We start from the raw sequence: 103,608 nt of genomic DNA on the forward strand, positions 1-103,608 counted from the left end.
GAAGCATACTCCAACCGTTACTGGGAGATGTTTAATGAAATAGATGGTGACTTTGATGAGGTGGCGCTCAATACCTTTAAGGTAGGTCTTCCTACTGATCACGACCTGAGAAAGTCTTTGACTAAAAAGCCTGTCCGCAGCGTACGTCGCCTCATGGACCGTATTGACGAGTACAAAAGAGTGGAGGAAGACCAACAGCAAGGAAATGGTAAGGAGAAGGTTATCCCGCTGGAGAGAAGGGATTTCAGGTCGGACAGGTACCACAATAACAAGCCGATGAGAGATTACGTTGGGCAGTCCAGCTCGGCAGCACCTCAGGCCGCGAACACTGTGTTCCGAGAACCAGTACATCAGCTGCTGGAGAAAGTTCGTAAGGAACCCTTCTTCAAATGGCCTGGTAAGATGGCAAGAGACCCTGCGAAGAGGAATCAGAACCTTTTCTGCCAATACCATCAGGATGTGGGCCACACTACCGAGAATTGTCGGACCCTTTGGAACCACTTGGAGCAGCTTGTCGGTGAAGGAAAACTGAAGCAGCACTTGTGCCAACCTAGCGGGCCGGGCAGTCAATCTGGCTCAAACAATCAGAGGAATAATTCATCTCGGCAGGCGTTAGGAACAATTAATGTTATTTTTGCTGCACTTGGTAGGACCGGCTCGGCTCCAACCAGGGTGATGGCAGTTTCACATCCTCAGGTCGAGGAGTCGGGCTGCAGACCGAAGAGGTTGAAGTTAAATTTGCCCGTTTTGGGATTTTCCGAGAATGATAAGGTAGGGACTATCCAACCCCATGACGATGCTCTTGTAGTTACGCTTAGGATAGGGAATTATGATGTGAGGAGGGTGATGATAGATCAGGGCAGCGGTGCAGATATCATGTACCCTGATCTATTTAAGGGGTTAAGATTGAAGCTGGAAGATCTTACTCCTTATGACTCGCCACTTATAAGCTTCGAAGGGATAGCCGTTTTGCCGAAGGGACAGATCCGTTTGCCCGTTCAATTCGGCTCAGAAACGGTTGAGGTGGATTTCATTGTGGTTGACGCGTACTCTCCATATACAGCCATCCTCGCCAGGCCATGGCTGCACGCTCTTGGAGTTGTCCCCTCTACCTTACATGTTAAGGTTAAGTTCTCTTCGGGGGAATGTGTTGAAGAAATCCTCGGAAGCCAATCGGTGGCCAGGCAATGCATGTCGGCTGCAGTGCTGCACCAGACAGAAGCCGAGTCTTCGGCTTCGATCACCAAAGACTTATAGCAGTTAACAGCTCCTAATGCATCGGGAATGATGACAAGAGAGGAGGCTTATTGTGAGGAGTTGGAGAAGTTTTTGATAGTCGATGATCCAGAGAGGTTCTTCCAAGTCGGCATGCGCTTGCCGCACCAAGAGAAAATGGAGTTATTGGAATTTCTGAAGGACAATATTGATATTTTTGCGTGGGACCCGTATGAGGCTCCAGGTGTAGATCCAAGCTTCATTTGCCATCGTTTAAATGTCAACCCTGCCGTTGTTCCGAGAAGGCAGCCACCTCGGCGTTCTTCCAAAGAACATTCCGAGGCTGTAAAGGAAGAGGTGCTCAAACTCAAGAGGGCTGGGGCTATTAAGGAATTTTTCTACCCCGAGTGGTTGGCGCATACGGTTGTTGTTAAAAAGAAGAATGGAACGTGGAGAGTATGTGTGGACTTCACAGATTTGAACAAAGCCTACCCCAAGGACTCGTTCTCAATGCCGCGTACTGATCAACTGGTGGATGCCACTGTCGGACATCCTCGAATGAGTTTTTTGGATGCTTTCCAGGGTTACCATCAGATTCCATTAGCGTCGGAGGATCAAGAAAAGACTGCTTTCATTACTCCAACAGGGAACTACCACTATAAGGTCATGCCATTCGGGTTGAAGAATGCCGGGGCTACCTACCAAAGAATGATGACCAGAATGTTTGAACAGCAACTAGGGAAGACTATTGAGGTATACGTAGATGATATGGTGGTGAAGAGCAAAACAATACCTTCACACGTCAAAGATCTAGCCGATACCTTCTAGGTGCTAAGAAAGTACAAGCTGCACCTTAACACCTCAAAGTGCTCTTTTGGCGTGGGGTCCGGAAAGTTTTTGGGGTACATGATTACTCACAGAGGCATAGAGGTGAACCCAGCGCAGGTCAAGGCTATTCAGGATTTGCAGCCGCCTCGGAACCCAAAAGAGATCCAGAAATTGACCGGAATGATTGCTACATTGAATAGGTTTATCTCTCGGTCAGCTAACCGATGCCGTCCTTTCTTCCAATTGTTGAATAAATGGAAAGGATTTCAATGGACCGAGGATTGCGTGTTAGCTTTTCAGCAGCTTAAGCAATATCTTTCTCGGCCACCCATTTTGTCTCGCCCCGAGGCGGACGAGGTCTTGTTTGCTTATCTGGCAGTGGCCGTCCACGCGGTCAGCCTGGTCCTTATAAGGAATGAAAGCGGGGTGCAAAGACCGGTCTACTATGTTAGTAAGTCTTTGAATAAGGTCGAGGTGCGCTATCTGCTCTTAGAGAAAGCGCTTCTGGCCATAGTTCACACCACGCGCAAGCTTCCCCACTATTTCCAGTCTCACATCGTAGTGGTTCTGACCCAATTGCCCCTCAAGGCGGTGTTACGCAGCGCTGATTACTCTGGAAGGGTGGCAAAGTGGGGAACCATTTTAGGGGCTTTTGATATTAAATACAAGCCTCGCACCTCGGTGAAGGCCCAGGTCCTCGCTGACTTGGTGGCAGAGTTTACTGAACCATTGTTAGAAGAAACTCTAAAAGAAGCACACATGGATGGAAAATCAGTTGGAGTGATCACGGCCGCAGTGCCTTCGATTTGGAATGTGTATGTGGATGGGGCTGCTAATCAGAGAGGGTCTGGTGTTGGACTTGTTCTAACGTCCCCCAAGGGAATTGTCTTCGAAAAATCTTTGAGATTGGCATTCTCGGCTACTAACAATGAGGCCGAATATGAAGCCGTCTTGGTAGGCATGCAGATGGTACGTAGGATGGATGGAAAGGAAATCCATGTGTTCTCGGACTCTCAGTTAGTGGTCGGCCAAGTCATGGGGACCATGGAGGCTAGAGACCCCAGAATGCAGGAATATTTGGCCCAGGTCAAGCGTCAGCGAGCTGAATTTGACTCCTTCGTCTTAGCTCATATTTCTAGGGGTGCAAACACCCATGCAGATTCTTTGGCTACGTTGGCGACATCCTCGGCTCAGGACTTGCCCAGGGTTATCCTCGTGGAGGATTTGTTGGAGCCAACTCTTACCGTCGTCAGCACAGTTCACATTCATCTGATAAGGCCTGGACCTAGTTGGATCGACCTGGTTATAGCTTTTCTTAAGAATGATATCCTTCCTGAGGACAAATCTGAAGCAGAAAAGATACGTCGAAAGGCGCCTCATTTTTGGTTGTCCAAGGACCAGAAGCTGTACAAACGATCCTTCTCAGGACCGTACTTGTTGTGTGTGCACCCTGAATCAACGGAAGCATTACTGGAGGAACTGCATGAGGGGATTTGTGGAAGCCACACTGGGGGAAGGTCTTTAGCCCATAGAGCTCTGATTCAGGGTTATTGGTGGCCCAATATGCAGAGAGAGGCTCAGGACTATGCCAGAAAATGTGATCAATGCCAGAGGTTCGCCCCTAATATTCATCAACCTGGTGGGGTTCTTAACCCTCTCTCTAGTCCTTGGCCTTTTGCCCAATGGGGATTGGACATAGTGGGGTCATTTTTGAGAGCTACAGGAAACAAAAGATGGCTTCTTGTAGGAACAAACTATTTCACTAAATGGGTTGAGGCCGAGCCCTTAGCAAATATCAGAGATGTTGATTCCAAGAAGTTTGTCTGGAAAAATATTGTCACTAGATTCGGTATACCACACACACTTATCTCAGACAATGGCGTTCAATTTGACAGCAAGGCCTTTAGGCAATATTGTGGCGACATGGGTATCATAAATAGATACTCCACCCCAGCTTATCCTCAGGGAAATGGGCAAGCCGAGGCCGTTAACAAGGTCATAGTCAGTGGGCTCAAGAAAAGGTTGGACGATGTGAAAGGCAGATGGGTAGAAGAGCTCCCTCATGTCCTGTGGACGTATCGGACCACACCCCACAGGTCCACGGGAGAAACGCCATTCTCTATGACTTATGGAGCGGAGGCGGTGATACCTCTGGAATTTAGTTTTCCCACCCTAAAGACGAGCTCTTTTAGCCCGGAGAATAACAATGGACTCCTGGAGAAAGATCTTGATTTACTTGAGGAACGACGCGAGGCAGCTATGGTCCAAATGGCCTATTATCAACAGAAGCTAAAACGGGGATATGATGCTCACGTGAAGCTAAGGCCGCTCGCAATTGGTGATCTTGTACTGAGAAAAGTTGTGGGCACTTCTAAGAACCCAGCTTGGGGTAAGTTAGGTCCCAACTGGGAAGGCCACTATTGCATTGTTTCAGTAGCAGGCATAGGGTCATATCGGCTAGCTGACTTAGATGAAAGAATTGTACCACGCCCATGGAATGTAAATAACCTTAGAAGGTATTATTATTAATAAAATGTGCTTTTGTTAGTTAACATTTCAAAGTTATAAGTACCTCTTACATTTGAAGTTACTATTCTTAAGAATCAAACAGAAACTTGGTTAAGTGTAGTACTCGGACCACAAACCTTGTGAAAATTGATATCTTATCATTTGTTAAAGAGAACCTTAGTTATGCCGGGTCCTCGGACCTCCTACTTTGGAAAAATTAACATTTGAAGTTACTATTCTTAAGAATCAAACAGAAACTTGGTTAAGTGTAGTCCTCGGACCACAAACCTTGTGGAAATTGATATCTTATCATTTGTTAAAAATAACCTTAGATATGCCGGGTCCTCGGACCTCCTACTTTGGAAAAATTAACATTTGAAGTTACTATTCTTAAGAATCAAACAGAAACTTGGTTAAGTGTAGTCCTCGGACCACAAACCTTGTGGAAATTGATATCTTATCATTTGTTAAACAGAACCTTAGTTATGCCGGGTCCTCGGACCTCCTACTTTGGAAAAATTAACATTTGAAGTTACTATTCTTAAGAATCAAACAGAAACTTGGTTAAGTGTAGTCCTCGGACCACAAACCTTGTGAAAATTGATATCTTATCATTTGTTAAACAGAACCTTAGTTATGCCGGGTCCTCGGACCTCCTACTTTGGGAAAATTAACATTTGAAGTTACTAGTCTTAAGAATCAAACAGAAACTTGGTTAAGTGTAGTCCTCGGACCACAAACCTTGTGGAAATTGATATCTTAGCATCTGTCAACCAGAACTTTAGTTATACCGGGTCCTCGGACCTTCTACTTTGATAAATTTAATAGTTAAAGTTGCTATTCTTAATATCTTGTCACGGTTCTTGTTTCTATTAAATGTTTTGTGGAAATCAGCATCTTACCATTCATTAATTCGGATTTTAAGTTCTGTGTCTTTAAATGTTAAGTAAATTTATGTAAGGAATGGTCCTCGGACCTTACATCCCATTAAAAACGATGCCACAGATTATAAGGCATTGTTTAACTAAGGCCTTGCTTGGTATCCAAACTAAGTTACTCTCTATCAGGTTCTTAAGTATTTTTCTATGCCAGGCAAACATGCGCATGGATGTATGGGGGTTATAATTGTGCAATCCCTGCCTTTAACTGTGTCTTCATAAGAATTCTTACGACAAGCCCAAAAAATAAAAATAAAAAGTAGAACAAATATAAAATAGAAGAAAGTTGTACAAAGATTGTCTTTCATTAATAACTTTTGGCATACATTACATGCTAAGTCCTGGTTATAAAGAAAGAGAAGTCCTAGGCTAGTCCCTAAACTCTTGGAGGGGGATTTTGCTGAGAAGTGCTGGTTGCCTCGGTATTTCTTAGCTCCAACTCAAAGGGAGACAAAACTTGTTTCCCTCGGTCTACTGCATTTGTTGGAGGGGCATTGGGCTCCACAGTTTGGCTTAAGCCTTTCTCGACATCCCCACTCCCTTCCATCTCTTTGTTGGAACCTGAAGGCTCTGTAGGATCTGGAACGAGCTTTGGGGCAGTAGGAGGAAGAGCAGGAAGAGTTACCTCAGGGGCAGGAGCAACAGTAGGAGTCTCTTCTATCTCCTGTATTTCCAGGGGAAGCCAAATGTTCTCGGACTTCTTCAGCTCCGAGGCTGAAGGAACACCTGCTACATTTAGGGCTTCCCCCCAAACTTGCTGACAGTACTCCCGGCACAAGGCCGCGAACGCCTCTGTCAGCTGTTCCTCTGTCGCAGCTACCCTTTCTTCATAACTCGCCTGCTTGGCGGCTTCTATAAAGAGTTTGAATGCACCGGCTTCCTCCTTCAGGCGCGCAAGCTCCCTCTCCAATTCCGAGTGCTCCCTCTCGGCTTGGGCTAATTTGTCGTCTTTGTCACGGAGAAGCTTGCGCTGCCCTTCTATTTGAGTCTTCATCGTCTTCAGGCTGGACTCGGCACCATCTCTTTCTCTTTTGAGATCAGCCACCTGAGAGACAAGTTTCTCATTTTCTGCAAGGGCTTGGCCTAGGGACTTCTCAGTCTCCATACGAATGTCAAGCTCCAGTCTAGCCTTCTTCCGAGAGTCTTCCACAAACTTCTCGGCTACAAAGACTTCTTGAACGGCCTACATAAAGTGTTAAGAAATTAGATGTAGCAAGACACTTCTCATTAATCCAGTATTATGAAGAAAGAAATGTTCATGAAAAATTAAAACTTACCAGGGCTAACTCCCTTTTTAAGGACAGGAATAGTTGGGGTTGGCTCATTCTCTCTAAGGTTTCCATGTCCTTGGGCAGCAGAAGTGGGCGCTCCAACGCATCGGCCAGGTGGTGGGCATGGCCTTGTTGGATTGCCCTGATACTAGACTGGCAGGAAATTGGTGCACCGTCCAGTTTAAGGTCAGGAGACCATGTGGCTGGTGCTCGGCGCACTTCGGCCACATCACGGATCTCCCCACTCTCAACTGAACGAGCCCTGCCTTTGCCTTTATCTAGCTTTTGCTGCTGAGTTGGCTGCGGCTGTTGTTTCGGTCTTTTTTGTTTTTCGCCAGCAGTCTCCTTGGCTTCCCCCTTCCTTTTCTTTTTTGGCTCTTCAGCTGGAAGCTTGGATTCGGCTGGAGAAGGGGGAGGTGGCAAGGATGGAAGAGCTTGGGACCCTCCTGTCTTCTTCTGGGCGACTTTTTCGCCTCTCTTGGTCAAAAGGCCGTGAAGTCTGTCCATGTCCTCCTCGGATTTGACTGGGGGGTGGGCAACAACGAACCCTTCAACTCTAGAGGCCTCGGTGGGCTCTTCGTCCTCGTCAGAAAATACGACGAATAGGTTTCCTCGAGGTCTTTCGATGTCCTCAAGATGGAAGCTGTCTATTTCGTCGTCGAGTGTATGTGAAGAGGACACCTGCTCCTCCGGGATGGCAGTTGCTTGGGAGTGTGTTGAGAGGGGGGTTTCTGCGATAGGACGGTTGTACAGAATGGTGTTGGGGTCGTCGGGAAGGTCTTGGTCAGCTAAGAAGTGCGGCCTGGCCACATGAATCCTTCTTCGCCTCCGGTCACCCACGATTATTGCGTTTTCGATCTTTTAAAAGTCCGAGGAGACAGGCTTGTAGCCAAGAATCAAATGAGCCGCCCTAAGTTGTAAGTCTTCGCTGACGAACACTTCGGAGCGTAGCACTTGATTCAAATCGGCGACGTTGCAGTGGCTTAAGCGGGGGCGCACGTTTTGCTTATCTGCAAAGAGAAACATCAAAATAAGTGAACACGGTCAGATACGTAGAACGTATAATAAATCAAAGTCAGACGCTCAAGTAGATGCCAATACATATTCCTAGATGATTTAGGAAGTTAGGGGAAGTTAAATCCTAAGGTGTCGCACCTGGATCTCCCCACTCAACAGGACAGTGGGGGTCGTCGTGCCAGTTGCCAGAGACGATTAGATAGTCATCCTTCATGCCTTTATTGGACTTTGGCAAACAGGAGATTAACCTAACTACGCTGGAGCGGGATTTGATGTAATAACCTACTCCAGTGAGTTTGTGGTATTCGTACATAAAAACGACATCATGCCAGGTGAGGTTCAGACCCATTTGCTCGTTTAGAGCATCGACGCTTCCTAAAACTCTAAAAACGTTTGGAGCGCACTGATCAGGACACAACCGGTGGTTGCGGAGGTACTCCCTGGTTACGAGTTTCATTGGAAGGGTCATCCCACCTTCTACGAAGGCGACCATGGGAATGATGACCTCTCCGGTTTTCCTAGCACCGGCCACGGCTTCCACCGGGCAGTATTCTAGACCTACGTCGCTGGGAATATGATACTTGGCTCTAAAACTTTTCATCCCAGCGGCGGTATCAACTAGACACTTAAATTTACCCATCGGAAAGAAACGAAAGGCTAAGTACTAAGAAAGAGAATGGTTATAAGGTTAGCCGAGGACAGGGTCCGAGGAGAAAGGGTTAAGAGAAAAGAAACAAGAACTTACAAGTTTCAAGTTGTGCAAATTTCCACGGATTTCTGCAGACAAAAGGTGATTGCTAATGTTTTGATGGGATTAGCCTCTGGAGAAATAAATGAAGGCGCAGGTTCCCGAAGCGTCACAACGTGCGGGAAGCCGCCTCGAAATTGTATTTGTCCCGCCCAAATTTTCATGGAGTAACAAGGACCGTTGGATGCTCATCTCACCGTTGAACGTGGGGGGCAAGGTATAACTTACGGTAATAAATGCGCGCGTTTTTGAAAATAAAACCGCCAGGTGGCGTCCTCTGGAACGCCAAACGGCCTTCACACGTGTAGTTGTTTACAGAACTGGTGGGGAGAGTTTTCGTTGGATCAAAACCCTATTTTTCTCCTCGGATGATGAAAAATAGAGTTTTGAGGGGCTATTGTGGGGAGTAAAAAGACCTGAATGGGCATATGGGCCTTTGGACTGTAGCATGGAGGGCCGACCTACTCCAAAATTAAAATCTACAAATTGGCCCATACGCCGAGGATCCGAGGGTACAGCCGAGAGCGAGCTTCTCCTCGGACAGATCCAAAAAAACTCAAGACTTCATTATGAAGGTCAAGGCACAACTCTGGAAAGACTGATGGTTAAAAGGGGACACCCTGAACCTTCTAGATGCACCAGTGTTAAAGAAAATATCAAAAGCAAAGGCTGCCACCTCCGCATTAAAAGCTCTGCACCTACCTCCCTGGCCGCATTAATGGGGAAGTGACCCCTGAACAGTGAGGTGGAAACTTCTAGTCACTGTTCAAAAAGTATCAGGGAAGGAAGTATTTAAGGGGGGTAAAGGCCAAAAAGAGGAGGAGAGGAGCAAAAGACAAAGAAAGAAACTAAGAGCTGTAACTTCTAAGGAAGAAATATCAATAATACAGAAATGGTCCTCGGCTTACGTCCGAGGAGGCCTTTTTTCAGTTATCTTTTGTTATTTACATGTGTTTGTAACTCTTAGCTCGTTATTAAGTTTTCAGCACTTCTAATCTAGGTTACAAGCCCACGCTCTACAAATTTTATTGTCTAAGGCTCATTGGGCCTGAGCCCGTAGTTGTCTTTGGGTCCAGGTGCAATTGTGCACTTACATTTACCATATAATTTTCTGTGTTAATAGACTTAGTCAATCTTAAAAGAAAATGTTTGTTTTTTTTTAATTGGTTTGTTGGGTCAATAGAAAAATTTTTAGAATGTTAAGCTGTTCTTCATATTTTACCAAGCAAAGACAAACCTGCATAAATTTTTTTGTTTTACCCCAATTAATTATACAAATTATCATACGTTGTTCAACTCTTATTCGACGATAAAAGAAACTTTAACAATTGAGGTAATTAAAACTTACATAAATATTGATATTAGAGAATTGGTGGCTAAAATCACACTAGTGTTTGACGTCTTTTACATTGTTTTATTTTTTATTTTTATCAAGTTGGACCTACAATCATTTGTATTATCATTAATAAACTAATTTCACATTTCTTTTATTTAATGCACTATATTTTAAAATGGACTTATAATAACATTTTAAAGTTTACTCTATTTGTCACCTAATGTGATTTCTTTGAAATTTAAACGAAAAGAAGATTCAAAAATGAAATTGACTTAATTTTGAAAACTAATGGACTTAAATTAATAGTTGACTGTTGACGGATCAAAAAATAATTTTAATATACATGATATGATTTTGACTTATGACATTTCTGGTCATAGTGATTGTTTTTTTAACTACTACCAAAAACATCAATTGATTTATTTTTAGTGCCTATTTGCTAAATAAAATAAGCTGATTGATTTTTTTTTTTCCAAAAAGTATTGTTACAAAAAAGTAGAGAGAAACTCACAATAAGCAAAAAATGATTTGATATTTCAAGCAAGAATCATGAAAGTGTAGTCAGAAACAGTTAATTGAAACTGATTTTGTGACTAAAGCTTTGTTGTGGATTGGGAGGTTGGAAAAGTGAAAGGATAGAAAATAGAGAGGGGATGGAAAAGTGGAGGATAAAAGAGATTTTAATTTCTCCCATTGTGTTTGGTTGGAGGGTGGAAAAATGTAGGGATAGAAAATAGAGTTTGCATAAATTTACTCTCATGCCCTTATTACATTACTTATTTTATATAAATATTTTATAAAGAGGAAAAATAAAAATAAAAAATTGGTTCTATGTAAAATGGTTCAAAGTAAGGAAAAAAAAATTCAAGAAAAAAAAAAGTTTAAATGCGAGTAGCAAAGAACCCAGGAAAAAAAAAGGTTCAACGAAACCAAAGACAAGGAGCCAAAAAAAAAAAAAAAGATTAAAAAAAAAATTAATGTAGCAAAGAAGAAGAAAAGAAAAAATAAAGAAGGAAAGAAACAAATTTTAACATTGAATTTACTTTAGGAGAGTAGAAGTGGTAGAAATATCATTTTCATCAAACCACTTTCCCTCTCTATTTTCTCTCCTATTTGGGGGCTGAAAAATGGTAGGCCATGGGAGAAAATAGGCGGGCTCTAACATTTTCTCTCTTTTAAAATCACTCCAACCAAACTCCTATTTTATCTAAAATCTCTTTTATTTTCTCTCTTCCATTTTTCATCCTCTATATTTTCACTCCAACCAAACATAACCTAAAACGCTTAAAGCGAAATGAAATAAGCTTCAGATTTTGTAGGAGAGTAGAAGGGGTAGAAATATCATTTTCATCAAACCACTTCCCCTCCTTATTTTCTCTCCAATATGGGGGCTGAAAAACGGTGGGCTATGAGAGAAAATAGATGGGCTCTACCATTTTCTCTCCTCCAAAATCACTCCAATTAAATACCCATTCTACCTAAAATCTCTTCTATTTTTCATCATTCCTGTTTTCACTCTAATCAAACATAACCAAAACATAACCAAAATGCTAAAAGCAGAATGAAATAAGCTTCAATTTTTGTAGGACTCAAATAGGGCCCCGCAAACGGTTAATAAGTTTAACCCAAAGCAAATGCCGAACAACACTAACATCAATGTAAAAAGGATTCAATCACTGGTCCTTATTTGACACTCATATTCCCAGCTTGAACTAACCCATGATGAGTAATCAAACAATTACCTGGAGCTTACTTTTCTACTAAATCTTTGCAGTGAATAACGTGAATTACTAAACCAAATAAGTTTGGGTTTTGTAAATAAGTTTACCAAAAACAGATGCCAAACAAGCACTTTAATGTAAAAAGTATTCATAATCACTAGTCCTTATTTGATGAAATAACCAATGAGCAATCAAATTAAACTTTAGTCAATAATTGTACGATTATATTAATAATTTGACTTTCTTTCTTATATATTAATTAATAATAATTTATGGGTTCCAATTAACTCAACTAATAAAATTTTTGACATAAAAATGACTCATAATCACTAGTCCTTATTCGACGAAATAACCCACATGGAATCAAATTAAACTTTTGTCAAAAATTGTACAATTAAATTAATAAGTTGACTTTTTTTTAATATATTAATTAATAATAATTTATAAGCTCCAATTAACTCAATTGATAAAGTTTTTCATGGTTGAATAAGAGATTTGAAGTTCAATCTTTGCTTACACAAATAACAAATTGGTACTTTAGTGATGATAAAAAAATATCATCAGAAACAGACGTCACAGGTCAACCCTCTAAAAAAAATTAATAATAATTTAACTTAGCAGAAAACCATAAATGTCTCTTTTAAAGCAAAATTTCGGCTGAGTCCAACAAAGTGGGCAGTAGCCACACACGACTACCTACCTATCAACAGTACAAACTCTACAAACCCACAAAGCCCAGTCCTTTTTTGTTTTTTGGGTTAAAATTAAATCCATTTTTATCACTTCAGTACCTCATTCATTTTTAAAAAAAAAATAAACCCAGAAGGCAAAAAGTAATTTAAATACAAAACAGAAAATAAATATATATATATTTTTAAAAATAAAATAAAAGCCAGAACGATCTATATGACTATGGCGATCTGAAACCAAAAAACCCTCAAAGGTCAAAACTTTTCACCGAACCAAACAACACGGTCCCCTCTCTTTCTCAATTTGTCTTTCTCTCTTAGCTACAAATCCTCTTTTTGTAGCAACTTTTATTTTGTTGTGTTTTTTTTTTTTTTCGAATAATTTGATCAGAGTTTGAGAAAATGGCTTACGCATCTCATATTATCAATCACTCCAAAAAGGTTTACCATTACTCTCTGTCTCTCTCTTTGACTCTCTCAATTTTCATTTTTGGTGTATATATAGTAGTTTTGATTTTCAAGTGTTCATTTTTAATTGTATATATATGTTAGTGATATTGATTTGTTTGTGGTTGTGATTTTTGAATTCTAGACCCAATTTCATTATCTGGGTATTTTAGTTTTAGCTCTAATTCTAGTGATATAGCTTAGTTATACTGAGCTATAGGCATTAGATTTGTATATAGTCAGTGAATAAAGCTCTATTCTGTAAATGGGTCTTTTTTTTTTTTTTAGTTCATAATATGTGAATCATAGCCCAATTTCATTTCTGGTTAATATAATTTTGGTTGTAGTTATAGGCAGTGATAATCTCATTTCAAGGCTAATTGTGAAGATGGGTTATTTGTTTTGACAGTAGTTGTGGCGGCATCACCTTTGTTTTCATGGATTATATTACTTCTAGGCTTAATTGATTTGTGGGTAATTAAGAAAGACTATGTTTTTGGTGTTCTTGGTGTGGATTGGCCAAGTTTGGAGTTGTGGATACATTTTTTTAGTCATGAAAATCCAATTTTTAACTGCTTATTTAGCCTCAATCGGTGACTTTCATTTGAATTGAGAGCTTAACATTTGGTGATTACTGGGACATTTTGTCTGGGAATTGTTAATAGAAGCTTAAATTCCTAGTGACTGCTATAAAACTTTGAGCCATGCTGTTCTAAATCAGAAGCGTACATCTTCACTGGTATTATGCCCTCCAATTCAAAGAGGTTTTGTTTTGCACTTTACTTGTCCAAACAGGTTCAAGTTAGTACTGCCCACTAGTGCCTCCCCCCCACCCCCCCAAAAAAAGGAAAATGCTCTCTTCTTAAATAAGGCTTCTTCTTGGTCTTGATTTAAACAGGGTTCAAGCACTAAGTTTATATATATATTTTAAATTCTTTGTGCTGTTTTATTTGATGTATTATATATATATTTTCATCGTTTTTTTTGCAGTTAAGAAATGTGCCCAATTTTCTACGACATGAGCATTCCATTTTGGTTCGTTGGTTTTCAAATGGCACTCAACCCTCTATTGGTAAAAGAGATGGTATGCTGATTATCTTGACTATTTGATGTCTACTTTCTTGTTCATTACTCATAAAGTGAACTAGTGTTTTCTATCATTCTTGTTCTTTGCGTATCTACAAACAAATCATGCCATGAGTTTTGCTTAGATGTTTCTAAATACTTGTCTCGCAAGTGTTGAGGCATTTGATCCTTTTCAGTATAATATGTATAGATTAAATTGAGAAGTTAGTGGTGTCGTGGCTAGATTTATGAAGCCAATACTAAATCCTTTTTTTTTTTTTTTTGAGTTATGTTATGTCTCAAACCTGAATTGCTTGTGATGTGCCATTTGAGCTAGAACTCATTGGCCTAAGATGTACTATCATACCTTCATGTATCCATATCTGAGCTTCACTTGGATTTTATATTAATCTATCTTCTAAGTTGCCATTTTTGTTGAAAAGTATTTGAAATAATTTTATTTGCTTGTTTTCGTTGTCTACCACCTAGAGATACTATCATTTCACATGATCTGCGTAACATACTGATAATGTAGTAGTAACTGGATGATCCATATCATGGTTTTGTGTATAACAGATAATTCATTACCTCTTATGTTGCTAATGATATAAGTTTATAAAAACCTTGGTGTATATTTCAAGCAAAGGTGATTATTTTTCTCAGATATTCGGAAGATCCATCATCGTCATTGTAATGTGCCTTCAGAAAGAGAGACAGTAACCAGGTCTGCCACCAATGGCTCGGTAAGTGCAGCCAGCTTCAATAACATTAATGACCAATCAATTATGGCATCATTGAAGACTTCCAGTCATTTTGTTGCACTTTTTGCCTTCTTCCTTCAGTTTTCCTCTGCCATTTCTTCATAATTTCCTTTCAAAATTTAGTCACTCATTTCTTTTCAAAACTCGAGTTTAGAGTTAGATTTGAAATGCTAACTGTCACTCTTAATGCATTTTAGATGTCAAAGTTTGGCGTACAGAAGAGAAATCCGATTGCGGGACTGGCATTCAACCAAGGCCTTTCAAGGTATGCTGTCCACCCTGTTTTTCCTTTTATTTAATAATTTTGTGGGGGTGGGGGGTGGAGAGGAGGGTGTTTCAGATCTTCTCTTGATGCTTAGAGTTACCTGATTTTTCTCTGGTTTTCCAACATCAGCTCACAGGTATACATGAGGAGAGGTTTTTCATCTAATTCAGGTAAATTTTATATATTCTCCTAATTCCATAGTTGTCTGATGATAATTATAATCAGAGTTACCTGTTTGATATTTATAATTAGATCTGGCATAGGGTTTTGAACAATTGCATATTTATCTGCTGTGGGATGAACATACTCATTAGATTAATCATGGGGATTTTATTATTATTATTTTTTTGGAAAAATAAGAAAGATGTATATTTAAAAGGCTCTAATCATGGGGATTTGTGCATGGTGGATTACATGCAAAATTAAAAATTTATGAGCTTCACTTTTCTTTGTCTGACCTTTTGTAACACAATATTGTTCCAAGGCTTTTTAAGGTTTAAACTTGCTGGTTTGTTCCGTAGTTCATCTATGATGTTTAAGCCTTGAAGACTACTTGCATAAAGTTAATATATGAGCGGGATTCAAGGTGGAACATATTGTTTTTACTTTGTCTTAAACAAATTAAATTAGCTGAGAACTTGGTAGTTGTCTATTTGATACTTTTTTGCTATGTTTTATGTAATCTTTATCCCTATTGATTAACTTTTTTCTTTGATTTTTTGTTTTCTCTTAGCAAATTTGTATAGCATGATTAATAAAGCAACTACCTATTATGTACTGTTGTGTATTGTGTTTTTTCAACTTCATTCAGTAATGAAAGTACTTGTGCTTTGCTTCTGTTGAAATGTGATGTTCTTGTTAAGTATGGTCTTTTCTTCAGTTTGCTCATCTTTAAAAGCATTATTCACATTCATGTTCTGTTTTGACTTATCATGGATTCTGTTCAATATCTTTCAGGCCTTCCTCCACACCAAGAGATTGGAATGCCCTCTCTGTCACCTACAATGACGGAGGTCTGTACCTTTCTGAAGCTTATGGAAACATCACAACAATTTAAATCTACTGTTTTCTGCTAAGTGATTCTTTACTGGCATGCAGGGTAATATTGCAAGGTGGTTGAAGAAAGAGGGTGATAAAGTTGCTCCCGGTGAAGTGCTTTGTGAAGTTGAAACAGTAGGGTCCTTGTTTCGTCTATTGGTTGAAGTCAAGCTGTTGATTAAAATTTTGGGCTATGTTCTTTACTCATTATGGAAAATTGACAGTTTTCTTTTAATATTCATATGATTTTTAAAGGATAAAGCAACAGTTGAGATGGAAAGCATGGAAGAAGGCTATCTTGCCAAGATTATACATGGAGACGGGTCAAAGGAAATTAAAGTTGGTGAGGTAATGAGTTTATGCTACTGTACTGCAACTCAAGTGCATCTGTGTGTGTGTGTGTGCGCGCGCGCGTGCATAAGGCATTTACAGAATGAAAAGCAAAGTAGGTTGAGAAAGGAAAATACATTGTGGCTGTGGAACTTAAATAATAATCTTCATCAAATTTGTTCAAAATTAGAAGGCTATGTATGTGGGAGTTCTGTATTGAATGTTGATTACATGTTTATGATTTTGAGTAGGTGATTGCTGTGACTGTTGAAGAAGAGGGTGATATTGCAAAATTTAAAGATTACAAGCCTTCAGCATCAGATGCCGATACTGCTTCTGAGTCATCTGCTCCTGCTACACCAAAAAAAGAGGTCATTGAAGAACCTGTCAGTTCGCCAGAACCAAAGACTTCCAAGCCTACTGCAGCAGCTCCTGCCGAAGATCGTGTTTTCTCCAGCCCTCTTGCCAGAAAATTGGCCGAAGAACACAAAGTTAGCTATCATAAATTCTATGACCAGAAATTTTGTTCAGTGATAGGAGACATTTAATATTGAGCCATATCTAACTGATGTGTTGTAACTTTATTTATTAATTTAGGTGCCTCTCTCAAGCATCAAAGGAACAGGTCCTAATGGAACCATTGTGAAGGCAGATATTGAAGAGTACTTGGGTACTGTAGTTATATTATCTATGATTGGGGTTGTAGTGCTATTTTTGTTTTGTTTTCTATTGCTCGAAAATTTTATGGTGCTTTATCATTTACGATGTGAATATTGTTTCTTTCTTTTAGCATTTGTTCTTTTAGAGAGCCCATTGAGTTGACGATTAAATAATTGTCTTCTCCTTATGATGCAGCTTCTCGTGGAAAGGAAGTATCAGCCGCAGCTCCTTCAGCTAAGGCTGGCACACCTGCAGCATTAGATTACACTGACATACCTCATTCTCAGATAAGGAAGGTAATATATTGAATAAATTGTTTTTTATCATCATCATATTCCTAGGATTAATTAGATAACTTTCAGGGTATCCAATTCATGAAGTTGATTCTACAGATCCACTCTGTTTAAGCCCAGGACTTTTTTTTTTTTTTTTTTGATAAGTAACGTGTTTAAGCCCAGGACATATTATTATTTTATTATAATGTTCTGAGCTCATCCCGGCCCAACTAAACCTGGAGTGCCCAGTACCAGGATCGGCTGCAAGGATCAAATGTGGTCATATAGCCAATAAATTTCAACTAATATGCAACTCCCTTGTCTCTTATTATTCTTCACTTTTTTCCTTGCTTATGGCATTCTTTCCTTGTTATTAACATATTTATTGCTCTCCAGTTTAAGTCTGAGAATTAGCCTCTCCAAAATTGGGGTTAAGGTTGCTTACCAACCACATCTTTTAGGCCCCATAGAAACATGAAGAACAATTTAAGATAATAATTGGTCATCCTGTCCTTGGTCAATGTCACATAATTCTGTACAACTTTTGATATAGATTTTGTTAAATTTTACAATTAAAGTTTGGCTTTCTAAAGCTTATTCCTGGTGTTGTTTTGGCAGATCACAGCTTCACGCTTATTATTCTCTAAGCAAACTATTCCCCATTATTATCTAACAGTAGATACATGTGTTGACAAACTCATGGAGTGAGTATTTGTGCCTGCCTTCTCTTCTAAAGTGAGCCATTGCTTAATATTTTTTTGATTATGTAACTGTTTCTTTTTTGTGCAGTTTGCGGAGCCAACTCAATTCATTACAAGAAGCATCTGGTGGAAAACGGATATCAGTTAACGATCTTGTAATTAAGGTATTAAATCTTGCTTCCACTTAATTCGAGCAATGAATGTGTAATTATTTATAGGTCTTCTTTAATGACCACTAGACTACTTACTATGGAAAGTTTTGGGCCATTCTAGAAGAATCCTGAACACCATATATTTCCAGCCAATACTTCGAATCCACTTTTTTCAATTTTTCATGAGATTATATGGTACCGAATTCTGAGAAGTTCTAGTGTTACTGTGTTAGTGAATATTAAACTTAACATATCTTTGATTTTTTACATTAGCAATTGCAATTTAAACGGAAGTCATGATTTAGTTGTTCAGTAGTTCTTTTGAGAAGTTTGTATGGTGTCCTTTGAACTGTTGTATTGTTGCACATAATGTGAACATCTTCAGCTCTTAGATGTTTGGTAATTGGTTTGGCTGTACAAATTCTCACTTTTGGACATGCAAAAACAACACAACATGCACGTATTGAAGGGGATTGGGAGAAAAAAATGAGGGGGGTTGGGGGGGGGGGGGGTGTGGTGGGAAGTGTTTAGATGTCATTGGGTTAAGATGGACACAAACTCCATACATATGCCTCCAGTGTCATGCTGTTGAGGTTTTACCACCTAGGCTGTCATTGATTAAATATAATAATTACTCATATCTGCAGGCTGCTGCTTTGGCTCTTCGTAAAGTTCCTCAGTGCAATAGTTCATGGACAGATGATTACATCCGCCAGTAAGTATCAAATGATTGACATTGTAATTAAGTTTTCATATTAAATTAAATTTTAACTCTATGGTAACTCTTTGTGGTTTCTTATGCAGGTATCGCAACATAAATATAAATGTTGCAGTACAGACAGATAATGGACTCTTTGTCCCAGTCATAAAGGTCAGTTGTCATCAGTCTAGTGCTGTCAATACATTTTCTTGCTAGAGTTCCTCACTTATAGTTCATCTCACATGAATCTTTATATGTAAAATTTGCAGGATGCAGACAAGAAAGGTCTATCCAGGATAGGTGAAGAGGTCAAGCAATTGGCCCAAAAAGCCAAAGAAAACAGCTTAAAACCAGAAGATTATGAGGTCAGAATAGCGTTTTTGTGTTTGTTATTGCTTATGGATGGATAATTGTCTCATGAGTTCGGTTGTTGAATACTGCATTTACTCTCTTTGCAGGGAGGTACATTTACAGTGTCAAATTTGGGAGGCCCCTTTGGTATCAAACAATTTTGTGCCATCATTAACCCTCCTCAAGCAGGCATTCTTGCAGTTGGATCTGGTAAGTCAGAAACTTCAATTATATCTTTTCAGCAGAAAGTTGTCATCCTTCTCATCTTCATAATCATCATTGTGATTATCTTACCTTGTCCTTGTGCAGCTGAGAAACGGGTCGTACCTGGTTCAGGCCCTGAACAATTCGAGTTTGCTTCCTTCATGTCTGTAACATTAAGCTGTGATCATCGTGTTATTGATGGTTAGTAGCTCTGATACTAGTCTTTAAAAAACGTCATTAATTTAAGCCAGCTTTATATGTCTGAGATGGGAAACCCTAATGCTTTGACTTCGTCTACGTGTACAGGTGCAATTGGTGCCGAATGGTTGAAGGCATTCAAAGGGTACATTGAGAATCCCGAGTCAATGTTGCTCTAACTTCATGGCTTGCTTATTTCTCATCATGTATTTTTCTGCCTTGCTGTAATCAACCAACAAGAGGGGTGTAAACGCAATTCAGCTGTTCCAATTCGCTTGTGATGATTGTATCACTGAGCAGGTTCCCTTTTGTAGCATTTACGAACCGAAAAAGTTTGCATAAAATTCTTTCCTGGGAATAAAAAAGGGGGTGGATCAGGCATGAGTTATGCACTGAATTTTGGTCATGTACTATATAATTTCCCTACGTGAGCTGATATAAAAAGATGACTTTTTTGCGAGTCTAGCTTTTATAAAGAGCTGATATAAAGAGATGATTCGTAGCTCTTCCTTGTCCCGCTTGAATGCCAACCAAAGTACACTTCAGTGTGAAAAGCTTTGATTGTTTTGTTTAGGACTCTTAGAATTCAGCTTTTCTGTTAATGCAATGGTGCTCAATCTCATTATTCACCATCTCTTGGAGTGTACAAGTTTTATTTGTTTACTTCAACTTTTGGCGGGGTCAGGGTCTTGGCCCCTGACGAGGTTTGTAAAATGCAAAATAATCTATTACCACAGCCATTTACCAAGTCATGTTTTTGCAATTGTTGAATATCATCAAGTTTTCAGGTTTGAATTGAGATCTTTGGAATCCAAAATGGGAATGACAAACTTGAAAAAGAAGATGAAAAGTAGAATTGAATTTTCTTGAGTTCCAGATTTTCCATTTCTTGGGCAGTTTTATCGACTTTTCTTGGTAGAATCTTGCTGTGCAGACTAATCTTCTCTGGCCAGTTGGTCTAAGCTTCCGAGTCACGTGAGATGCGGAAGCTTCATTGGATCTACCTTAGGATAGGTGTACCATCTACCATGTGAGAGCCATTACACCTAACCATCTCCTAAAGTAGGCCTTTTTTTGGGTTAATAAGTGTATGAAGGGTACAAGTTAAAGCGTACCGAACACTTTGGTTATTTTGTTTTTATTTTTGATAAATTCAATAGTTACAAAAAGAAAAGGGAGATTAGAAAATGTCTTTATTAGAAACACAAAGTAGTGCTAATTGAGTTGTAAAGCTCTTAACAATATTTAAGTGTATTTAATACTTTTAAAATTTTTTTTTAAATTTTAAAAATAAATAGTCAAATTGTACACAAATATCATCCAAAAAAGAAAGTTGGACAGATACTCTTGGATCCATTCCACTCAAAAGAGCTTTGCCAACGAAAGAGCAACTACGTATATTGTTAAGGAATTCATATACAACATCCAAAAAAAAAATCGTGCTCTTTCTCAAAAATTAAAAGAGGGGGTTGAAATTTTTGCCTAAGCTACGCAACAAACAAAAGAGAGATTTCCATCCTTAACCCATTAAATAAGTAAATAAAAAGGCAAAGAGTACATTCATGGGTCACAAGAGGTCACAACCAAGAAGCTTAATATGGAGAGACTAATACGATAAACAAATGAAGTTTGTCACTACAATTCTTCTACCGAACAAATGGTATTAGATACTCTGATACTCAGACATCAGATTATGGAGGTTGGGAGTTTAGCAATGGATGAAGACTGATATGATGATCCAGGGGGATTTAGTCTCTTACAAAATTCAAATTGCAGACTATCACACCTTAACTCTTTTAAGGATTCTTTGGATCTTAGAAAAGAAAATATACAATCCATTCATCCCACATCCTGACTTGAAAGAAAATGTCATGTCTTGGTGGATAAAAGCCTTATGGTGACTTTCCAAAAACTTGCGGTCGACCTGTACATGAATATATTGACTAGCAATTGAAGATATGCATTTTACAATGAAAGATAAGGGTCTCACCAATATCAGACCTTTTTACATAGATCACTGGATGATTATTAACATATTACCAACACAAATAAGTAAATCACTTGAATTGGATCATTAACATGAAATATAAATCCTAATAAGTAAGATCTTAACCCAGATACTGCTGCTAATCCTCTAAAATTCAAGATGCAATTTTTCAATACCATGTCATGTCCTAGTCCATATCAATCCCAATCAGTCAAGATCATCGAGAATCTACATAAGAAAGCGAAGCCATTGCCAAAGGGTATTTCTCCTCAAAAGGCAAACAAGAAAGACTCACAAAACATCTTATACATCATGGACACACTTCAGCAATAACCACCCAGCTTTCTTAAAGATTAACTTTACCAAAGCTCAAGCAGTAACCAGTAATCTTTTTCTAAAATCAGATTACCCTCAATGAAGCTCAAATAATGGTTGATACACATTGAAGAACAATATAGACCTGCAAATATACTGCAAATGACACCTCGTGTCAAGAATTTAAACAAAAACAGAACACTCAACTCACGCAACCTGATATTCATTTGAAAGTAAGAGCAAACTCTATCTTTACACAAAATTTTCCATCGAAGAAAAAAGGAGTACACAAAAAGATAAAACGGTGATATTTTTATTGTTGAAAATAAGTTCCATATCCATTCTTATTACTCTTCATCTGACTACTGCACAAATTAAAAAGAAATGAGGTACACATATCCTTCTTTTGAACTATTCTCCTACTTATTTTGAGCCTTAGCGCATGAATTACACCTTCTTTCTTGGGTCAGAATGTGTCTGTAATGATCCCATGTTTAAGGGAATCAAAGAAACATTCTCTTCCCCCCCCCCCCAACCCCACCTTTTCTCTCTTCTAAGAGAATGAGATTTAAGGGCCTGTTTGGTTTCAAAAAGTAGTGTATCCACTTTTCATTTTCTTTATTCTATATTCAAATCCTTAATTTGAATATAGAAAAAAGCACATATTTTCACATTTGGTAGTGTTTGGTAAGTTGTTTTGAATACATAATTTGGGTAGAATACATCATACCAATCCACAACCATTAACCATATTACCAATCCACAACCATTCAATATCACATTACACACAAAATTATTCACTTCAACATTGTACCAAAGACCACCATTCATCCCAATTTGTATTCATTGCCCAACAATTCAACCATTAACCATATTACATTCAATAAAAAAATGATAACGCAACACAAATAGCACCAGAGCATGTCTCTCTTCCATGTCTCAAACATTCATTAACCAATAGAATTCCAAAATATTGTCACAAAACATAAACTATCAAACATTTTAATCTTTAAAGTACAAAGAAGTACAACACAAGCTATGAATAACACACTACTCATGAAAAATTTACAAATCATTAGCTAAATTACCAACCCACAACCATCCCATTCACACAAACTATATAAATTATTTACTCTCCACATTATACCCAAGTCTTATCCATTACCCTACAATTCAACAAATTACATTATCAAAAACTAAGATAAAAACATCAACAAAGTACACCACTAAATCATGGCCCTCTCCCATGCCTCAACCATTATTTTTTCAATTATTGGTAAGTTTACACACACAGCCAATGAGTTCTAAACCCACAACCTTAGACTCCACCCATTTACTTCTGGGGGGTAGATATTGTGAGCTAGAACTCATTGGCCTCATGTTTCAACTATTTATTAATCTAATCAGATTTTAAATATTTGTCACATACCATTAAACATAAAATTTCCCAATCAATGAAGCACAAAAAAATATAAAACAAGTTGCCCACAAAAGGATCACACATCATTAAACCCATTCCATTCACATAAATGATAAAACACTCAAAACCATTCATTTTCCACATTATATTGAAGTCCATAATTCTTCCCAATTCTTATTAATTACCCAACAATATACAAACTAAGTAAATATATAACAAAACAAAATTTCAACAAAGCAGGTCTCTCTCACTTCTCAAACTAATAAATGAATCATATCCTGTTCTACAGTACTTTCCACATACCAGAATCTATCAAATTTCCAATCTTTGAGCTACAAAAGCTACCCACAAAATATTCACACATCATTAACCAAATGACCAACGGATAACAAATCCATTCACATAAAACACAAAAATATTCACTTTCAGTCCATTTATAAACTACCAATAATTTCAAATCTTTGACACAAAACATAATAGAAAAGCTGCCCGCAACAAATTCCGACATCATTATCTAAATTACCAACCCACAACCATTCCATCCACGTAAAAACAAACTACACAGGCTCTTTCCCACAAACCTCAACTATTCATTACTCCAATCAAACTCCACAATACTATGGCCAATCACAAACTACAACATCTAATCACTACCCAAATTACTATTCCAATCACATAAAACACACAAAACAAAAACTATTCATTAGTCTAATCATTACCCACTTTATGATTCATCCCAATTTATTCATAACCCAACAATTTTTTTCACAAAATTGTATTAAAAATCATACTAACAACAAAACACTACCACCAAGGCATGGTCACTCTCTCCCATGCTTCAAACAATTCATTAATCCAATCAAATTCCACAATGTTTTTGCTTGTCAACTATCAAAATTTTCAAAAAAATCTTTGATACCCCCCAAAGACATTATATTAAATTTGATCAAAAGACTCACATAGCAATCAAAATCCCATCTTTCTTTCTTTTTTTCATATGGGCACATATCGCTTCAACGCCTGTTTCGCCGTCACGGCAGCTCCAACCAAAACTCCCCCGACGGCACCCGCCACCGCAGCCGATCTCACTCCACGCGCCGCCCTATACACGGCGCCGGTGCCGAGCCCCGCCGCCACGCTGTTCCACACATCGTCCACGTCCCTCAGCGCCATGGCGCCGCTCTCCATGCCGGCGTAGATGAGCCCGATGATCCCCATCCGGTTCCCCCACGCCCGGCCCGCGTGACCCGAAGCGTTGAGCACCCGATTGACCCGGAGCTTCGAGGTGTCGCCGGGCTCGAACGACTTGACTCCGGCGACGAGGCCTGAAGATCCGCCGCCTAGAGCTCCGAGGAGGTAGCCGCAGCCGGTGAAGAAGGTGAGGTTGTCGCTGAGATTACGGCGGCTCCGGCGAGCTTCTTCGTCGAAGAGGTATTGAGGGGCGGTGGGGAGTTGGTAGACGTTGCGAACTGGGATCGGGACTTGGATCCCTTGGTACGGGTCGTAGAATCGGGTCTGGGTATTATTCGGGTCGGACTTTCGTTCGCTATCCATTTCGTGGGTTTGTGGATTTTATTCTGGTTTTTTAGAGTTAGGGTTTGGAAATCTCTCAAACACAAAGAGAGAGAGAGAGAGAGAAAGAGAGAGAGAGAGAGAGAAGGAGTGAGAGATTTCCCTTTGCAGTGGGCTTTTTTTTTTTTTTTTTAAGTTTTAAATCTCTTTCAATTTATATTTTCTTAAAAAAAAAAAAAAAACCTCTGTTTATTGTTTTAGACTTTTATACTATTGTAAAAAAATTCACATAAAAATTATTTTAAAAGTTTTTAGATATTTTCAGTAATTACTATGAGCTCTGAAATTATTACAATCATTATTATTAGGAGTATTATTTTATAATTATTTATTTATGATGTCACGATTTGATCCGACTTTGATCAAACTAAAAATAGAGAATTATTAGTTCACATTCTTTGCCCGTTCCGGTCTTTAAAAACGTGCTAAAAAGTAGAGAAGGAAAAGAGTTTTTGTGAGACTTGGCTTGGGGAAGGGGATTCCTCATTTTATGCTTAGCTGGAAAGTGTAGAAATGTGTGCTTGGACTACATACATGGCATCTTTTATAATTTTTTTTTTTTAAAACTTTTTTTCCCCCCTCTTTCTCAATTGTCTTTGTGAAAAATCAAACATCACTGACAGCACAAAGCATATGCCAGAATGTTCCTTTAATGTTTTATTTTTTTTTTTGGAAGATAAGAGTCCGTTTGCTAATATTAGTAACGTTTTTTTTTTTGTATTTTTTGAAAATATGTGTAAATAAAAAGTGTGCTAAAATGTGTAATGCTGTTTAAAAACTAAAAACTGTTGTTATGGTACTTTTTTTTTACACCTAATTCTATTTGAGTACTACCTATTTATACCACTAACAAGTTATTGGATTTTTCCAAATATTTTTGCTCTATTATTCCATTAATCACAAATATTTCATATCTTATTATCTAAATTAGATCATGATATAAACTATCACAAAATGCCCAAAAACTCATATTTTATCCAATTTTATTATCATTATTTAGCTAAGTCCAAAACCGACCTTATGAACCCAATACACACATCATATTTTATTTAAAACCCAAGAATACTTATACTTGGCAATATTCGAAAAACTCATTATTCAAATCCATGGCAAAACAATTTTATCAATGGAATTCAAATCCATGATCAAAACCCATGATTTAAACTCATGGCAATATCCAAAACTCAATTTTCATTGGTAATATCAAAACTCAATTCTCATTGGCAACATCAAAACCCAATTCTCATTGGCAATATTAAAGTCCAGTTCTCCCTGGCAATATTTAAAACTCAATTCTCATTGGCAACATCAAAACTCAATTCTCATTGGCAATATCAAAAGCCCAACTTGCGTCGGCACTATTAAAAGCCCAAGCTAACTACTTAGTACCATTCTATCAAAAGCCCAAGGTTATTAATACTTAGCAAAATACTATATCATAATTATTCCACTTAAAAGTCCAATAATGAACAATACTTTAGATTCTTAAACCTATTACTATAATATTATATACTCATGAAATTTATGAATTATCTATTCTCAAAACCCCTGACAATCATCTTATAAAAGCGCATGAAAATTTATTATTAGACCCATATTTATTTCATGTTATAAACTCATATTTACTATATATCTTACATCACAACATTCATAATATTTATTACCAAAACTCATGGTAATAATTCATCCTACATGTCCATTATGATTATCTATAAAGAAACTCATGAGAACATCACATTATTCCATTATAGTGGTTGTTACTATACTTATTTAAAACTCATGGTAAATATTATTCTCAAGAAAAATATTGGAGGTTATTATTTAAAAATCCCCAAAGAAAATATCATTTACAAAGTAATCCATAGCAAAAATTATGAGAAACTATATAAGTTGTTATTTAAAGTCCATGGAAATTAATACCCAAAATCTATTATAAATATTTATTCAAGCTCATGGATTTATTTTATCTATAGTAAAGCCTATAAGGAGTAAAAAACCCATGGCAAAGCATGTCTTTAATGCCCATTTTGTAGGACCAAGAATCTCATGGAGTAGGGAACAAGCCTAAGCAAAGAAAGGGTCATGTGGCCCAACTAAAAGTGCTGAAATAGAGCAAAGTTCTAGCCCAAAAAAGTCCCCAGCAAGAGGCTTGAGAGAGGGCAACCAACCCTTGTTCATCCCTAACCAAAAAACAACTAGAGACCCCAACAAGAGAACCAAGTCTTTAAGGATGAACTATGGGCTGTCCCATCAGTTTTCTGCCACCTTTTGCCTGACGTGAACAGTGCCAGAGAGCTGTCATATTAGCTGAAGTCTAAAGGGTGATCAAACTCCATCATCTTCCTCAAAGTTGTACCTCCGGCGGAAGGGGAGCTAAAGCCAAGTTATCCAAACTTCAACAAATTGATGCTATAAATGTCAAAAACGTTCTAGACATGATTCATGTACCAAGCCCATGAATCTTAAAGTGGAAAAATTGGGAACATGAGGTTTGGATGGCATAAAAGGATCTCTAGCAGAACCCCCTAAAGTGAACTAAGAATTTGACACCTAGCTTGGGGTGTTGAATCTTACTTCTTGGGGACTAAATCTTAGTTGCAGCATTAGCATTCGTTCTTGATACACGCCATAATCATATTGATTCAGATCAGCCCCATAAATCATGTCATTAAATGCAAAGCACTCTAAAATCCCATCATTACTCAAAGAAGCAAGGCAGCCCCTAAAGTAAACCATCTACTTCTGACCAAAACTCCCAGGAAGATTAATCTTGGTTTTCCACCTCTAATTAACCCTACGTTTTTTTAGATTCTTGTTAATTAATGCTCCTCTAAGCTCCATTATAAAAGCATAAACATCTCAGCCAAAAAACAGACAGCTACCCTCTCTGAAACTCTTGGTTTGTTTACTACTTTGCTCGTGGTTTAGCTTCCCTCAAGCTCACCACTTATTATCCTCAGCCCACACTCATCTAATCTCAAATGTTCTCTTCCCCTTTTCACACAAACACAGCTATAAATGTCTCTCAACTAGTCATAAAAAGACCACTCACAAAAAACCTTGATCTTGGTGTCAATTCCACCTCATTCACTCAAAATAGTCCACATTCACCTCATTCATGCCTTATTATTATTCACTCACCAAAATCTTAGTTTAATACTTGCTGCACTGAGCTGGGGATCTTTCTCTCCCTTCATTCCATCCTATTTTTCCTCTTGTATTTGTAACAATTGAATTTTTCCCTCACATTGATGTAATAATGGCTAAAAGTACTATAAATTCCCCTAACCGAGACACACAAGGACCCTCAGGACTGAATACATTCATAAATTTATTTAATCATTAACTTCTAGACTGTTAAGTGTAATTTCACATTTACCACTAGAGGACTGATTTGAACTATGACGCTGTAAAAAGGACTAATAATATAACAAACTAACAACAGTAACATGTTTATTGTGCTTTGTTGTTGTCTTCTTATTAGGGTGCAGCCTCCATCTCTTACTTGGGCGGACTTACACAATACCGAAAGCCTTTTGCCTCGTTTGGATCAAAGGGATCAAAGTCTAGATAGGCTCAGATCGGGTTTGAATTCAAAGATAGAATAGAGAATGAGGTTGTTGAGTGTTGTGGTTGGAGGTGATGAGCTTGAAAGTCTCCGACCATGGAGGTTTAGATGGAGAGCTTAGTTTTATAGAGAGAGCTCGAAGGGGTGAGAAGTGTTTTAAGCCGATGGAGAGGGTGAGAAGTGTTTTAGGCCGACGGAGCTTGGTGGTTAGCCATGGAGCACGGGTTTGAGAGCAGATCAAAGAGAGGGAGAAGGTTCTAGTCTTCTTCAACTATTGGGTTTTGAGAGAGAGAGAGAGAGAGAGAGAGACCGAATAAAAAATAATAAATAAAGAATATTTAAATAAAGTGGTAAAAAAATAGAAGTTTTGATGTAGAGTGAATTGTAAAGTGATGTGCCAAATGCTATAAAGTTGGTTTTTGAGATGGTAAATAATAAAAATTTTAAAACACTTGATGGAAATGCTCTTAGGCACTATTCTCAATGCCCTATATTGCACAATTTTTTTTTTTTATTTGTTTACATACAAATGAACATGAACACGAATAATTTGCTATTAGAGTTAATTATATATTCTATTTGTAATATGTGCTTTACTTCAATTAGGTGCACTAGGCTCTAACATGGTCATGGACTAGACGCTCTTACCAATATTGTGTCAAGTCTGTGCGTATATATATTTCATGGTGAAAATTAGCTACATGTAATGGACTGAATGAGTGAGACTGAAAGGATCAAAATAGTAGAAACAGCTTCGTTTTTAACGGTTTATTTATTTCTTTTGTGTGTTTTGAAAATTAGTTGGAGAGCAAACTTACACAAATCACAAATGACTTAACAACTTTCAGCATGCTATTCAACAACCAACATGCTTCTTGTATGTGTCTGTGTGCAAAGACTGCATGACTATGGTTCATAGCCACGATCATTTTAACTCAATAAAACTGTCCCATCCCTAGAAACCATAAAACAACTCCAGCCGTTTCATTCTAGTCGAGAAATTTTCATATGCGCCAGCCACTATGAGCTTATATAGTATCTCTCTTGTAAACTGTGAGTCTCATACCCACGTGTAAGTGAGAGAAATATTGTATAAGCTTGGTGCAAGAGATACAATCCCTTTTTAGTGGGAGAACTTTAGAACCCGTTGTCTTGACTTCCTCTATCAAGTGAAGTTTAGGCAGCCCAAAATGGTTTATTTGTCCAAATTAAAGGTATCAAAGTCAAAGAAAATATTGAAAAGTACTGTATTATCATGCTTTTACAACCTCTTCCAAATACTAAATTGAGTGGCTCATAGCTCATGCATTCAAAAGTGTGCCTTACACATTTTCTAATGCATGGTTTTGAGCCATTTAATCTTGTATTTGGCATGGATTGGATGGGCAGGACGGTATAATAGCTTTTATTTATTTTTCTTTGGTTTGATAACTTTAATTTTGGACTATTAAACCATTCCATTTTTTTAAAATATTCCTTCTATTGACCTTCAAATTTTGAGACTAAGATTTGATTGTTATTGTAAGATATTATGCGTGCAATTTAAAGGACATTATCGATTTTTTATGTGAGAATTATGAGATGTGTACTATTTGTTGATTTAAATGGTTATATGAACTTTATTATTTTTTCAAATGCTATAAATTGGCTAACACCATTTGATTCACACAAAAAAGAAGTTACAATTGAGATCCTTTGTAATTACTTATACAAAACCCTTCAATATAATATATGTTTGATATGAGACTCAATATGTGCTAATGCAATAACATTACAATACACAACGTATAAATGTTAATTATATTTGGATAGATTTTCCTCCAAATCATTTTGGAGGAAAGTTGCTCCAACACACAATGTCGTAACTCAAACGAGTTTTCCACTTTTAATTATGTGACTTACCAAATAATCATTACATATCATTATTATTAAGTATATTTGAGTTGGCAAAAAAAAAAGTGATATCCTTAACATACAATATATATTTTATTTGGTTTGATGTCTTTAATTCTGGACTATTAATATCCTAAAAAAAAAATTCTGGACTATTAAAAAATTAAGCAAAAGGGTATCAATTTTTGATGTGGAGGCATTTTTTTTAAGCATAGGCATTAGTTAGAGAGATTGAGAGCACCAACTTGCGTGTTAGAAATCAGTACTACTAATCTTTGCATTGATCGTACAACAATGGGTTAAGTCTGTGGAAATTTTGGTGCTGATGATCCTGCTGTGGATTGTACAACAATGAATTGAAGAGTGGTGTGTGATGTAAAACCCTTTTGATCAAGAAAACTCACCCAAAAGAATCACAAACCAACTAGGATTTTTGAACATTTACTGCTTATCGAAACAAAATTGTGTTGAGAAAGAAGGTGAGAGTGAAAAACCCACGTAAAAAAAAAAAAAAAAGTAAAAAAGTTAAAGAATTAATATAATATAATTGGACCTAAACCAACAAATTTAAGTTTTTGGGTTTAGAGTACTAGCATCAGGGTATTCTAAAAAAATACTATTTTTGATAATTCAAAAAGTTACTTTATTCATTTTAACACTTCATTTTACAAAACACCTTATATCACATTTTCTATTCTTTTACCAATTTATTTATATATTCATTTTTTATTCTTTGTTTCTTTTTTTAATTCTTTCTTTTTGGTTTCCAAGTCCCAACACTTATAAAATGAGAGAGAGAGAGAGAGAGAGAGTGATGTGATAATGTCAACCTGACAAAAGAGAGAGAAAAGTGTGAATAACAAATTGCTAAAATATTAATAGCACATTTGGCCTTACATTGCCAATGAGCAAATGAAATTTAGCATTTGGCACACTTGATGTCAATGCTCTTATTATTGGTGTCATGTTTTCAAGTATTGGTTATTTCGGTAACAATAGTCTCATTCTTAGCATAATAGCATCGCAAGCTGAACTCAGCAGGAAAAATAGAAGGTTCATTTGAGATGATAGCATGATCTAAACCTATTTCAAATAATTTAAATATAAATTTTTTTTTTATCTTAAATATAAATATATTGATATACCCTTACATGTAATATAATTACTCCCTGATTCAGCATCGATCAGACAATCACTCTGACAAAGAGAGAAACAATTTTGAACTTTCTTTTTGCTAATTTTCTTTTTTGTCATTTGTGAACATTAAACTATATGTAATGAACTAAATGCATGAGACTTAAGAATCAAGATACTTAACGTCTCCATCTTTTGGTGCTGATTCATTCATTTCATATGTGTTTTATGATGTGCATCTACAAACATATATGAACATAGAAAAGAGAAGAACAAGAACAAGAAAAAACCATCCCATTTACAAATTGAGTGACAAGAACAAGACAAGAGTGCACCAAAGGGGGGAAAAATAATCATTTAAAAATATGCTTACAAAACAATAGCTCTTTCACAAAATGTAGTTTATGAAGGTATCCACATCAAACAAATAGAAGCAAACGCCGCAAGAATCTTTAAGTTCTTTATGAAAATGACTTGACTCTCTTTAGTTGAGGATTGGTTGTAGAACAACTTACAAATGACAAACAGCCTTTAACATGCTTTTTGTTTTGGTTTTCCAACTTGTTTCCTGCTGAGTGGAAAGAAACTGGCTCTTCCAAAGCTTTTTCTCATGTTCCATATTTTGCTTTGTGGGGAAAAGGTGGCTTTTACAAAACTATTCTTTAAGCTCCACATTCTGGTCACAGACTTCCAATCCCTGCCACCTTCTTCTCATATTGATCTATGTTGGATGTTAGTTTCAATGCCAGGATCGCTATATTCATCCTGATTGTGCATAATCAAAGGAGAGTTCTAAAGTTATTTCATGGAAATTTTACATAATTCTGGTAGTTGTAACATAGAAATCTAGATTAAAGTGTATCAAAAACACCATCGAAAGAATAATTTTAGATGAATGTTAACATCAACCGTCTGAGAGAGAGAGAGAGAGAACCTTCTAAAGCACAAAAAAAATCTGTTATGTCTATGAACATAGATTGATCTCCTTGTTAGAAACCAAAACAACTGTAAGACCATCTCTAGCGCAAAATTCTCAGAAATGATACTATCATGCCTTTCCACAAATCTTAAATTAGAGTGTAAAAAAATACAATGGAAGAAAGGAGGTGAAAATGTGGGATCTTGTAGCCATTGGTTGCATGGGGTTGGGATGACAGTTGTAAGATTTTGAACTTTTAATCTTTTACTTCAATTTATTGAATGATCAAATAGTATGATGTGGCAGACTATTGTGAGAGAAGTTGACTGTAAATTAGATGTATATGCAAATGCAAATTATAGTAAAATGATTCTAAATGTAACTAACCTCACTCACAGTTGTTACAGCTTCTGGGACTGAATTATGAGAGCTTGGTCCATAGAAAATGGTATCTCTGTTACTGGACAGATGAACCAAACCAATATCTCTTAAGCGGTTTAGCTCTGGCAAAATAACTTTACCAAGGTCCGGCCTATCTCTCTTCCTCAGCTCACAGCATTTTAGAGCAAGTTTAGCAAGTGATAGAGCCTCTTGGACGGGCCAATCTTCCACTGTGGGATCAAGTATCTCTGCAAATCTTCCTTTCTCAATGGCGTCCTGAACATGGTGGGATAACCCCATTGGAGGTTTAGCTGTAATAATTTGTAACAGCATTACACCAAGTGAATATATATCTGATTTTACACCCAATAGTCCTGTTTGTTGATATTCAGGATCAATGTAACAAAATGTACCCGCTGCTGCAGTCATGTGATATTGAGTTACACTATTAGCAACGGAAGGTGGAACTAACCGGGCTAAACCTACATCACTTATCTTGCTCAGGTAATTTTGGGTTAAGAGAATATTTGCTGGCTTGAGGTCACGATGCACCAGGGGCTCCGGCTTTGTTTGGTGAAGAAAAAGAAGGGCAGTGGAAATTTCAGCAGCTATTCTGAAACGAATTTGCCATGGTATTGGGGGAGTGTTGCCTTTCCTGAAGATCCGGTCTTCTAAGCTGCCATTGTCCATGTACTCATACACAAGGCAACCATACTCTGGGCAGGCACCTAGAAGGAGAACCATGTTTGGGTGTCTGATGCAACTTAGAACTTCAACCTGCATGGACAAGATCGTTATGACTACAGGAAAAAAGGTCACATGAGTTTGGTACATGAGAAACAATTTCCATGTCAAAATCTTCACATACCTCCTCTAGGAACAAATGTTATTATCATGCCATTTTTCATGTCTTATCTCTTCTTTGATCTGTATTTTGGCAGAGAATGTGATATTACAGCATGTGAAGGGGGCTTCTTATGTTAGAGGCAACTTCAAATTTGGTTTAGTATTTAGTAATAATCCTGCTATTTTGACATGGTTTATATAATCCAACAAAAAGGAATGCACTGTTGTTCCACATTTTCAAGTATAGGGGAATTTACCAGGTTTTGATTGGAAGCATGAACAAAGCATTTCAAAGCAATTGAAATCCAGGTCAACATGGATACGTTCTCAGTAATTATTTCCTTTCCTTATTTATTTATTTATTGTGGTAATTCTCACTTATCCCATGTTATAACAGTTCTTTTGTACTAACATTAGGCATCACTCAGTGATTCTTTTACCATTGTGATAACTACAGATAGAGAAGGATAAAGTTGTTATTAGAAAAGACAGCAGTGCTGTGTTACTGTCAACATGGCAACTGCTAAGAACTGTAAAAACAACACTGTTTTATCGCTTGCAGTCATGCCATTTGAGTCTAAGCATTCGTGAACAACTCTTCAGATATTTTGAATACAAAACATGTCTATACCAGGCATTCATAATATTGAAAAGTTTGAGAGGTTCACTTGTGATGTGTTTGTTTAGACAATTAACATGTTATATCCATGTTGTTCCATAAAGATTTGCACTGACGATATTCAAGTCCATCCCAAGTTCCAACTTCGTGACAGCAAAGTATATTCAACAGAAATATAAACCTGTACAAATTAGAAAACTAAACTCCACAAAGATTACTTCACTAAACTGAATTTCTGCCAAAAACAAAGAAATATATAACTACCTCTTGTTGGAATTGCTTCTGCCCCTGTGGCATGTCTGGCCTCAAGACCTTAATGGCAACAACAGTGTGATCAAGCACACCTTTAAAAACAGGTCCATATCCACCTTCACCAATCTTCAGTGAATTTCTGAAATCATCAGTTGCAGCTTCAATTTCTTCGATGGTATATATTCTATATTTAAAAATGCCGTGTGCCAGTGCATCCATTGCTTTCATCCTCTCTTCTGACTCCTGCCTAGCCCTCATTTCTGCATTCACTCTCCTCTGTACCTCCATATCTGCTAACCTTTGTGCCATTTCGGCAGCTTCTGTGGCAGCTTTTGACTTTTGCTTCTCCACTTCTGCCAAAGCCAATGCAGCCTCTTCAGCAAGCTTGGCTTGCTCTACTTTACGTTCTTCTGCTGACTTTAATTGCTGAAGTTCTCTTGCCTGGACACAGAAATATGGTCCTTCAGGTTTGCATTACAATGGACTACTAATACGATCATCATATGATCAAAACCAGCTGATCTAGATGAAGTTACATATGATCTTACCCTTTTCTGGGCTACAATGGCTTCTCTGCAAGCTGTGTTATACATTTCCATGGTTTGCATCAGTTCCTGCTTTAATCTCTTCATCTCAGCTTCCAGACCTTTCTGTAAGGAAACTCAGAAAGGAGAACATGTACTTCAATTACCAATTGTGTAATTACCAAATGAAAGACTTTTAGCATACCTCTATGCCAAAGGCACACATAAACATGCATGATTTAATGTTTGAACTGTAGTCTTTATGCATGCAAATTGCAACTAAGTCATCAGTCTTGGCAATTCATGAAAAGCTTGCTTTCACTCTAGAATATTAATTTATGTGATAATATCCTGCATTTCCACATCCTGAAGCAACAAATAAGTGGAAGATTGATTTTTGAAGACTTTTAGATTCAGAATATAACAATTTGAAAACCTAGTTCTCATCTAGTTTCAGAACCAGGCAAGCACAACCCTTTTAATCATAGAAACAAAATGGGTATAGAGATTCCTATTTCCTGGAGTCCCATGATCCACTTTTCTGACAGCATGGCCATAGACATGGGAAATTACTGTTAACCACTTGAAGAATTCAAATAAAGTGAATTATTGTGTTATTTGGTAACACCCAGAAGAACCTATTTGGTTTTATAATATCTGCTTTACAGCAAGTTATTCTCAATTGATTGCCTAACTTCTGAATTTAATTTCTTTTGGTTGTGATGTGATTTCCATATTATCCCAGTGATTACTGTTTACAGGTGCAATACAAACCAAATTGATGACTGATGAGTATCAATGTATGATGATCAAAATTACTTCCCAATTTTATTATTTACTCCTATTCTAAACATTTATATCACTACTGTTCAATTATGAATTCACTCTCTTTGACACAATTATATTTAGAAGATATTCTGATTCAATGCACAAATGAAATGACCATCCAATGACCTTTCTTTTCCTGGTCTATGATCCTACAATTGCACTGTTCAATTAGTCATGATCTTGGTAAATGATGAATACTTACTGGGGTTTGTGAGGATCCTGAGCTCCCGAGACTATCTGAGCTGACAAAGGAATCAAAAGCTTCAACAGATGTGCTGTTTGTTTGGTAGCTTAATGACCACGAAACATCACTATTTCTCTGAGATGAAGTCGCTGATACAAAACTCTCCATTGATGTTGTTGGATCAGACCTGCTGCTAGACCTGTAGTGGCTGTTTGGTGTCATCATCAAGGAATCACTGCTTCTATCGAAAGATGCTCTGTCAGAGCCTACACTTCTCCGACTCCCATGACTTAAATAAGTTCTGCACTAGCAATCAAAAGTCAAAAACCAAGCAACATATAACTTATAACTGCGGGGGATTGCTACGATTATCAGGTGATTAATGGATCACTATGTTCTTTTGTGTTTTTTTTTTTTTTTTTTTTTTAAATTATAAGCATGTTTTAAAAAAAAATTTTTAACAAGTCTTGCCCCCCAAGAAAAGTGAATGAAATAAAGAAGACCATATTTTTACCAAGCTTTTCCTCCCTTAAGTGTATTCAAATTTCTTCTTTTACTTTTTTTGGTTGATAATGTCAAGCCACAAACACTATTTCATCTGATTCCACGCCCTTTTTCTCTGCTTCCATCATCAGTTCTAGCCATTATTTCTGATATATATACAATGATATTAACCATCATACCTCTTAAGTCTATATAATTACAATGTAGATGAACCATCATATCTTCCAATCTGGAAACCCAGATCAACATCTCCAATAATATGACCATAATGAGGGTCATAATTTCATGTTGGTATATTGATTATTCTTAACAATGATCTAATGGAATGCATAAGAAAGGCCTGGGAATTTGACAATTAAATGTACACTTCATTACACAAAACTAATGTACCTGTTTTTATCTTCAAGGTCTTGGGTATTAGGACGAACATTAGGTACATGAAGTCCCCTTTGTGAATGTTGCCCGGAATTAGCTGCATTAAACTTAGCTGTACCAGTAGGTGTTTGAGGTTGATCTGCTTTACGGGCAATCTGAACTTTTCCTTTTGATATGACATATACTGCACAGAATCCTGGTGCAGATTTAAGTAAGGTAGATGGCACATCTGCATTTCTAAATTTCCTGCATAGAGATAATTGCCAAGAAATTTTGTTTAGAGGGGAAACAATCTTTAACTTGATTACTGAGGCGTCCTCCACCTCCTTACTAAGAGCACTACTTACCGCAGGGAACCAAAACTCTGGACATTGCCATTTCTATTTTCTAGTTTTCTTCTAAAATTACAGATGCTGTTGTGTGTGTGTGTGTATGCACTAGTAGTATAATGTTAACAGATGAATATATTAGCCATATGTACTTATTAGGTGAAGCAAGGGAGACTGGCTCTCTCAGTTCCGTAAACTCCCAAGTAACATTGAAATTTAGTTACCATTCAATGTGTTTATGTGCTTGAGAGAGAGAGAGAGAGAGAGAGAGACCTTGTAAGAGCATTCCGGTTGGAAGCACCAACAACAATATTGCTGATGGAGTTGTTAGAAATATAATCAATAAGTGCGCTTGAAACCTCGATATCATGAAGGATCACCTCTTTTGCTTCAATCTGAAAAACTCAAATCCCCATGAAAATATATTACACCCACTTGGCAATGAGAAAATTTTGAAAATATGTTCTATCTATGAGGCGAATTGAAGCCAGCAAAGAGGGCTTCAAAATGGTATGACATTTTACCTTAAGAGAAAAATCAATATTTTCAATTCAGATGAATTGAAACTCAAGCCGTTCATGATGTCAAATACATATTTGGTCCTGAAATTCTGTGGTAGGTACAACAGTGCAAGTAGTGCCAGATTACGAGCAAATTGTATAAGGATCAAAATGAGAGTTTTATTACAGATAGAGGTAGCACTATCTCTTCTGTCTGATTTTGGGATGAAACCATCATGTATTTTATGAGATAATTCTCTAGAGTTCATTTTGCTGCCTTGCCAAATAAACCAATATGCAAAAAATAAATAGAAAGGCCCTGCCTATGAGAGCTTTGTTCTCCATTTATTCATACTGAGTCATGTATCAAATATAAAGACTTGCCTTTGAGGTCAAAAGATCTTGGTGTGTTACAATCAAATGGTTATGTACTCACCCCTTTTCTAGCACAGAATCCACGGTAGGGAAGGAACAACTGTTGCAACTCAGCTTCAGTTGGTGGCCGACCTTCTTTGGGGATCTCTTCAAAATCATCTACAAAAACCAAACCACATATCAAACACATTGAGAATGAAGCTAATGCTGAATGGCCATGATATTTGCTAATGATGATGCTCTTGATTGTGTCAATGCATATAGGATGCAAAATGATGACATGCATTTTGATAGAATAGTCATTACTTATTAGTACATACATCTTTAAAGGTGTGTCAACAACTCCAATTGGGAATGAAGCCATGATATGACATTTAAGATTTTGGTTTGTCATGGAAATCAAATCCTTATTCCAAAAACTTATGCTGATAAGAAAAGGTGAATATTAATAATTTAACATTATTCTAACATGTTGTGCGACGTAAATACAAATACAATACAGCCATGCACATATATGCTACGTACAGTGGTGGAACCAGAAATGCTTTTTGAGGATCAACCTCCATGTAACATGATTTTAGATATGTTGTTTACTCCTATATATTATTAATGCCAAAAAAACATGTCATACCAATGAAAATGATGAAGAAAGAGAGAGATACCTACGAGGAAGGAAGCTCTGATTCCGAACGTGAATGAGAATGCAATGGGAACTTTTGCTCAAAACGTTATCAACTGCCCATTTCACAGCATATTGGCTATTCTTGTCTCTATCAATGGCAATCACTGTGGTGCTAGTGCTACCATCCAATGATGACGATGTTCGAGAGAGAGCCATTGATGGCATAGACACCACCAAAACCACCAAGCCAACTGGCCGGGGCTGACACAACAAGAATTAAGAAAATAAGGAACGAGAGAAGAAGACCAGGGTCTTTCCAAGCATTTCCTGTGGTTGTGACTCTTTTTACTAAGTTTGGTTGGAAATGGTTGTTTCTTTTATAGGAAAGGAAAACAATCAACCTAACTAACCCAAAATATATCTCCTCTTTCTTGAACTTTCTGGACTAATTAATGTGTTGAGGAATAAAAATTCTAAGTTTCACTCTTTTAGTGATCGATTTTATGCCCATCAATTCCAGTATGACACGTGTTTTTTTTAATTTTTTAATTTTAAATTTCTGATATCCAACAAAAAAAGAAAAAAAAAATGCATGGAAAGTTATTGATGGGACATTCAAAACGAGACACAAGATTTTTATTTAAAAAAGCAAATTGGTTTTTCAAATTGATTATTATATACCCTTTTTTTTGCTCTAAGCATGCTTATAGCTCTGAAGAATATAAAGTACAGTAATAATTTTTTAGTAGTCAAATTCACAATTGATAATTGAGAAATAGGGGATTTGAACTTGGCTGCTCAAACTCTTTTTTCCCCTAAACCACCCCAAATATTTTGTAGAATAAGAGATGTCAATTCAGTTACAAAGCCAACCCTTGATACACACACACATATATATATATATATCCTCAAAATATAGGAAAGGAAAACAATCAACCTTTACTAACTCAAAATATATCTCCATTCTCTTGAACTTTCTTGACTAATTAATAAGTTGAGGAATAAAAATTTTAAGTTTCACTCTTTTAGTGATCTATTTTATGCTCCATCAATTCTAGTGTGGCACGTGTCTAATTATTTTTAATTTTAATATTTTGAATTTCAGATAGCTTATCCAACAACAACAAAAAAAAAAGGAAAAAAACATGAAAAATTATGATTGATGGAACACTCAAAATGAGACACAAGATTTTTATTTAAAAAAGCAAGTTGGTTTTTCAATGCTATTATATACCTTTTTTTTAGCTCTAAGCATGCTTATAGGAGAAAATAGTAAAATAGCAATAATTTTCAAACAATATAATTAGTAGTTAAGGTTTACAAACTAGCATCTCAAGTCTAAAAAACTCGATTTTGGGGCTATAAATCGAGTCTTTAATGGTCGATTTTTATGGTCTGATTCTGTCCGATGTGGCATTTTTTCCATGTGGTGACTACTTCTCTCCATTTTTTCCACCGTCTGATTCTGTCCGATGTGGCATTCCAAGACTCGATTTATATCCTAAACCTTTCTTCTTTTCCTCCTTCCTCCTCCTTATTTTTTCTGTGTTTCACATCTCTCTCCTCACTACCTCTCTCCATCTGCTTCTTTCTTCCTCACTACCTCTTCATTTGATCCTTTCTTCCTCCTCAACGTTGATCTACACAATGGTCGTCGACCCAGCTGACCCAGGCCGCAGCGCCCAGGCCGCACGCGCCCAAGTCGCGCGACCCAGGCTGCGCAAGCCCAGGTCACACGACCCAGGTCGCACGACCCAGTTGGGTTTTTTTTTTTTTTGTGCGGTGGGTTTTGGGTTTTTTTTTTTGTGTGGTGGGTTTTGCTCAGCCACTTCTATGGTGGTGGATGGATTTTGACGTGGGATGTGAGTTTTAGTGGTTGTAGTGTATTTCTGGGAAAGGATGTTAAGAGACTTAGGCTGAAATTTTTTTGCTGGTAAATCGAGTCTTAGAGACTCGATTTCCAAGTAGCCTCCACGTAGAAAAAATGTCACATCAGACGTAAAAATCGACCATCAAAAACTTGATTTTTAGGCTCAAAATCGAGTTTTTTAGACTCAAGATGCTAGTAAAAAATATAGTTTATAAACAGTAACTAGTAATTATATTGTTTGGAAATTATTGCTATTTTACTATTTTCTCCATGCTTATAGGTCTGAAGAATATCAAGTACACTAATAAAATTAAGTAATAATTTTTGGGTAGTCAAATTCACAAATGATAATTGATAATGGGGGAAGAGGGGATTTGAAACCAGCTGCTCGACCCCTTCCCCCCCCCCCCCTAGACCCCTCCAGACTTTTTGTCCATTAAGAGGTGACAATTCAGTTATAAGGTCGGTCCTTGACATGTATATACGTATATATTTACTAGCCTCATTACACATGCTTTCGCACGTGTGATGAGGTTTTTTTTTTTAGTGTCATAATTTTTCATTTATTCCAATTTGAGATTTACACGTTTTCTCACTAATATTACGCATTTAGAACTATTAATACAACTAGAGTATAGGGGAAAAAAAGTTTGTGTTTATATTTTTATTTTTATATATAATTTTTATTTTGAGAATCTAATTTATAAATAGATAAAGTAACTTAAAAATCAATAGGAGAGTAGCCCTATTTTTTAGACAATATTTTGATGTGAATTAGAGTTGTATTTTTATCGAATTGTCCTTTAGTTTTGTCTCTACTTAAACATAGGGGTGTATAGGGGCATTTTTGAACCAAAAAAATGAGGATCCTAAATAAGGAAAACCCCTTAAATAATACTAGCCTCGTTACACATGCTTCGCACGTGCGATGAGATTTTATAGTGTCATAATTTTTCATTCAATCCAATTTGAGATTTACATGTTTTCTCATTAATATTACGCTTTTAGAACTACTAATACAACCAAGAGTTTTATGAGGCTAGATTCAAAAAATGAACAAATATTACACGTTTATTTTGTAGAAAAAAAATTTGTTTTTATTTTTATATATATAATTTTTATTTTGAGAATCTAATTTATAAATACATGAAGAAATTTTAAAATCAATAGGAGAGTGATTTTATTTTTTAAGCAATGTTTTAGTGGGAGTTAGAGTTGTATTTTTACCAGATTGTCTTTTAGTTTTCTCTCTACTTAAGCATAAAGGTGTAGGAGTATTTTTGAACAAAAAAAATGAGGATCCCAAATAGGAGAAACCCCTTAAATAATATCATATATATACACACACACACACACACACACACACATAGGAAAGGAAAACAATCAACCTTAACTAACTCAAAATATATCTCCTCTCTCTTGAACTTTCTCGACTAATTAATAAGTTGAGGAATAAAAATTCTAAATTTCACTCTTTGAGTGGTCTATTTTATGCAACCTCAATTCCATATGGCACATGTCTATTTTTTTTTTAAATTTCGGATAGCTTATCCAACAAAAAAAGAAATAAAAAAATGCGTGGAAAGTTGTGATTGATGGAACACTCAAAATGAGACACAAGGATTTTATTTTAAAATGCAAGTTGGTTTTTCAAAGCTATTATATACCCTTTTTCTTTTTTTTTTTGCTCTAAGCATGCTTATAGGTATGAAGAATATCAAATACACTAATAAAATTAAGTAATAATAATTGGGTAGTCAAATTCTTAAATGATAATTGATAATTGAGGAAGAGGAGATTTGAACCCGGCTGCTCAAACCCTTTTCTCCCTTAAACCCCCCCAGACATTTTATGCATTGAGAGTTGCCAATTTAGTTACAAGGCTAACCCTTGACATATATATACATATGTACACACACACACACACACACACACACACATATATATATATATCCTCAAAATATAGGAAAGGAAAACAATCAACCTTAACTAAATCAAAATATATCTCCTCTCTCTTGAACTTTCTTGAGTAATTAATAAGTTGAGGAATAAAAATTCTAAGTTTCACTCTTTTAGTGATCCATTTTATGCTCCATCAATTCCAATATGGCACGTGTCTAATTTTTTTTTTTTATATTAAAAATTTCAAATAGCTTACCCAACAAAAAAAGAAAAAATAAATGTGTGGAAAGTTATAATTGATGGAACACTCAAAATGAGACACAAGATTTTTATTTAAAAAAGTAGGTTGGTTATTCAATGCTATTATATACCTTTTTTCGCTCTAAGCATGCTTATAGATCTGAAAAATATCAAGTATACCAACAAAATTAAGTAATAATTTTTGAATAGTCAAATTCACAAATGATAATTGATATTTGGGAAAGAGGGGATTTGAAACCGACTGTTCATAACATTTTCTCCCCTAAATCTTCTCAACTATTTGTGCATTGAAAGATACCAATTCAGTTATAAGGCTTCTTCTCCCAAAAAAAAAAAAAAAAGCTACAAGGCCAGTCCTAAAAATCGCTTTCTAAATTTATATAGGCATAAATGTGCAAATGGGTAGTGATATCACACCAGGGAAGTTCACTGCTCTTGGGCTAATTCCTAGTAGATGGGCCTGTTTCAGCACCTATTATATGTGATGCCTAAGGTTTCATGGGTTTAGTTGCCACTTTGGACCTGGCCCAAATTCATCCAAAATCATATCTCACCATCCTCACCTCAATTTAGAGTAAGAATCTCCTGGGTCTGAACCTACTCTTATTCCATGATCTATCAATCTCTGTTTCTCATTCCTAATTGCTCTCACATTATGAGCCTTCTAAAAGGGGGCCTCATTTGTTTTCAGTTTTGATAGTTGATAATAATGTTGAACCCACAAACTCATTTTCAACTTACTCTTACAAAATAAAGTGTTATCTATGTTACTGTCAAAGAGTGCATAAAAAAAAGCTCTTTATGAAATTATGAACAAAAATTAGGCATATACAGTCTACTAAGACATGGTGGCACTGATGTGGATTCACATGCTAGATTTGAGCCCAAATGTATTGTCTAATTGGACGGAACATGATTCCTTTGACCAATTCCTTATCCAATTCTATTTATGATCAAACAAGATCACATTTTTGGGTAAAATCAAAAAGAAATCACATTATCTAGATTCCAAATTATGATGCGCATTCCATCTCAAAACAGTGTCACCAAAGAGAGGAGTCAAATCATGACTAATATGATTTTTAACTTTAGTAGTCAATATCAGTTAGATTAACAAACCTACAGATACATACATACCTGTGGCAAGTGGCTAACAACAAACCATGACCAGTTTTGGTGAAATATTTATGTTGTACCTAAAAAATGGGATTTGGATTTGACTCCTTTTTTTACATCAAATTTTATCAATTACCTCCCAATTAAGCATCATGTAAATGTTTCAAAAATTTATTTTTAGAATGGGTCCGGTTAATGTATGTCCTTAACAAATATGTTGTTGAAAAAATTTTATCGAGAATTGAAAAAATTGTCAAAATTTTTTTAATTTCTAATAAATTTTTTTTCAAAAATAATATACAATTGTGTGCCTTTAGGACACAAGTTAATAAAATCCTTTTAAAACAGGCAGTGAAAAGTGATCTAATGATTATGTCATATGCGATATAATAATTAATAATAACTTGTGAACAAAGCAAAATTAAGAAAAAATGGTATATATAATTAACCTCAAGCTATGATTTATAAAAATGTAAGAGCATCCACAATTATGGAGCTAAAATTTTAACAATTTAACTCCACAAAAAATTACTTTATCTATTTTACCTACTCATTTTACAAAACATACTTCATCAGTGAATCTATTTTAGCTTTTAACACAATAAAATAATATAAACACCACAATAAAATAATATATCCCACTACCTAAAAAATATTCATCCACAATTTAATTGGAAAGGTGAATAAAAAAAAAAAAAATTTATAGCTCTCAGCTACAGTGATCACCATTTTAGCACTTTAGTTAAATTTTTTTGCTTTACTTCCGCTCGGAAGAAAATGCAAAAATGGGAAAAAGGAATGAAGGCTGAAGAAAGTGAGCCCATGAATGACACCATAAAGATGCCCACATTACAGCTTTCCACCATTGAAATAGACTGCACCTCTTAGACATTGTACCACATGGGTACATGACATTATTAGTCTGTTGTCAACCTTTAAGTCCACAGACACGTGTCTTTCCTCAAAGTTTTTTGTCTCATGAAAAATCCATGAGTAGTTGTCCTCATGTAAGCACTGTCCTAACCTAAGCATTCTCTGTCTTAAAAGCATTGAATGATATTAGATAATCACATGTATACGTGTCCCCTAAAGGAGTGCATGGTGAAAAGCATTTCCACATTGATACAACTCTCTCTCTCTCTCTCTCTCTCTCTTCATGTTTTCTCTCTCTTTTTCTCTCTCTCTTTGAAACTAACTCCAAGCCCAGAAACAAAGGGGAAAAATCTAAGAAAGAGGCTTCACTGACCCGGTTTTCAGGTACCAAGTCTTTTCAGTTCCAACTGCTAAGCACCCCTCAATTTTCTTTTCTTGTATGTGATATTTTCCATGGTTTTGAGGGAAACTAGATCATTTACTAGCACACCCAGATAACTGTTTAGTTCTATATGTGTGTGACTTTGATGATAATAGATGACTTGGGGCTGTGTGAGTTGAAGAAGAGTAAGAAAGGTAAAAAAGACCCAGATTTCAAGATAGGCTGAGATGGGTTGCCTTAGATCCAGGAAACACTAAGTTTTTATATATTAAAGGGTTTACCTTTTTAAGGTTATCCTGTGATTATTTGCGGTTGGTTTTCTTTTTCTGCCTAGGTTGTTTCTTATGACCCTTTTTGGCTTTGTCTTATATTGGGCTTATAGATAAAGATTGGATTTTGGTCATTGTCATGTGTGTGTTTTTAGGGGTTGGTGGTCTGGATAAGATTTATGAATTTGTGGTCAGTTCTATGCCAGGAGGAGGAGAATTTGGTATGCTTTAGAGTGTTTGAGAAACTCAAAATACTTGTGAATGAATGAAGTATTTATAATTGGAAGTTTGATCCATTGTTCCACAGCAGATCTGATAGTCCTGCTTTATTCTTCTCATGTTTAGCTCATATATACCCATAATTTAAATTGATCTTGGTGGTGTGGTTTGTGTTCAGTATAAATATAGCTGTAAAAAGTTCATTTCTTGAAGGAGATGAAATATAACTAGTTATGTGAGAGTGTAGAGAGTTTGGGAGGTAACTAGTACAGAGAGAGAGAGAGAGAGAGAGGGAGAGTTGATGGATGAGATGTCCTCAGCAGTCTCAGTGACTCTAAGTTTAGGTAATTCTATGTGTGATGACTCGGGAATTGCAACCCATGTGGAAATCACGCGGCTCAAGTTGGTAACAGATGCATCAAATTTGTTGTTGGATCCTGCTAAGGTTGTGTCTGCAGAGTCTGTTTCAAGTGGAAATGGAAATTGCAATGATGTTAAGAGTGAACTTCACAGATTAACCATGTCAGCACCAGAAGGCAGTGGTGGGAGAGGAGATGATTTGTCGGGAATGTTGCCAGATAATGGAAATGGTTCAATTGCTGATGATGTTGTGATGCAGGAAAGTGAGGAAGATGGAATCTTGTCTGTTGCACATGACACTAACGGGATTATTAGAGGGGAGTTGTTAACTTTGGATGTAGAGTCTGAAATAAGATTGCCAGATATTGCAGAAATTGAAAAGGTTGGTCATGCTCAGATTGTTGCTAAGGCTATTATCTTGGTGGAATCAAGTATAGGGCAGGTGCCTTCTGGTGAACTGATTGTCGCAGCAGTTAGCCCAGATTCAAAGATATCTAGTAAATCTGAGATAAAGGCCTCTACAGTGGTTTTCCAGTCACACATGCAGAAGAATGTCAGTAAAGGAGGCATCCGGAGTGTTTTTGAGCTTGACTGTATTCCCCTATGGGGTTCTGTATCTATTCCTGGAGACAGACCAGAAATGGAAGATGCCATTGCTGCTGTACCTCGATTTATGAAAATTCCTATCAAAATGCTTATCGGTGATCGTGTGATCGATGGAATGAAGCAAAGTTTGACCCACGTAACCAGTCATTTCTTTGCTGTTTATGATGGCCACGGGGGCTCTCAGGTACCTCTTTATTTCTAAATGTTTATTTGATTCCTTTGAGTTATAGTATATTTTGTTTGCCCAACTGGATGTATTTCATTGAAATCAGTCTGGCTTAACTGTCTGAAACAGGATTCATTTGTAGATCATGTATAACCTGATTTATTTAGTGAACTTATTGTCAAGGGTTTGAAATTGCAATGAAATTTTGTTGATTTTGCATAAATTTTTTATGTGAACGTGTTGTACAACATGCAATCATTTTTAAGATTGAGATATTCTTATGTTGAAAAATTATGGAATGGCATATGTTAGCGTGATTGGAGGTTCCCTCTTGCAGGTTGCAAACTATTGTCGTGACCGCATCCACTTGGCTTTGGATGAAGATATTGGAATGATTAAAGACAATTTAAGTGATGGAAGTATGGGGGGAAATCAGCAAGTGCAGTGGGAGAAAGCCTTCACCAGTTGCTTCCAAAAGGTTGATGACGAAATTGCAGGAAACGTTAGTAGAGGCATCAATGGAAACAATGAAGATGCTTCTGAGCCTGTTGCTCCAGAAACTGTGGGATCTACAGCTGTGGTTGCCTTAGTCTGTTCTTCCCATATTATTGTTGCAAATTGTGGTGATTCAAGAGCAGTACTGTGTCGTGGCAAAGAAGCCATGGCATTATCAGTTGATCACAAAGTAGGGCATGTGTTTTTATTCTGCTATCTTTACACCATTGTGGACAAAAGCTCTTTCCTCCCATGGAAACTAATTTGCTTTCATGCTTTGATTTTATTTTTTCCAGCCAAATAGAGAAGATGAATACGCAAGAATTGAGGCATCTGGAGGAAAGGTCATCCAGTGGAACGGGCATCGTGTTTTTGGAGTTCTTGCAATGTCAAGGTCCATTGGTAGGTGTACCTTTTAACATGACCTTGTAACCATGAGTTTTTGTAAACATGTGCAGAAAAATCTCCTTGAGTATTCAAAGAAAAATTGTTTGATCATTCAATGGATCAAGCAAGGTGTTGATTTCTCTCTTTTCAAATCAAGGTCAAAGAAAGGGGGGATTGTTATGGAAGCATCATATTGGGTAATGCTTCAATGTCCATATTGACACAAATGTCAGTCCTCAAATTTAGACATAATTCTGATCAGTTCTACAAAACTACCTTTTAAAAGACAATATTTCAAACTGTTAATTGTTAATACAAAGGAGTAGATGTCTAGCATCCTAGTGACTCAGTGAACCCTGCCTGTGAAGTTATTATTTTGTGTAACGGTTGCATACAACACCCCTCTCACTTGGGTGTGGACTCCATAAGTATGAGATCCACCCCTATGTGAGAGTGGCGTTGTTTCCAACTGTTTCTAACTGTTAAACAAGATACCACCTGTGAACTTAATTTCTGAACTAGTTAAGCTACAAAGTTGTATATTGCCAATGGCATTCAATAAAAAAAGGGGATATTTCAAGATACCTATGTAGATTAGTTTCTGTCTGTTATTTTGTTGCTGATGTATAAGCTGCAAAATGTGTATTCCAAAGCTCTTATCAATTGGCTTGATAGGTGTAATGCCTTTGCTTTTGAGTAAATATGGTTGTTTACAATGAATATGTACCTATCTTGGTTTGTTATCTGAACAAATGCATTGCAACCAGTATATGGTACTAAAGTTTGATAAGTACCATATGCAAAATATGATTTGAAAACAAATGAACAAATCTCAAAATTTGTACTACTTTTTTCTCTGCCTCCTACAGGTGACAGATATTTGAAACCATGGATTATCCCAGAACCAGAAGTCATGTTTCTTCCCCGGGCCAGAGATGATGAATTGCTCATTTTAGCCAGTGATGGACTGTGGGATGTGATGTCAAATGAGGAAGCTTGTGAAGTGGCTCGAAGGCAGATTCTTCTTTGGCACAAAAAGAATGGGAGTGCACCTCTTTTGGAGAGGGGCACAGGAATCGATCCTGCAGCGCAAGCAGCAGCAGATCGCCTTTCATTTCTTGCCCTCCAGAAGGGAAGCAAGGATAACATCTCTGTGATTGTGGTGGACTTGAAAGCTCAAAGAAAGTTCAAGACCAAGTCTTAGTGGAAAAGTCCTCATCACGATCTGGTTCAAGTCCATTTCCTATATATTAGAAAAGTACATCGACTCAAATACATAGCCTAGTCCATTCGTTTTTCCTTATGGGCTTTAAAGTGTGTAAGAGTATAGAAATTTGTATGTACTATAGTAACTATGGTGAAATGCTAAATTTATCTCTTGGTATGCATCTTGCTAAGTTATGTAAATTTGAGGTGCTACAGGTATGACAGGGAGAGAAATTTACAATTTTCTCAGTAGTCAGTACTAAAAAAGGTTTTGTGAGGGCTTTTATATCATACCCTTTGGTTCATTTTAAGTACATGGTGCTATATCAATATACTTTGCCGCTTCTTGAAGATGAGTCTGGGTTTATTTTTACTGTTGGTCCAAGGAAACTTAAGCTTGGCTTTGTGTAATGTAATTGTTTTAAGACTTTAAGGTGCTCAGTGCTCAGTCTACCATTCATGACTGTAAAACTTAATCAGTCGCTTGAACACAAGGATGGTCCAATCCAACGGCCACCTCTCACTCCCTTTGCCTGTTCATGGCATCTTCAGCTGACAAGGTTAGGAGTCCTAGATTCGGATCAACCATTTCAACAGTTGATTTAACTTTTAACGTCCCATTTTGTAAAGAATCTTTCATCAATTTGTAACTTGAATCATGGAGTCGAATTTTCCTTTCTAATTTCTATTGTAGACATTACAGCCACCACTTACAGTAATGATGGCAGTAATAATGGCTATAAGTTTTTTTTTTTTTTTTTTTGATCAGATGATTATAAGTTTTTGTTTTTAGTGTTCGGACTAAGATGCATTTAACACTATTAAATGAAGTTTTTATACACTTTTTAACAAATAAAGTCGAATTGTGCACAAATATTAAAGAATAGTAATGAATGTGTATACAAGCGTATTTTTTTCGTAAAAAAAAACATGTATTTTTTTTTTTTTTGAAAATTGTTCTTACATCTCATAATTCAGTATTTATTAATCTTTGGCATGTGTTATTAAACAGTATATATAAGCCTTCATTTTCCCAATGTATCTAGATGTTTTGAACCTACAATTTTTATAAAGAGTAGGAATGAGCATTGACAGTAATTATTAGCCCTACAAAAGCGTAATGATAGAAATTACCAAATTTAATAAAGAAAATCAAAGAATGTTGCCTACAATTTTATCCTCATTAGTATAGAGATTATAGTAATTATTACAGTCCTATTAAAAGCGTAATGATAGAAATTACCAAATTTAAACAAGAAAATCAAAGAATGTTGCCTACGATTTTATTTTTCATTATTATAGAGATTAGAGAGTAGGTAGTTTATGAGCTAGAGCTTATTGACAATAATGAATTCCTACTAAAAACGTAATGATAGAAGTTACCAAATTTAAGCAAGAAAATCAAAGAAATGTGGTAAAGAAACTGAGAGTACCATACTAATCTTGCCATCTACACTTTGCAAGCCAGCTAAAGGAGTCACAATAATTCATAACATTCAATGTGGCTGGCTAGCCAAGCTGGTTCCAACTTCCAATAGAGCACAGTTGCAACATCCTCAACCAGTTAAATCACTCACCCCTTGCATTTATGAATCATGTCCAATCCTTTGTTAATTTTGGGCTGCACTCCATCCATAGCGTGCACGTTTACTATGTCCTTTTGCAACATGTTTTTTGTGAAATCAATCATCATTTGTCCCCCACGTTAGGTTCACCTAATTGTAAAAGTAGAAGGGTAGCACTTTTTCTTGCGTGAAATATTCCACCACCAAATCTCTAACTTGGTTATTAAAAAACCAAAACCAAAAATAGACCCATTGCTCAATAGTTGTGAAAGGCATTGCAGAAAACACTCAATGAAGCAGTAATTTGTTCTCTACTTGACAGACGCAGGTATTTGAAAACTAAATAAAAACAGTTGAATTTAAGATTCATGGTGATGAATTGAAGGGCATCAATAGCTATGCTATGGGCCTATGATCCATGCAAAACAATACTTTGATAATCAATGTATGAAGATTATGAGTAGTGAGTAGTCTAGTAGTGCATCACAATGGTTTTACAACTTATACTCACCCCCAACCAAATTCAATCCAATGCAAGCCCAATAAGATTGTGATTAGAGAGAGGAAAGTATTTTATGTAATGCCATGCTCTTTAAATATATGTAAGCATAACTATGGGTCTGTTTGGATAGAACTTATTTTGCTGAAACTGAAAACTGAAAACACTGTAACAAAATAATTTTTAAATGTGAATAGTGCCGTGAGACCCATTTTTAATGGAAAAAATTGCTGAAAAGTGAATTTTGTGAGTCCATGAACAGTACACAGTGTACGGTTGAATTGGTCAACTATTGCGGCTATTGTTCATGCACAGTAGCCTCTACCTCCTGAAACTCGTGCCCAGGAAAAAAAAAAAAAGCATCATAGAAACGCAACACTGAATAATCTGTATCCACGGATACTATGTTTTAACATCCAAAGAACATTACTGCAAAAAAAATCTTGAAAACTTTTCTGAAATTCATAATAAACAATTTAACATTTTTCCTGTAACTAGTGTGCAATCTCACTCCATACTAGAAGCACCCATATTCTTCAAATTGCTGTAAAATAATCACTACATCAAGACTCACAAATCACAAAATTTATAATTAACTTGCTAGAGCAGAACAAAGAGTACACAATTCATCCATCTATCGTCGCCGCTTCTGCCTAAGTATTGGAAATTGGAGAGGTAAAGGTAGGGTAAAAATCTGCAATTTGTCCTGCCGTGAGAGCTTGCAACCCAAATGCTCAAAATGTGCTCTCAAATTTATTGGACTCATTCTCAGATCCTTCGCTATGTCAGCTGGATCAGTTCGGAATTCATCAGCATATAGTGTGAGCACCAAGATATAACTAATGATAAGATCATTTTTCTCAGCTGACAACCTTTTTGACAATTGATCAGCAAACATGGTTGAAAACCTATTGCGTAGAATGCCTGGAATTTTGTGGCCCTTTGCAGAGGAAAAAGCATCCATGGAATGCTGATCTCTGAACTTTATTAGATGAGTAATGTATGAGAATATGCAACAAAGCGTTCTCTTCTCTGCCTCATCCTATAGAAAATAAGATACAATGTAATTATAAATAATCTAGCTTTTGAACCCAAATAACTTCAAAGGGGGGAAAGAAAGAGTTAAAAAGATAAAAGAATACAACAGGTTTAGAAATCAACACAATCAGAGGGATTTCAGAATAAGATCTGTCTATTTAGTACAGAGAAAGATCCACTCCCATTTAAATCCTCCAATTTTTAGCCAGATGTGAGACAGGTGACATTTGAAAAAAGTTCATGGACCATTAGATCTTCATGTAAATGAAATTCAAAAATGAAAAGTTCATGTATATAAAATTTAAAAGGATTGGTCAATGGGTTACCATATAAACTCTCTTCTTCTTCTTTTTTCCCCCATTTCCTTGGTAGTGGTTATCATTATAAAAACCATATGGATTATCAATCTTATAAATTTTTCCTTGCTAGTGGTTATCATTATACTCAATAGAGAGGCCATTTGGATTCTTAATCTTTTCCCCTTGTATGTATTGGTTTAATTATCTCTCATTAAGAGATCACATCTCCAATGAATTTGTTAATCTCAATAATGAAGGAAAGGTAATAAGTTACTCATTATGTCCACTATGACTTGGTGTTTTCAGTTTTGACTACAAGTAAATTTCTCTATAAAGGCCTATGACTCAATAGAAATTTAGTCAACCATTCATAGATATAGTTGTTCTTGAGGTTAGTTCTTCTTGTTACTTTTTTTTTTCCAAGGAAAAGGGCAGGAGGGGTGACCAGCTGTGGTAACCTACCTAGACATGACTATGGTATCTCCTCAATTCATTTAGGAAATTTCTGCTTGTTACTTAACTCCACTAAGCAACTCCAATAACATTACTTGTTTTCAACAATAAAGATATCACCCTTTATCTTTTTGTGTAAACATCAACTAACATCATTTATATGTAGGTATTTTTAGGCCAAAAAAAAAACACAGAATGTAAGAGCAAGTTTACTTTTCTTTCATGTTCATCCTCTTGCTCTTGATAGAAGGTTTTTCTACCATGGTGCAGGGTTTTTTGTTATTACAAACATATAGATGGTACCCAATTCAAGAATTTACTCGATGCATTTCTTGATCATTCTCAGCCTAGCAACAAAGAAATACCCATTGCAGGTTAATGGCAGTTAAGTTGGTCAGCGATATAACACCAAATCAGAAATATTGCAGAATGTGCCTTTTCAATCCCAAGAGTAGGTATACAAATTTAAGAGGACTCGCAGCCATATCAATCAACTGTTCACTGAACGAATCTCTAAAACTGCAACAAATACTTGCCAAATGTTCACTGAATGAAGAGCTGACTGATATGGATGTGAGTCCTCTTAAATTTGCTTACCTACTTTTGGGATTAAAGAAGCATATTCTGTAATATTTCTGATTTGCCGTTTTCTCGCATAACTCATCTACTAAACCGCCATTACCTTGCAAAGGGTATGAAGTAATATTGGGGGGGGGGGGGGGGGGGGGACTTTTCTTAACGAGTAGAGGGCAAGAGAGCAAAATAGCAGTTTTCATACTATCTTTGTGTCCATAGTGTCTTTAGTATGGTTAAGCATATTAACACATTCCAAACATATAAATTTTTATGTAATAAATGCAATTAGTAATTAATTATATTCAAGTTGCAACTTGCAAGTAGTGGGGCTCAGATTCAATGGTAAGGGGTCTCATGCTTGAGACATCCTGCTGTCAAATTCCTCAACTGTTGGCTTAAAGCCATTAATTATAAATTTTCAAAAATGAAAGCAGCATAGGCTACCAAGTACTAATGGGAAGTGGTTGGCATTCTCCGGAATCAGATAAAAGAGAAATGCCCTTGATTTTGAAGATACATACATACATACATACATACATATATATATATATATATATTGATAATATAGAATTAGTCAACACTAATGTAATGACCATAAGAAGTGCATCTTCTTCCATAAAGGTATTTGCAAAAATACTCCATACCTGTATCCCCTGCAATTTATCAATTCTGTTGTTAACAAAGGTTGGGTAGGCATTGGAGGCCAATTTTGGTTTCTCTTGCAAAAGCTCAAAAATATCTGCAATGTAATCCCACTCTCCCATGAGAATGATCTTGTCCAGTGGATAAGCCTCCTGGGGCGTAGCGGCGTTGGCATCATATGGTGGGATATTGCGAGCAACAGTGGCTTCAGCACCTTCTGAACCTATAAGGGCCTCCTTATTTATCTTAACTTCTTTGATTTTCCTGTCTAGCACCTTCTGAGAATTGGGATCATCTTCTTGATTCAGAGAGTGCTTTTTTTTAGCCTGCAATACATTTATAGGGTTAAACTGAACTGCTAATTGCTAATGCTTGCACAACTCTATTCAACTTGATGAAGTGTTCCATCCAAATTTTCAACTACATTGGCTTGGCTGCCCAAAAGCTCTACATGATACTGCAATATCCAGGCCTAAGTTTCTGATAATTTACTTCCAGTAAACAAATAAAGAAGTGAACATGAATTATAAATTTGATACTAGAGAGAATTCTTTTTGCCCAAATATACAAATACAAGAAGCAAGATAACATCCAAGAAACCTCACAAATGGGGCATTCCATAGGCCTAAAATTGCAAGACAATCATTGTATTCATAAAATTTCACTCATGCTAATAGATCTAATTATATTTATATCCTGAAGAGGTTACTTTTATACATTGATAATTAGGGGTGGGGGATTCTGAACCTTGCATATTTCTATTAGAAACACCAGGAGGTGCCAACTAGTTAACCTACAAGGCTCTTAGAATATTCCAAGGATGTTTATGTTTAAAAATAAAATAAATCGTAGAGGGAAATGGCAGGTTAAATCATCAAATGCCAATTGAAATCCCAAATACACCTGTCTAAAGAATTTAAAAACAAAAAATAAAAAATTACTCTTAATTGTATTATAAAGCTAGCTAAGGGGAGAAGCGGAGGGGGGCTTACCTCATTTCTTGCCTTCTTTGTTCCATAAAGATTAGTAAGCTCTCTAAATCTGTCTGCCTTCTTTACTGCAGAAAGCTCTTCCTTTACTGGGCTTTCGGTTTTTTTATCAGCAGCTTCTAACCCTCTGACTTTTGGTTCTAGTCTAAATACCTTGACAATTGCGAACATACGTTAAGAGTCAATAATCACAAATTACATAGATGCAAGAAACAGCTAAACAGTAATGAAAATATACAAGTAAATTCTCACGCATAACCAATTAGCAAATATATGAATTTCCTTAACAACAATAAGTAAAATTTTCTACACTTCATCAGCAACCAAAAAAATAAAGTACATTCTCCACACTTTTTCAGCAACCAAACAACAATACACAAATCAAATTTCCACATTTGAGCAGTTACCCAAACAATAAAAAATCTAAAATTTCAAGACTTTCTCATTAACCAAACAGCTAAACTTTCACACATTGCATCAGCAACCCAGCAGTAAACAACTACACATTCCCCAACCCCTCAGCCACCCACCAAACAGCACATAACCAAATGAGCAAATAAGCAAACTTATCCCACATTTGCAAAGCAACCACACAGTAAACAAAAAAACCAAATTTTAAAACTGTCTAAACAAATCAAATAGAAAATCCCACCTTGTCAAAAGCAACAGGAACAATCTTCAAGCTCTGGGACTCTTTATCAAACACCCCAAGTGCATAACTACAGTGGTGGCCACCAGTGGATTCACCAGAATAGTTAGACCCAACAAAATCCACATTAGACCCAGTTGGGGTTACCACCATCTCAACCCTCTGAGGTCGTTCCTGGCTCCTATAAACCTTAACACTAGGTGCTGACTCGTGACCATCAATTTGCTCAGAATTGCTGTGGTTTTTCGTTGGGTCATAACCAGAGGGGAAGTAAGCTACAAAAGGTGGAAACTTTTTTGGGTTTTCTTTGAGAGATTGGACTTTGGCTTGGACTGGTGGTGAAGGTGGTGGAGGTGAAGGTGGTTGTGGTGGCGGTTGAGGGGTTTTGTGCTTGTTTTTCTTCTTTTTCTTTGGTGGGGTTTCATGGTTTTGGGTTAGTGGGGATTTGGTGTCTTCTGGGTCTGAATTCATCGCTGAAGGAAGAGGAAAAGCTGTTTCTGGGTTTGAGAGTTTTGGGGGTTTAGGGTTTTGGTTTCACGGTGGTGGCTGTCTTCTGCTGTGTCTGTGCGCGGGAGAAAATAGTAAAATAGGCATAATTTTCTAACTATATAATTAGTTGATACGGTTTGCAAACTATATCTTTTACTAGCATCTCGAGTCTGAAAGACTCGATTTTGGGGCTATAAATCGAGTCTTTAATTCTCGATTTCTATAATCTAATTCTGTCCGATGTGGCATTTTTTCCACGTGGAATATACCTGAAAATCGAGTTTTAAAGACTCGATTTACAAACCCAAAAAAAATTAAATCTAAGTCTTTTACCATTTGTTCCTAAAATACACAACCATCCATCACGACAACCATCAAAATTCATCACCACTATGGGAAGATCACGCAGAACCCAGTACGCACAAAAAAAAAAAAAACCATTGCCCAGATCCACGGCGACCTGGTTCGCGCGACCTTTGGCGCGGAGGCCTGGGTCGCGCCCAGGCAGCGCGAACCTGGGTCGCGCCCCAGGTCACGCGACCCAGGCCTCCGCGACCTAGGTCGCGCGAACCTGGGGCGCGGAGGCCTGGGTCGCGCGACCTGAGGCGCGGCGACCTGGGTTCTCGTGGGTCGGCGGCGGCTGGGCAGATCAGCGTGGAAGAGGAAGAAAGAAGCAGATCAGATCAGGTGAGAAGAGAGTGAAACCCAGAAAAAATAAAGAGAAAGAAGAGGATATATAAAAGATATAAATCGAGTCTCAGATACTCGATTTCCAACTAGACGCCACGTGGAAAATATGCCACATCAGATGAAATTAGACTATAAAAATCGAGCATTAAAAACTCGATTTATAGCCCCAAAATCGAGTCTAAAAGACTCGAGATGCTAGTATAAGATATAGTTTGGAAACCGTAACAACTAATTATATAGTTAGAAAGTTATGCCTATTTTACTATTTTTTCCCTGTACGCGCGAGTGACTTTGTTTGTTTGTTTGTTTGTTGTTAGTTTTTTTTTTTTCTAATGACAAACATTTGAGGTTTTTTTTATTAATTTATTTTATTGCAAACTAGGTTCTATTTGGATTAAAAATAAAAAAAAGTAAGTACCAGAGACAAGGAGGTTCTATTTGGATTTTATATTGTGAAATTTTAAATTTTGGATCTTACCCTAAAGATATATTCTGTTTACTTCAACTCTCACTCTATCTATATTTCCTGTTAAGTGTCACATAAACTTACTATTTGTGTTTAATTCATCCATCAAAATAATGTCAAATAATTTTTTATTGTGCAATATTATTTTTTTAATTATTTAAAATTTTAGCCTGCAAAAATTATGTGATATCATTTTATATAACAAATTAAGTACAAGTAATAAGCTTACGTGGCACTTAATGGGAAAAATAGATAAAAGGGTTGCTGATGCAAATAGCATAAAACTTCAAACTATAAAATTTTAAATTTCATGATATAAAATTCAAACACTCTCAAATTTTATATGTGTGATTCTCAACAAACAAAAAAAAACTTTGTGAAATTTTCACTTTAGCTTTTTTTTTTTTTTATGCCACCAACAAATTTATAATTTTTGCCATAACTCTTATGCATGACAGATTATGATTAGATGTTTGTTCCTTTTAGATAGACCCACCAATTTTTGAATATCAATCACAATCAACAACATGGAGATTTGAGATAAAGATCATGTATTTTTTGTAGTACTAGATTTTTTGCAAACATTTTGTTATTAATTGTGGACAAACAATGCTAGTACACAAAAAAATTTACAATATTTTTCACATTAATTAAATTAATAAATTTTTCTGATTTTTATCTTAACTTATCTAAGTGTGAAATTTTTTTGTCATTTTTTTTTTTTTGTGTGTCCTAGGTCCTGAAGTAAAAGAAGGCTCTAAGCATAAGTCAATAAAATATTAAAAAATTCCCAAATGTTAGTCAATAGAATCTTTAAAAAAAAATTATAAGTATTAATCAATAAAATACTTTTTTAAGTGATAGAAAAATAATTGGGCCATTAATTATATTAACTAAGTTCCAAATTTTAGCTAAATTGCTATCAAGGAAGCCCGTCTAGCTCAGTTGGTAGAGCGCAAGGCTCTTAACCTTGTGGTCGTGGGTTCGAACCCCACGGTGGGCGTTCTCAATTGATTTAAGTTTTAACACTGTCAGTTTTTTACCCAAAAAAAAAAAAAGCTAATAAAGGGAAAAAAAATGCACTTACATCCCCAATACTCTAATTTATAAATTTTACTATTATAGGAAATGGATCCTCATAACTTTTTTTTCTTGCTAATTAAGTACATAAACTATAATAATCTTCTTTTTAATAAAAAAAACCAACATTATTTAGCATCAAATCATATGGAAAAAAGAAAATAAGGGATCTTATTGCAACAACATAAAATTTTAGGGGATCTCTTCATTATACACTACAAAAGTTTATATACTAAATTGGCTAAAATAGAAGTAGATGAGTGTAAATGCAACTACCCTAAAGTTCATGAAATGCAAATGCATTTTACCATAGATTAAAATATCTATCTCAGTGGGTTGTGTACTACACTTTCTCTCTCTCTCATAAATATTTTGAATTCTTCCATATGCACATGGGTTTTAATTTTCTATGAATCGGACAATTTCTTCAATTCAAAGTAGGTTTGAACAATTTTAAATATATGAACATATTTTTGGTTTTTTATTTAGTTTCAAAAAATTAAAATTACCAGACGATGATAATTTGTAAAAAAAATCGTCTTAGTCTCAAATGTTTTCTTAAGCATAGTATTACTATGATATTGATGGTTTAAATTTACTTCAGACTTAAAAGATTTAAAAGAAGTTTTACAAATATATGAAAAATACTCCAATAAATGTATTATGTTATATTAAAAACATGCTAAATTCTTTTTCGAATGCATTAATACTTACTGAATTTCATTAAAAAGACCTTTAAAAGAAGTTTTTCCATATTAAAATTGATAAAACCTTATTTAAGATCAACTATGTCATAAGAAATATTAAATGGATTAACTATATTATCAATTAAAAAAGATATGTTAATTGAACTTTGAATACAAACTTTTTATTAGCAATTTTTACATCTCAAAAAATGAGAAAATATATATTTTAAATAAAAAAATTATAAAGAAAGTTAATGATATTTAACAGATATTTAAATAATAAAAAATCTCATTTAAATTTGTCACTTAACGCAGCCTTTTTTTATCTCAATATTTTGTGTGCCAACAAGTTTTTTGTGTAGTCCTCCTCAAGAAATGGATGCATTACTAGAAGTGATGTTCCCATCAATTACCTAAGCTTGTAATATGATTCTATTTTACTCTTCAAGGCATCTGAACAACCCATTAAACTCTAAAAGAATCTATTGAGTTTCTGTAGTGAGATTTTAAGCCAAGTTATAATGTTAGGCCTTGTAGAAAACTTTATGCTTGTAAGTTTCTTCATTTATAATTGAGATCTTGTTTAATCAAGTACTAGTTAAGTTTGATGCAATACTCTAGTGTTTGTTCATGTTTGATCTGACTTTAGATTTTATCCTAAAGATCTATTCGTTTTCAGCAATCACTCCATCGACATTTCTCGTTAAGTGTAACATAAGCTTGCTATGCGTGTTTAGTTTATCCAACAAAATGATGACAAATCATTTTTTATTATGCAATATCATTTTTTAAATTTTTTTAGGCCACAAAAATGATGTGACATTATTTTATTTAACAAATTAAACACAAGTAACAAGCTTACGTGGCACTCAATGGAAAAATTAGATAGAAGGGTTGCTAATGCAAATAGAATAAAACTTAAAACTATAAAATTCAAAATTTTTAACTTCATGATATAAAATTTAAACACTCTCAAACTTTATATGTGTAATTTTCACTTTAGCTTTTTTTGTTTTGGCTACCTCCAATAAATTTATATTTTTTGCCACAGTTTATCTGCATGGTAGATTGTGATGGGATGTTTGTCCCTTCTAGATAGATCCACTATTTTTTGTCCGCCAATCACAATCAACATCATGGAAAATTGTGACAAAAATAGTGTATTTTTTGTGGTTCTAGATTTTTTGCAAACATTTTGTTAATAATTGTAGACAAGCAATGCTAGTACAAAAAAAAAAAAAAAAAATCAATAGTTTTCACATTAATTAAGTTAATAAAATTTTCTGATTTTTATCTTAACTTATCTAAGTGTGAAATTTTTTTGTCATTTTTTTTTTTTGTGTCCTAGGTCCTGAAGTAAAAGAAGGCTCTAAACATAAGTCAATAAAATCTAAAAAAATTCCCACATGTTAGTCGATAAAATCTTTTAAAAAAATTTATAAGTATCAATCAATAAAATATTTTTTTAAGTGATAGAAAAATAATTGGGCCATTAATTATCTTGTAGAAGTATTAACTATTAAGGAAGCCCGTCTAGCTCAGTTGGTAGAGCGCAAGGCTCTTAACCTTGTGGTCGTGGGTTCGAGCCCCACGGTGGGCGTTCTCAATTAATTTAAATTTTAACTTCGGGTCCATAGCTCAGTTTTTACCCAACAAAAAAAAAAACTTTAAAAACTCATCTTTTTAATATATATAAAAAAGCCAACATAATATTTTTTTCACCAAATCATATAGAAAAAAGAAAAAGAGGGATCTTATTGCAACAACATAAAATTTTAGGGGGTCTCTTCATTATACACTACAAAAGTTTATATACTAAATTGGCTAAAATAGAAGTACAGTGGTAAATGCAACCACTTTAAAGTTCATGGGATGCATATGCATTTTACCATAGATTAAAATATCTATCTTAGTATATTGTGCACTACATTCAACTCCCTCTCTCTCTCTCATAAATGTTTCGAATTCTTCCATATGCACACGGGTTTAATTCTCTATAAATTGGACAATTTCTTCAATTCAAAGTAGGTTTGAACAATTTTAAATATATGAACATATTTTTTGGTTTTTTATTTAGTTTCAAAAAATTAAAATGACCAAACGATGACAACTTGTTAAAAAATAGTCTTAGTCTCAAATGTTTTCTTGAGCATAGTATTACTATGATATTGGTGGTTTAAATTTACTTCAAACTTAAAAGAAGTTTTAAAAAAAGTTTTACAAATATATGAAAAATACTCCAATTGATGTATTATGTTATATTTAAAACATGCTAAATTCTTTTTCATATGCATGTATTGCTTATTGAATTTTATTAAAAAGACCTCTAAAAAAAGTTTTTCCATATTAAAATTGATAATACCTTATCTAAGATTGACCATGTCATAAGAAATGAGGAGAGAAGTGAATTTCGGCAACGCTAATGCCAAAATTATGAGAAAAAGTAGGAGAGAGGAGAGAGAAATGATGTGACGGATGGGGAGAGAGAAAAAGGAATTTCAACAATGATATTGCAAAAAAAAAATTTGAATTGTGGCAATTGAATTTCCGAAATTGGAAAATTAAAAAAGAAAAGAAAAAAGAAAACTGAATTGTGGCAAGAGTAATGCTACGGCCACACACTATTTTACCATATTTTTTACAAACTGTTGTTGTGGGGAGTAAAAAGATCCTGATGGGGATGTGGGCCTTTGGGCCATGTTAAGGAAGGCCAACCTGCTCTTGGGTTTGGAATTTGTTAGTACTACGGGTCGGCCCATATGCCGAGGATCTGAGGATCCAGCCGATGGTGAACTTCCCCTCGGACGGACACCGGAGAACCTGGGACTTCATGGTAAAGGTTAGGGAATGACACGATCAAGACCAAGGGTTAAAAGGGGTGAACCCTTGAATGTCCTGGAAGCACCGATGTTAGAGAAATACCAAAGATAAAGGCTGCCACCTCCACATTAAAGACCCTGCACCTACCACCCTGGCCGCATTAATGGGGAAGTGACACCTGAACAGTGGAAGGGAAACTTCTGGTTACTATTCAAAGGTACCGAGAAAAGAAATATCTAGGCTAAGGGGGAGTTGGGGCAACACGTGTACAAAGTATCAAAAAGAGGAGTATTTAAGGAGCAACCTAGAACAGGAAGAGGGATTCTTTTTTTTTTTTTGTAATCTAAAGGAAAAAGAAAAAAGAGAAAGAGATAATCTAAGAACAGCTCTCGGCTTGCGTCCGAGCAGGTTGATTTACAATATTCCTTATTGTTTTCAAGTGTTAGCAATCTTTGACTTGTCATTTAATCCTTAGTCACTTCTAATCTGGGTTTCAAGCCCACACTCTACAAATTCATATTGTTTAAGGCTCATTGGGCCTGAGCCCGTAACTGTTCTTGGAGCCAGGTGCAATTGTGCGCTTATAGTTGTTATGACCAATTTTTTACTAGTTCTCATTAGTGCCTACCAACAACATCACTTTTTTATTTACCAATAATCCCTCATCATATCAATAATTTATGAAAATTTTTGTAATAAAATTTGTAACTCTAGCATTCTACCAAATAAAAATTGTTGATGTGATAAGTGATTATTAGTAAATAAAAAAGTAATGTTATTAGTAAGCACTAATGAGAACCAGTAAAAAATTAGTCATAACAACAATTTGTAAAAAATATGGTAAAATAGTGTGTGGCAGTAATATTACTTTTACCACAATTCAAAATTTTTTTTTAATCTTCTAAGTTCGGCAATTCAATTGCCACAATTCAAATTTTTTTGGCAATATCATTGCCGAAATTTCTTGTTCTCTCTCCCCATCTGTCACATCATTTCTCTCTCCTCTCTCTTATTTTTTCTCAGAATTTCAACATTGGTGTTGCCAAAATTTACTTCTCTCTTCATTTTTTCAAATAAATTTAAACAGTACCCATATCACAAATAAACATCATTTTTTACTATACTCAGCCAAAAACTCTACTTTTTGAAAAGATCAAATAATTGATTTATTCACAAGACATAAGACAGATTGGAAAAAAGCCATGTGAAAAAGTGGTAGTGACATGCCTACACAGTGGGATTTGATTAAAGTGAAGATTGAAGACCAATGACATAATAATAAGTGACATTAAGCCTGGTTTTCAAGGCAGTTACCAAAGTGGGTTGTTATCTTGAGAAAGTTACAAGCATTTTTCTCGAACAATTACAAAAAGTAGCTAGACATGGAGATATGTGCCAAGCAATCATAAGTAGCAAGGTGACATTTGTCTCGATGGCAATGAGATACTTGAAAAAAAAGAATTAAATAGGAAGATTGGCGTAACTACCAAGGCCTCAAGTATAAAATAGAAGCTCATTTTTCTCCAAAAAAAAAAAAAAAAAATGAAGCTCATTCTACAAGAAAGAAACCATGCACAATCCAGAATACTCTATAGCACTTTGAGATAATATGTAATTAGATTCTTAGGAAATCAAAGTAGTTCTTAGGCTTTGTAGAAAACTTTATGCTTGTAAGTTTCTTCATTTATAATTGAGATCTTATTTAATTAAGTATTAGTTAAGTTTTATGCAATACTTTAGTGTTTGTTCATGTTTGATCTGACTTTCTGCTTGCTTTGAATCAATTTGATGTTAGAATGACGACTTAGGCTTTAATTTGTTTACCTTGTTGCAATTTAATTACTTTGAGATAATTTCCTTTCATATGGTTTACTTCAAGATGATGCTGTTCGATCCAGTTTAATTCAATTAGATTTACTTTGAATTAGAGCACTTGGATTTAGTCTGTTCAGGAATAAATCCCTTTGAATCAATTTAATTTAATTCGAATCAATCTCAATCTAAGGGTTGTAAAGAAAATTTCCAACGAATTGCTGGTTGAAAAAGTTAAGCTGCTTTCCCGAGCAGGTAGGCTACCACTCATCAAATCAATTTTGAGCTTTATCCTTTTATACCTCCATGCTTGCTTCAATGTTTCGAAATCTGTTTGTTCAATATTGCAACATCCAACCTATGTATTGTTGGGTTTTGTGGAGCCTAGTTGTGTGTTAATCCAGTTGACAACTCGATCCGACCCGAATAATGTTGTGTGGTTTTTAATGAGAGATTTTCTGAGGTTTAGTCAATGGAGTGCAGGATGTAAAAAACGCAGATTTTGTAATTAAGGTTTTTTTTTGTAGTCGGTTTTGAGAGAGAATTGTAGCCGCACTTCATATTTTTTTCTCTGATAATAGTGAAATTCCTGCAACTCCGTGGACATAGGCAAATTGCCAAACCACGTAAATACTGTCTTGTGCGTGTGATTATTTTTTTTTGGCGTGTGTTTTTCTCTATATTTTGTTTCTCACAGGTTTAGGAATTCGTGAAAATTCCCTACAGGTATCTTTGTGATTTCCTTTCCTTCTATTTATCACATGTATCATATAATCAATGCTAGCTAGCTAGGGACAATCATGTTAAAAATTTTAACAAATTAAGGGTGAAATTATTTTGATATTAAAAGGTGTGAGACAAAATTAACAAAAGTTGTAATTGAGATAGGATAGACACATTTAATAAATGAGTCATGTGTCCCTCTTGATAATATTCTCGACTTAGCTAAAAGTAGCCTGGATAAATTTTGGAAGAAACCACCTCCTATAGAAAAGTATTAAATAAATTTTGATGGAGTGGTCTTTGAAGGTTCGAATGAAGTTGAAATTGGTGTTGTGGTTCAGAATTCTATAGGGGAGGTCATGACAGCATTATTCGAGAAAATTCCACTACCCCATCTATAGTGGATTTGGAGATGTTGGTGGCAAGAAGGGCTGCTTAAATCGTCCATGAGATAGATTTACATCAATCCATTTTCAGGGGAGATTCGAAGATTGTCATCTACATGATCAAAACTGAGAACAATTCTCTATCTTCCTTTGGTCATCTTTTAAAAGGTTTTAAAGCCTATTATTAGTTCTTTTTAGAACTATTCATGCTCTTATGTGTCTTACTAGGAGTGCTAGGTTGTCTTTTCTTCTATTGGTTTGGATAAAATTTGTTCCAAATCGTTCAAACTATGTAATAAAACCATACTGAATTGATTCTTGAAAAAAAATCAAATCAAATCAAACCTTATCTACTACAATTTTGTAAGTTGTTCATTCTTTTGCCCTATTTATCTATGTGCTTTTAAAATCAAATCCCCCTAACATACAAACCAACCAGTCAACAACAAACAACAATATCCAGCTGTTTTCATTTATTAAAAAAAGAAAAGAAAAACCCAATCGTGTAATTTGATTTTAATTTCATATTATGGTGAGAGAACAAACCACACAAATTTTATTATTCACAGCACTTTCTTAACAAATTATATGCCATAGTTTATTATTTGCTATTATAAATGGGTAAAATATAATTTAAATTGTGAATTTAAATTAGAACTAATAATAATTTACCACCTATAATTTATTGTAAAACATAATTAAAAATATTATAAAATTTTCTTAAAAAAATGTGGTGAAGACTATCCAACAACAAATTAGCATTGACAAAAGGGTGCAATAAGAGCAAAGTACAAGCCAATCACAGCGTGTTTCTTGAACCTTGCCACAATCACTTGTTCCTTGCCTCCTATCAGGAGAGAGAGAGAGAGAGAGAAGAGTGTACTTTTCTTTCTTTCATAATTTATTCATTCAGTCATTGCTTCTTCAGTTGAAGAATGGCAGAGAAACGATGCGTTACCATGTAAAAAAACACAAGAAAAAGCACTTTTCTTGAAATTGCTTTTTCATACACTATCCTGCTGCTGTTGCTGCTGCTGCTGCTACTCTTGCTCTGATCAAAGAAAATCACTTTTCAACAGAAAGCTGCTTCTGCTATTTTCCTCTTCTCCTATAGCTTTGAAGGCAAGTTGACTCTCTCTCTCTCTCTCTCTCTCTCTCTTTCTCTCTCTCTATGTGGTAGGTGAGAGAGACGGAAAAGTTTGGATTTTTGAATTCATTTCTACCATTGCATGGTTGAATTCTTCTACTTTGTAAATACTGTTGTTGAAATTATATTCTTAAGAGTGATTTTTTTGTCGATGGGTTTTTATTGAACTGCTGTGCTGAGATATGGGTTTTCTTTAATTTTTGTGTATTCTTGGTTTTTCCCACTAATTTTTTGGCTTCTGGGACTTAGATTAAATTTTTTTGCTTTTGGGGTTTTATTTTCTTTGGCGGGGTTGATGAAATTTCTCAGTATTGATTTGGGTCGGTGAAAATTTATATATTTATTCTTTTTGTAGTGTAATGTTTGTTAGAAATGAAGGGCTTTGCGGGGGTGTTGATGATAAAATCTCTGCAGACCATATAGCTCTTTTTTCTCTTTGGGCTTGTGTTATTGAAATTTTATAAAGGGGAACCGAAATTAAGTGAAAAAATTGCAACTTGTATCTTTCTTTTTTTTTGCTTCTAACTTCTAAGCATGTGAAATTGGTTTTTATTGGTGTTGGGTTTTACTGAGCGTTTTTTTCCATATGCTTGGGTTGATTATCAAGTTAATGCCTTTATAATGCTTATTTACATATGAGATTTCCCTTCATGATTTTATTGGTTTTTGCATAAGTTCATTTTGAGATGGGTTTTCTTGTTTGAGGAGGTTTGGCTACATTATTAGTACCTAAAGGCCTTGGTATTTTATTTAAAATCACAACCAGTGTCGAAATGTGAAATTTTGCCTGAAGTTTTGAGATGGGTTTTCTTGTTTGAGGAGGTTTGGCTGCATCTAGGGAAGCAATGATAATCGTACAGTAACTCTTATTATCCCTCTCTGTGTGATGCATCCTGCTGTGGTTGAGGAAAATGTAACTTTGTTTCTATTCAATCACTCTTACTCTTTGGAACACCAAGTGACTCTGGAAGACTTAGCTCAAGTTATCAAATTTGCTGGTCAGTAGTGTAAATTAAAGGAATTGGAATTTGGACATGTATTGCTCTTCTTGAGAGTGCTTACGGAGCCATGATAGCTTGATCTTGTGCACTGGATTTTGAATCCACCAATCACATTACAACTCAAATGAGTATAATTGTTCAGTTCTCTGGTGGAAGTGAAAACCCACTTAGGATACATAATGTAGATTAGATAATTAGTTGTTATGCTATTTTCTGTAATGGAATGGGATTAGGGATTGTTGTTGTTGGAAATGGTGCAAATTCTTAAGGAAGTTGGAACGCTAAAAATCCCGTTTTCCTTCTTTCAATGTATGGTTGAGTGCAGTGCATTTACAACAAAGTTATGGGGTTGAATTGTTGATATCAAAGGTGGGGTTTTGCGAAGGAGTGAGATCTTAGAGACAAGTGAGCATAGTGAGAGTTATTTTCCTATATTCCTCTGCAATCATGGAAGATAGCTAGAAGGTTACATGATTTTCATGAGGTTGTTATAAGTGATTACCCAGGATTTTTCGAGGCTATTTCTTTGTAGTGTCAAGAGGTGTTTGTGGTTTATTTATTTATATATTTTGTCTATATGAAGATTGTGCTTGATGTTGATGGTAACACTGCCTTAATGGTGAAAACAGTGCTTGATAAATGCATCTGCTTTCTGACATATAAAATTTGTGCCAATTTTAAAGTAGATTAGGTTTTTAGTGGGTAGGAAATTTCTTATTTGAGATGCAGGAAGCATCATGTTAAAATGTGAGTACGTAGGTAGGATTAATCACCTTTTACCCTTTCTAAAAAGCAATACACTAAATGATCTTTGATTAATGTGTGTGTGTGGACTTCTTTACATAATTTTAAAAGATGCATACTTCATGTAGCAGGTGCTTTTGAAGGAAGAGAGGGGAGCTGAAGTGTGATAGTTTATCTTTGGGACACATGGATCAGAGTACTTAACTTCTCCTGTGTTCTTCTTTTGTTTATATTTTTGCACTTGTTATAATTTGGACTTAGCCTTAAAATTACTAGTTCGATTTAAAAAGAAAAAAGAAAAAACTTTTTGGGGCCTTCTGGAAGTCTTATTATTAATTTATTGGTAGATGGTCTTGAACTCTTCTTGATGCATGAAGATTAGCAGGCAGTTAAAATGATTGACTTGCCTGTGCTGGATGATATTTGCTGCTCAAATATTTGGTTTAGAGATGTGAAACTCACCTGTCATATTGACAATTTAAATGTCTTTTAAATCAATGAGCTGAGAGATTTCTATATAGTGAGACCTCCCAACCAAATTTTCTTGTCAGACCAATGAGAGAAAGAATCTTTGATTGTCTTCCATCCCTGTGAGCCTCTTGCAATGTAACTGGCGGGAACGGCTCTAATTTTCATGGATACTAAAAAAATTCTTAGTTTTTCATTGAGTTCATTCGCAGTCAATAAGCTGTCTAATGTGGAGGCTTTTTATATGCATAATGTTAATGATTCACCAGATTGTTAATTGTGCGACTAGATTATTGACAAGGTTTGTCTCAGCAATGTAAATTATTCATCCTCTGATCTTTCTTGTGCATTTAACAGAGTCAGAACAATTTCGTTTTCCTTCGTTCACCGAAATTCCTCTGCTTATGATCTCAGTTAACAAAGCTACCTGGGGTTTTTGTTTTTCTTACACTTAATTCTCTCTTTTCAAGCACCATACCATAGACAGCGTGGTAGTAGTTATCGTGTAAATTGTGATATTGTTTTAGAGTTTCATCACAATAACATAAACCCATATAAAACCCAGGATTTAGCCTGAAATTAAGCATAAGCAGAGAACCTCTGCACCCCAGTTCTCTTTTTTATCTGGTTTGGCTAGCCTATTAGTAATTTTGTGTTCAAAGTGAATGGAGAAACAAAATGCTTATATGATTTAGGACATGCTGAAGTTTTTATGAGTTATATTGTACGTGATGAATGTGGTCCAATATTATTGTTTTTTCTGAGGTGATGGGGCATTGATAGAATGAGGTTTTTAGGGTTTGATTGATATGCATATTTTCACCTAAAACAATCAGACTTTGTATAGAACACTGCAGAAACTAATAAGAAATAAGAAGAAAAAAGAAAAGGGTTACTCAAAATTCTGTATATATTCGTTTGATTTTAAATTTACAATTTACTGAAATTAACCGACTATGAAACTTGCTTGTAAAGTACTTTTTTTTTTTTTTTTGGTTATAAATATTGAAAGAAAATCAGACGCAATTATTATTTTTACCTAATGAACACTTACTTTGGAACCCACGTAAGCACAAAATGGACTCCCATACTACTAAGAAATACTAGACTGAATCTAATTCAGTATTCTGTAAAATTACGATTATGCCACTATGCAGAAACAATAAATAAAACCCCATAATTTTCTAAACCACCGACTTATATAAAAAGCCTATTTAATCATAAAGCTGGGTTTTTGACAAAACCCTCAAAGACAATAACAAACCCCAAGTTATGAAAACTGGGAGTTCAATGAAGAAACAGCAATTGAGTCCTTTTTTTTCTGCGGCTGTATCACTGGGCATCGTTGTTTTTACTAACAACTTAACTGAATCTATGTCTTCATCTGAGCATAAACTGTCTGAAAAAGTTGCTGAAGGTGGTATGTTGAACACAGGGCTTTCAACAGATGTGGTGGATCATAAGAACGGCGCCTATGCTCAGATTAAAGATGTGGAGAGTCCTGAATTGGGAATGTTTGATAAGCCCCTTCCGTGCTTCGGCTGTGGAATTGGATGGTTTTCGTGAGTTCTCACAGCTCTTCTCTCTATGTTTGCGTGTGTTTCTTGTGGATGAGTACTTTTGAGCGTGTGTTTGTGTTGATCAATGCACTTGCTTTTGCAGTCTTCTTCTAGGATTGGCGTGCCCATTGTTGTGGTACTATGCGACGTTTCTTTACTTTCGGAAGTACTACCAGAGAGATCCAAGGGAGCGAGACGGACTTGCTGCCAATGCAGTAGCTGTAAGTGTCACACACTATGTTCTGTTCCATTGATTATTTGTTTCAAGCAATGTGTGACAACCTTGATAATCTCTTATGGATGTTATTCTCTCTTTTCAGAATATTAAAATAATTTAATGTGATGTCAATGAATGTTAAAATGGGATGCATTGCAAGACTACTAATTTATATCATCAAAAAATAATATTACATTTTATCCTTATGCTTTTCCTCAAAACTCCTTTCAACACACACACACACACACAATGTACTTCTATATAATTTTCAATTTGATTCTATTTAAAATTGTGAATAACCATGTTGTTACTGGTATCCAAGATCTTGACACAATTGTCATGAATAATGATGAATCATGTGTGCCATTTATCTTTTTCATTAATCCCAGATGTTATGATTGTTGCAGGCTTTGATATGTACAATTGCTGTGATAATTGCCGGAGTTGTTATCCTTATAATCAATCTTGGTACAAATCCGCACTAGTAGTCATCACTTGTGTTCACCTTCCTCAAGGGGAAGCCTGAACCGATGGTTTGTAACTCAATCGTCCTTTGGGAAATTGATGTTGGTGCAAGAAGAGCAAATTGATGTCACTGAAGGTTCAGTCACATGAACACTAAAGTAGTTTTTGGGTTTCTCTTTATTCTTGTGCATAATACAAACCTTGTATATTAAGAGAATGCAACTTCTTAGAGCCTTTAGATCCCACTCAGTGGGAAATGTACCTACCTGGTAGATGAAATTGGAGGAAAGTTATTTGTTTGTAAATGACACTTACGAAAAATCTATATCTGCATCTATTTGGATGAATTTTTTCCCGTTTTATTGGTAAGTTACAAATTCAGTGAATCTTGAACTCAAGTCTTTGGTCCATCTAATTTTGTGCGAAAAAGAAGTGCCATTGGAATTCATTAGAGCTCATTAGTTTTTTATTTGAAAGAAATTTTAGGGAGCTCAAGCTAAAGAGGGTAACCAGAACTTGGCATTAAGGGTGTGCAGCTAATTCACCGATTCGTCAAAACCGACCAAATCCAACTTAATCTGTCATGGGTCAGACTTTAGCAGTTGGTGGGTTGGGTTGGATTGCCAAATTTTTTCTTTTAAAGTGGGTTGGGTTGGGTATGGTTAAGCAAATTTACAAATTTAATCTAACTTAACCCATTTATATTGTATAAATATTTGAAATATATACTATTGGTTTTATTATTTACTCTTTTGGTTTGATGAACTAGCAACAAATTTATAAAGTTATAAATCTGCTTTTATGTGTTGGTTTGGTGTTATGCTCAGGTTTGAAGTAAATTTGTTGTTATTTGTGTTGTTATTCTTATATATTTATTATTCTAATGCCCTTTTTTTTTTTTTTTAAGTCCAACCCATGGGCCCAACTCGATCTGCATGGGTTGGGTTAGACCCTTGTGATGGGTTAGGTTGGATTGAGTTTTTTTCGACCTGACCATGGTGGATTGAATTACAAAAAAAAAAAAAAAAACCTTCAACTTGCACACCCGTACTCACTAACAATTTTGAAATTATAATGAAGTTGAGTTAAGGCATTACATAAGTGTTTTGGCATGAGGCTTTCCTAACTACCTACCATGAGAATTTGTCAAGTGGATAAACCAACTTTAGTGATACCAATTTTGAAGGAAATCAGTAAACCACTAGGCAAGATCAAGAATTAAAATTAAGATGATAGTAAAACGGTTTAGTCAATTTGTGTTCACCCAAAATTAATGACGTTAAATGTAAAACTCATTGTAACATTTTAAAAATGGGGGTTAATTTGGGGATTGGAAAATCCAATATATACCTAGAATGCTTCAATGCTTCAACTAGAGTGAAGGAGATCTCCCTTATTAAAGTTAATAAAAACTATGATCGACGAAAATGATTACAACGAATGAGAGGAGTGCTATTCAAAAAATAGGTTTGTTTGTTTGTTATTATTATTATTATGGGAGAAACTAGACAGTGTAATTGAACCTCTCTGTTAGAGATATATTACCCCATTAGCATAGGCCCAAATCTAATTTTACTTTGTGTGCAAGCTAAGTCTCCTACTTGTACTAGAAATCTATTAGTCTAGGGTTTAGTCTACTATATATATACATATTATAGTTCATTGTAACACAAAATTTGTACTATACTTTAATATATTATTGATGTAACCCTTTAGGGTTTCCTCCGTAGATGTAGGCCGTTAGGCTGAACTACATAACCTTTGTGTGTTATTGTGTTTCACACTTTATGCTTTCACTTCCACATTCATATTAACATATTCAACATGGTGTATCAATGCTAATATTTAACACCCTCGAATCTTAAACATGTCTACTTTGTAATGATTAATGATTATGCTTTACTAAGCACTAACTGACTTTTTATTTTTATAAACAAGCACTAATGGACTTTGATAAGGGAAATTACAATCATCCATAACTCTAATAAAAGCAAAGGCAATGAAGCTGGTAAAAGATTAAATTGCCATAAACTAAGTTCTATGCAGATGCAGTTGGGAAAAAAAAAAATTAATGGGGTCAGTTAGTTATATAATTACAACCTAATCATTTAAACATATCTTTACTAGCTCTTGCTTTTAAGATTCATAAAATCTCTAGTATGATGTTGCTGGGGCTCCCACTATCCCAACCCCAATGGTACGAAAATGTTATTATCCTAACCAAACTAACCAAGGCAATGTCACTTTTTTACCTTGATGCCTTGATGGAATGAGGGTGTACAAAGTGAGCCAAAAATGGTTCCACTTTTTTCAGTTTTTTAACCCGTCAGCTTGTTTGGCATCATTTAATCAAATTTTTTGTTTTGTGAAGAAGAAAAAGTTTTTCTCCAAATCGGAGAGAATCCTGTTATTATTAGATGGTGATTTATAAGACCTAGCATACTAAAACCCACTACATAAGAGATTTGATTTTCTCTAGAAAAAGATTTGATTCAAATCTTGTACACGCTAAAAAGAAATTTATTGGAGTCTTATCATAATAATAAAAAACAATTATCTTGAAACAAGCATTATAAATTTCAAATCCTTCGTACAGAAGAAAAAGTTAACTGATGTCTTAATAAGAGTATTGGTTTAGAAACTTATTTTTAGAAACTCTTTATGGGAAAAAAAATAATTTTTTTATAGCTTTTTATATTCCCATGAAAGTGAGATTAAAATTTTTCTAAAATAATTTATGAGTTTGACTTACTTTAAGTATTATTTTAACTGAAATTTTCTTTTATTTTAATGAAAAATTGTCACATTACCCACAGACTAAATAAAACGTGTAATTTAAAACTCACTACCACTTGCTATATGTATTTAAAACAAAAAAGACTTTTAATTAAAAAAGTATTAAAAGTAAGTTAAACTTATAATTTATTAACAAATTCCTTAAAAATATCCCTCAGCAACTCTTAAATAAAAAGGTAGTTTTTCTAGTAATAACACAACCTTTTGACTGATTGATTCTACCAGTCCACATAGCAACTAACCATTCACACCAAACTTCTACAATTTCCACTGCACATTGTGTAGACATGCTGCTATCACCTTCAATTGTTACGTTTTGTATGTGCATCACGTGTTTTTGCCAACTATAAGGTTCCATTTGAGATCTGCTTATTTTGCAGAAATTGAAAACTTTTTATTGAAAATACTATAAATAAAAGTAAAAGTTAGCTAAAATAGTATAGTGAGACCCATAGATAATACAAAAAGTACAATAAGACTCATGAATAGTAGCAAAAATAAGTTAAATAGTAAAATAAGTTGGCAAACATAATCTTTGTCAAATGGACACTGAACGGGAATACTTGTTTGGCGGGAATTCCCTTTCCCTCTTGGAATAATTCATCTAGATTTCGTGTTTATTATTTTAACTAATACAAAAAACAAAGGTGCATACTCTTTTGGTGTGAATGCCCTCTTGGAATTATTCATCTAGATTTCGTGTCTATTATTTTAGTTAATTACTGTCACTTATTACAAATATTATCCTGAAGAATTTCTTTGGATGGGAAATTGAATTCTCATGTGAGCAAGGAATCCCTGTCTGCCAAACAAAGCTGTTGTAATCTGACAAGAGAAGTTTGAGCAAACTCCATGGTGTTGTGTCCTGAGTTCTAAGCTCTGATCAAGCGTATTGGAAAAAGCCATCTATGTTAACGAAGTCTAGAATTGGAGTCTGAGCCCTGCAGCTTATTTTTAAGCCTTTCAAAAATTTTTTTTTTTCAAAATTGTTTTCGGTTCTTTAAAATTCTGGTGCATTATCTTGAAGAACAATTTCTGCATCAATAAAGGCTTACATGTCAGTTAAAGTCTTTGTGTTGCAAGTGAAATTCAACCTTGTAATTACTCTTTATGAAATTAATCTAGATTCATTATTATTCCCTTTTCCCTCTTGGAATAATCTTTGTCAACCTTTTTTTTGTTGACATCATTAGTACATCACTTTCACATAAGATCATCGCTAACATTATTAATATTGTACACTACTAACATTATTAATATTGTACACTACAACATCACTTTCATATAAGATTACTACTAAAATTATTAATATTGTATACTTATCATAATCTTCTACCTAACCTTTATAAAAAGAGCAATGTTTATTTTATATTATTGTTGCAAGCAACCAAACACACACTTTCATCTTGCATTGAAATCATGATTTGAAGCCGCAGTATTGCGTGTACAGTTGTGTGCAACGACCCGTATATGCTAGCATTTACTTTACGAAAAATATTGTAAAATTTGTTATACTGAACTTTCATACAAATAAGATAATTACAATGTTAAACTGATGAATTCGCAGGGTTAAAGGGGGGAATAAGAAACCATTTGACATTCTTGATGCCAAAGTTTAGAAGCTTGCTGCAGAAGTATTGAATAGTGTTTTCCAACTTTGAAAGTGGTTGCTTTTAGTGAAGAATAAAACAATCTGATAGAGACATCAATAAGAGCATCCACATCAGTTTATCTAAAATTATGTATAATACAAATTTTTTTCAATTTTACACATTTTGAGCTACATCAGTGTATCTAAAACTGGGTAAAAATGTGGAAACTCATCCACGAGCTACAGTACCGTGTAAATATACACGGTTACTGTAGCTCAGCTAAACAATATTTTACTATTTTCCCTTCGCTCCTTTTTTTTTCTCTCTCTGATCCGTTCTCAACAGACTCCATCACTTTCTCAACACAGAATACAGAGATATACTTTGCTCAAAAAAAAAAAAAACACAGACATACACAAACAACCACAGATCGGTGCTTGACTTGTAGATCGGTGCTTCACTGGTCGGAGCTCGTGGGTCTTGCCGTGGATCGGAGGCCGGCGGACGCCGGATCGGAGCTCGGATCGGCGATCGGAGCGCTGGATCGGAGCTCGGATCGCGCTCCGAGCGCAGGATAGGAGCTCGCGATCGCGCTCGGAGCGCTGGATCGAAGCTCGCGATCGCGCTCCGAGCGCTGGATCGGAGCTCGGATCGCGCTCCGAGCGCTGGAGCGGAGCTCCGATCGCGCTCGGAGCGCTGGATCGGAGCTCGGATCGCGCTCGGAGCGCTAGATCGGAGCTCGCGATCGCGCTCGGAGCGCTGGATCGGAGCTCGCGATCGCGCTGGATCGGAGCTCCGATCGCGCTCGGACCGCTGGATCGGAGCTCGGATCGAGCTCGGACCGCTGGATCGGAGCTCGGATCGAGCTTTGATCTGGGTAGAGAGAGAGTGAGAGAGATGATCTGGGTAGAGAGAGTGAGAAATGAAGAGAAGAAATGAAGAGAAGGAGAGAGAGAGAGAGAGAGAGAGAGAGAGAGAGAGAGAGAGATTAATCAGAACGGAAGAAAAGGAGAAATGAAATAAAGACGCGCCACGGTAGTTGAGGAAATTAATAAAAAAAGTGAAAAAATTATTATTTAATTAATAGAGGGTGTAGGATAGATGAACTGATGTGGGTAATTTGTAAAAGTGAATGTGTAAAATTTTAAAAGGAGTTTTTTGTGTAAAATAGAGGAAATTTTTACATAGACTGATGTGTTTGCTCTAATGAGTGGAAAAACGCGTTTGTCTAAACATCTATACGTTGCACTTAGCTTTTTTCTCTCTATACTTGTCATTGTCTTACTCTAAAAAATCGTACAAAAACATCATATTATTAATAATAATAATTTTTTTGCTTGATCAATCTATTTTTCTTTTGGGTTCTGTGAGATTTTAATTGTCTTAACGCGGAATGTGTGCGTGACCATGTCCAAATCGGTGTGCCCATAATTCTTCCTTTGCTTTTAAAGCAACAATTATGAACCTTCTAAAAAAATGAAGTGGTAGTTTTAACTTTTAATACATAAATAAATAGCTTGAATTTCTTGAGAGGCTAATCAATTTACATGATTCAAGCCGCAAATTCAGGCCTTTTTGTGGTGCCAACTACAAAAATGTGTAAGAAAAGTCATATTTCTTTTTCTTATCCAACTGTTTTATAAAAGATACAAATTTACTTTCTGATGAAAAATTAATGACACACAATTTTACCATATTCAGATTGAACTTGGGATCTCAATAATTGTATCATCTACCTGGTCAAAGTTATAAAGCTCAAAACTTTAAAAAATAAAAGATAAAAATCACATGGTTTTCTACAATCATATGCCTGTAGCAGTGTGCAAATTTAGCTGTCATACTACAATGACAGATGCTAACGTTTTTCTTGGATATGAATCATACTGTCATAAAATAAAAATAAAAAAGGACCCCACATTATGTAAGAATGATGATGCTTGTAACTTATAAACCCATCACTCCCCATTTTCAACAATAAATACATATTCCATCAATCCAAGCCAAATAATTTATCGAAGGCAAAGCAATCAAAAGCAAAAGCAAACACACAAAAGCATATAAAGCAAAAGAAAAGTGTCTCAAAAAGCTCATCCTCCTCAGCTCCTTCACACCTCTCTGCTGTGAAAAGGCATAAACACACACACAATTCAGCTTCAAATAATGGAAGAAGAGGAAGAAGTGCCCTCACCATTTTGGCTACAAAACACTCACTCTCGCGGAGGCCGCCGCCGCCACTCATCATCTCTCTTCCTCAACCCTGGTCTTCTTCTTGTACTTTTGTTAGTCATAGCCATCTTATTTATCTTCATAGTAATTCCTTCATTCCTATCTTTCACATCACAAATATTTAGACCACATCTAGTGAAGAAAAGCTGGGACTCCCTCAATCTAGTCCTTGTTCTCTTTGCCATTGTTTGTGGATTCCTCAGCAGAAACACCAACAACAATGAAAACACAAGCTCTTATGAAGATGCAAGCGTTTCAAGCTCATCACAAGAGGCTCACAAGTCAACCCCATCAACCTCAAATCAATGGTACACCCAGTACTCAGATCGTACAGCTGATAGCTACAGCACCATCAACAGGTTAAGGAGCAGCAGTTCATACCCGGATCTTAGGCAAGAATCTGCCTGGGTGAGCCATGATGAACGGTGGAGATTCTACGATGACACCAATGTTAGTGGTAATTATCGGTTTCAGAGCTCAGATCAGCTGCATCATCGCCATCCAACGCGAGATCAGCCTCAAGAGGAAGAAGAAGAAGGTAACTTGGAGCCCAAGAATATACCTAGAGATACTCTTGTGGTTCCTGCAGTAGAAGAAGATGCCTTGGACCCCAAGAATATACATGTAGACACTTTTGTGACTTCTACGGTAGAAGTTCCATCTTACAAGTCTCCATCACCACCATTGCCTTCATCGCCACTACCTCAGCCATCTACACCACCATCACCATTGTCACCATTTACGCCGCCTAAGGTGGTTAGGCACAGAAAAAAGAGAACATATCAAACTCTTGGACACAATGAAAAGACTGGAACCCCAGAAAAAATTGATTCACAAGTCAAGAGTCTCCGAACCCCACCTTCACTGCCACCTCCGCCACGGCCACCACCGTCGCCGCCACCACCGGTGTTAACTCAGCAAGCGGAGCAAAGGAGTGGTGACAAGAATGAGAAGAAGAGAGGAGGATCAGCCACTAAAGACTTCTTGAGCTCATTAAGGAGGAAGAAGAAGAAGCAAAGACAAAAGAGTGTTGAAAATTTCGACACCTTTCTAAACTGTCAACCTTCTTCTTCTTCTTCTACTTCTCATCCACCACCTCCACCACCACCTCCGCCGCCGCCTCCACCATCAGTTTTTCACAGTTTATTCTCTTCTAAAAAGGGTAAGGCCAAAAAAGTTCATTCAGTTCCACCACCACCACCACCACCATCACCACCAACAGCACCACAACCACAAGCTAAGGTCTGGAAACCTCCATTGCCGGTTAAAACAAGCATATTCAACAGTGGGGATGACAATGTGAGCTCAGGTAACGAGTCACCGCTTAATCCAATACCACCACCGCCACCACCGCCGCCGCCTTTCAAAATGCGGCCTTGGAAATTTGAGGTGCAGGGTGACTATGTTAGGATAAAAAGCAATAATAGTTCACGTAGTGGATCACCAGATCCAATGGATGGTGGAGAATCACCTACAAAGACTATGTTCTGTCCCAGCCCTGACGTTGACACTAAGGCTGATAGCTTCATTGCAAAGTTTAGAGCTGATCTGTTGATGCAGAAGATGAATTCTTTCAAGGAGAAGCAAGGGAGAGGGATGTCCAATCTAGGCCCAGAACGAAGCCCAAAGTAAAGAGGAAGAGCAGACCCAATATAGAGTGAAGTGGGGGGTTTTTTCCTTTTTTGGTCATTTTTTTGATTTTTTTTTCTCAGTCTTGACTTTCTGTTTTGAAGGTTTTGTTAAAAGTGAGATGTTCTGACATACACATAAAATCTGATTATACATGTTACATATATAGTTACAGAGGAAGTTTAATGTATTTGGGATATTTTTCTTTTTTTGTTAATTCTTTTTGTATGAGGTTTTCCAAATTCCAATTGTATTTGTTAAAGAAATTTACAGAGATGTATGATGAGATTTGCTTTGGACATTAAGGTTGTCAGATTTTGTGTTTATTCCAAAGCTGTGGTCTTTGGCCTTTTTTTATTAAACATGGACAGGAACACGTGTTTACATTTGGATTTTACCTTTCTTTCTGTGTGAGATTCTGCATATGAGAGAGAGTAGTCAAGGGAATGGGGACTCTAAGCATATGACAGGTAAGTAGTAATGCAGAAGTAATGCTACTTTTGTATTTAGACAACTTCAAGGGGAGAGAGATTGGGCTATGGAATGGCCCTATGTTGGCATCTGACAGATAATTGATATAGAACACTTCGTGTTCAAGTAAGGTCGTGACAATAGTTTCTAAAAGTAATGAAAGAATTAAAGATTTTTTATAGACGATTTGAACTTTTATTAGTTTTAGGTGTTCAGCTTATAATATGCTAAGCAAAGGCGTTTGGGGTCATGCACTTTGTATGAGGGCTCTAATAAACCACTTTCTGTCTGACCAATTAAATTAAACCTAGGTATGGCTGTGCTAGTGGCTAGTAGGAATATTGAAAAGCAACTTGAGAATATATATAATCCAGTTGATTTGCTGGTCTGACTCGACTGACTTGCCTTAGGATAATGATGCCAGGTTGGAACCTGTTCATGGTATATTAAGTTGGCTTGAATAACACCAATACACCATACATATAGAACACAATTTGTGGAGTATGCATTGTATGTAGCTCATCAGTCTTAACATAATCACAATATAGTTTTGGAATCAAAGTGAAGGCTTTCATTTCTTGAGAGCCAATTGTTTGACTAGTTCTGGTAGAGATTGCTCCTGCCTTATGTTCTCAGCCCACCTTGCTTTGAGTCGGATTTCCTCGATGCTTTGCTTCAAATTCCTAGTAAAAGAAGGATGCACTCGGCTGACAAAAAATTCTTCTATCTCCTCAGCCTTTTCATTGCTGCAAAACTGCCATTTGATAATATTCAAGGAGTGAGAAATCTGTCTTCAGGAACACAAATAGATAGATTTATAAAATATCATAATTTGGCACACTGTGATTGCTTTATATTAAGTGAATCAGATATGTGATCTTATATAAATGAGTGCATATATTCACATAGACATTGGTTTAGCAGTAATCGATTTTATCATTTAATTGAGCACTAATGTTAAACCTCAGCAGTTTCATTTGTCATAACTAGGCACAAGCTATCAAAAATTGATAGACAGAACAAAACTGATTTCAAGAGATAACTGACTTTTTGGACATAATATGAGTAATTTGATGGTGATTACTTTTCCTATGATGAATTTCATTATACTAATAGAAACAAACTTTTCAAGGTCATTCATAAGTAAGGAACATGTCCTTGAGTGGTGGAATATTCACAAAAAAATAATCTTATTTTTCTTGATAAGTTGAAATCACCCTTTAAAATAATTATAATACAATTTATTCAAAAAACTGACAGTGAATTTGACCCATGCCAAACCGATTAAGGTATAGGTGGATGGTACGCAACAAGGCAGCAGTACCTTAAGCTTGATATGTCTAACTACTATAGATAAAGCACTATTTTCAAAGGCCAAACAACATTTATCAATATATAATACTTGTGACGTATCAAGTTGCATAGAGTTTTCTACTGAACTAGTCAACCATTGAATCATAGCTAACAACATGTATGAAAATACAGACTCAAGATGCATCACATGTACCATTGCTATCCAACTAGGTTGAATTGCTTACCAAAGTGAGAATGTAGGTAATGAACTGGTGGAGTAGAATCGCACCATATTTGCTAAAGATCAAGTCCCAATTCTCCTGCATTTGTCACCAAAAAAATAATAATAATAAGCCTCCAGGCCCTCCACAAAGTGTAAAATTCAAGAAGAAACCTTCATCCTAACACCAATCATAATACTTTCCTGACTATATCCATATCTATACATACTTCAAATTATTTTCTTGATTTCAATATGATAGTAATACATTCATAATGAAGATGTTGACCATGAACTGCATACCTTCAACCATCTCCACGCTACCTCACGCCCTTCAGATCTTAGTCCAGCAAGCACATAAAGAATATCTTGATCTCGAACCTGAAAAGATATTGAGATGAAGCAAAAATTAGACCGGCAAGAAAGATGGGGCTTTTAGAAACTGTAATTTGATATGCACAGCAAATACCTCCTCAGACAACATAAAATTCAGAGCCTCAAGAACTATATTTGGGTCTGGACACGATGCAATACAACCTGTATAAGAATCAAAGGAATTGCATTAAATCTAAGTAGCTTTTATCCACAAAGACAGGATATTATTTCAAATGTTACTACTTATTACGTAAAAGTGGTTCTTTTTCTTGCACTGTATCTGCTTCTCTATAGAGCTTCAGTAGGGACTCAAACCCGTTCCTATTCGTGGTGCTAGTGTTCAGCAATACAGCAATGTAAGCAGCCTGCAGGGCACATAGCAATTCTGTATATCAACCTTGAACAGACCCCTATGAATGAAGAGTGATTTAGATATACAGGTAAAACTATTACCTTTCTAGTGTCAGCTGACAGAAGAGGAGTATTTCGATCATTCAGTAACGCCTGAAACCTCTGGACTGCTTCTTTGTTAGTTTTATCATGGCCAAAAGTAACCAAGGCCAGAAAGACTTCTCCTCGCAATAGTACATTTAAATGACTCTCTCCAGGTATTGATTCCCAACCTGATTTTCTGCACAAAGAATAAAAAGAATATGATATTTAAACGTATGAAGAAGCTTACTTCACTCCATAACAAAAATCCAGTACATAAAAAATGTCAGTAATGTGAAACATGATGCCAAGGAGACTAGAAAACATCATAAAGACGATGATATACATTTTGTGAGATAGGTTTTCATATATTTGAAAAACGATTTGATGCACAATTGAAAGATACAAAGGAATTTTCTTTTCACTTTTTTTTTCTTTAATATTGATTCATAGTTCATACTCCTCGGCCCTAACCAAGAAGGTTGCAAACAGAATAAAAACTCATCTCCACTCAAAGTAAACAATCATGAAGAAGAGGTTCCAATAAATATCCAGCAACAAGAGGGTTGGCAGATTAAAATATATGGTAATAGTTCTTACTCTGAGGAAAACAGAAGGAGATTGATGAAAAATTGTTTCAAGTCATTCACTAAATCTGGGACGGCATCACCAGAGATCTCAACAACTTTATAACACACCTGTTGTATATATCACATAAAAACGTCAAGTCCTGGTAAATATTTGGTGAAAATGGTAAGATTATCAAGATACAAAAGTTATCCTTACATTAATGAGTTTCGATAACACAATAAAATCGAGCTCTTTTCTGTATACATCCATCAAGGAAAGCAATGATGACAGTGGTTGCTCGCAAGCCACACAAAGAGCATATGTGTCATCCAAAACGCCTGAAAATTGAGACTGCAGGGAGTTACATGCTATTTGATAGTGATCACTGAGCTTATAATGGCAGAAATAAAGGGAAACCACAAAAGGAAGGAATTAATTATAGGGATAGGAAATATGTAGCCTGAACAGTCCATTTGGTATTCAAAAGAATTTAATATATAGAAAGACCAAATATGCAGTATTAAGTTAGCCAAACTCTACTCATTGGAATACCGCCCTGCTGTGGAACTCACCTGATGAATCAGGCACAAAAAATGAGAAATCTAGTATACTTCACACCATGTGATCATGCCAATAGATACGGCATACCCACTACAACAACATAAGATACAGTTATTAATTCATCTTTGGACATAGTATGTACCAAATTTATCTGTTGCCGACAAGCAATTACTCTCTATGGCTTTCCTCAGTCGAGCTGCAAGATTATCTTCATATTTTACCCTGTAGAAACCACTCTGCTCAATATTAACTTTGACCCAGAAATGTTCATCACATTCCTCTTCATTCTTCTCGTTAAATGTGCTTTTGTTTTGGTGGGGAGAATGAACCAGTTCAGATATATCCAGTTTTTGAGACTTTTTTTCCAAAAGGAAAGTCTTGCATTTGATGTATGAGCCAATGGATACTGTTATTGGAACAATCCATAGTCCATCACCACACAAACCAGATGACAAGAATTGTGACTGCAGATCCTAAAAATGTATCAGATCTCCAAAGCAATAAAGATATAATTTGTGGCTGCAAATCTTTTAATGCATGCATGTTTGCTTATTAATCAATAACAAGACCTGTTCAAATTCCAAAATATCATCTTTGGATTTTACAGAGATAACTGGATATCCATTTTTCTTCGTCCAATCATCCATCATTGAGTTGATTTGAAGGCCAGATTCCTCTGAAATAACGCACCATAAATCTTCTGTCTTTGCATTTTTCCCAGCATATCTTTTTATGTATAAACTTAAGGATTTCTGTTTCAAATAAAAAGTCAAGAGTTAAATAAGTGATTTAAGCAACTTTAATTTTTATCAACTCATTACATAGTAAATGATTACGTTCAAGAAGTGCATAGTAAATGAATACTTGATGGAACATGCTCCAAACCTTTCCCTTAGTCATTTTGTTCATAACTTTATTTACAACATTTTGACAACAAAAGTTTTCATGTTGACATTTTCCTTACCAAGAACCTCATTTTCCATGAAAAAGTGATGTTAAGGTATTCCACACCAAGAAATGATAAATTGTACATGTTACTGACAACAATCAGTGGAAAGAGTGATCAAAGAATGCTTCCAATATGACGAACGTAACAGACACAATGCAGATATAGATTCCTAAATCACACCACACTGGACAAAGAGTTTCTACCCAGAAAGAAACCTAGAAGGCGATACATGGAAAAAGTATCCTGAGGGTTGAGTCACATGCCCAGCAACTTGAGATTTTTTAGCCCACCATCCAATCAAAGACAACAACAGCATTGTTAACATAGAATATGGTCAGCAAAAAACAGAAGTTACATAATAGTCTTGATAATTATAAAGTGCAAGATGTATTTTTTTAATGGGTAAGAGAGCCATTAATGATATCAAAACCAAATCACATTAGACAATAAATGCCAACTTGTAGCCATGTGTAGATTTTAGAGTGTGTGTGTGTATATATATATATATATAAATATAATTTAGTAATAACATCCACATAGAATTTAAACCATAAAAAAATAAAGTCATTGTTTGGTGCTTCAACACTATAAGCTAAGAACTCAAACTATCCCACCTGGAACGTGTCATCGCCAAGATAACCCTGCAACATTCGAATAACAGCAGATCCCTTTTTGTAGCTGATATCATCAAATATCTCCTCTATTGAACGAGCATGATGTACCTCCACCTGAAAATATTCCAAATGGCATGTGATGGACATAGTTGAACGAACTACATGTTGGAGTTATGCTTGCTTTACATAGCAAATTGCCTAACAATTTTCTCTCATTTGAAGTCATAATTGGGACTTTATTAAGATATAGTAATTATTGTGCTACAATCTTTGGAGTTGGGTTATAAGAAATTTCCCTGCATTGTCACCTCCATTTTACTGGGTAGAACTCCAAACACACAGATGACAGATGACAGATGCAAGTTCATGGGCACAGACACCCAGACACATTAAGTTCACCACATGTCAATGCATTTACTTTGATGATATTCATTGCAGTGCTTGAAAATTCAGTACAACAGGCCATTAGGGGAAGCAGTTTGCTCTAAATAACTATTTCTTACCATTGATTTATGACTGCATTTGCTAATAAGCTATATAATTTAACATGTGTATGTGATGTGTTCCCACTAACCAGAAAATTCTGGAGCATTCACTTACCTCAATAGGATGTGACTGTTCCATTGCATCCATACGTAAGCCATCAGCTGTTTGTCGAAGAAACTGAGTCCATATTTTCCACTCAGGAAACATGATGTCAGTGGCCATATAACTTATCTGGAGATTTAAGATTGAACAGAGATACCAAAATCATAAAATTGAATGCAGTGGAATGGCCAGACAAGTGGTTGCAGAGATTTAAGATGACTCAATGTTACCCAGGTAGCAAATCCCTCATTCAGCCATAAATGACTCCACCATTCCATTGTTACCAGATTGCCAAACCAATGGTGGGCTACTTCATGTGATACAACAATTGTGAGCTGGCAAAACATGAATAAGCTTTGAAGATTACATACAAGTATTTAGGAAATGAATGAAGAATCATATTTCAATGTCATTTCTTTTGTAATTGAACTGTTATTTGCTTCCAGAGTTTTCTCATTGGTATCAATATATAAACTTTTTAATGGGTTGACTGCATCAATCAATTATAAATAATTGTCAGCTATTCTGTATTAAGGCTTTTTGGGGAAAGAAAAAATAATACTGCACTTCCCTTTTATATGTTTTCATTTATGAAAAGGGAAATGGAGAAAAAGTAAGGCAAAAATTGTCTTGAAATTCATTTCTTGACAAGCAGATCTGCACCTCGCAGTAGATTGATTACTTTTTGGGAGCATCATAATGCGAAGGAGAAAAGTGAAGCTAAAAGTGTGTTAGATACGTAACTTACAAAAAAAAAAAGTGTTAGATATGTAACTTACAAACTGCTTCATGTTAGCTGATGAAAGCAAATCATCGTAAAGTAGTATATTTTCACGATATGTGATCAAACCATAATTCTCCATAGCTCCTCCAGAAAATTCAGGGACAGCAACCATATCCAGTTTTGGAAGTGGATAAGGAGTTGAGAAGTACCTAAATGATTCCATAATTAGGGCTGACGAGCATTATCAGTATCACCACAGAGAACTTAAACAGTCTTCAACCAAAGCAAAAAAACACAATGTTTCTTAACTTTTGATTCTTCTAACCTACACTATAACACTGGTTCTGTTTTCAGGCCATCTCCATGGATAAAGGAGGTCAAGTTATCTAAAACAGTCTTTGTTTTAATTTGGAAAATTTTGAAGGGTAGACCCAACAAAGGAAGAAATCCACGTGTATCAGGTACTCGCTTTGGGTGCAGTCATATAGTGCAGAGAAGCTAAATTGGTCCACAAGCTTTACCAATCAATTGAAAGAAAAGAAGGAAAGACAACAACAACAACAAAGCCTTAGTCCCAAAATTTGGGGTCAGCTATGGATCTTTGACCGATTAGATTGGTCAGCCACATGAATTCCTTTTCTCCGTTCTATCCTATCTGAAATCATGCTCTTTGTTACTTTAAATCTGATAGAAGGGAGAAATTCATTCTGTTCTTTGCAAGGTCAAACAAGAAAGTATTGAAAGGATCACCTTCCCTTGAACATAAGCAAACACTATACTCTCTATTTTGTGGCATGTGGCTGTTTTTTCTCCCTCATAGCTTAGTTCTGTGTAAAACTACGTGATGGTGGACACATTTCAATTTATTGATTTATGAGACTGAAGATCAAAAAATTTAAAATCTCCACATGAACAAGGAAAATAAAAGGAGAAATTACCTAGTAAATATGTCAAGCGCCTTCACAGCAAGATTTAAAGCAAACTTCCCTTTATCACTCTTTCCAACAGGACAATATACACGAACCTTGATCCCTGCATGCACAGTGCCTTATTCTATATAACAACAACCAATCCCTAGTCTTAAAAATTTTAGGGTCAACTATGGATTCTCAACAAATTAGTCAAGGTAGGCGATGTGCTCTTTCCCACCATTTTAGTGTAATAAGCTATTTAAACCAAAAAAAGAAGAAGAAAGACAGTAAATGAATGCGCCTCTGCCATATATGCATTACCATCAGCTGTTGTTTCTTCAATATGATCAAATACCCCAACAACAACACCCACCAAATAAGTTGACATGACCGGAGATTCCTCAAAATAAACAGTCTTAATATTTTCATTAAGCTTTTCATCAGCAACTGGCATATTAGACAATGCTGTCAACTCTGATGGCACGTCTATCCTGATCTTGAAGGTGGCCTGTAAAGAAAGTATTAGTAATTTCTGAGTAGTAAATAGAAGGGGAAAAAAAATGAATTTTCAAAGTAATTTAAACCACATGAGAACAGTATTATGAAACTCCAATCAGAAATTTCTGCCACGTACTTGTTATTCATTAACATTTACTAAACAAAACGAAAATACATGTATGTCCTGTTACCTATCTGTTTTATGTGCATCAATATTAATAAACTTTTCTCAAAAATCTGTGGTAATGTGTTTGTATTCTTTTTTCATGATTAAAGTTCTATTTCACAAATTTTTTCAAATAAGCATGTACATGACACTAATTAAATGCCACTTATGGAAGATTGATTCAAAGGTTCTAAACAAGTAAAATAATGAGTTCTTCCAAGGTTAAAAGCAAGTTCTCAATTATGCATACCTTAAGGGCAGGTTCATCCCAGCAAGGAAAGCACCGCCTTGCATCCACAGCTTCAAACTGAGTAACTGCCATATTCTTCTTCACTCCCCCATCCACATAAGTACTGTAAACAGTGACAGAATCCAGGATTTCACCTTTCGGGATCCAAATTATGAATTTTCACCATTCAAGAGTGAGAAATATATTAAGTTTCAAGAATAAATTAATACATGAAAAATAAAACTGGCATCTACTGTTGTTGGTTTTCCCAAGATCTACAAATCAAATGAGGTCATATATATGATCTCATTATATGTCCAATATTCATCTAACAATAAAAAACCAATTATTGCTGCCAAATTAAAAAAGGGGGAAAAAGAGAGAGCAAAATATCATAATCAAAGAATGTGTGCAAGATCTATACACACACAGAGTGACAGAAAAGAATCATCAAGTTCAAAAGTACGAAAGATGAAAAATTGATGCAAGCAAGTGTTAATGTTAAAGATAATTTACTTGAGTACTAAAATTCGTCACAGAATGAAATTACCATATATAATTCAAGAAAATTACCTCTGTTCATCTCAATGATTTTACAAAGTTGTTCAGTTTCATTATTATGTATTTGATCATTCTCAAAAGTATCTAAAAATTCAAAATTTATAGTTTCTTTCTTCCTTTTCACTGATTTTCTTAGCAACCAAACAAGAAAAAGCTTGAATAAAACTAACCAAATAATTCCAAATCACTTACCAAGTAAACTTTTCCATAAATTTAGAAACAAAGTCACTCTGAAAGATAGAAAATTTAAATAAATAAAAAAAGATTTACCATTTATAGAGACCCTTCAAGTGTGGATTAAGTGCCCCAGAAAACTCAATCCCCAAAACCCCATCACCAACACTAAGCACTTCATCAAACCCCAGCACCAGTATCTCATCTTCACCATTCAAAACAACAACATCACAAGGCTTATATGTCTGCAAAAATCAACAAAAACATCATTTTAAAAAAACCCATTAAAAGTTAAAGAACAATAAAACCAATGGTTTAAAAGAGAGTGTTAATTACTTGGTGATTGGAGTTGGTGAACCAGACTTGATGTACATCAAGTTCGAGAACATTTAGGACGAGGAACTTAGTGTGTTCGATGATGTTAAGGTTGACCTGTACGGTACCAGAAAAAGTGCATGCTGTGAGATCAAGTTTGAGATAAAGATCATAACTTGTTGGGATTGCAAATTTTGGTAGCCTTGTTTGTCCTTTGAATTGCTCTATGCTTTGTTTTGTTTTTGTCTCCATTTCTCTCTATGTTTCTCAGTCTCTGTGAATTTCGTGTCAGTTTTGTGAAGTGCATGGATTACAGAGGCTTTACTATGTATATCTTTGCTAATACTAAGGCTTTTCTATATTTAGACACATGGACGTGGGGCCAATATATATATATATATATATTAACTAAGCAATCTTGAGCTTCCTTAAAAAAAAAAAAAAAAAAAAACTTTGCAACCTTGCACTATAAATTTATACTTTGTACTCTTAACAATATTATTAAATTTTTTTTTCTTCTAAAAAAAAATATTATTGATTCTCTTATAAGCGTAATGTTATTGTCACAAATTTTTCTGCGACAATTTTACAAGTGGTTGAGATAGCAAATTCCTTGCACCTGAACCTATCACCTACATCACTTTTTTTTTTTTTTACTTACCAATAACCACTCACTACATTAGTAATTTGTAAAAAAAAATTGTAAGTATAACATTTTCCTCCTTTTAAAGACTATAAAAAATTTATAAATCTAAACAAAAAAAATTAGCCCCACAAAAAAAATCATCAATAGTAAAGTTAAAATTTTTTTTAAGCCGAATCCATTTATTTTACAAAAAACAAACAACTCAACCCTTTAAATTTTTTAAACAAAATAATTTTGTTCATACGAAGCAGATGCATGTAACAAAAAAAAAAAAGACCTCAACTATTAAGTAGTAAAGTTAAAGGTGAAACCGCTGCACACAACCAGCAATAAACCCACTTTTTTTTTTTTTTAGAGAAACCAATAAACCCACTTTTAAATCCAAGTCCTAGCTTATTTAAGTCAACTTGCGGAGAAAGAGTGACAATTACACTTTGGCCAACACATGCTCCCATGCATTGAGTGTAATGAAAATAACAGGTGCTTTACAATTTTTTTTTTTTTTTGGTAAAAGGAGAAATACATTAAAATTAGAAATTAACAACAGTCTCAGGGCAGTACCTGTTTAAGTACAAACCAGAACAATCAAAATCTAACAAAGATTGCAAGCCCTCATAGGGACTATCATACCAAATAAAACTGGAAGATTGCTGAGCTCCCATCCTAGCTAGCATATTAGCACTCCTATTAGCTTCTCTATAACAATGATCAAAATGAATCTGAGGAACTCGGGAAGCCAGCTGCCTGCAGTCATCCACAATGGAGAAAATGATTAGATTAGTATTGTTGGGGTTATTCAGGACTTCAATAATAGCTTTGATGGAAACTAGAAGCCAGCTGCCTGCTTTACAATTTTGGATTTAGCGGAAATTTCACATGCCAAGTTGAAAATAAGTAAATAATGCCAAGAGGGCCGTGGAAAATAACGACCTTATCCTTTTCAAATTGACATTTATGGCTTGAAAGGGGATGTATATACAAGAAAAGCATGAGTGAAAGAAAATGAGATTTTTTTTTTGAAAAGAAAGAAAATGAGACTTAAAAGAAAATGAAGCATCAAAATACTTAAATGCGTAAGTGAAAACATATTAACTTAAAAAAAAAATTGGTTCAGAAATTAAATCAACAATAATAAAAAGGACTATTAGTGGAGGGAAAAAAAAAGTGTTAGAAATAATAAAAAAATTAAGAAAAAAGAGACAAAATTGAAGAAATAGAAAGAGTATTGACCCTTTTATTTATTTATTTATTTTGGTGTTGTGGATTGAACTTGGAGGAATAGGTGATTGAGGTGCAAAGGGAGTTATACAAAATTTATATAAAAAATAAAATAGAAGAAGAAGGGTTGAAGGAGATGAAAGGTTGAACAAAGAAAAAGAGTAGAATTTAAAAGATTTAAAGGAGAAAATTTAAGAATGCATAAAGGATTGAAATGAAAATTTTAAGAAGATAACAATTGGAGGAGATAAAAAGTTGAACAAAGTGAAAATTAGAACAAAAGCAATAAATAATAAATAAGAAAAATAGAAGGAAAAGATGTGATAATGTAGCATAACAAGAATTTTGCAAAATTTATTACAAAACTTCCATTTTTATATAGAATATAGATTTTATTTAAGACCAAAACTAACAGTAAAAGAAAAGAAAATTTAGTATAAATGGATGTAACTTTTAAGATTCTGATCCCAAATAAATAAACCAGTTTCAATCCTTACAGAAATATTAAAGGAATACTTAGACCCCATTGTCCTTGAATTTCATTTAGCAAGTGATATTTTAGAACAACTAATCCCTTACAGCACAAACAAGAAAAAATGCTCGGGATATGTTAATATGAATCCTTGACAAGTATTCTAGGAAGCTTTCAATGTTTGGAAAGTGATAGGATCTACAACTTTTCTAAATAGAAATCAATAAATTTAGGCACTCAACATTTTCTCATTTCCACAACAGTTAACACAATTTGTGATTGGTGTGGTGAATAATAAAAATGGTATTAGTGGTAGTAGTAGACCTAAGTGAAAGTGATATTGTTCTAAATTCTAATCACAACAAGACATGTTGCTAGTTGTGATAAAAGTCATGAATAATATTGTGTACTTTATATTACTCATTAGAAATGGACACAAAGGCTTTGCAAAACTATGATAGGACATTCTTTGAGTTTATTTAAACAGAAAAACTATTATAACATTAAAAAGAAGGCCTTGAAACTTGAAATTAGAGATAAAGTTTTACTACATGTTGCACCTATGAAACGAGTAATAAGATTTGGCAAAAAAGGTAAGTTAAGCCCTAGGTTTGTAGGGGCTTTTGAGGTCTTGAAAAGGGTGGGCAAAGTTGCATATAGAATTGCCCTACTTGGCCCTGTTAGGAATTCATAATGTTTTTCATGAGTTTATGTTAAGTAAATACATTCATGACCTTTCACGTGTATTGAGTTATGAGCCTCTTCAGATTAGAGATGATTTGTCATATGAAAAAGTTCAGGTAAAGATTTTGGATCATAAAGAGCAAGTACTATGCAATAGACCAATATCTTGGGTAAAGATACTTTGGAAGGATCATTCGGTAAAAGAGGCAACTTGAGAGTGTGAGGATGGAATGCTGTCAAGACACCTAAACCTTTTTCAGATTAAGGTACGTAAAATTTCCTTGAAATTTTTTTAAGGGAGAAAGAATATAATGTCCCAGCTTAAAAAAAAAATAAAAAAAACTGCAGAGCATAAAGCTTGAATGTTGACTTCATTGTGGTGTTGTTGATATATTGGTGGAATGTAAGGTAGAGACTTAAAATAAGGACCCTCCTCCAATGGCAAGAGGAGATGTCCGTACTTTATCCACACATTATTGTCCTGGAGGAGCAAGGTAAAGGGTCAATGATGATGACGATAATTCAATACTGACCTGTTAACAAAGTAGCGAACGAAAGAAGGAACAGAGACAACAGAGCACCATTCCTTCGACACGGAATTGAATAACATCACGAAGTTAAAATCAACAACACCGACGTATCCATGTCGGTGAACAAAGTACATAAATCTTAGCTTTGTTTTAATTTAAAAAAAAAAAAAGAAACGTTTATTAATAAACTTATGAATTTGAACTTCAGTATACAATTTTACTACACAAATTGAGTTAACTACCTGAAAGCACAAGCTGCAGAGTCCAAGAACTTGAAGAGGAAGAAGAAGATACTGTTACAACGGTAACACCAAAAACGGTGTCGTCTAAACCAAAGGCTAAAAAGCGTTTCTTGTTTGAAAAGAATCGGTGCCGTTTCTCACTAGACAAAATGCTGCCGTTTTGATTAAATATAAGACAGCTGTGTTGTAAGTCTCAAGCGCTGTCGTTTTGATTAGTGTGCATAGCAAAAAGCTATTGCACTGTGCAATTAATTATGATGTGTGAGAAAGGGGTAAAAAATTAAAGTGTAAAAATGATATGGTAAAAAATTGAGGCTTAAATTATTTATTTATTTATTTAAGGGTTGAGATTAAAAGTAACTTTTACAACTTTTAATTTCAACCATTGATGTCTCATTGCATGGTAACTATTGCACTGGATCTGAATCTAGTAGATTCAACTTTTATTTTTTATTTTTTATGGAATGTATTTGTATCCACCTTAAATTTTAATTTTCTCTTAGCAATGCATTAACGGTTAGTGCATGGCGGAGAAGCATATGCCCATTTCAACGCTGCTCACATAATGACTATATGTGATTGATGACCAAAGAAGTTATTCATTTGGCTTGTTTTCAATTTTTTTTTTCTCTAGCTTCTTCTTCTTTCTTTTTTTTTTTTTTTTTTTCCTGAAACACTTTCTTCTATTCTTCTTTATTGAGTTATTGTTTTTAATATACGGAATGTCTGTATGCCTTTCATTTTGGTAAATTTTTGGGTTTGATCTTTACTTCATGATCCTAAATACTCTTTATATTAGTCTAAAATGTTTATTAGATATTGGTGCACTCGTTTCTGTGATTTTCAACTGTTTGCATTGGTTACAAAGACAATCTTTGGCTCAGCGAAGAGTGTGTCAAAAATATTTCTTTAGTGTTGAACTTGGACACAATAAATCGATGCATCATGCAACTGGTGGTTGCAAAAAGGTAGGTAAATAATGGTAAGTGGGCAAAAGCTCTGGAACCTGTTAGAAAGGTGCTCATTAATGTCAGTGCTAGAATTAGAAATTGTGTTTATAAATTATAATGTTTTGGACCTACCAAATTGCTTAATAGTTAATACCCTTATGTTTATATGAGAAACTATGAACATGTGATATAAAATTTTTATGTAATAAATTACAATGGAGAGTTAAATAATGTTTCCTTGGTCTATGTCTAGCACTACTATTTGTGCATTCTGTACGTGCCATATAGCAAAACAAATCAGACGAATTTTTCAAATATTGTTGCCAATGTACTAGGTGTTAGAAATCATTAACCAATGGTCGGGAATAATAAGAAGTTATTTTATCACTAACTATTGTTACACACGCTGAATTATATATTGTAGTACACACTTCAGCTGAAATTGTGTTTTGAAAATTTCAGTTATAATTGAGAAATGGTAAAACAGTGTTCTGAAAACAAGATTTCAACTACACGTTCCGTACACACAATGTGTAACTATAACCACTTTTACTTTACAAGTTGTTATGAATGTCTCTTTAATTTGTTATGATAACTGAGAGACTATTAGGCAATGCCTATCCTTCTTCTAGTTTCATCTCCAAATCTAAGTCCCACATTCTGCGTTTGATGTTAGGAAAAACCTCTAAGACACATTAGTTTACCAAGCTACTCCTAAAGAAATTCAATCTAAAATTAAATGATCTAAAAAGTTAAGCTAAGGAAATTTATATGAAAGTCTTATGCCTTATTCAAGGCTTGTTATTGTTGGTTACAGATAACTGTGCTCTTGTTACTGATGGAAGCATGCAGTGAAACCAAATAGAAAGAGGAAAAAACAAGTATGTTAACACTGAATCTATTGTGATTATGGAACAATGCTGAAAAAAATGTGCTTCACCTTGCTGTAGCAGCAGATGAATTTTTTTTTTTTGATAGTTTGATAAGAGGATCACTTCGATCGTGATACTTCAGTTTCCTTCAATGTTATCAAGTCCTTTTAGACTTCAAAATTATTGACAAGAAATTAACTTATGAGGCGTACGATGGATCCTATTCCTATGATGCTTTTCTTAAGGATGTTCAAGAGTACGTTTTTCTCTTTATTACTTTCTTTGAATCTTTGATCTTCTCAATATATCATTTCATTTAAAAAAATTCTGCTATTCCATAATTCTTTCGCAATATGCATGTATGTTAGAAAATGCTGTATATTTCCACCTAAACATATGTTGAAAGAGCTTGTTTTAGATCGTTGATAAAATAGATTCTGATCACGCCACTTAAATACGTTTGGTAGGCTCAAAATAAGAATTTTACAAAACTAACTAAACTCCTAGCATACTGAGCTAAAAATATGTGCAAGGAGATTGCCTAATACAAGGTTGTTTTGTTTGTTCTACAGCTACAACTTTAGTCATGGATGGTACTTAGGGAAATGTATACTTGCAAATCATTTATTTTTTTATATTTGCTACAATACCAAAAGATTCACCATCCTCAAAAATTAAAAATTTTTTTTTTTCCAATAAGGCAATAACGACAAACCCCCTAATAGTTTTTTTCTTATTTGTTAACAAAAATAACATGAGCTACCAATTGAATATTGACAGCAAATATAAACTTTACTAATCAATTTTTTTAAAAAAAATAATAAATACAAAAGATCCAGTTGACGGTAGAATTAAACATAGAGGAATCAAAATGTAATTTACCTTCTTTTTTTATTTTTTGATTTATTTTAATAAAGGCTTTATGTGTCGCACTTTTGTCAGAAGTGAATTGTTCTAAAATGCACAGGAAATTAGATTATACATAGGTAGAAACAAATTTTAATATATTTGGTTATTCTTTCATTTTGGGTGTTTTTGTTTTTCTATGAGGTTTTCACCTTCCAAATGTATTTGTTATAGAAAGTTACATGGATGTATGATGAGGTTTCCTTTTACTCTCAAGCTGTGGTCTTCGGAAATTTTTTTATATAAAAAATGAATAGGAACACGTATTTCTATTTGGACTTATAGTAGTATTTTTGTGTATTAGCTTTGGTATAAAAGAGAAATCAGTAATGGAATGAGCCATAGTTGGCATGTGAGAGATACGTCACAATGGAGAAAGTAATGTTGCTTTTAGAATTTTTAGATAACGTTAAGCCATAAAGAGAAGAGAGATTAGGCTGTCACTGGCTGTGGAATGGCTCTTTGTTTCCATCGGATACTTAACTGTTAAAAGCAATGGAGAGGTGATGGTTTTGTATAGCTAATTTTAACTATTATTTAGGTGTGTGCAGTGATAATAGCTTAAAAGTACAATATTATCTTAGTTTTGATAGGTATTATTATATCTATTTTGTATTTATTCTCATACTTACACGTAAATATAAGAGTTTGCAAGTTTTGTCTAAAATATACTCATTAAGTGTATTTTTCTCTCGTAGGAGATTTAAACTAATGAGTTAAACATACATACATGAAGTAAAGAGAATCCAAGGGTGAAGATCAATTGAGAATTGACTTTTGAAAAATTTAATGAGTCAAAGATGCGAAAACATAAAAAATAAAAAAAAAATTCATTTGAGCCAAAGATGAAAAGAATCCTGGAATGAAAATATTCTGACCAGTTTTTGTATTTTGGCCATATCTTTTTACTCTAATATCAGATTGACTTGATTCTTGCTGCTAGGGAAAGAGAACTTGAAGATATAAAACTTTATGGTTATCAAAACTTCAGAATTTGTTGTATTCAAGGCCAAAAGCAATCTAGAAGTTGACTCACTATTGAAAAACAAGAATTGACATTTCTATATTTTCCTTTTTGAGAGAATGTGTTTTAGGATTTTGAATATTATAAATATTAGAGAGGTACAAGGGCAGCCATATTTTTGGTTGCTAGGAAACCTTATTTTTCATCAATTTTTGAGAGTATTTATTTTCTTTGAAAACTTAAGAACCTAAATTAGGATTAGGGGTGAATCTCCAATGTTGTAAGTTGTCCACTATTCAATCCAAGCATGTTTTTCACGCTTTGATCAATGAAATCAATTGTAATATTTTCATAATTGTTTTGTTAAATTGATATTTAATTTTTAATTCTTTCATAAGTATATTCTTGAATTTTCTTATTGTTAGAATAGAGTTTTATAATCTCTCTAGTAAAACGTGATAATCTTGTTAAATATTACTTTTACCATAGTATTGTCTCTGGAGTATGCGATGTTCTTGAGTTTTTTGGAATAATTGTTGAATAATCAACCAAAGAGAGTTTTATTAACATTTATTTCTAAATCTTCCTATCAGATAGTTTATGCATTTATTTACCCAATTGTGTATTAAATTGGATTGGTAGTGGATACCTAACAATATTGGTAGACAAACCCTTACGCTTCTAGTAATTTTAATTATTGAATTTTACCAAACTTTCTTTTTCCTAAGTTTCAATTATATTTTTCTATATATTATTGGTACTTCTAACGTGTTCTTATTTTCCTTTTCTCAGGAACCTTAGCTATACTACAAATTCCATCACAAAATTGTACGACATAATGCAGCTTATAACTATTATTTTTTGTCCACATACTCGTATGTCATAATATAACTTAGCCAAGAAGCACTCCCTCTAATGGTGTATTCATTATTGAGTGCCACAAATCATTCAAATTTAGAAGGAAATCTCCAAATAGTCTTGAAAGACTCCATATCAAGAGTTCTAACGAATTCCCTTATATCCTCTGGCCTTCAAACTTGTAGATTGGCACAAAGGTAGGAGGTATGGTCTCTTGAGCTGCTATATTCTCATCTAATGCTGCCACAATATCTTCAATATTTCTTGTGGATAACATAATCAATATATATATATAAAAGCAGAGACCTTATTGTGTGAGGGTCTAAGCTTTTGCCAAGTGGCACCTTCTATGAAATTTCTCTACAATCATCCAACTCTCTCATTAATTGACTAAGTTTACATCACAACTCTCTCTCTTCTTCATGTCTTTTAGTATACCAAATGTTTCAGTTTTTTTTTTAATAAAAAGGGATTCTAATAATTAATGAGATCGAGATAGATAATCTTCTAACATTTCTGTTGCCTAAATTACACAAATCCATATCTTTTATTTACTATAATCATTATTATTTTATTTTATTCTATGGGAATCCTTATTATTTTATAGTTATGAATTTACATACAAACATCTCATAAACAAAGTCTCCCTCACCTATTAGTCTTTTTTTTTTAGTATGGCAGGTTTTTACGTTAGTTATATAAAAAGTTTCTGCCTTTATGATTGTGTAGATGCATTAATCATAGCTTGCCTCCAAAATGACGTTTTGGTTTTCAACTTTTTGTTTTCACATTATGTACATTATCAATACTCTGCTATAATGATTAATGTAGGATTTTCTAAATCTTTGACTCCCCAACCTCTCTCTCACACTTTGCCTTCCCCTCTCAACTTTGACCATATGCCTCCATTCTCTTTCTTTCTCTCTTAAAAAAACTTTCTTTCTCTTAAAAAAAAAAACATTTAATAGTTAAATTTCCTAAACTACTGCTACTCTCAAATTTTGTTTTCATACTCACAATTTTTTAAAACACCAAGCCAATGGAAGAAACCTATTGCTCTTGTGATCTTTTGTTGTAGTCAGTGACTATCCATGGCACATTAAGTGGCCTTGACATGTATGAGTTCAAGCTATCTTTTGTTATTTTCAAAATTTCATTTCTTCATTTATAATCGGTAGGGTTAAGATCGTGAGATTCTTTGTTTTCCTATTTTTTGTTATAGGTTGCGTTATTGTGTATATCGATTTCCAAAAGATGCTTGAAGTCTAGAACTGAGAAGTCAATAATTGTTTATTTAGTGTAAAAGTCACATATTCATTGTCATTTCAAGATTGTCTAATCTTAGCATATGACTTGAGTAGACTGATCTTTTCAAAATAAACAAAAGCTAAACATGTTGTAAATCATAAATTGGATTATAGGGATCAAGCGGTAATCATCTAGGGTGGAGGTGTTTTTTTTTTTTTTTGGATACAAAATAGAAATTTTACTCTAGCCAAGTCTAAGTATATATGTGTGTGAAGCTCTCTCTTGGAGACTTGAACCCTGACCCTTACTCCCCAAACCTCTACAAGCACTTATACTTGTGGAGTGATCATCACACCAAGGATGTGCAGTGGTAGGATGGAAGGGATTTAGTCAAAGGCAATTGAATTTGCAGAGGAAAAACAACGCGACTATTCAATCCACATTCTTTAGACTCCAAAGCTCATTTCTTGAGAAAGTTTCTTGATATTTCATTAAAGAAATACATATTGACTTTTTTCCAACAATAAATTGAGTTTTGGGTTAATGGTTTTTTTTTTTTTTTTGAGTTTTGGTTTAATGATGAATGTATAATGATCTATGTGTTGTGTGTGCTTTCTTTTCTATGAATTTCAATAATGTATGAATCGAGGATTTTAGCATTTGGTTTATTAAGGTTTTTTTCATCTTTATTTCATTATTTTGTTTAGCTTTTGTTACTTTTTATAATGAACTCTTACTAACAAAATTCTATGACAATTATGGTATAATATGTGTACAACATTCTCTAAACTTATCTTACATAAAATATTACAATATTATCCGTGCATCGCACGGGCAACTTACTAGTTGAATAAAAAAACAAACCATAGAAAAACAAGCCATAAGATGCAGGGAGTGAAGGAAAAAAATAAAGATTGATTGCAGCGGAAAGAATAAGTAATTGAGGCAATGAGTGAAAAAAAATGCACTTACAATTTTCAGAAATGACAGCTCTCTCTAACTCAAATGATACAAATACATTGCAATTGCCATTTCATCTAGACACCCTTTAGCAACTCACAACACCATATGTAGAGAATAAGAACTTTAATGTGGCACCACTGAGAAAAGGCCCATAAACCCTTATCCAAAGATTCGAACTTATAGATGGCCTTCTATACTTCATTCCACACAACACTCAACTGCCTTCCGTTTCACACAATACTCAATTTCCTTCCCTCCAGTACAGTGTTGTTAAGATGTTTAAATTGCTTCCCTTGCTGGCCATGCAAATATTAATATTGAAAGAAAGTTGTTTTACACTTTACAAGAAAAAAGATTCTAGATATATACCAGTCCGAGTATTTTATGTTTCAAATACCTTCCCTATTTGGTGGAGAAAGTTTTTTTTTGGTTCAAATACTCTCTTTAGTGACTAAAGTCCAAGTCTTTCTAAGAAAAGGTTATTTAGAAGACCTAGTCTAGCAAAACATTATTTAGGAGAACTAGTAATTCAGAGTTTGTTTCAATTACTCTCCTTTGTTATTAAGAAGTCCTAGTTTTACCACACTCCTTAATCCAAAGGAAGCCTAAACACATAATTAATCAATTAAAGTAACAACATAAGTGCAATTGGAATTCACAGGAAATTACATGCAATCTGATTTCTGCTGCCCTAACTAATGTAAACTATCGACAAATGTTCACTAAAAATAACAAAAAATTCAACATAATCAATTTTAATGCATTTTACTTTTCTCATCTGAGCATCGCAAAATGAAAAATCATATTTTCATAATGTAATTGCCCAATTTGAAAAAGAAACATAGGACATGCATTCTAAGTTGAAAAAGGTTTCTCTATAGTCAATAAAATTCACAGACTTTGTGTCAATCACTCTCCTTTGTCATTAATAAGTCGTAGTTTTACCATACTCCTTACACATAATTAATCAACTAATTAACATAAGTGCAATTGGGCATGCAATCTAATTTCTGTTGCCCTGCCTGACTAAAGTAAACTATTAACAAATGTTCACTAAAATTAACAATAAATTCAACATTATCAGTTTTAACGGATTTACTTTTCTCATCTAAGCATTGCAAAAGGAAAAAAATATTTTCATTCCAGTAATTACCCAATTTGAAAAAGAAATGTATTCCAATTTTCAGGCCAAATAGAGTTTAGTAAAGAACACACACACACAAATATATATATATTCCGCATGCAACATCACCTCAAACATTACCATGCCCTAGAGTCAAGATCTTTTAGTTCTTATAACCCCTGCACACCTTGATGTGATGGTGGAGTGTGGGGGGCAAAGACCGGGGTTCAATTCTTCCTGTATAAAAAAAATTATTAATTTATTTATTTTTACTTATATAAAAAAAAGATCTTTTAGTTCTTATTATAAAAAAAAAGTCAGATCTTCCATTTCCAACACCATATCCGTGACACAACAAAAGGTGCATACATTTCTTACCAAATACACCAATCAAGAAGAAATATTATTACCAAGAAGATATATTAAGAACATAAAAACCTTTAACAATGGTAAAATCTGTGAAATTTCACCAAACACACGTGGAAATTTAAAATTTGATCCATATTGTTTTACCTTTTCCCAAGTCCCCCTATTACAATATATGATGTGCACCTTAAGAGTGAAAATAGAACAAACCATACAACTTAACTACCAAAAATAAAAGAAAATTTCTCATGCTAAAAACCAAAAAAAAAAAAAACCAAATTCATTTGAGGTGACTGGTGATTATTCCTTATGTTTCTTTTCACTCAAAAGGAAAGGGTGAGAAATTTTGGCTTGTGTCACATTATTTTTGCATACATTTTGTTACAAGTTTTACCACAATTCTAACGTAATAGACAGTGAATGGTTGCCTACCATTTTCATATCGGCACCACTTTTTTTCCACACTCACACTCATAGTAAGCCACATTAAAGTTATGGTAAAATTTATAGCACAAAAGTTGTGTTTCTTGTTCATTAAAATGGGATTTGGATTGCACCATGCAATTACCAATTGGTTGTGAAATTTAAAAATTAATAAGGTAAAAAAAATCCTTTTACTTTTTTACTATTGTTTAACTTTTAACTTTTTAACTTTTTTACCATTTTAACCTTTTCATTTCACAACAAATGGTAATTGCACATCAATTATGTATCATTTTCTTGTGTATGTTTGTTTTCTTCTCAAAAAGGGGAGGCAATGTCAAATCAATGGATAGTTGACATTTAAGAAAAACAGCCACAATTGAATCAAAACCATTTTCTAACAAGCAATGCTACAACAAAAAAAAAAAAATTATAATATTTTTCATAGCAATTGAGTTCGCAATTTTTTACTAATTTTCATATAGGCCCACAACTGCATCACTTTTTCATCTATTAATAATAACTTGCACCTAGGCAAATGTAATTTTTTTGGCAAATTCTGCGTTTTTCCCTTATTAAAGTTGCTTATTACTGAATATTGTATTTTGTTTGCAATATGCGCAAAAGGTTGCAAGGTGTTCGAGGTCAATTACCAGTGTGGACAAAGCAAGCTTAAAGGGCCCACACATATGTTCCTAAAAAAATGGCCAACAAAGGAATATTGCCAATGATGCTAGCTCACAATGAGGCATGAGGTTCCCATAGACGTGGAAATACAGGCTAGTTCTCATGGATGAGCATGCTAGGTTCACACTTGTTTCCCAATGGATGACCTATAAAAGCCCAATGGATGACCCATTGGTGAAAGAAAAGCCCATAGGCAAGGGGGAGAGAGTAAGAATTGGTCAAAGCCCAATCACCCGTGAAAGGGAGATTATTGAGTATATATGTGTGAGTGAAGTCCCAAATTGAATAATAATATAAAAAAGTGAGCAATTAATATGACATAATTGTATCCAAATAAAAAAGTGAGCAATTAATATGACATAATTGTATCCAAACTCACGAGCTTAAGTTTTTTGAGTTAAAAGTGTTAATATATATTATATTAATTTACTACACAATTGGTGGCTTCCGTGATGTTATATTAAAGTTGGAATTGCAAATTTGCAAATGAATGATAAGCTTCGATTAGGTTGAACTTGCATGACTAAATAGCTAATCTTTTTTTATTTTTTTAATAATTTTTTTTTAATTTTTTGGGAGAATTTCAACCAATGACATCCGATCTTGATAATAGCTCTTTATCGTCAGACAAAGACAAGAATTAAACCCCAGATCTTTTTTTTTTTTGAGAATATGGTTACACATCACATTCTTTAAACCTCTTTTACTTACACTCATTTTCTAATGTGGGATTAATCCACCTTTTTTTTTTTTTTGTTTTGAGAATACTATGTATTTTTTAACACACACACACATGGGGAGAGTGATACGACCCCCTCCACGGCCGCGTATAGATCCAATTTTCGCTCAAGAGGCTATGGTTAGATCTAAGGGTTTTCAGAAATAAAACAGTACATAAAAGGAAATTTATGGTTATACTTTGAGGACCCTTTGGAGGTGCAAAAACAGTTGGCTTTGGTTCCATTGAAGTGTTTAGACCCTTTGGAGGTGTCATCAGCTCAGTTTGAATGGGATGAAGTACTTGTGGAGGACTGGGTTTCGGACACATATTCGGAGGTTGCTGAGTTGCCAAACGAAGGGGGTTTGTCACCTATAGCGGTGGAACCGCGGGCCTATTCTCTACCATTGGGCATGGAAGGAAAGGAAATTGTGGGTCTGGAGAGTCCAGTAAAGAAGGATTCTTACTCTAACTGGTTTCAAAGTAAATTCAATGGGTTTGATAATTTCCTGGGTGTATCATTAAAAGGGTTGGAAATTTAAGCAACAAATTTCTTGCTAGCTGTTGAAGCTGAATTGCAACGTAGGGCTGCTTTGGAGATTAAAGCACGTGACTTGAAGAGTTCAGGAGTGAGAGGTATCAGAGAGCTGAAAGGTCTATTCAGTTCAATTAATTATGGTTCTACTTCTTCTAGGCGGAATGGTACTAGTAGGGTGTGGGCATTATCTGTTTCTAAATGAAGTTGAAGATAATTTCTTGGAATGTTAGAGGATTGAATGGGGTTGAGAAGAGGCTTCAGATTCGTAATTTATTGCGATCATGGAGGGCTGATATAGTTTGTCTGCAGGAGACCAAACTTGAGTGGATCACTAGAGGAATTGTTCGAAGTATATGGGGTTGCCCATATGTTGATTGGCTTTACAGGTTCGAAGGTGCTTCGGGGGTATTGTTTTGATGTGGGATCGAAGGGTGGTGAAAAAAGTAGAGGAAGCAGTGGGGCATTTTTCTGTTTCGTGTAAATTTAAAAATGTTGGGGATCAATTTGAGTGGGCGTTTACAGGTGTCTATGGGCCTAATTTAAACAAGAAGCGGAGGAAAATGTGGGAGGAGTTGGCAGGGCTGATTAGTTGGTGGGATGTGCCATGGTGTTTAGGAGGCGACTTCAATATAATCCGCTTCCCTTCGGAAAGATTAGAGTGAAAATTTGTACTCGGGCTATGTATGAGTTTTCAGATTTTATCTCTCTCCATGAGTTGATGGATATAGCTATGGATGGGGGCCTTTATACTTGGTCCAATACTTCCTCCGCTTCTAGAATAGACCGATTTCTTTTCTCTCCGCTTTTGGCAGATCACTTCACTTTGTTCTCCCAAAAAAGGCTTTCAAGAGTACTTTCAGATCATTTTCCAATTTTGTTGGAGGGGGGAAGTCATCGGAGAGGTAAAACCCTTTTTCGTTTTGAGAATATGTGGTTGAAGTTGGAGAATTTTGTTGACAAAGTGAAGGTTTGGTGGGCATCTTACTTGTTCCAAGGCAATCCAAGTTTTATTTTAGCTAAGAAGTTGGCAGCTTTGAAATTGGATCTAAAAAAGTGGAACGAAGAGGAGTTTGGTAATGTCACTATTAAGAAACAGCATCTATGGAACAAATTAAATGATCTGGATGTTAGAGAAGAGATTCAGCCTTTAACAGCTGAGGAAAAGT

General features: G+C 35.1%; 8 protein-coding genes and 2 non-coding genes across 14 annotated transcripts; 6 read left to right on the forward strand and 4 right to left on the reverse strand.

Annotated features, from left to right (window-relative positions):
• The first annotated feature begins 12,444 nt into the window (after window positions 1-12,444).
• Window positions 12,445-19,934, forward strand: LOC142633962 (dihydrolipoyllysine-residue acetyltransferase component 2 of pyruvate dehydrogenase complex, mitochondrial). The gene is made up of 19 exons (XM_075808227.1): window positions 12,445-12,712; window positions 13,709-13,802; window positions 14,447-14,526; window positions 14,742-14,809; window positions 14,939-14,979; window positions 15,767-15,822; window positions 15,908-15,982; window positions 16,103-16,195; window positions 16,429-16,668; window positions 16,775-16,847; window positions 17,033-17,133; window positions 17,731-17,816; window positions 17,902-17,977; window positions 18,613-18,680; window positions 18,770-18,836; window positions 18,935-19,030; window positions 19,124-19,226; window positions 19,326-19,421; window positions 19,527-19,934. The coding sequence occupies exons 1-19, from the start codon at window positions 12,674-12,676 to the stop codon at window positions 19,595-19,597; spliced, it is 1,623 nt and encodes a 540-aa protein (XP_075664342.1). The 5' UTR covers window positions 12,445-12,673; the 3' UTR covers window positions 19,598-19,934.
• Window positions 19,935-21,724: 1,790 nt separating this feature from the next.
• On the reverse strand, window positions 21,725-24,822 carry LOC142633963 (mitochondrial import inner membrane translocase subunit TIM23-1-like). 2 transcript variants are annotated; one of them, XM_075808228.1, is made up of 2 exons: window positions 24,100-24,822; window positions 21,725-21,865 (listed from the first exon to the last, which is right to left on the reverse strand). In XM_075808228.1, exon 1 carries the CDS (start codon window positions 24,692-24,694, stop codon window positions 24,134-24,136), a length of 561 nt encoding a protein of 186 aa, XP_075664343.1. In that variant the 5' UTR covers window positions 24,695-24,822; the 3' UTR covers window positions 21,725-21,865; window positions 24,100-24,133. The 2 variants fall into 2 exon arrangements, with proteins under 2 accessions (XP_075664343.1, XP_075664344.1); XM_075808229.1 differs by having other exon boundaries at window positions 21,859-21,876.
• A 7,776-nt stretch (window positions 24,823-32,598) lies between these two features.
• On the reverse strand, window positions 32,599-38,781 carry LOC142634663 (U-box domain-containing protein 52-like). The gene is made up of 8 exons (XM_075808952.1): window positions 38,610-38,781; window positions 38,005-38,102; window positions 37,342-37,463; window positions 36,755-36,985; window positions 35,879-36,161; window positions 34,873-34,974; window positions 34,337-34,765; window positions 32,599-33,384 (listed from the first exon to the last, which is right to left on the reverse strand). Exons 1-8 carry the CDS (start codon window positions 38,779-38,781, stop codon window positions 32,599-32,601), a joined length of 2,223 nt encoding a protein of 740 aa, XP_075665067.1.
• Window positions 38,782-44,803: 6,022 nt separating this feature from the next.
• LOC142636014 (protein phosphatase 2C 16-like) lies at window positions 44,804-48,859 on the forward strand. The gene is made up of 4 exons (XM_075810074.1): window positions 44,804-46,607; window positions 46,927-47,274; window positions 47,381-47,486; window positions 48,341-48,859. The coding sequence occupies exons 1-4, from the start codon at window positions 45,759-45,761 to the stop codon at window positions 48,673-48,675; spliced, it is 1,638 nt and encodes a 545-aa protein (XP_075666189.1). The 5' UTR covers window positions 44,804-45,758; the 3' UTR covers window positions 48,676-48,859.
• Window positions 48,860-51,171: 2,312 nt separating this feature from the next.
• LOC142637010 (DNA-directed RNA polymerase I subunit rpa49) lies at window positions 51,172-56,895 on the reverse strand. Its single transcript, XM_075811300.1, has 5 exons — window positions 56,846-56,895; window positions 55,391-55,949; window positions 54,742-54,891; window positions 53,752-54,075; window positions 51,172-51,783 (listed from the first exon to the last, which is right to left on the reverse strand). The coding sequence occupies exons 2-5, from the start codon at window positions 55,856-55,858 to the stop codon at window positions 51,376-51,378; spliced, it is 1,350 nt and encodes a 449-aa protein (XP_075667415.1). The 5' UTR covers window positions 55,859-55,949; window positions 56,846-56,895; the 3' UTR covers window positions 51,172-51,375.
• A 1,067-nt stretch (window positions 56,896-57,962) lies between these two features.
• Window positions 57,963-58,035, forward strand: TRNAK-CUU (transfer RNA lysine (anticodon CUU)). Its single transcript has one exon. It is a non-coding gene; the product is annotated as a tRNA-Lys (tRNA).
• Window positions 58,036-60,325: 2,290 nt separating this feature from the next.
• TRNAK-CUU (transfer RNA lysine (anticodon CUU)) lies at window positions 60,326-60,398 on the forward strand. The gene has a single exon. It is a non-coding gene; the product is annotated as a tRNA-Lys (tRNA).
• Window positions 60,399-65,336: 4,938 nt separating this feature from the next.
• On the forward strand, window positions 65,337-70,487 carry LOC142637317 (uncharacterized). 2 transcript variants are annotated; one of them, XM_075811591.1, is made up of 5 exons: window positions 65,337-65,661; window positions 67,563-67,627; window positions 69,335-69,461; window positions 69,562-69,679; window positions 70,083-70,487. In XM_075811591.1, exons 2-5 carry the CDS (start codon window positions 67,618-67,620, stop codon window positions 70,158-70,160), a joined length of 333 nt encoding a protein of 110 aa, XP_075667706.1. In that variant the 5' UTR covers window positions 65,337-65,661; window positions 67,563-67,617; the 3' UTR covers window positions 70,161-70,487. The 2 variants fall into 2 exon arrangements, with proteins under 2 accessions (XP_075667706.1, XP_075667707.1); XM_075811592.1 differs by lacking the exon at window positions 65,337-65,661 and adding an exon at window positions 66,665-66,684.
• Window positions 70,488-76,544: 6,057 nt separating this feature from the next.
• On the forward strand, window positions 76,545-78,696 carry LOC142636004 (uncharacterized). Its single transcript, XM_075810064.1, has one exon. The coding sequence runs from the start codon at window positions 76,689-76,691 to the stop codon at window positions 78,384-78,386; it is 1,698 nt and encodes a 565-aa protein (XP_075666179.1). The 5' UTR covers window positions 76,545-76,688; the 3' UTR covers window positions 78,387-78,696.
• Window positions 78,697-79,255: 559 nt separating this feature from the next.
• On the reverse strand, window positions 79,256-88,477 carry LOC142636003 (aminopeptidase M1-like). Of its 3 annotated transcripts, XM_075810061.1 has the most exons (19): window positions 88,056-88,477; window positions 87,816-87,964; window positions 87,006-87,108; window positions 86,413-86,599; window positions 86,119-86,212; window positions 85,236-85,389; window positions 84,687-84,791; window positions 84,469-84,585; window positions 83,869-83,982; window positions 82,875-83,057; window positions 82,448-82,769; window positions 81,961-82,082; window positions 81,775-81,872; window positions 81,196-81,373; window positions 80,993-81,107; window positions 80,837-80,904; window positions 80,671-80,748; window positions 80,393-80,467; window positions 79,256-79,608 (listed from the first exon to the last, which is right to left on the reverse strand). In XM_075810061.1, exons 1-19 carry the CDS (start codon window positions 88,284-88,286, stop codon window positions 79,426-79,428), a joined length of 2,676 nt encoding a protein of 891 aa, XP_075666176.1. In that variant the 5' UTR covers window positions 88,287-88,477; the 3' UTR covers window positions 79,256-79,425. The 3 variants fall into 3 exon arrangements, 2 of the variants coding, with proteins under 2 accessions (XP_075666176.1, XP_075666177.1); XR_012844233.1 differs by lacking the exon at window positions 80,993-81,107; XM_075810062.1 differs by lacking the exon at window positions 88,056-88,477 and having other exon boundaries at window positions 87,006-87,139; window positions 87,816-87,952.
• Between the last annotated feature and the right edge of the window lie 15,131 nt (window positions 88,478-103,608).

The sequence above is a fragment of the Castanea sativa genome, chromosome 5 (assembly GCF_040712315.1).
Source record: "Castanea sativa cultivar Marrone di Chiusa Pesio chromosome 5, ASM4071231v1".
NCBI classification, from domain to species: domain Eukaryota; kingdom Viridiplantae; phylum Streptophyta; class Magnoliopsida; order Fagales; family Fagaceae; genus Castanea; species Castanea sativa.

Coding starts and splice junctions, on each gene's coding strand:
- LOC142633962 (XM_075808227.1), top strand. CDS start 12,674: ATGGCTTACGCATCTCATATTATCAATCACTCCAAAAAG. Junction 16,196..16,428: donor AGGAAATTAAAGTTGGTGAG/GTAATGAGTTTA, acceptor GATTTTGAGTAG/GTGATTGCTGTGACTGTTGA. Junction 16,848..17,032: donor AGATATTGAAGAGTACTTGG/GTACTGTAGTTA, acceptor CTTATGATGCAG/CTTCTCGTGGAAAGGAAGTA.
- LOC142633963 (XM_075808228.1), bottom strand. CDS start 24,694: ATGGATAGCGAACGAAAGTCCGACCCGAATAATACCCAGACCCGATTC.
- LOC142634663 (XM_075808952.1), bottom strand. CDS start 38,781: ATGGCTCTCTCTCGAACATCGTCATCATTGGATGGTAGCACTAGCACC. Junction 38,103..38,609: donor GAATCAGAGCTTCCTTCCTC/GTAGGTATCTCT, acceptor TGGTTTTTGTAG/ATGATTTTGAAGAGATCCCC. Junction 34,975..35,878: donor CAGGATCCTCACAAACCCCA/GTAAGTATTCAT, acceptor GTTTCCTTACAG/AAAGGTCTGGAAGCTGAGAT.
- LOC142636014 (XM_075810074.1), top strand. CDS start 45,759: ATGGATGAGATGTCCTCAGCAGTCTCAGTGACTCTAAGTTTAGGTAAT. Junction 47,275..47,380: donor CATTATCAGTTGATCACAAA/GTAGGGCATGTG, acceptor TATTTTTTCCAG/CCAAATAGAGAAGATGAATA. Junction 47,487..48,340: donor TGCAATGTCAAGGTCCATTG/GTAGGTGTACCT, acceptor TGCCTCCTACAG/GTGACAGATATTTGAAACCA.
- LOC142637010 (XM_075811300.1), bottom strand. CDS start 55,858: ATGAATTCAGACCCAGAAGACACCAAATCCCCACTAACCCAAAACCAT. Junction 54,892..55,390: donor TTCCTGTTGCTTTTGACAAG/GTGGGATTTTCT, acceptor GCAATTGTCAAG/GTATTTAGACTAGAACCAAA. Junction 54,076..54,741: donor CAAAGAAGGCAAGAAATGAG/GTAAGCCCCCCT, acceptor AATGTATTGCAG/GCTAAAAAAAAGCACTCTCT.
- LOC142637317 (XM_075811591.1), top strand. Junction 69,462..69,561: donor TGTGGAATTGGATGGTTTTC/GTGAGTTCTCAC, acceptor TTGCTTTTGCAG/TCTTCTTCTAGGATTGGCGT. Junction 69,680..70,082: donor TTGCTGCCAATGCAGTAGCT/GTAAGTGTCACA, acceptor TGATTGTTGCAG/GCTTTGATATGTACAATTGC.
- LOC142636004 (XM_075810064.1), top strand. CDS start 76,689: ATGGAAGAAGAGGAAGAAGTGCCCTCACCATTTTGGCTACAAAACACT.
- LOC142636003 (XM_075810061.1), bottom strand. CDS start 88,286: ATGGAGACAAAAACAAAACAAAGCATAGAGCAATTCAAAGGACAAACA. Junction 81,374..81,774: donor CTCCTTCTGTTTTCCTCAGA/GTAAGAACTATT, acceptor TTCTTTGTGCAG/AAAATCAGGTTGGGAATCAA. Junction 80,905..80,992: donor AGAAAAAGAACCACTTTTAC/GTAATAAGTAGT, acceptor ATTCTTATACAG/GTTGTATTGCATCGTGTCCA.